General features: G+C 42.1%; 2 protein-coding genes and 1 long non-coding RNA gene across 4 annotated transcripts; 2 read left to right on the top strand and 1 right to left on the bottom strand.

Annotated features, from left to right (window-relative positions):
• Window positions 1-33988: 33988 nt before the first annotated feature.
• klf17 (Kruppel like factor 17) lies at window positions 33989-36555 on the top strand (the record flags this gene model as incomplete). The annotated part of the gene is made up of 3 exons (XM_030115087.1): window positions 33989-34153; window positions 34273-35395; window positions 35496-36555. Coding segments are annotated over 3 exons (1464 nt in total), but the record flags the coding sequence as incomplete, so codon positions are not given.
• A 17587-nt stretch (window positions 36556-54142) lies between these two features.
• Window positions 54143-118971, top strand: slc6a9 (solute carrier family 6 member 9). 2 transcript variants are annotated; one of them, XM_030114207.1, is made up of 14 exons: window positions 54143-54264; window positions 72185-72562; window positions 105706-105862; window positions 107528-107659; window positions 107787-108063; window positions 109038-109170; window positions 110597-110731; window positions 110852-110955; window positions 113456-113693; window positions 113912-114046; window positions 114130-114229; window positions 115469-115569; window positions 116285-116455; window positions 117815-118971. In XM_030114207.1, exons 2-14 carry the CDS (start codon window positions 72533-72535, stop codon window positions 118085-118087), a joined length of 1986 nt encoding a protein of 661 aa, XP_029970067.1. In that variant the 5' UTR covers window positions 54143-54264; window positions 72185-72532; the 3' UTR covers window positions 118088-118971. The 2 variants fall into 2 exon arrangements, with proteins under 2 accessions (XP_029970067.1, XP_029970066.1); XM_030114206.1 differs by lacking the exons at window positions 54143-54264; window positions 72185-72562 and adding an exon at window positions 87968-88313.
• LOC115404870 (uncharacterized) lies at window positions 111315-120322 on the bottom strand. Its single transcript, XR_003933382.1, has 3 exons — window positions 120155-120322; window positions 119013-119014; window positions 111315-111324 (listed from the first exon to the last, which is right to left on the bottom strand). It is a non-coding gene; the product is annotated as an uncharacterized LOC115404870 (long non-coding RNA).
• Between the last annotated feature and the right edge of the window lie 1574 nt (window positions 120323-121896).

Genomic DNA, 121896 nt, shown 5'->3' on the forward strand with positions numbered 1-121896 from the left:
GTGTGTGTGTTTGTGTGTGTGTGTGTGTGTGTGTGTGTGTGTGTGTGTGTGTGTGTGTGTGTGTGTGCCGAGGTTAACTCATCACGTCCTCTTCTCCTTATCAGTCAATTATGTTTATGGGTTTTCTGTATTGACATGATGCCTGTAAATAACCAGGAAGACACACAGACTCATATTCAGTCCAAAGCGGCACAACAGTCAAAGTAAACTTTATGAGGTTTATATGACGTTTCACAGGAGGTTTAAGGTTCATAAGTTGCAAACTCTCCAAGTTTTTTTTTTTTTTTTTTTGCTGGAGCTGTTGACGTCAAACTGAAAAACCAAAACCAAGAACCCCACGGAAGTACATTTGAGAGGACATGAATCACTGAGACGCTTGAAAGCTTTGACTAAATCAACACATGATTTTTTGAGATACATATCAAAGATCAAGGCAAACAAATGTTGGAGTTATCGTCGGTGTTTATGCTGTTTGAACTGGATGGCTGCGCGTTTCTTAAACATGCATGGATTGGCCATGGGTCTCAGTTGAGTTGAGAAGCCAAACAACAACTTAAAAAAAAAAAAAAAAAAAAAGTGGACGCCAAGAGAATGAGGTCAAATTCTGCGGGGGGGGGGGGGGGGGGGGGGGGGGTGTGTGCAACAACAGAACTCTAAATGTGATGCTTCCTCAGATTTGTGATAACACTGTGGTGCCACCGCTGCAATACCATCTAAATAGAAAATCTCCCTGGGCAAACGAGCGTCCCATCAGGGCCTTTGAAGTTCCTCTGCAGCAGGACCCGACGCTTCCTCTTTGCATTACGGAGCCTGCCTGCGGTTCAATCCTCTGGGGAGTTAAAAATACGTGCTGGGATTCATGTGTGTTTCAACAGGACAACACTGTGACGCCACACTGCTCCAAGTTGGGCATCTCTCACACACACACACACACACGCACACACACACACACACACACACACACACACACACACAAACACACACTTGAATTCCATACGCATACTGTCTTTGATGCTAATTTGCTCTTGTGTGTAATGTAGCTTGGCAATCGTTGAATATCTGATAAGAAAGCAAACCAAGCACCATGCTGATAGGATTTCATTTACATTCCTGTTAAATGAGTCTAATTGTGTTGGTCATCCGTTTTGATTGCTCGTGTATTTATAATCAAATGTGTTATTGCACACACAGTCCTGCGCCGATGCTTTATTTAGCTGATTACTGGGACGGATATTTAACTGTTTAACTTTTAGTTGGCTTGTCTTCCTTTATGTTGCACCCGCTGAGCCAGGGTGTAACAGTGTGTGTGTGTGTGTGTGTGTGTGTGTGTGTGTGTGTGTGTGTGTGTGTGTGTGTGCGTTCTCGTATTTCTATCCTTGTTGGGGCCAAATGTTCCCACAAGGATAGCAAAACGTGGAACGACGTGCCTTGTGGGGACCTTTTTCCGGTCCTAAGTAGGAGAAACAGTGTTTTCTTGACCATGTTGTTGTTACTGAAAAAAGTAAAAGTGCAAAAACATTTCTTTAGGGTTAGGCTTTGTTGTGGTGTGGGTTAGGGTTAGGGTAAGGGTCAGGGTTAGGGGCTAGACATGAATGGGAGTCAATGGAAGGTCCCCACAAGGATAGAAATACGAGACTGTGCGTATGTGTGTGTGTGTGCGCACACTTGTTTTTTTCTGTATTAAAATTTATATTTGATCAAAAGAAACTGATCATAAGTCTCATCGCTGTTTAAAAGTGTTCTCATGTATTCCACTGTAAAAGAGAATTTTGGAGAGGAAGAATTTGTCCATGCCTAAAGATGCTGCACCTGAGGATACTGACCAAAACACTCGTCAGTAGCCACAGGAAGAGAAGCAGTTTGGCTTTTGCCAGAGAAGTTTTAACAGATTTTTTTTCCCGGAACAATCCCCGGATGACGGGACTGTTTCCAGTCTCAGATCAATACACGCCTTTCAGCGAGTGTTTCCCTGCCACAGCGCACCTGCTTCAAATAAACCGGCTGTCATTTGTGTCTGCGCTCACACATCTGCTCTGTTTGCTGCTCGACAGTGAGGCAATATGGAGATCTGAACCGTCTCCCAAGTGGTCCAGCATACCGTAACGTGCAGATACTCTCACGTAATGCTGCGCCTGTGTGCCAGGACTCCGTGTCCTTTGTTTGCTTTGCGGTCCATATTATACAAGTGCACCGGTAAACACGATCAAGGAATCTGTAATTACTCCTGGCTGGTTGCCTGGATTCATATTCCTGTTTTGATTTTGATTTTTTTCTATCCCTCTCTTTCTGGCATTTGCTCTTAATTCAACACCTGTTTAATATTACTGTGTGCTAGAGTGTTGAATCATAACGGCGGAGGAGATGGGGGATAAACTGCCAAACCCTTTTATCACACACTGTTTGTGAAGTTAGCACTGCGAAGCCTCATGTAGCGCATGGAGGCTTTTATATTACTGATGCTTCATTGACTGCCAGAGTGGTTTCACCTCTTCGCTGCCGTTGCAAATGGAACCGAGCAACGTCTCCAAGCTGTGTTTCTGAATCCCGGCCGTTCAGTGGTCCGACCCCATGTGATCGGAAAATGTATCTTCCCCAACACTTGAGAAGTTTGATCCAACTTGTTTGAATTAGGTAGGTTGGTTTAAATCAATATCGATGGAATTCTCTTCTTCAGTTGTGGAAACTCAGGAGAAAATAGAGGCCAGTGTTGTAGGTCGAGTTGTTTGTTTAGCTGAGGTTCTCCAACCACAAACCACCCAGCTGCCCGGTTCCTTTCTGCAGTCCGTCTATCTGTCCGACGTTGCGTGGCCATTTCCTCAGCAGTGGGAAGTCAGGAAATCAAAGCGGCTCGGTTTCCGTCTTTGCGCTAATGGAGCTGCGGTCTCCAGAGGTGAAGCATTTCCTCCAGTCAGGGAAGCACACACAGACCCGGAGACTCACCACGCCACACTGGTTCCAACAGCGGATCCAGTCTCCTTCCCCCACTTTGACTTGTCTCCATCAGTTAGCTCCAATTATTAAGAGGAGCCAGTGGGGGCTACTTAGTGGTCTGGCCCTCTTCTGGTCTCATATAGTCCGCTTTATTACAATAACAAAAGAAAAAAATTACATTCTAGTTTAAGGATCTTTGTTGAATTTCTTGTTTCGTATGTAAAAAGAGAAAAGTGTAAATTTTAATTAAGAGCGACTATGTTTTGAGGCTGTGTATTGGAAGACCTTGGAGTGGGGTTCAGCGGCCACACAGAAAGTGGGGATTCCACCGGGTTTTCCCTCCAGATCCCACCTCCATGGTTGAGGTGACCTGTGGAGACAGAACTGTGTGGGAATATTTATGAGAGTCGGTAACAGAGCGTGCTGGAGTTTCGTGTAAGAAGCAGCGAGAGATTATATCTTCGGCTGGTCTGACTGGAGAACGACTGAGGTTTAGTATGAAAGAGAAAAGTCAACAACAGTGGTTCAGACAAAAGGAGATTCAAACCATCCAGTTGTATAACTTGTTTTGTTCTCTCCCAGGCATTGATACTTTCTTTGTACTCTAGTTTGTTTTAAGTGTGATGTTTGCAGGAAGAACAGTTGTCTGGGATCGTTTTCTCTCACTGCCATAGGATTCAGATACGGAAGAAGAAGAGCTCGGATCAAATGAGCTTTGCTTATTCTTAATCTTTTCCAGATTGATCATAAATATGCTTAACAATATTGTGATTCCTAACATTTTAAGATGTATATGTTTTAAATAAAAAGAATGACTGGTTCTATATGATGTCTGCATGTTCTCTCTATGTGTGTCTGAGTTTGCATTGTTAAGATAAAAAGCAGTTTTTGAACTACAAGGAGAAGTTAGGTTAATTTTCAACTCAAAACGTCAGGCGGACGCATAATCTGCAAGAGCGGAGGGAGTGTTTTCTTGCTTTTTTGCCACATTGAAGAAAGAAAGTTGTTTATTGCCAGAGCACATGTAATAATTTACAAGTAAACCCGACTGGCAGAGAACAGTCATAATTTAACCTGCACTTGTGCTAAAGAAGCACAAATGTGCCAGTTTAATTTTTTTTTTTTTTTTTTTTTGAAAATTGATAAGTTCATCCATGTGATTTAATGACTGTGATGAAAATAAATCAGAATTATTTCTGAATTTATGTGGTTTCAAACAACAACTTTCAGAAAGATGCTATTTGGTGAAAACAGGTGGGAAAACCTTTTGGTGGAATGTTGCTGCGATCATTACCAAGTGCTCAGTATTTTAAAATGAGGACAAGATTAACTTTCTTGCTTTTTATTTTTCATATTTTGCAAATGTAATGCATTAATTGTGGTCCATATGGAGAAATAAACTTCCATTAACTTTTTAACTCTTTTGAGCCTCTTTTCTTTTTTTTCTTCCATAGATGTTTTAGACCTCAGGCAGCAGATAAAAACTGACATCTCTCCAATCTAATTTACGTCCACACGTTGGCTGATTGCCAGTAACACATCCATCCTCTCTCCCTCTTTCCGGTTGTCATTTTTTCTCTGTTTATATTGGACGTTTTTCACCTGTGTGCCTGCAGTGACTGTAATCTGCCAGAGTACTCATGCGTGACTTTGTTGTGTTGTCAGAGCTTTTTAAGGTACTGCCAACAGAAGTTTTTTCTTTTTGATTGTGTTTTTTTTTTTTTTTGCATATTTTTCCTTTCAATCCCACTGAAATTGATCCATTCAGAGGAATTTATGTCTTTGTACAAAAACACGGTCTTTTCTTTCTGTCTTTAACCTAGCATTATGAAACGCTAAAAGCAACTAGACTACGGTATGTTTAACGTTATTTGTGTCTTATGAAACAGATTAGCACTTTATCTTCTGAATACCTGAGGGCTGTACAGTGGTAACGTGACTAAAGTAATGCCAACTCACCAGAGCTAATTATTAGTTATTGATGTCATTTGAGGACATGATCAAATGGTTCGGGTGAGCCGGGATCATGCGTGTTTTTTTTTTTTTTCTTTTTGTCTGTCATAGGTTTATGAATGTGCCAGCAGGAATGCCAGAGGAAGAAATTCTTTTGGCACAACAGGCCGGGGTGTTGGTTAGATCCAAGGCAGTTAGCCGAAACATGCACAGAGGTGCAGCACAGCGAGAACATGAGAAGCTCAATTTCTCCTGCAGAACTGCTGTTTTCCTGCTGAGATTCAATTTTGGAGTCGAAAATTCAGATTATGTTCATGGCTCCGCTGCGTACACAGCCATTTAAACAACTCCTGTTGTATTACAACTCTGCTGGTGTGAGAAGTCGGACTCAGGAGCAGGAATTTTAATTGACAGAGACCACTTTGACAAAAAGAGGTATTTAAATTGAAATGGCACAATAATTACAGCCTGGAAGGAAAAAGGTGATTAGTCACGTGGAGCCTGCTTCAAGGCTCTTATTTAATGTTTGCAGGGACGGTTTGGAGATCAAGACATGAAAGAACTTGAATAATTTGAATCAAACACAATGCTAAATAATTAATGAACCGGATAAAAACTCTTCCTGGCAGTGGAAAGTACAAACGGCATTACTTTAAAATGCTGACTCAGCAGTTATCGGCACAAAACTGAATCAAATAATAGTTTTTGTCTGTTTTTTTTTTTTTTCAGTGCAGATTTTTCAGAGTAAACAAGCAAGAAAAGCTTGAGACGAAAACTTCTGCATGTATAAAAGCGTTTCTTGCTAAATAAACATTAACCACACAGTTCACGTGGAGCTTCTACCTGTATCATGTGCGGCCGTATAATTATATGGGCGAATTCAGCAATGCAGCTCGACTCGACGAGCGAGTTGAATTCATCAGTCATCAGGTACTTTGTGGGAATAAATGTGAAACTGAATTTACAGGAAACCAAAACGTTTCCATCTGGCGCTCGTCGTTCGGGCTGAGCAGAAAGAGACAGATGTCAGGTGGTTTCGGTATGAGTTTTTATCCTAATCAGGGAACAATACCCTCAAGATTCTCCTGCTTTCACCTTCCTAATCTTTTTAAGTCTTTAGTTGTTGTTTTTTATTTTTGGTTTCCTTCTCTCTTAGCATGAGCATGAGAATCAAAGAACAATTTTGTTATATTTTTGCTACATTTAGAATTTTACAGTTAGTGGGCTGAATGTTTTTGTATAAATAGTAAAGACGGTCCAAGTCGGAGGCGGCGGTTTCATACTGGTTGTGGGTCTGGGTGGGTGAAGCAGGAATCGGCGAGGAATGAGGAACCTGTTTGGCACCGGCCTGATCTCTTAGGTTTAAATGTGGAAACTCTGAGAACCTAATGACCCTCAGCGAAGTCACCCATCAGTTTTTTGTGCAAATGTTTTCCGGCGTCTGCGAGCCACTCAGTTGAATGCCTTGTTATTTGTTCTTCACGGTCAAGCAGGGTGTTTCATTTAAAGTTATATTAGCTGGTAGCATTGTCCTGTACTGTAGTCATGTTGCTCTTATTGACAAACTAAGCTTTGGTTTCATGTAGACAAGAGGTTTCTCTGGAAGGTAAAGGCGTTGTGCCACAAGCTGTCAAAGAAAAGCACATTCCCCAACCAGTTATTTTTCTGAACTGATGTATGAATGAATCATGCATTTTCAGAGAACAACATGACTAATTTTGAGACAATGTGGTTGTGATTGTGCTGATGTGCAAACTGAAAAGAGGTGTAAAGCGGGATAAAGTGACCAAGTAGTTGCTGTACATCTGAATAATGGGCTTAGTTACTATGTGCTGTTGTCCAGCTATTGACCTTCTACCCATTCGATCAATCTCAAACTTCACATTAAAATGCTCTTATTATAATTAAACACAGGTTATCTTGCTGTGATGTTACAGAGCTCACAGGGTGCCACCATTAATATCTGACAGCTGTGGAAGTAATTTAAAGTGTGTGCTCTTTTGTGATGGTGTGTAATTTCTTGTTTGTATCATACTAGCAACTTCATTACCACCTCTACTTCGAGGTCCACTTCTGTATTAAATGTCTAAAAAAAGTCAACACAGATAGCTGATTCATTCAGGTTTCCTCATTGCACACACTTCCTGCTCTGTCCCGGCGTTGCCCCCGACTCGGCTCCAGCCGTGCGTCGGTGACAGTTCATCAGTGATTTTCATCGGGCTGCTGGCTCTAACTCAACATGACCTGCTGGACACCCGAACTCAGCTTTGTACTGTCACACTGTGGCCTTCGGGTGGATTAACATCCATCCACACCTACGCGCACGCATGTGCATGCTTAAACTTAGGTGCAGGGCCACAATCTGCACACAGAAATTTGCTCAAGCACACAAAACACACTCTTACACACACTGTTTTTGGGACTCACGCAGGAAAAATCAGCCACACTCACACACAATACGGTAAATATCTTCATTCAGCTCAAATGTAGGCACACATGGGTATAAAAACGTATATGCATGCGCATGCGCACGTGCACGTGCACACAAGCACATGCCTGCACATGTTCTTCACGTACACAGATAAGCTTAGTTAAGTACACAGAGGGAGGACCCTGCCCTCTCGTATTGACACTACTTACTGTACATTGTTTCTCTCTGGCTGTTACTTTAGCACTTCTTCAAACACCCTGATCCCCACATGAAAGGTGACTGCCAGCATTCTTCTGTTGATTCTGAGCTGTCGTTCGTGCTAATGACAAGTCGGCTCGCACATCCTGAATCGTAGCCTCGTTGTTTTCATTGGATGTGTAAAGAACCAAAGCCCTTTCTCGACCAATGAGGTGGGCGGAAGGACAAGTTTGGGCCTAGGCTGAACAGCTGTGACCCGCCGGGCCGCACAGGTCAGGGTTGAAGGAGTGTGTTTGTACCTGTGTGTGAAGCGCCTAATGGCATCGCCTGCTTTCGTTTTGTCAGTTGTTATGATTACCCTGGTAGTTCTGGAAATGAAAATAAACATTCTGAAATATCTGTTTATCTACTAACTAGTTAAAAGATCAGCACGTCTCCTCTGTTTATGCAACTATTTCTGTAGGCTGCTATTGGAGGGATAACACCTGCGATACACCGGTAAATGTAAAAAAAAAAAAAAAAAAAGCTAAATCAATTAGCCCTTGATTCATTAAGGTTAGAGAAATTTGAAAAACTCATAATTCTTATCATCTCATCTGATATTGTGACTTTTTTCTCACAATGTTTCTCTGAAATAACCAGGTCCTGACAGACACCCTGACTGTGCATGTGACTGTTTTTCCGCAGTGTGCGCTCCCCCTCCTGCGGTGTTATTTGCCGTTATCCCGGGACTCGGATGGTGTCTGATATCGGCTCCTGCGGTGCCCTCTTTAGACCCTCTTTAGTGCCTGGTGGGGCGGCCCAAAGGCTAGGGCAAGCCTGTGATTGTAGCCCCCCACGGTGCTGGGAATGAGGGGCCTGCCTCCCACCAATTACACCCGGCCCAGCCCCATGAAACGCAGGACTTTACGGCTCTTATCCAATATGAACCCCAGGCGATAGAGGACGGGGAGAATAGGGCAGCAGCAGGTAGTAATGGAGCTTAAATGGCAACAGGCATTCCTCAGTGTGAAGCTTCTCCGGCTGATGGAGACCAGGAGGTGACAGGTGAGGGATGGATCATGGAGCAGTGCCGACCCGGCGGTCACATACAGTTTTTTGTGTTCTAACATGTGCAAATGTGACTTCAAGCTTTTGTCATTATTTCTATTCCAGAGTGGTTTGATGAACCTGGAAAGTCAAGGCATGCACAGACATAGTGTCCATCAAACGGCACCTGCACTCCTTTCTCAGTTTTTTTTTTTTCTTTTTAATCCAAACAGAACATCTAATTATAAAGTGAGCCATGGGTTAATGATAAATTGAACTGACCCCAGGTGAGGGCTGGACAGGTAGTGTAGCCCCCTGCTGTGAATCCACTGGGCACTCCCAAGACCCCGGAGCTGCAGGACGTCACACGCTGTGAACGGAAAAATCAAAGCTAAACTAGGAGATCACAGTGGTTTCGTGTCATCTGAGGACATTTGATTTGGATTCACCTGGAAGAGGAAAGAAAATGTTTTGTTTTTTTTATTTTAAATATTGCTCGATACTTTATGTGAAAATCTCTATGTAATTTAATCAATAAATTATTCTTAAAAACTGGAATGACATTCCAGTTGAATTTCGTGCATGCATTTGTGTGAAAAAAAAAAAAAAAAAAAAAAAGTCTTTGGCGTTTAAACACTCTTAACTCCAATACTTGTGAATTACCTGAAGGAAACAGGAGAGGTGATGCACACAGCGGCCCCCTGCGGACCAGCAGGGGGTCCCTCCCCGTCCAGGGTGTGGGTTTAATTAAACAAGCATTGTTCACATTTTTCTAGATGTATTTACGAGGCAGCCACGTCCAGAACACCCAAAGGTAACTCGAGATGCATTCCTCCCATTAGTGAGGACTGTTATTTTATGGTAGGAGGAACCCCAGGAAAAGCCCCTGCTGGGACGCCCACCTGGAAACTCCATGAAGGCAACACATCACAGCGGACCAGCGTTTACTCGTTTCTTTCTGTTTTTTGTTTTGTTGGTTTCCGAAAGTGTGAATATTAGCATTATATTTTTCTCGAGTGCCACTCAAGTGCCCGTTTCTAATCCATCAGAAAGCAGACAATTGAAGGATTGACTCGGGATCCCAGAGGATTAGCAGAGCACCTGTGCAGTGTGTCAGTTTGACTCTGACTCATGGACACGGTCCACACCCAGAAAAAGAGAGAGAGAGACAGAGAGAGAGGTTCTAACTTGTGATTGAATGACAGAGCAGGTTTCCTTCTCACAGTTGCTCTAAATCTTAATAGTTCGGAAAAATTTGACCACCGAATAAAAAAAAAAAAAAAAAAAAAAAGACAACACAGTTAATGTGAGAAACGAAATCAAGAAGCCATCTTTAATCTGCTCAGAGGCTGAAAGAGGTCGACAATCCATCATAGATATGACCAAGAAGCAGAACTTTGCAGGTTTGTGGCCATCTTCACAAAGTAAAACTGAATGTTTCCCTTTCGCTGCAGAGTCACGGTTGTTTTTGGCCGCATAATATTATTGCTGTCGGACCTCTGGCATCTGAGCCACGGTTATAAAAGTGTTTCCTCTCCGATAGGAATTTAGCGGCACAATTAACAAAAACGCTGTGATGTTCTTATCAAACACACAAATTCTGCAGTGTGTGTGTGCGTGCATAACAGATTGCGGGCGTGCTGTGCACATTGGGTATTGGTACATTCTGAAGAGTCAATTTTTAGAGTACGTTCACAGTTAGGTGAGGGTTATACACAAAATGGCAAGGCAGGGCTGTGTGTGTATCTGTGTGTGTGTGATAGAAGATGTATTGTTATGGTGCGGCAGAAACACAAACAGTTGCTTTGCCACTCAAGGGAAACTGTTTATGAGGCCTTGGACTGATTGCACCAATAAACTAGAACGTACTACGACAACATCAGTTTGTTGGCGTGCGAGAGGATTTGTTCTCGGATGTGCAGACTAAACCTCGTGTGACGATGCATTAGGAGGCACGGAAACACTCATTACATGTGTCTCACATACAAACCATTACAAACGGTTACAAAACCATCCGCACAGTGGAAATCATTTATATTCTTTTACAGTTATTCTTCTTTTTTACAAGTGTTTCATTTCTATTTATAAACTATTATCAGGTCACCCTTTTGAACCGACGTCCAAAGAGAAATAACGAATTAGAATCCAGCTAAGTTGATTCTAAACTTTGTATGCGTGTTTAACCGGGTGGTGATTTTATGCTGACCTCTGAACCCTGCTGGAGCCTGGAGGCTTTTAATATTTATGTACGAGTATCATCAGTCGGAGCGCTGAGTTGACTCTGGTGTGTCCTCCTGATCAATTATAAACTCCAACTTCCTCTTTCCAGTAAAATGTTTCAGTGCGATAGAGTAGGAGCTCCTCATCGCACGACGATTTGAACGATCTCCATGGAAGAGAGTATGCTGCAGCACACACACACACACACACACACACAGACACAGACACAGACACACACACACACTAATGAATGTTCCTGTCAGTGCCATTATCATTTATATTACAAATTTATTTTATTATAACCTTTTTTACATTCATCACAATTAGTTTAAACTCTGCTACATAGATTTTAAAGGTAGTTCAAAGTTTGTGTTGAAAGGATTTTTTCATTTTCCTTCTTCTGCTTCGATATGGTCAGAAAGAAGTTACATCAGATTCACCAGTCATTTTATTCATGTGACAGAACACTGTAGCTTTTGTGGCAAATCGTACTAAACCGGTATTTAATGGTTCTAATGTTTCAGTGGAATCTTTCTGTCAGCATCAGCAGGACCTGAGAATGGAAACACTGACCTGGGAAGGGCAGAAGAACATATACAAGCACTTATTACCTGCTTGTTGTTGTTAAGGTTAGTTATAATTAGCAGTTAATTGCAGTTACAACCTCTGAAGATGAAAATGAGAATTTTAGCGGTGTCTTGTAGAAGTAATTACTGGTAAAGTGTTGGACTTCCTCTCAGATGTCAACGTGATTCTCCGTCTGAGACATCACCTGATCGACTCCTCCACTGACAGAGAGGCAGTGCTTTGGTGGAAGGTCGGGCGGGACCTTTCTGTGTGGAATTAGTTTGGGTTTCTCGGGGTTCTCCAGCCTGCTCCTGTAATCCAAAGACACGCTTGTTAGGTTAATTGGTGACTCTAAATTGCTTGCAGGTGTATTTGTGCATGTGGGGAGGTGATCGTGACAGAGATTCTAACTCCCGCAGCTAAAACTGAAGTTGATCATGAAGGGATGTTTGGTTAGAGATCAGCTCAAAATAACAAGTTTTTTTTTTTTTTTTTTGTAGACTTTTAGGTCATAATTCCACCAAATAATGCAATTATTTTCAGCATGTGTTTGTTGACCTCTAATACTGTGACTTACTCAAGCTAACTCCTAACTAATCCAATGCAACTTTGGATCACACAAATTATTTAGCATTCAGGCATAATGGTCGGTCTTCTTGTCCAATCCCTGCAGCTGACAATGCTAAATTAAAGTGATAATTTCGCATGATTGTCTTTGCTACTGCACAGAGGCATTGTGAGTACACTGGTACTTCAGTTGTGTAGAGATGCATTGAACAGTATCAGCTATAACACGAACGCAGCCTGTCCAGACTCCTATTTACCTCTTTTATCAATAGATTTAATGACTGTATAATTCCTTCTCATGGCACTATTCATCAGTATCATCATGTTCTTTGTGAGTATGTAGCTTCGCCATTGATCGCTAAGTGTTTCCATCCATCATTTTGTCGGCAGCAGAGTGAAGCACTTCAGTACAGAACGCTCAGGAAAATGACAGTCTCACATTTCAATGATGTTGTTTGGCTTGTTTTCATCCAGGCTGTAGCTGGACATAAAAATAATTAAAAAAAAAAAGTGAAGGAGGTTTTGTTTAGAAAATTGGCCTGTGAAGGACAAGAGGTCCAATTAGCCACAGAGCAGTCGTCTGACTCGCTGAACAAGACGTGAGAGAATCCGCATAATCATCCACAAAGGGATTTTCAATATACATACACAAATGTATATATATATATGTATATATATATATATATATATATATATATATATATATATATATATATATATATATAATAATAATGCATTGGTTTTATATAGCGCTTTTCAGGACACTCAAAGATGCTTTACATTGCATTATTCATTCACACCATACTGTGTGGTGGTAAGCTACTGCTGTAGCCACAGCTGCCCTGGGGCAGACTGACGGAAGCGAGGCTGCCAATCTGCGCCGTCGGCCCCTCCGACCACCACCAACCATTCACTCTCACAACTTTCATACTAGGCAAGGTGGGTGAAGTGTCTTGCCCAAGGACACAACGACAGTTTTACGCCTGCGGGAGCAGGGATCGAACCGCCAACCTTCCGGTTATAAGACGACCTGCTCTACCAACTGAGTTACTGTCGCCCCGACAGTATATATATATATATATATATATATATATATATATATATATATATATATATATATATATATATATATATATATATATACTGACATCCATGACAAACAGCCTTATGTACAGTTTTCTGGGGTTTTCATTTGTTATGAGCCTTAATCGATAGACTTAAAATAACAAACACCTCACCTCAAGTGGAATTAATCTACTGATGTATGAAGTTTTCCCATTTTACATACTGATCTAGGTGCTGTTGCTTTAACTGACATTTTTTTTTTTATATATGCAATCTTTTTTGCCAGCATCAATCTGAAGCATTTTCACAAAAGACAAGTTATCATTTCATTCCCAATTAAATGAATTTAGCTCGATGACTCTGTGAGATATGGGAGGTGGACAGATGAACTGACTTTATCTTTTTATATACTAACAGTATATCCCAGGAGCGTGCTGTAACGTATCAAACTTTTATTCTTTCTGACAAAATATCTAACTAAAAACTCCTTCTGAGACATCAATTTCATATTTCAGAGTTAAATCATTTCTTAAAGTGATTTACATTTAGATTTTTGTAAAATTTGACTTCAGAGTTTAAACGAAAGCAGTTTGTGCCTCATGTTTCCATTGTGTTTGTCCGCCGAGACCGTTTAAAGCCTGTCGCTTTTTGACTGGCGAGTCCAGCTCAGTTTCAAAGAATGCTGCTTTTTAATCATCCTGCTGAGTCATGCTTTGTAGTTTTCCCTCAGATGATGCCTCAGCCATGCAGAGCTTCACGGGAGAGAGCTTTAATTGAAGCTCGTTGGCTTATCACACATCCGGGACGACATTCAGAGGATTCCTGCTCGCCGTGACTCAGATGTCCTCTGCTTCGGTGTGTGTTTTTTGTGCGCTGTTCGGCTCCTGTCCACCAGGACCCGGCCTCATTTTAACAAGTGTAGAAGATGGACTGACAAACTGGTTCTGATTGTGCATAAGGATGGCAGTGCAACTCTATGTTCATGTTAACTCTAGAGGAGAAAATAAAGGGTGTGTTAACATGTGCACGCTCAGACCGACTTCCTGGGAAGTCACCAGATCACGTCAGAGTTTTTGGATTTCTCTGCTTCAGACTGTTTCGACATCTGAAGGCTTTTTTCTTTGATCTGGGGGATCGTCTCTGAGAATACGGCGTAACGGGGGTGATGACACCGACGGAAAGAGCAGCGCACCGAAGATGAGGGAGAAACAAAGGGAACTATAAAGAAAACGAAAACGAGAAGGAGTGGGGAGGGGGATTAAGGAAGTGAGGGGTGACTCTGCTGGCTTTGGTTACGTAGGTGGAGAATGCAAAGTGTCAAGAGAAGAGAGAATGGAGAGGTCACTTCATCCACCAAGGTGCATTTTACTGTCACAGGGTGACAAGTGAGAAGGCCTGGGAGTCACGACAGGGTGTAGCTCACATTAAAGATGACATGTCACCCAGAGGTTGCACGCCAAAGGAGAACAATGCGAGGTCAATGCCTTCGCTCAAAGAAATGCTTCCGCATAAATCGGAGTGAGGTTGGCGTTTACACTGAACTAGTCTGCGTTCAGTGAGAATACAAGGTGAAATTCAAATTCAGATCTCCTCGTCTGTGTGATAAAATGGCAGCAGAAGCAGACATGGTGCTGCATTTACACTCAGAGGTTTAATTTCCAGATTGTTTGAGCGCCTCCTTGTAAATTTCCCCTCTCTGTTCCAGTCAGGACGGGTCAAAGGTCAGACGGCCGCGCTCCCGCCTGCCTGTGACCCCCTGAAACCGGCTGCTCCAGCGAGACTTTTAAAAGAGCACCAGATGAAAGGAACACGCAACAGGTTGTAGATGACACCATGAACAGAGGAGAGGGGTGTTAAAAGACGTGTCGGTGGACTCGGTGCTTCCATCCTCGGGGCAAACAAGGTGTCAGGAGGTCAAAGATCATGGCCACCTGTCAGGCTCGGCTGAAACGCCCTCACCTGTGTTCAGACTCGGTAAACTTCTGATACTGTAAGGTTTTCTACTCACTTTCATACCCTCTGAAAGCTACTGCAGTCTTTCTCTTACATTGAGATTTTGTTTTGTTTTTTCCTATGTATCCTCTCAACATGTGTTTTTAATGTTTAGATGAAAAAATGAGTTTTTCAAGTGCTGTTTTTTTTTTTTTCCCGAAGAAGCACTGTTTTTATCCTCACATGTTAGACACAACTCTACCACTCAAATCTAATAAATACTGTTTTTGACATGTTTCTGGAGATTTGTGATGACATTTCTTAATTTATATGTAGTTACACACACTCCAGCGATCTTTACCTGCTTGCCAAATAACTGAGAGTAATTCATTCCTCGTGTGGTGAGGCCGATCATACCTCATGTCACGGATGAATTGAGTTGCTGAAACATATCCAGAACCCGTGAAGGAAGCGTTTTACAGGAAATAATTACGATTTAAAGATGCTTGAATATGTTGTGCTAACGGTACACTCATTCAGATGTCTAAACAATAACTGGCAGAAAGAGAAATAAACGAAATATTAATGTTGAGAGCGACTAATGGTGGCTTATCCAGGGTGTCATCTGTGTTTTCTCTGTCCGCTGATTGATTCCTAACTAGATGGACATGATGCATGGACAGGTCTCCTCTCTGTGTTTTAATCACAAGGTTTCTCTTTCTCATGCCGTTGTTTTGAAGGGGGTATCTAAGGTTTCCAGGTTGGATGAGCTCCCACAGGAAACCAGTTAGTCCCTTCAGTCTGATGAAGGCCCTCAGGTGTAAAACCACACTGAGATTTTTTTTTTTTTTTTTTCCCCCCACCTCACCTCTGGGAAGGAATAATGGAGTGGATATCACATAAACAGTATCGGATGCAAACTGTGTAATTTTGTATTGAACAGGTTTTCTCTCTTTGTGCGACCAACCTGTTTTCTATTTGTGGTATCAACCTGTTTCTATTCGCCTGCTGCTCCAGCGTATGAGGTACGACTCCAGTGTGACATTTCTGTCATCAGTATTTTAGCCAAATTTCACACAACAAAAGATATTGTAATAAAAAGAAAAAGAAAAAAAAGCAGCCTCCCCTTTTATTTAATTATACTCACATTTTAACTGAGGACTTTTAACTGAACTTTTACTTGTTGTGGTTTTTAATAGTGTTGTCGTTTTTAACTTATTTCCCTACCTTGATGGATTTGTAGACGTGTAGTTGTATACTGCAGGAAAAATTCCGCTTAAAGAAAGTAATTTTTTTCTGACGTAAGGACGAATGTCCCTCCAACGTCATTGTTAGAAAAATTCAGTCAATGTTAGAAAGAATGTGGTCGACGTGACCTCTGCCTGACAGGTCAACAAAATTAAAGCTGACAATGTAACAACCACACCAACATGCGAGCCTCACGGGCATTTAAGGGTTTGAAACTGCCCAGACTTACAGGTTAGCAGAGGGAGGATTTTACACACAGAGAAACAACCAAACTTTTACTGTTCTGATGTAACTTTGCTGCTTTATGAGTCATGACTGTGTGCGTGTGCGTGTGTGCGTGTGGCACCACATCGATGGTCACTGAGAGGCAAGAGTTCTTATCTCTGTTCTCTTATACTTTAGAAATGATGGAAGATGACAAGCTTCATTTTATTTCTGTCGTTTTTCCCTTAAGTAGAATTAACCAGTGAATCTGCTGAGCTGGGGAAGCAAAGCTACGACCAGAATGCTTCAGCGTGATACAGGAATGCCTAGCATGCCGTGATTACTCACTTCTAACTACGCAGCTCTCTCTTGGCTTTAAGGCTTTTCTGTGTGACGCACAGCTTGACCCAACCACAAGTTCAGTGCGTCTTGTTTATTGATTACGTCACATTTACTCAGTTATATTTATTTAAGGAACCTTTATGATGCTTTTCACTTTACATTATGAAAAAAGCTTCACAGCTTGACAGTGCTGCACAGTTTTGTAGCTTCATATAAAGGAATGTGTTAAAATGTCATCAAGAATGTATTTTAGGGGAAAAAAACAAGGAAAACATAATTTGCACATTCAATGGAATTATTCAACAATTACTTACTTGAGTAGTTTTTTGAAAGTACTTTTACTCAAGTAACTTTCTGGATGCCTTCTCTTGCTTATTAATTAACTAAGTAATGTAACAGTAAAGTAGCTTAGATGAGAATTTCAGTCCACTACTCTACACTCACCTTGCTCTCTGTTGTCTTTCCTGTTCCTCCAACAGACCGAATAAAACCTGATCTTTAGCTTTATTGAAGGTGGTAATGAGAGCAGGACCGCTCTCTTTTCCTGCACATTGTGACTCGGAGCTGGCTGACTTTATATATCAGGGGCTTCGTTTCAAGAATGAGTTGCCTCTTTTCGTCCAGGGTGGCCCTGAATGGCATCGACTGACTCCTGGAGAAAACTTTCAGCAGTGATGCTCTGTGCAGCTGCACGACTGCTCCAACTGGCTTTAATTCCATTGTTTTCCTTTGTTGCATAATTGGCTTAACTGTACCGCAAAGACGCAAGATATCACACCCAACCTGAAGGCCTCTCATCCATTCAGCAAAACTTTTTTTCTTTCTTTTCACGAACCATTCTGTATCTTTCACGTTGATCAGTGTTGGAACTGTAACATCCTCCTGAGGAAAGACCCTGACTCTTTGAATAACACTTAAATTTGACCTTTTACTCTTTTACCCCGTACAAAGGCTATTTAGTGTTCTGTCTATATATTGATCTTTGCTTGTCCTGACATTATAAAGTGACAAAATTAAAATAGCGTTGTCAGTGCTTTGAACAAGAACAACTCAAAGTATTTCAAGGAGTGTGCCACAAAGGGCGACCTCACTTTTCCCCCCACAATGATTCAACAAACCAAAGAGCTAAGACTGTTCTGTATGAAAGAGACCTCGATTTCAGTGATGAAGATGGTCAATTTTAAAACTACCATTCTGATGATTTTCCAAAACAGACGTCATAAAATGCGATACACTTTGTCACTTTTCCAGCAATATAGCTGGTGTTTTAAAAGCCAACTTTTTTTTTTTTTTTTGGAGGTTTTAATCTGTTATGCTTTATCCAAAGCAGTATGTTCCTTATAGTTCCCTATTTGATGCCTCTCCCAGCTGGAGATGTGCCAGTACACATCAACTGCAGTAATTATCCTTGAGCATCTCAGACAACCTAGTTTGAACTGCTCTGAACTAACCCTTCAGGAAGAAAACAAACAATTATTGCACATTTCGTTTCATCGAGGTCAAGAGAGGATATAAATAGGATGTAAATGGGACACTCTTTTCCTGGTGTCAAAACTTACTGCAATTTAAGGTTTTTAACATTTTTAACATCATCTTGGTTTTAGCTTCTGAATGTATTTATCTGAAATTGAATTGTAATATCTCAATGCTTGAGTCAGTTCTTCAGCAGTGTTATTGGCACATCGCCTCATTTCCTCCACAGCACCTGATCCGACCTTCTGGGGAACGTGCATGTAGACGCGCGTGCGCGTGTGTGTGTGTGTGTGTGTGTGTGTGTGTGTGTGTGAACTGTATGTTTACTCAGGAGTTGTGAACACTCATCTGCCGTGCTCCATCACTACTAATGGCGTAATTGACTGTTGGTTTTTCCTCTTCATGTGGTCGCAGTGAGCGATGCTATCAGCAAACCGCTGGCGCCATTTCTGAACCGAACCAACAGGAATAAGAAAAAAAAAAACAACTTCCAATCGACTCTCTGGCCAAATGTGTGGTCTCCTCGTGCCACAGAGCGCTCGCCGTGCTGGACTCTGGGACGGTGCCTGGTCCTGGATGTGACAGAGATACACAGCGCTGCTTTTATGTTCTGCGACATCAAAGAGCTCAAACCAAAACCAGCCGAGTCAGCCTCTTATCAGATCAGCTACACGCCAAAATGAACCACCCTGTGGGAAAACTTATTCAAACTAACTAATTGCTTTATTTAAAGTCTCTGTATCGATGAAGCGTCAGTTCCGCTGATCAAAATGCTGTTTGTCTCTTCTTTGTTGTTTTTTTTTCTTCCTCGTAGTAACATATAAAGCAAAAGAGCTGACTGACATTTGCTTGTTTGTTTCGCAGCAGGAGATAATTCAAAAATCTACTTCAGTAAAGCCTTTTTTCCTCCAAATGTCTATGATTATGAAAAAACAAGCTAGTGTTCAAATGTCCGTATTAAACAACAAAATCTGATTTGACTAACACAGTTCAAAGTATTTCCTTCATCAATAACTTGTTCAAAAATGTTTAAGGAAAATACTTGTGATGTTAATTCGTCTTTGTTATAATGCACTCAACGCCATCCTTTTCTGTGGGCATATTTCAAATTCTGGTGGTTGGATGTTTCCTCTCTCAGACCTGGCAACCCAAATATTTCTTGTGTGTCTTTCATATCATCTTAATGCCTCTCTTTTATACAGCGTACGAAAAACTGATGTTGAGCCTTATACCAATATTTCTTTCGATGTAGTTTGTAATTTTTAATTAGTTTGAGCACTAAAGGGTTGGGCTAGTATGTGTTGGTTAAAAAAGAAAAAACTGAATCCTGGATTCATGCCTACAGCGTAACTTTTTGTCGCACCACAAACTGAACAGCAGAGCAGAACACAAACTCTTTATGTTGAGCAAATGTGTCTTGAGAAGGTTAATTAAAGCTTTAATATCATGTAAGTCATGCTTTCCATTAGTTTTTTTAGTGATATCCAATAAACATAAACTTCACGCATTCATAAAATATCCTGATATGAATATGTTACGGCGTCTTGTAATGAATTTTTCATTTTGCTTGTTGTCTGATGTTCAATTTTCTAGCAGAGAGGTCAAACTTATTTTGGTTCAACCAACCAAATGGGTTTTTTTTCTTCAAAATAAAGGCTACAGAGTTGCAACGAAGTCCAAGGACATTGTGAAAATATTCATATTTGATGTATTAAAATAAATAACCTATCGTAAACTTTCTGAAAGTCCTGTTAAAATATGTCAGTTACATTTTTTTTTCTTTTTTCTTTTTTTGTTGTTTTTTTCAGACTTTCCCTTCAGGGTACATGTTTATCAAACCTTTATCTTCATGTTTTATACTAATGCTGTTTCGCTGTCCAGAAAGTTTCACTGCAGTGTCTTATTGGATTATTATGTAGTGCTGGCTCTGTGTTCCGTCTATTAGCACGTCTTCTTTGTAATTTCTTCCACCGTTTGCTTGACTTTGTCTTTTCTTTCAGCAGCGTCAGGGCCGATGAATTAGGCTTAGTTCCAGGCCGGCGTTAAAGCCGTGCTTTAAGAATGTTGTTACAGCACGTATGTGGTTGATTAAACATCAAGCAGAGTGATAAAGTCTGAACGCCTCTTTGCCAAAACCCACATTTACATCAAACTTTAAGGGGGCGTCTGAAGAGTGCAGAGAAGAATTGGTTCTGTCCCGGCTGTTTAATCTGAGTCATAGCTGTGCAGCTCCGCACACGAGCACGCACCACTGCAGTGTAATTACCAAGAGACATCCTGAAATGTTGTTTTTATTGTGGTGAGCAGCTGTGTAGCCAAAACAGTTAGACTTGTCAAAGCACATACTGCATTATATAATCCCTCCCAAGTTTCCATCATAGTGACAGGTACATTTAATAAAACATTGCAAGCATGCCATCCCTTCAGGCTTGTTCAAACAAACCACTTCAGATATCTGAGTTGTGTGGGAATCTCTGCTCTAAAGAGTCTTCTCTCCAGCATATTTTAAGGAGTTTTGTTGACTGGATTAATTTCATCAATAGCAATATCACTATTAACAATCAGGTTTTATAAAACCTTCAGTTAAAACCATCAATTGGGGAAAAATTCCTTCATATAATAATCTACAAAGTGAGTACTGATATAGTTTTAGCCCCACAAAGTGTTGATCTATTTACAAAGACACCAGAAATCTGCATGCTGGCAAGAAAAAAATTAACAATTTCAGACTTTTCCAGCAAAAAGTAATTATAAATAACACTAGAGACAACAAATGTCTTTTCCAGTTTGTTTACTTTTTTTTTAACATTTATAATAAAACTGATCCTAAAATTCAAAGAAAAGCAAAATCAATGGTTTTAATCTAAAAATTATTGGGCAAAAGGATAATGACAGGAAGTGTCAGTCGGTTCAGCGGTCAAAGGGATGAAAGAACACACCAGGAGGCTTCAAACTTTTGATAATAAAATAAGCAGAGGAGAGAAGTGAGGAAACTTGAGAGCACATTAACTCTAACAGCCAAAGTTCCAGTGATCTGGCGACTCCTCTGATTGTTGCCTCCGCTAATCAGCAGCCGACAGGACGGCGAGAATACGAGGCTAGGTGAGATAGCGCCTTCTCTCTAACGGAAATGCAGGAGGTCTCGGTCTGATAAGAGCTGTGAGGAACTGTCCAGCCTCCACAGGAGGCGATAACACAGCATCACGCAGCATCCCTGGAAAACATGACGGAGCATCGTGAGCTGAACAAGCAGAAATCTGTTCGCTGCGGCTGTTTTTCTTTTTTTTTAGATGAATTTACATGAAAAGACAAAATTTATTCTGCAGTCTAAAATACATGACTGCTATTCACTTAGTGTTAAAATATCATAGTTTTATCTGTTGCAATCTTTATGTTTTGCTCAATAAGCATTTTTAAGTAGCAATAGTTTTTGTTTTATTGTTTTTTTTTTTTGTTGGTGCCTTTGAGACTATAGCAAAAAAAAAAGACATGGTCTCTGCAAATCTCTGTGAGAGAAAACTGTGCATTATGCTGGGATCTGCATTAACAACTAACCAGAACGGCTGAAAAGTGACCAAAAAAACAGAAAGGGATGAAACTGGCTAATCCTGCATCATGCATCTTTCATGTAGGAGAATAATGCAGACAATGAGCATTAATGACAAAACCTCCACGAAGATGGTCAGGACATAAAAAACAAAACAAAAAGGAATTTCAAGAATGGAGGGATGGGTGTGACTTTTGAAGAGACGCTTCAATCATGGAGGTTTCTGCAGATCTGTGTAATACTTTGATAAGTGCTGCTATTGATCACTGTAATTAAAACTACTAATGTTTGTCAGTGTTAACTCGTGGTAAAGGTAGTGGGAGAGCTGCTGTCTCTCACACACCTGCACCACGGGGCTTTAGATTTAGCCTCAGCCGTCTGGCTCCACAGTGCCGAAGTTGGATTTGCAACCTGAAAATTAGCTTTTGCTTACCTTTCATAAAAATCTGTCTGCATGCTGGTGTTTTCTTTAGTTCATTAATCTTTATCCTTTTAAGCACGGGTGTTATGCCAGGTTCTGCATGACTGCTGGAGATGAGCTGGAGTACTTTCAGCTGAAAATGTCAGACTTTATGACTGATAAACACAAAGAGACTTCCAACTTCCAATATTATTTGCGTTTCCTTCCGATTTATTTTATTTTTTGTGACAATAAAAGTTGAACCTTCATTTGTTGCTGAAGTTGTTATGAAAAGATTGCATGGATTGAATGTTTTTTCATATTAAACATTCACGCATTTTCATTCCAATTCCTCTTTCCTAGTTTGGCATTTAAGGGTTAATGGCTTCATATCTGCTGATTAACAACAAATAGAAAAAAAAAATCCTGGATTCATGCCTCTCGTACAACTTTGAGTAAGAGCTGCAAACAGGAATTGTCACAAAAGATAATTTTATAAATTCAGAACCAAACAATATTTGCTGATTGTTTTACAGAGGTAGTTAATTTAACGCGTTCAGCAGTCCATGTCAGACGCTGTTAGCGTTTCTTGAGGCTTTCATGTGTGTTTCTTGGAGGACGGAGCAGGTATGTGATAGCGCTGCGCCGATTAGCTCTCAAAGCAAGTTTACCTTCAGCGCTCGTGTTGAAACAAAGGTTTTGAGGCAGGCTTGGTCAAACAAGCGTTATCTCAAGTGGACCCCATTAGCCCTCTAAATGTGACACGAGAGCGGGGCCGTGTAATTTAGAGAAGTCAGTGAGCACATATGATGTCAAATTGGGAACAAGAGGGGGAGAAAACTTGTCAGCCTGATTTGAAAAGCCAAAAGATGAATGTACGAGAGCTAAGCCCTGAGCAAAACACCCAGAGACCACCTTAGGGTTCTCAGAAACGTTTACACAGGCAGGGTGGTATTAGCCTGTCAGGGCCGTGCTGCATAGAAAATTACACCATTAACCACATGTAATGACAAATTAAGAGGAAAATGTGAATTTTTTCTGAGAAAAACAAACAGAGCGATGAATCAGCTCATATAGCCAAAGACGAGTCCACAGAGATAATCTTCTTTTCACAGAGCAGCGACGTCGCTTTGTCTTGATCGCTCCGTAGATAAAAGTCCTAATCGTCACTTTCCGTAAGCTCAATGAGTTTTGAGGTATGACGCTTTCCTCGCAAGGGATTATGCCTCGGCTGCACCCCAAAATTCAAAATCCCCAAATTTCAAAACGGATCCTATATTGATTCTGTGCTGGCCTTTTCTCTTCTCTGCTGATTGGGGACGAGGGCCAAGCCCTCCTACAGCCCTGAACAAGTATAAATATAAAGTACAAATATAGAACAAGGTGTGAGGATGGTGTTGGGGTTACCTAGCCTCGTAAACCAGACCCGCCCACTCCTCATTCACATTTGGATTTGGAGTTGGGCACAGTCTGGATAGGAGGACATAGAAACCTCTTACAGGGGGTGTCGGTTACTCCTTTGACCTCTTGCTCTTGCTTGCTTGTTGTAATGCTTGGTATTTTGGCTATAAATTTACATATTGCAGCTTTTAGACGATGGTTAAAGTTAAAGTCTGTAATCTCCGCCCGAGTGAAATCCCCTTCTATTGGCTCCTACCCAGACTGAGCCCAACTCCAAAATCTAAACAGGATGAAGAGTGGGCGGGGCTGGTTTACGAGGCAAGGTGTTACCACAGGCAACAGTGAACTGCAACCCACAAAGACAACAAGACAACAACAACAAAAACATACCAGCAGCGGAATGAGAGAATACTGGAAGGAAAGAGCAACACGTGCTCCAGTCACATGTCAACATTACTCTGTCAATACTATACTGCGATCACACCATGTGTTTATATGACTGTTTCAATCGATGGATAATTCTTGTGGTGAATATTCAGGCTGTTCTAGAGTCTTGATCCACAGACAGACACACAAAAACTTTTCCAAACGGCACGGAATTTAGGCGCCTTGAATTCTCCACCTCCTCTCAGGTTATGACTATTCTCCTGAATTTTAAAGAAATGTGATGTTACTTGGTAGTAGTTGGTTGAATATTTTGAATAAGATCACTGCTGAATGATATTTTACAAGGTCCTGTAATTTTAATCGCCCCTATGAACGGATTTTGAGCGTGTTCTAGAAATGCAACTGAATGAGCCACACTGCTCGTTTCTGTCATGTGAGCAGAGGAGTGACTGTGCATTGGTAACTCCCCTCACTTCAACACAATGTGTGAAGTACCAGGGAACAGTATAATGTACAGACTGCATTTCCATCACTTTGGTATTATGTGGCGTCTCAGAGGTATTTAGATACTAGTAACTGATGGTACAGTTTGCGTTTTATAGCTGATCTGCTGTTGGAGTCAACCTATTTTGGATTATTTTACGATTCTATTTATCTGCTGCTACTGATTTCAACGCACTGCATTGTCCCTCCCTCTTGGATTTTAATATGTTGTATGTTTTTGTATGTCATGCATGTGTGTGTGTGTTTTTTTTAATGTTTAACACGTCACTGCAAAACTAATTGCCCTTCAAGAACACAAATAACAACTCAACTCCACAGGATTAATTGTGTACACACAGTTCCAGTCCTGAGGAAGTAGGCTGCAGATGAATTTTTTGGGTTGCGTTTGGGCGTCCTTGCTGTCCAGGTGAGAGGGTTTCACATGGCTGTGCCTGAGGAACCCACCAGTCCAGTGTCTGCTTGACAGAAATATCGCTTTAAAGTTCACCATGAGGTCAATCAACACCTGAGTCTGTCCTGAAAAGAATGAAAACTGAATAGATTGGTTTGTCGTGTTTTTCGGGGGTGAAAAAGTAAAAACAGACAATAGAACTTGTTTTATTGTTACAGGTAGGTCCAGTAAAAAGTTATGTATGCATCCTGCACATACGCTTACATCCAATGTTCCTGACGAGTGTGTGCGTGCGTGTGTTATTGTGCGAGGTTGCGTGTGTGTTTCGCTGGCTGCCTTCTTGGGAGAAGCGAACACGGGCTCCCGCTCTCTTTGAAGGAGGCCCCGCGGCAGTTCGAGGCTTTAATCTCATAATGGCTTCAATAACAGCAGCCATATCTCTGTGACAGCTGTTTCAAAGGCCGGGCAGGTTTAATGTACTGTACACCACAATGTACCCCGACAGCATGACACACTCATGAGAGAATAGATTATGAAAACCTGACCTCAGCACCAAAAAAAAGAAAAAAAAAAGTAAAACTGAAAACCAGAGGCAATTGTGGGGAGATTGACAGAATGATGTGAAGTGCCAAAAAATGATGATCAGGAAGGCTCAGTGCAGCAGTTGGAGCTGGACGAACTTGATGTGAGACAGCTCGGGACAGATGAATGATGGGTACGTGTTGGACTGACTGAGATGTTTGGTTTGGGATTGGTTTGAATAAACAGATTAATAGGATTTAACTAAACTTACTAAACTATTTGGCGCAGTGCTTCTCAAAGAGCTGAGAGTGGCTCCAGCAACAGAAATCTATCAGTCACGAGGGATTGCTTCTCCTGCAGGTTTTTTTTTTTTTTTTTTTTTTTTTTTTGGTAAAATGGCGAACCCTATACTTGTTTGATCAAGAAATGAAAAATACCACAAATGTAACATCAAGTTGAAGTTTAAATGCAAAACCTGTCACTACAGTACAGGAAGAGTTCTGCTTTTTATTGCCGATCGATTCCAGCAGCCCTCGAATCATATTAAATAGTGTTCATCCATAACTTACTACTTGGTGTAGGTGAAAATATGCATCCTCACTTTTGTTTTGCAGCATTGTGGCTTTGTCAAAACATTAGATCCAGACTTGATAGCACATTGTAAAATTTAAAAATTTCAGTTACCGATCTGTTGCAATTATTTTAGCAATAACTGATATGTAACTGTTCATTATATTAATTTGTTCTCTTATGAAAGCTTTTATTGTGCAAACCGTTGAATGAACACTACGTTAAGAAGCACTGTTTGTCTCAGATCCTCAGGACACTAAGCTTAGATGTCCTGACATTAAAAAGAAACCGCTGTGAGCAGCAGGATACGTTTCCTTGCCTTTTGATTCACTGTTTCAATAAAATATTTTGTAATCATGCTTTCATGTGTTCCCTCAGTATTTGCCGCTGTGGATGTGGTCAGTTAATTGTAGAGTTGAAGTAACATGTTTTGCAACACGCCATAAATCTTTTGGGTTTTTTTTTCTAATGACAGCAGGGTTTCTTGGGTTTTTCCTGGCGATACTGTTTCAAAAACTGCCTCGAAGGCTGAAGCCAGGGAACAAAAAGCAGTTCAATCTACCAAGTATCATAATCCACTGACATGAAAGAGATAAGTGAGCAAAGCTATTTTTAGAGGGGTATACCGTCAACTGCTCGCCCCAGGAGGAGCAGTAGTAGTACACCCCTCTGTGTGAGTGTGAGCGTGTGTGTGTGTGTGTGTGTGTGTGTGTGTGTGTGTGTGTGTGTGTGTGTGTGTGTGTGTGTATAAAATAGCACCCAAAGAACTAATTTTACTTATATGTTCAGATCACCCTTGTCTCCAGGTTTGATTTTCAACAGGCCCACTTGAGGACGTTCCTTCAGCAAATTCACACACACAGATACTGGGATTTGAATGTTGTCGAATTCCCTCGTTGTGTTTTTATTGGACCAAACAATCGGGCGTGTGTGTTCTGATGAGACCCTGTGGATGCCAGCATAAGATCAAAATAGGTTTCGATGTAATAACACACAAACGAACAGAACGCCACGCAGAGCTACGTTTCATTGAGTTTGGGGGACTTGATGTTGGTTTACTCTAATTTTTCTGCAGATTTAAGGTCATCTCAACCCAGAAGGCCACGTCTCCCCATAATTTAAGTGCGTTTAAAGCTTCAGGTCCCCACAGTGCAAGTGAAACATGACAACACACGCACACGCCACCAGAGAAAGAATCTGCGCTCCCTGCCAGAAGTAGGTATGAAATCACATAACGTGATCTGAAGCCAGCTGACGCCTCCAGCAATACCAGCCGGTGTGCAGGGCTTTCTCGTAGGGGTGCCGGTCGCCGTGCCCAGACAGGTCCACACACCTGAAGGTACCGAAGAATGTCATTAAGCTCCAGGGATTTTATTGCCGCGGCCGATTTCCACGGCCATGTAAATCTTTTTTCCAGTCTCTAAAGTCTCAGTGGCTGAATGCTGGATCACAGACGGGCTCCCCGCCCCTCCTCCACGAGGCTCCCGACCTGGTCCCAGTCACTCATCCCGCTCGGCTCCCCTTTGTCTCTGCTGGGGGGGAGGGCTGAAGGGTGTAATTGGCCGAGCCCGTTCAGGTGAAAGCAGACCTCTTATCTGGGGACACAAAACCGTCTCTCTGTGTGTGTCTGCAGTGCCGCAAGGTCAAAAGGACACGCTGTGTTCGGACACACACACACACACTGACACACACACAGTCCCCTTCACTCATCCTACTGCCCATAACAATCAGTGCAGCTACCTGGGAAAGGTAATTATTTGCTCTCGTGTCTGTCTTCTGGCTTTCAGAGCACTCGGGTGCCTGGACTTAGAGAAAACAGTGAAACGGTGGAAAGTCGGTCCCCGTGCGCTCACCTCCACGGGCGTGTTTGCATCACGCCACCATGCTTTGAGCGCATGTATTGATGAGGAGACTGCATGCATTCACACCTGTCAGTCCATGCTGGAACACAACACGTCCTGCATTAGCCTATCAGGGGATTAGTGGAGTAGTTTCACCTGAGCTGCTCCAGAGGCAGAAACTTCATGTTATTTTAGCTTTATTTACAAAGTAATTTCACAACTTCTTTGAGCAAACCTGTGAAATATAGATATGGAAATCAAAGTAGCCATAATGATTTTTACAAAAAGTAGAATTGTAGCCCAGGGTCAGTCTTTCAGACACCTGCCATTGTTTTATTAGCTGACAAAATAGGACCGTTTAGAGTTTATTTTATCTGCGAAAACCTCTAAGCAAATGATGTGAAGAAACAATCCCATTGAAAACTTTAAAGTGACATTGCCTTCTCAAAAACTCTGCTTTGATACTCATTAAATGTTGAGAGAGCAGGTCAGGTGAGAATAGATATACAAATGATGCAGCAGGTCAGTTTTTTTTCTTCCATTCATAAATAAACTATAGCTCATCTTGAACGATAACGCACAGCCTGACTCCACACTGGCTCTCGTTATGGGACAAAGTTAAAGATACATGAGGGGATCTCTGCTTTGGCAGTCTCTTGTTGAAACTAAAAACAGCTAAATCAATTTAAAGGAAAAAGAAATTCACTTCCAAAGCAACCAACAGTTCAATTAACTTCCTGGCTCCTTATCAGTATAATGTTATACTGTTGTTATCAGAGACAGTACAGGTAAATCACCTGTATGGTGAAAACTACGTCAACAGACCCAGAGCTGATCTCAGACCTCAGATCTCCTTTCAGGTGGAAGACTGTCTTTCTCTTCTCGACCACATCTGTTCTTTTAGCATCACCTGTCTTTAGCTTGAAGCCTATCCCGCTTTAGTAACGCTTGACAGCTTTACAACGCCAAACGTGTGTTTTATATGACGCAACCCACAAGTGCGATGCCAATAAAGATTTACAGCACGGCGCTTCACGGCTGTACGGACCTCAGAAGGGTTTTGTGCGCACGATGTCTGAGTTCAACAAAAGCAACAACAGACAAAACATGATTAGTTTTTGATAATATTCACTCTTCTCAAGCCAGAGTTTTGGAATTTTGATTGTGAAGTACTTGAAGCTAAACATGAATTTCATCGATACTGAGCAGTTTGATCTTAGTCATGCCTGATAGAAGTATGTGCATTACACATCAATAAATTAAGAACATCAAAGGTCGTGCCAGGCATTCCTGCATTTCTGGAAAAGTTTCAGTTGAAATATCTTAAAACAGTAGGTAAAAAGTCACTGGGATTAATGTGCTAGACGCCATGACTACCTAATAATGGGGGGAAGACTTTCAACAAAGAAGAAAAAATGTCAATCCTGTGAATCTGGTGATTCATATAATTGAAGGAACACAAAAAGTTAACAGGTTTAATACCCTGTGGCTCATTAATGTCAATACAAGATGTTGAGATAATCCTCGTAAGGCCGGCTGAAGAGTTTGAGGATCATCAGTGTCTTTTTTTTCTCTCTCTACAACCCATCAGCAACTTACTGTGGTTTCTCCAAGCTAACAAAAGTTTGAAATGTTTTTTTTTTTTTTTTGCAATGCCTCTAGAGCAATCAGGATTTTATTTCCTCCAGTTTCAAGTCAGGCAAGCAGAGAGTTGCATCAAGCGAAACTTACAGGGGTCCTAAACGGACACAGCGCTCGGGGAGCAGATTTATGGTCTGCATGGGTGGCCCCGATGGGAGACAGACCCGTCGCCGTGCCACGAGACGTCGCGCCGACACTGAACACACAGCGATACAAACAATGCGTCTTGCTTTGGCCTCTCGCTCACCCACGCTCTGCACCCAGAGTCTTTAGCTTCTCCGTGGCCCGTGACTGAGGCAACGCCACGAGGTTTTCCGCAAAGCACCCCGTCTTTTGACATATTTGATTATTTTCTGTCTTGATTGCTCAATTTTCAACTTTGTTGAAGTAAAAACTGACTGAGTGAGTAATGATCTGTGCAACATGATGCTGAAATGGTTCATGGATTTTATTTTTGTGAAGGTGTTGTCTCACAACAACTTTGAGCTGCTCATAGGGTGTAATTTGACCCACGCGTGGAAATGAACACCAGTATCTGTTCAATAATAAGCAAAAAATGACAAGCGTCATATGTTTCCTTACATATCTTACTACAACTCCACAATAGGTGGGATTTTGCGCTTTTGTCATGAATCTGGCTAGTGTATCACCGCCGGACAGGAAGGCAACGCAGCTTAGCCACTGAAAGATGAGCTAAGTGGAGCAGCTAAAGTGGAAAAGAAGCTATCACTTGTTGCCCATGAGCACACGGATTGCGCCGATGCAGATCATATGAGCAGACATTATGCTCTGACGGCAATCCTATACCGTCCTCCTGTGTTGCACTCGATTTTTTTTTTTTCACATCGATTCTTTAGTGGTGCATCTATTGTCAGGGTTTTTCTCAACAAGATGCTATTTATAGTGTAAAACTGGACTGGAAATAGACCAGTCTAGTGAGTCAAATAATGTGTAAATGTTGACCTACAAATGTGTTTTCTTACCTTTCTGGTGCTTTTTTGGGTCAACAATTTAAGACATTTAGAATTCAGGAAAAACATGACTCTGGCTCGTTTTAGTAATGACAGATTAATGTGCATTCAATTGTTTTTGGAGCAATTGTAATTTCTTGGAGTATTTATAGTTCCATCTATTGTTCTTCTCGAGGTGCATCCATGCTGTTGAGCTCCTTGTCTGTTTAGATTTGCTGCTTTTATAAAGAATCTTAGAGTTTGTGGAGTTGTACTAGAAAAAAAAACCCAAAAAAACCTGTCATGTCCAAACATTTCTTCACTCGTCTCTTGTCCCTGATGGATTCAAATGCACAGCACTGGCAAACACACGGTCAAACATGCACACACAAGAGAAACCTCAACAGGTGGAACAGGTAAATAGCCCCCGAGGTCCTGAGTGAGACGCTGACGGGGAATGGGCAGACTCTCAATTGTTCCTACATGCGAACACTGAAACTGAGAAAGAAAGAGGAGAGACCGGTTTCTCGCATTTCAATAAAGTGGGTGAAACGAATTACATTGAATAATTCGATGGACAAACTGCCAGAAAAGTGCATCAAGTTTAGAGTTTTGTTCTTTTTTTTTTTTTACTTTAAAAATAAAGTGAAAAGTTTTTTGACCGTATGAACCTAAGAGACAGATTTTGGTTTATTTAGATGCTAAAACTTCTAAAGCTTGCATTGTGTTTTTCAGTCTGGTTAAATGCAACAAGTCTTCCTGTTTGAACCAACAGGCGTCAAACTCTGACCTCAGGAAGAGCAGAGTTAAAGATTAGAGGCCCCCCAGACGATCTTACTGCCGTTCCTCTTTCCCATGATTCTCAGACTTGGTTTCCATTTGTTCTGATTTCCTCTCCTCCCCGCCTCCGTTTGATATCTCTCTAGAAGGTAACTAGTCCGTCTCCGTTGTACTTTCTTTTTCCCTCTAATCACTTTGTTGCTTTTGCATGCCATGCACGGCAGCATATTTACCCAAGATAACAGCTGGGTTTCCCCTCACTTTGTGGGTGATGGAGGATAATTGGTGTGTGTGTGTGTGTGTGTGTGTGTGTGTGTGTGTGTGTGTGTGTGTGTGTGTGTTGAGAGAGAATAATTCTTCTTCTTTGCGCACAGCTACTATTCTTGATGTACAGTAGATTGAAAGTATTCATCTCAGTTATTAAATCACATATTGCAACTCGTTGTTTCTCAGTGCACTTTAAAAACAAATATTCTTTTAACTTCCTAAAATGTTTAATCAGTTAAACTGTTTATTGTTCTGTCACTTGGATATTCAGCTTCATTTAATCTGATTTTTAAATCTACCCATACCTTAAATCTACTGACTTCTTTTAGCTTTTCCACATCACTTTATCATCATTTTTTTGATTATTTACTCACATTAAAAGGGTGCTTTCGGTCTGTCACACCAGACTTTTCTAACCCTGCTACATCGCTGATATAAATGATTGGGTTGATATCAGGGTTGTGCTTTTTGCTGACAACACATCTGTCTGAATCAGGCGCGTGGGAGCGAGGAGCCGTCTCCAGCATGTTCTGCAGTGTGAACCCCTCTATTTGAAATATCAGTGAAGCTCTCTAGGTTTACGAGCATTTTCAAACAGTACAAACATCTGATGTGTAACCTCGTGTAAATTACCGTTCATGGAACGGAAGAAAGAAGAAAGTTCTGCGTGAGAGCAGCAGGCTGAAATATAAGGACAACAGAAATATCATGATGTTTCTCTAAAGACTGACCCACCTGAAGAAAACTAAGTTTTTAGACTGTCACTAAGTTAGATCCATAAATCAAACATGAAACGAGTCAACATTTTGCTGAATCCACACACTAACGTGCCTTAATTCCCTCCTGTCTGTCTGCTTGGCTGTAATCTTTGGTAATTGTGTTTGGGGAAACACTTGAGCTGGATTAGTTTCTCTCTTTTGGAAAACAGTCACCAAAAGAAACCTGAGCCCAGGATGAACCTTTATCAGTCTCTCTCTGTTGTTGTTGTTGGTTTTATCTGCATTTGAAAAGGCCTGCGATCGGACCAGAGAAATGAGTTTCCTCTACAGTGGAGTTTAAACATTAACTCAGTTACATTTTAGGACTATCATTCCAGGTTCTGTCACACATTAAAAAAAATGCGTCACTTAATGCAGTTTTTCTTGGTCTATTACTCTTTTGGAAGGACAGTGAGCGGTTTTACTGCTGAAGGTCAGGAGAAGCTCACCGTCTGCATCCTCATGAGCGTCTGAAGGTGACGGCTCAGTGAAAGTAGAGGAAGCAAATGTGAAGTTTTTCCTCAGGAAACCGAGTCCATTTCCACTTGGCCTGCAGACAGAACCGGAATCTGCTTTGCGTAAGCTCAGCGGGATAAAAATAACGGAGTATAAAAGCCGAGAGCAGCACTACACTGCCTTTCACAACACCTGCAGGAGCGGAGAGAGAAGCCAGGACAGAGAAATGCATTACATTTAATGGCTTTGTTACAGTTTAGGCATGTTTCTACTGTATTTAACCTGATTTTACATCCAGCAGGACAAATAATGGATACATTTGTGTTATGTAACAATAAACGACATTGAGGAGAGAAAGTCTGAGTTGGCATGCACAGGGAGAACATGCAAGCTCTCCAAATCCCAGACTCAGACTCAGGCATTTGTTGTGAGGAAGCACACGAACCACTACACCATATATTGTAATAGATTCAATATATTTTGTACCTAACGTTGTCTTTTTAATTGCACATTAAATGGAAATAAAGACCATATTTACAATGAACAACTACTATCTGTGTTGACTTCCACACAGCTGCGCAGAGCCACAGGCAGGTAACTGTGGACACGAGGCCATACAGCCTGACAGGGAACAGCTCATTAAGAAACGTGTAGTCCTTTGTTGACTGCCAGATCAACCGGTTTTCAGGTCGGCCCGGGGTATGAGCAGACGCTCCGTGTTTGCGTTGAGCACTCAGGGATCAGTTGGGGACAAATTAAAGATGCGTCCTGAGCTGAGTGTTTGCAGAGGCTTCTTGAAACTGGAGGGATTTTAACAAAGTTCGATTCACTTGAGTTTGAGGGCTCAGTTTGGCTTTGAAAGTTGTCTCTGCTTCAGAAAAGAAAAAAAAAAACAAGTGAAAATGTAATGCAGCCAAGCCAATCCAACATTTATTTGTTCCCCTGGACACCAGAGTTTACTTATTACCACCACGTTCCGTGTCGTCCGCTTTAATTGCCTCAGGGGAAACTGTGGCTTTTCCCATGGGATCCTAATGTGATGAATCGCTCAGCTGAAATCCGAGACGCACGGGATGAAAAAAAAAGCTGGAACAAAGGAGTCTGACTTTATAAAACAAAAACCAAACACGCGATGAACCATCAAACTGTTGCGTCTGTGTTTTGAAAACGTCTCAGCAGCCAAAGAAAATTGAAATCTTCATTTTTTTTTTCTGGAATGAGACTCCATTGAAGTTTAATGCACTAAACGATGTTCCATTCTGAATTTACCTGGTTTCCTGCAGTGCTTCAGATGGTGAGGGGTCTGTAGTGTGTGTGTGCGCCCCGGGGGGGGAGTGGAAGCCACGCCTCCAGCTATGCGTAAAGGCGCTATAAAGAACGTCAGCACTGTTGATACTCACATCCTGATCCTGAATCCTGGAAGACTCATCAGCTGCCACTGCATGGACACGCAGGACTTTTCCTTCAGTTTGGAGTTTTAAATTCTTGGCATTTGTCTCGCAGTCGGTCGGCATGGCTGTGGCTGAAGCGGTCATCTCTGTTCTAATGCCGTTTCCGAGCCTCAAACCGATGGAAAACGTGAGTAGATCGGGTTTCATGTTTAAATTCACTGAAGACTTATTATGGGTTTGTGTTTTTTCCACTATAAAAACGTTACACGTTTTATGACATATGCTTCTTGTTTGGTTTCATTACAGTTGTGCAAGACGGATCCGTGCGTAATGAGTAACGCAACAGGTGTCGCGGATGACCCGTTGACAGAAGTGGAGTTCAGCACCGTGCAGTCTCCTGCGTTGCCCTCAAAAGACGAGGACGAGCTGGGCAAATTCGTCGACCTCGAGTTCATTTTCTCGAACACTATTGGCGCCGATGTTGTCGGCAACGACGGCGGCAGTGGAGGCATTTCTCCCCCGCAGCAGTACGCGTACTCGCTGCCGGAGTCGCCGGAGAGCTGCAGCGGCGGCTCCGTGCCGGAGTGTGGCGATCATCCTCCATCACACCTGCCCGCGCAGAGCTACCAAGGCTCGCTCAGCTTCTCAAACTCGAGCCCGGTGAGCAGCCTCATGGCGGAGCTTCTCACTCCCGAGATGAGTTATCCTGGGGAGATTTCTGCGGAGTGTGTCGACAAGGCGAGCGACGGGCGGGAGTACACCGAACTGCGCTCTTCAAACTCGGTCACCATTCCACCGGCTCCCGCTCACCACCAAGTGGTCACGACTCCTCCCCCACCCGGATACAAAGTTAAAACTGAGACTGTGGGTCAGTCCTGCATGATGGCAGCTGGCGCCGGCAACTTCGTGCACCAAATGTACGACAAACCCCCGATGCGCTCGGGGCATCCTCCAGCTTTTGCGCACCATCACGGCGCAGTTACAGGTGCATTGCACGGCTTCGGTGCGCAGGCCTCACTTCACGGACGCACAGATTGCCATGTGGCACAAATGAACTCTGCCATGAGCTCCCACCATCTTACTAATCACCAGCAGCTCCAGAGCCAGTTTGTGAACGTGCCTTATCAGCAGCAGTACGCACAGCAGTGTGGACCTCAGTTCCAAGGACATTACAGCATGCTCAGAGTGCCATTCCAGGTCCACAAGCAGCATCACCCCGCGTCTGTGCAGGGGATGATGCTCACCCCTCCGTCCTCTCCATCCCTGATGGAATTTTACTCACAGGATGAGACGGGGAGCATCAAGCAGAAGAGAGGACGCAGGTCCTGGGCCAGGAAACGCGCTGCCACGCACAACTGTGAGTTCCCAGGCTGTGGGAAAACCTATACCAAGAGCTCTCATCTCAAAGCGCACATGAGGACTCACACAGGTCAGCACATTTCTGAGATGATCACATCTCATCTTATTTTCTTGTGATACATATCCCAAGCTCTTGATATTTACTGCTACTTGTGTTTCTCTCCTCCCAGGTGAAAAGCCCTACCACTGTAACTGGGAAGGATGCGGCTGGAAGTTTGCCAGGTCCGACGAGCTGACCCGGCACTTCAGGAAACACACTGGACACAGACCATTTCAGTGTCACCTCTGCGAGAGAGCGTTCTCTCGGTCAGATCACTTGGCTCTTCACATGAAGAGGCACATGTAGGCCAAACACCACCTGTTTCAGTTCTACCACGATGGAGCCAGCACCCAGGAAGAAAGACCAGCTGGCCTCTGTCTTAAACCACTAGTCTTCTATGTGTGTGTGAGTGTGTGTTGCCTTGATAGAATCTTGAGGGAAGCTGTATTGTATGTGTAATTTATGGCATTCGATGGCTGCAATAACACAAATGGATTTTACAGGGAAATAGTTTGAGGTTTGACACAACACAAGTTTAAGTGCCTCGAGATTTTTGCATCACTATTATTAGTTAAGTTATAGTAGTTTAGTATTCAAGACCTTCCCTTCACTGTCTTTTAAAGTAATTATCAGTGAGTGCCTTAACCAGACGTCTTATTTGCTCGCTGTGGGCAGGACCCAGATGTTTGTGTGTGTGTGTATATATATGTAAAGTATATTTTTTAAGTGTTTACATTTTATATATTTACTCAGATCAGCTCGGGGTGACACTATTTTAATCTTTTTTGTAAACTGTTATAAAATGAATGATTAACACACACACACACACACACACATATATATATATATATATATTCATGAAGCCACAGTGAAGACATTTGATGTGGTTTTGTCAATGTTTGCAGCTTCAACATATAGAGGTACTAAAGTTTGTTTTTAGGATCCCAAGCAAACAATGAAGCTTTGCTTGAATTCAACGATATTCACTGCTCACCATGTGTAAGGATTCAGACACAGATGTATATTTTGTTACGTGTGTTTTGTCTTTTCAAAGTGAAGAACCCCACTGCAACCTGAGGTTGAACTGCTGTACTTGAAACTGACTTGTAAAACGGATGTATAGTTCTCCCTAATAGCAATTGTTTTTAATTGCATTCAAGGGCTAACAAATAAAATGCTTTTTACATTGACTCCAGCTGTCATTGCACATTTTGATTTCTTCTATGAAACATTCGATACAAAGTCCACTACATGTCATGCTGATCTTTGTGTCAGCTCTCATATAATACAGTTAATTCAATAAATGAAAATAGAAAATCATGACCTGAAAATAACTGAACAAACCAGAAAGTCTCCATTAGTGTATATTTTAGTCCAACAAGGAAAACATGTCATTGGGAATAAAACCTTTCTAAGAATTATGAAGCCAGGATGATAACATACAACAACACACAAGAGCAAAACAGACAGTTACATACTGAAGGTAAAATAGAATAAGACAGAAGAATCAGAATCAGAATACTCTTTATTGTCATCGCAACAAGTTACCGAAGTTACAAGTTACAACGAAATTGCTTGGGCTTTAAAGACGCCCAGTCAGCCAATTACGGCGCTCCGTCCGCCAGACAATGCAGCAGCTGGTTTTATGTTTTTAATATTGTATTGGATTTCCCAAAAGTTCTAAGTCCTGTAAATTCACATTTTCCTGCAGATAATTCTAAGTAAGAGGTAGAACACTGAAAAGAATTTTCACCTCTTTCAATCCTGACTTTATGTGTCTGCATCTGTACAACATCTGGACAGTGCGCGTGACCAAGTTCCCTGCAGTCAAATCATGACATTTCATTTATTTACAATTGTTATTCATTTTTTTTCAATGTTAGTCCAAACTGAAGTCGCAGGATGGGCTTCCCATCAGAGCATATTGAAGATTACTTGATTTCTTGTGTAACACTGCCCCCTAGCATTGGTTCAAATTATGGCATGAAAGGTGATACCCTCTTATTCTCATGTACCACTTTGTTTTTTCTTTCTTTCTTCCTTCATTTATTTATTTATTCATTTCTTTATTGCGTGGCCATTATTCCTGCTCACCTCCCGGTCGCGCCATTCAAGGTTTGCTCCAATGACTCACCTGCCTCCACAACACCATGGCTGTATTTCTATGTCCAGTGTCATTATATTTAAAAGTGCGACATTGTACACTCAATTTTAAAATTTAAATAAATTGTGACTGTCTTCAGCTGCTTACTTGGCACAGTAGTTTGGAACCGTTTCACATCGAGCCCTTTTTCTGATGCAACCCTCGAGGAGACTGGAAGCCTGAAATTCCTCCACTCTAGAAAATAACAACAAACAATAAACTGCTGAAAGCAAAAAGAAAAGGAGGGGCAAAGGGAAGGAAAATCCCATCTCTGTCAAACTTGGGAAAAGGTACAGAAACACAGGAGAATAAAATACCCAAGCTGGATGGTTGTCATCTTGGATTTTAATACTATTTGTTTTAATTTTTAAGAATTGATTGTTCCAGCAAATTCAAAACATTAACATTAAAAACAAATTTAGAACAATATGAACTTGCAAATAAAGACTCCTGACTGACTGAAGGGAACACCGACTTAACCCAAAAACAAGAGAAAAAAAATAGGATTATAATACTGAGATTGTCAGAGAAGAAAAAAGTAAATGCATTTGTAAAATCAACAATATTAACATGATATCATGCAAATGTAGCGTGGCACAAGACGAAGTTGTACTCAACTACACATTTAATTTGAATTTCTTTTATTTTTGGTCTGTAAAGAGCAAAAATGTGTATTTTAAAGCGGACGTATTATGCTATTTTTCAGTCACGTCATATAGGTCACAGAAGCCCAAAAACATAGTATATAAGTTTGTTTGCCCCAAATTCATCTTATGTTCGGAGTTTGAGCGGTCTAAAAGGTGGCTCTGAGGAGCCCTCCTCCGAACAGCCTGATTTTCACAGCTTACTTTACGGGATGCACTTGAACGCATCTGGCCACTACCACTCTCTCCCACCTTGGGGGGGGCACAGTCAGAGGCACGTCCCCTCAACCGTTTCAGCTTAGGGAGGGAGGTGAGGGAGGTGACTGAATTTTTCACTTCTGGGGGATCACACAGAGGCTCTGGGAGGCATTATGGCTGTAAAGACACCTTCTTAAAGTGAATTTTGCATAATATGACTCCTTTAACATCACAGTTGATACGTTCACTAGATTCCGTGTGTGTTCCCGTTCTCGGAGTGTAACCACGAGAGACTATCCCTATCCCTGAACACAGTGTAGGGAACGCGGCCTCTACTGGTCAGAGTTAGACACAGCTTTATAAAACAACAGTAATGTAAAACAACCACTAATTGCTCTAAATGCCACACTCTCTCCCCCAATAACAAATGTCTCCAGACATTTCAGATACCTAAAACTGTACCTTTTTTACACATTGAATTTTCTCACTGAAAACATGGAATTACTTATTTTAAAGCAACACTAAGGAACTTTCAGTTTTCGTTGATTTTGGCGGCATCAGTGGACAAAAGCGGTAGTGTTTTGCCTGAAGGAATAATACAGTTCCCATGAGGACTAGCGTGTGTAAAATGCTGCTCCCGGTGGCATGCTGTCGGACTGAACTCGCCTTCATTTGTTTCCAGTGGCTATGTGAAGGACGGATAGCGACGAGGTAATGAATCTAATGGTGGATAAACAATGTTATATCATGATGTGATGCATGCCGTAAAGCAGTCCGCACATTTGGAGTTTTTCAGTGTGCAGGGTTCCTATCACCCTCCTCACAGTTGCTTAGTCCAAGTGAAAGCAATACTGACGCCCTCAGCCCGTGACAGAGGGGTCATCCAACTAGTTGTAAGTCGATGTATCGTCACAAAAGATATTAAAATGTTTTATTAAGGTTGAAAAGTTCCTTAGTGTCGGTTTAAATTAACACTTAACATTCAATTCAATTCGAGCCCATTTATCAAAGTATCTGGTTCATTTTGACCTTTACCACTAAACATCAGTCACTGTACTCTGGACCCCAATCAGATCAACTCTCCAGTGGAACAGACTCATATTGGCCTCAGTTCTTTTAGTCTGTTACCAGTCTCTTTATTTGTACCGTATGAGTTCAATTTGTTCGCCTGGAATTCTCTCTTCTTCTTCGCGGTTCATAAATTCGATCAAATTCAATGAAAAGCAAGCGAGGTGACCTTCCGTAGAGTAAGCAGTAGGGAGAGAATCCTGTGACCCTACTACGGGTGCAGTTGTACGCGTGCACCAGTTTTGTCAATGAGCTCTTCCAGTCAGCCTTCTGTTCATTTGTGAGAGTGCGGAGCATTGATAAGATCGTTCTATTGAACCGTTCACATTTCCTATTACCTTGGGGGTGGTAACATGTCGTGTGAGACCCCCGCACATCACAGCTCTTCTGTAGTTGGTCCATCAGTTGGTTGTCAAACTCTCTACCCATATCGTGGTGAATTCTCCCTGGAAAGCAGACTCGCAGTGCAAAGTCATTAAAGAGTTTGTCAACAACAGTTTTGGCAGACTTGTTTTTTGTGGCATAGGCTTGGGTGAAGCCAGTGAAATGATCAATCACAGTAAGAATGTACTCGAACCCCTGTTTGCAAGTCTCTAAGTCAATACATATGAGCTCACCCGGGCGTGTAGTGACAATGGTCGTCATAGGAGCTTTGGTTGCTTTGTGAGGTTGCTTTGCCTTGAGACACACTCTTGGGTGACAAAATGTTCAATGTCAGAATGTATATGGGCCCAATAGAATCGATCTTGGATCAGGTTCAAAGTTCTCTCAACCCCAAGATGTCCCATTTCTTTGTGAAGCTCGAGGAATACTGTTTGATGATATTCTTTTGGGAGGATAAGCTGTTGTTTATCTCCTGCCTTCCTGAAAAGGATCCCATCTTCAACAACATACAACTTTGCCCGATGTCCCATCAATACTCTGACATCTGCAGGTTCTGTTTTCAGAGCTCTCCTGGACGGGTGCTGATTGTCCGTCTTGAAACGCAGGACTCGGCCTATGATAGGATCTTTTTCTTGACTGTCCCGTATCTGTTCTGGTGTCAAAGACTTGGTTTGAGGGTGACACTCCTCTCTCAGCAGCTGTTTGGCAATCCTACGTTGCCCGTCATTTAGATGACTGAGGTCGACTGGAGGGTCCCTGACTTTTCTTACTCTTTCTCCCTGCTTCACGAGTAGTATTGTCAACTGCTGATGCTGAGGCGTCAGGTGGGTACACCTCCGCCTGCACTTCACTAACTTTTGGGGGGTTGTTTATGACCATCTTCCTCAGTTGTTGCTGTCTTTCCTGTTCTAAGTTTGCAGACTCACTGATCCGCTCAATTAATACCTCATCTGCGACAGCACGGTTACTGAGATATGGCTTGACTGCATCACTATAAAGACCTGTCTCTATGGAGCGGAGGAATTTTCTCTGAATTAGCTCTGGACTAAACTGCTCACCTTCTTCACCTGCGTCATCATCACAGTATTTTCTCATTAACTTCTCTTTCAGTTCTATTGCTCTGAATAAGAAATTCTGGGCTGACTCCTTTGGATCTTGTGTCATGTTCATCAGGCGATGCAGTAGGTTGGAGGAAGAATCCACTTTGTAGTGACCCCTGAGAATGGTCTGGAGGGTGTACAGTGTCAGGCAGCTGTCTCTTTATTTCCAACATCTCTCGCAGATGAAGACCTGGGCTCACAGCACGTGTGACTGCTTCAATGATCTCTTTTTCTCCATGTCCTTTCCGCTGAGCAGACTCAATCTGGTTCATGAGACTTGTGTAGGACAATTTATCCTTTTGACCAGCTTCTCCAATCTGGCCGATTATCCGGAACTCCCGCCTCAGTGTCACCTCAGGCAGTCTGGTTGGTGCTGCGATGGCCGTTCTTATGTCCTTTTCCTTTGTGATCTCGATTCTAGGCTCAGTACCTCCCCCTGCTGCTTGTGTCTTCTGCTTGATCTTGACCTCCAACGCCCCAATTTCTTCTTCCATCTGCTGCTGTAACTTCTGGTACTGCATTCTTTACTTCTCTAGCTCACTTGTCTCCTGAACTGCGATCTCAGCTTCTGTTTACCATTTTGTCGGTTACAGAGAGGCCAGGCAGGACAGTACATGTTGCAGATACTGCTGACATGACTCTTCGGACTCTTCACCCTCCTCAATTTCATCTAATGTCATTTCCACCAACCTGATTAAGGTGCGTCTTGTTTTGCTGGCAAACCCCTCCACAGGTGCGGTACACTTTAGATGCTCACAAAGGGAAATGAGCTCCTTCTCCTCCAGCGTCAATAGTATCCGGCTTATATCGTTCCTCCATGGTCCTCCTCTGCTCTGTCTGTCTCCACATCTACACGACTGGGCCGTGGGCTGAATCAACCATCCTCTGCTACCAAAAATATGTAACATGGCACAAGACAAAGTTGTACTCCACTACACATTTAATTTGAATTTCTTTTATTTTGGGTCTGTAAAGAGCAAAAATGTGCATTTTAACGTCACAGTTGATACATTCACTTAATTCCGTGTGTGTTCCCTTTCTCGGAGTGTCATCACGCGAGACTATCCCTATCCCTGAACACACCGTGTAGCGAACGCGCCCTCTGCTGGTCAGAGTTAGACATAACTTTATAAAACAACAGTAATGTAAAACAACCACTAATGGCTCTAAATGCCACGCTAAGAAAAAAAAGAGAGAAAAAGAGAAAAAAATGTAAATGCATTTGTAAAATCAACAATATTAACATGATATCATGCAAACATTGAACAAAGAAGGATTTGGGTTTAGGAGATTGGAGGAGATTGACCATAGTTTGCAGTAAAGTTCCTCACAAGCAAAACACTTTTCACATTTATAATGATTTACATTCATGTATGAGTTTAAAAGCAAAAACACTGGTGCAATACTGTGAGTAGAGTGAGGGGGAGGGGGCTGGCACTCTGTATTTGGAGTTTGATTCCTGAAATACTCAAATGATTTAATGACTCGGTTCTGTTGTCGTTTCTCATTCAGAAAACCAAACATGACCTCTGAATGAAGCTGTGATCTGCAACGGTTTCTAATTCCACATCCTCAACAACCTTGATCTGACTGGACTCTAAATACCAAAAAAAAAATATATATATATACATATATATATATATATATATATATATATATATATATATATATATATCCCACAGAGACACACTGAGGCGCCTACAGTACGACTGTGGTTTGTTCTGCTGGTTCCTGACATCGGCGTGAGGAGGGACGACGACTTCCTGCCATGTTTCCAGTCTGCGTCTGATGATTCTGTTCATCTGGTGCCTGGGAGCAAACCCCTTTCTGTTTGTATGGATGACCTGCAGGACATAAACAACACAATGTTTTTAGTTAATCGAATATGACAAAATGCTCAACAAATACAACAGTGATTTAATAGATGTTATTTTGTTTTTACCTTTGTGATTGCGGAGATGATTTTTCAAATGGCCCTTCTTTACATACACCCTTTTGCAGCCGGGGAATTTACAGTGGAAATATACAACATTTTTCTGCTCGTGTAAGGTTTTGTCCTCTACCTTCGGCATGTTTCCAGCACTAAACATGGGAAATGGTGAGTACTGGTTAGGTAGCCTCTGCTGCTGGAATGGTATATGCTGGTGGTACGGTGGAGGAGGCACCAAGTACTGGAGAAGATATGGCACGTTCATGTTCTGCTTCAGAAGAGAAACAAAAGGGGGAATAAAACAAAAAATATGTCAAGTTTTAATGTGAATAAGGAACCACATCATTACGATAATACTTACATAGCAGGAGAGAGCTGACTTCTTTTTCAGAAGCTCATACTCCAGGAGATAAAAATCCATCACCAAGTGTTGTGGAGATAAAGCTGCTTGGTGACTCGCTGTCACATCATTGGACAAAATGAACTCGATGTCCACGTATTTCTCCAGTTCATCCAAGAGGTTGCAGGATGAAGCAGGAGGTCGGACATCTTTGCTCGGCACAAGGTTCTCCATTTTCAAAATCTGTTCCCAGAGGGTGTGGAATAGGAGAAGTTATTCTCAATGTTAGTCAGCTATCACGAGAAAATCTTCAAAAAAGAGAGAGAAATGTTTACTGTGGAAACTCTTTAGACTAGGAGAGATCGTTGGAATCATTGTAGATGGATGACAGGGAGCACAGAGAACTCACTCAGGGCTTTGTGGACTGATGCTAATGAAAACACCTCCGGCTCAAAGTGGGAAGAACTGGCGGTGGATTTCAGCAGGTGCAGCAACGCCGTCCCGGAAACTCCTCAGGACTTATTATGATACTGTGGAGGCATCAGCCATCTTTCATGGAGTTTTCTTCTGAGGCAGCAGCACATCATCTGCTGACAGAAAGAGGCTTGTCAGGACCATAAGGAAGACCGGGTCTGTCCAGCTGTGAGAGACCAAAGGATGATGGACAACGACTCACAACCCATAAAAGACACAATAACAGGTCTGCAGAGCCCCTTCAGTGACAGGCAGTGTCACCCCTATAGGAGAGATACTTCAGGTCTGTCCTTCCTGCTGCTGTCACTGTGTAACTGCTCATCACATCCAATAAATACTCGATTCTCCTGCACAATGCTTGTGTGCAGCATCTGTGATCTCCCTACATGCAACTGAGCATTGTAATGCATAAAGTACTATTCATATGTGTTAAATTTGGTTATATTATTTCTCCCAGCAGGAGCATCTTCAGCAACACTCAACCACCAAAGTGCAGCAGAGTCTCAGGAGATGCTTCATGTAGCAAAAGGACTCCGGACCTCTTCTCTACAGTAACGTTTGTTGTGTTTCTCTAAGTTTCATTCTTTCCATGCTTATATTACTCACCGTTAAGCAGTGGTGGTCGAAGTACTCAATTTCATTACTTGAGTAAAAGTAGAGAAGTATTTGCTTTAGAAAATACTTAAGTACAAAAAGTAAAAGTAAATCGTTTAATACTGTGAATCATAATTCAGCCCTTTTGAAATTTATATATATATATATATATATATATATATATATATATATATATATATACATAATCACTGCTCTTGTTCAGTTCATGCAGACATAAACGAAGAAGGGAGAAAGATTAAGAACAGAAGAAATATAAACTGTAAACAAACTGTACGTATTTATAGTTTGTCATACTCCAGGAGATTTAAAAAAAACCCTAAGCCGATTTTTTCCATCTATTTTTTAAGTGTCAGTCATTCGATCATATTTGTGCTGACAGTCAAAGAAAGAAACAAAAGTCACTCTCACTATTTTGACCCAACAAATCTCAAATTAACTGTTTCACAAATTTCATTCATGTAGTGAACTGTTTCTAGAGGGAGACAACATCTATTCAGTGTTTTCATTGAAGATATACAGGAATAGTTTGTCCATTAACAAAGCCCACAGAGTTTCTCCCAAATCAGCCTATTTTGATTTGAAAGCTGCCTTGTTGCTCCCAACTGGAACAAGTCCCACCAAGCAAGCCCGTAACAAATCATACTGAAATCTGATTGATGAAAGTTAGAAAGAAGTTAAAGGAAAATAACCAACAACATGCACTTACAGTCTCCTGGGCTTACAGCTGGGGTCAGACTGCTGGATGTGGGCTGAGCTTTATACAATGGAAAGGTTTCAAGGTGTGGCTGCTGCTGGACCCCCACCTTCAAACTTCACCTCACAGCAAGAGACAAACAAAGACACAAACATTCAAGGCATGCTTTCCATGATAGATCTACTTTTTTATGAGCCTCACTTTAATATTGAATGTTTTTCTGCAGGATGTTTAGAATTGTATGGCTTGTGTTGAATTTCTTAGATTATCTGCAGCTTTATTTTACATTGTTAGATATGTAATCCCTTTTCCTGTTTCAATATGAAACATAAACATTTTAATTATATGTAAAATTCGTCACATGTGGTCGAATTAAGCGCTGGTGGAGAATTTTACATTCATTTTATTTGTGCATTATAATGGCTTGGTTTTAGAGTAGAGAGAAATTTGTTCTTGATGATGTAGGAGGTAGGAAAGTGAAAAACTGTATTTTGGGGGTAAAAAGCCTGGCCACTCACTAAAACCTGCTCAACTGGTTAAACCTACTGTATCAGGAATACTGGGACAGCCCGTCCATCCAACACTGTCAGGCATCCATGCTGCAATCTGAAAGGAAAATCCAGGCCTTACTGGTAAAGAGCGAGGAGCCACATATAAATTCTCTCATAATGTTTTTTTTTTTCCACAGCCTAAACAGACTTTATTATTACTAAACTTTTGGTTATGCTTCTACAAAATCTCTCTGAAACAGATTTGAGTACATGCACTCACAAACAACTCATAAATTGCAAGTTTATGATTTGCAAGAATATCTCAAAAAGTTCTATTATCACATTTAAGCTTCAGTCACATTGGTCTGTTTCTTTTTTCATGCTGAATTCGGACAAATGTTTTAGGTTTATAGAACATCATGAACTAACTCTCACTATTTCCATGACCTGAGTTTGTTAAATCTTTACATTCACTTCAGCTCAGATTACCTTTAAATGAAAGATTTAAGCTATTTTAAGTAATTTATTCTCTGAAATGAGAGAATATTATGTTCTCCTTGTTTTTCTGTACTTACTCTGCAGGCAAAGCTGTCAGCACTCCACGCTGATGTTGGGAGACTTCCATTCTCCTCTTGAAGAATCTCCTCAGGTTAATTAATGCAGAAATTCAGGTGGTAATTCAGGATCTACCAGTCTGTTGGGTGCTTCACTCCCAAGGAAAGCTGAATGGCGGCAGCTCAGTGTACTGATGATGTTGATCGAAATCTCAAGCTTAAAATCAAATGAGGTTATTGTTTGTTTAGGGACACTCATAAAAAAATGAACCTTTAAAAGATTTGAAAATAAATCAACAGCATGTTAAGTTTGTTGATTATGGAAATTGTATCATGATACCTCACTGCAGATGACCTGAGCTCCATATGTACTCTGTATTATATATACACTATATTAATAGGCTTTGATCAACAATGTTTAACTTCTGAAAAATACTTCCATACTGAAATGTTATGCTTAAAATTTTGTTGCAATTTAAAAGCCTCTTCAGAAGATATATATACAGTGTTTTGTGTCTCTGGGCTTTCTGCCATCAAATCTCTTTAAAAATAAGATACAGAAAAAATGCATTATTTTATCTTTTTTTTTCACTGTATTGCTTTTCTGGTTTTTCTGACATTAGCCAATTAAACACCTTTCATTGGATAAGAATGCTTTCTCCAATGTATATGGATTATTGGTTGCTGGCCCTTGTAGATTAAATTAGGATGCATTAAAACAAAGACAATTGAAAATGTGGAAAAAGGAAAGAAAACCTGTTCAAATGTAGAATTTTTGAGAACAAGTTACCACCCACTTATTGAAACACTATCCATCTGTCAAAACTTTATTTCATGCATCCATTCATTTTTTTCTCTCTCTCTCTCTCTGCTTGTGCTTGTGGAGCTCCACTGCTGAGGAGGAATAACCACCACCCAAAGAAATAAAGAAAGCTTCAGACTTTATCTGGACACCTTTTCTTTCCATTTTTTTTTTCTTCCTTGTAGTTGTGGAGACACCTTGCAAATGATGATTGGATCTGCTCCTAAACGGCTCCGCCCATTAATCAAGACGCAGGTGAATGAAATCCGGGACGCTGAGGCTGTTTGGACCAAGAAGAACTTTCACCATCCTCGAACCAAACGTTTTATTTAGTGTTGTGCGGATTGTTTGATCAGTAAGTGTAGCCTCAGCCCATGCACAGTTTGTCTTTTAGTATAGATAGGCCGGGGCCTGGAAGTAGCCTTTTTCTGTCAGACCACGTGGACACTGTCAGTGAAATACTCTTTAAATCATCTTAATTATCTCCTTTCCTGTGGCTCTTGTGTGGCCGCTGTTGCGTTCGGTAACCTGATGGCGCAAGGATACGGCACTCAACAGATGGCACCTATGCAGTTTGAGGCTTCATCCGGGCCTCAGACTGTCCCATATGGATACAGCAATCAAACAAAGGCTCCAGGTGAGGCGTACTGGGCGCAAGCCGCGCAGAATCCTGCTCCACAGCAAGACGCTGGCTTCCACTGGCCGCAGCAGCAATACGGCTACCCCGAGTATTACGCGCCGAACTACATGCACTACCCACAGCAGAGCTTTCCCGCGTTTCAAGAGCCGCCTGTCATGCCTGACATGTATCCAAACTTCCATCAGCAGTTTAATCCAGCTAATAAGCACCCGCCTTATCACGCGCCGTATCAGCCTCAGTTTGCGTACCCGGGGGCGCCGCACTTTCAAGGGCAGTACCCCATGTATCCCCAGCAGCACCATCCGATGTTTCCCCCCATGATGACGGACTCTCCCCAGTCGTCACCTTACTCGGTGGACTGGAACAGGATCCACGAGCCGGGAAGCAACCAGCGCGCTCAGGGACGCGTCTCCGGTGCGCCCAACTGCGACTTTCCTGGTTGCGGCAGAGTGTACACGACGATCGCGCTCCTTAAAGCGCACATGAAAACACACCTGGGTGAGAGCACTTTATTTTATAGTTGAGAATATGCTCCGGACTGCCTGTTTGTCTACACAGATTCTGTTTTTTCCTCCTCCTCAGATGAAGCCATGTACCACTGTAACTGGGGAGACTGTGAGCAGAAGTTCGTCACCTCAGATGAGCTCGCGCGCCACATCCATCAGCACTTTCCCTTCTCGGTGTCTCCACCTTGATGGCTTGGCAGCGACTCGCTGCCGGTGAAGATGCTCAAGTGAGCTTTGCTTCAGCTGTGGACACTGAGAAACCGCATCAGCCTTCACTGCCGGGACACTGCGTCTGCTGCCTCCATTTGGATGTTTTACCTGACACCACTTTCATGATTTTAGATATTTTATTGTTCAAAAGTTCACAGTGGGGATGTTCAGCCACACAATTTTCTTTTAGTAAGGTTTATTGTTGGTGAAAGACTGACATTTGCACTTCCTGAATGATGCACATTTTGTCACGTTGACTCATGTCACGTTTTTTTCCCCTCACTTTGCATGTTAGCTTTATAAGGTCAGCCTCTGTTTTCATTTTGTTTAGTCATCTAGAGGTTTGGTGGTTTAGTTTAATTTGTGTTTTATGCAGCAGGTACAATGTTATCCAATCATCTCATCACTTATTTAAAATAGGTATTTGAAAATGTGGGTTACCAATGAAGTGTTTCAGCTTTCTTTACATAAATTGACATTCCTGTGGTTGCACACCTGGACTTTAAGGAGACGTGTATTCTCAGATGCATCGTTTCCTCACAATGTCATTTGTTCTTTAGGGCTCAGAAATAAAACATGCTTTTACAACCACGAAAACTCGCAATGCATGTTTTCCTACTTTTATAACTGAAATGCTTTTGATTTTAGGAAGTTAGAAGAAACCAGAACCAACCAAACTGCACCGTGACTCCAGAGTAGGTGAAGTTGTGGTTTAATGTAAGGTTTTTCAACCTTGCATAAAAGTGCCATCATGGCCAGTCTTTTCTATGTTCTCCAACCAGGAAACTGTTTTTGTATTTACCAAGAAGAAGAAACAATTTAATACCCTGTAAAGATAATTGCCACAAAATCTGATATCTGGAATGTTCACCCAAAAATGTGAAGATGTAATTGTAGCTTTCACACAAAATGTCATTAAAAAAAATGACTATCACCGCTCATCCGGCCTGACTGAAGGAATCTCATTTAAAAGAGGAAGTTGTTTCTACACTGCATTTGTTCCTTATTTGATGTTTACACAAATGGAGAGCAGTTTCTTCCCCTTTTCACCTTGACTCTTTTACCAACACATAGTAAAGTTAGGCCATGAGTCAACAGACTGCAGCGCCCTCCAGTGGTTTAGGAGGACATTCCACAAGCAGCAGCACTGTTTCTGTAGGCGCTGGTCTGAATGCTTTTTTTTTTGGGGGGGGGGGGGGGGGGCGCGCGCGTCCTGGTCCTGATACAAAGCGTATAACAGCAGCCTGTAAGGAACCAAATCATGCTTCAACATTTCTGTATCTATCACAGTTTGGTTTTGTTCTTGAGGTGATATAAAATGAGCTCTGATAGTTGAAAACGACACGTGGGGACAGATAAAGTTCTGACTAAGCAGGAATACGAACCTGACGAATCTTACTCTTGGTATTAATAAAACCTTTATGGAAATATTTTTTAAACATATTTCTCTGTAGTTGCAACGTATTTCATGCAAAATACATTAATTCATCCAATTTCCTTTTTTTTTTTTTTGTTTCAGGCCAATTAGTTTACCACTCACGGATACATTTAATATTTAATAGGATATTTTGGATTTGAAACCTGAAACACAGCCACTCACTCATCTGTTGCTGGAGAATTTACTGTTTTTGGAGAAACGCCAAATGAAGTTTCAATCTGAATGTCGCTGAGCCTTCTGTTATCTACTCCGTACACAAATCTCCAGGCGAGGATTAGGCCTATCATTCAAGCATGGTTTAGCGGCATGTGCAGAATAATAACCAGGACATGTTCTATTTCAATACTTGCATTGTAGAGAAACTCAAAGTGGAAAGCCTAGACAGCATTTTTCTTTCTTTTTAAATGCCTGCATGTTTCATTGCAGATACAGAGGCTAGTGGTTGACAAAACCTCAGAATTTCCACTTGTGCTTCTGCAATTTTTGATCATACATAAATATTCATACACGGCTCCACATTTGTCTGCATTAAGAAGCTCTGACATTTTGTCAGCTTCACTCATGGGATCAATAAATAGATAAATTGTGGTATATTTAAAGTCAAGATTGAAGATTATGATGTCTCGTTAAAAGACATGGAGGAGAAAAAGAAATTTATTGCTAAAACCTTCAACAACTTTTTTTTTTTAATGTTGGAATTGAAAGTGTTCTTGTGCCATTATGCACCATGATTGGTTTACACAAGTGTGAGTGTGCATTTGTGTTGTCAAGGAGGCAGAAGTATGTGTGCCCCTGCAGCTTTGTTTACCTAAGCCAGTGGGAGTCTGGGCTTTGTCAATCATCAGTGGGTCAGAAGTCAAACTGCACATGCAAGCAAGAAATTCACTTCTTTATTTTCAGGAAGCTTTGACATATTGTGATACTTTTAGTAATTGCTGAATGCACAATGAAACATTGATTGGCTTTCACATTTGAATGGCTCCAACAAACAGATATTGACAAGGCTTTTAATTTCTTTCTTTCTTTCTTTCTTTCTTTTTTTTTTTTTTTTTTTACACATGCCACTCCCCAGACACTCAAATACTATTCCCCTGGGTCACCAGAGGGGCATGGGAAGACTCTAACGTCTACAGCAGATGTAATTTTCAACTTTTTTTTCAAACAAAAAAAGCCTATTGGAATATTTTACTTTTATCATAGATGTCAATCTTAGTTCTGGATATTCTTCACATTGTATTGTATATGTAAACCCGTGTCTGTAAATTTTAAAGCTAATCTAAAACCAAATTTTTTTTGAACAGCTCACCTTAATCTGTGTTTTTGCAGTTAGCTTAATTATTCTGGAATATTTCCTCTTATAAGTATTTCATATTCAGTATCCCGTCCTTGATGATAAACTTATGTAAAGTCTTTGGTGATTGACATCACGTCTCACGCTGCATGAAGTTTTTTATCTTATCTGTGAAAACTACCACCTGTTAAGCTTTCTGAATTTCACTTATGGAACAGCTTCTTCAGCTCATTTATACATCGACCATATTCTGAAAAGTGAATTGAAGGTCAAAGCCAGGTTAAGTGAGTCAACAAACGAAACAGAAGTGTCACCATCAGATCTTCCAAGGAAGTTGCGCAGAGGTGTGTTGAATGCTTCTCAAAACAGGAAGCCAGCATGATGCTGTGTGAACGACGCAGGAAGGCTTTGATGCTCAACGTACTGGTGGCTTCTGCTTAAAGGAAATACATGAAGCGCCATCATTATGGATGAAAAATAGTTTTATTTAGTGAAACTAACGATCACATATGAACAATTACAGCCGAAAACCAAACACAGGAGAGCAAAGATGACCATGCTGCGTGGGTTTTCAAACTTAGAGTTTCTGTAATAGGGAATCAGAAATGAGACATGATACATTATTTCTATGTTCATGTTCCACGTGCCAGAGTAGCCCATGACAATATTTTAGGAAGAAAATCTGGTTACTCTTGGTTTACCCAAGTTGTTGCTGATAATACTGGTGTCCTCCTTTTGTTGTCACTTGATCAAAATAAATTCATTTTTATTTTACTTGAAGGTGTATTTTCATGTTTGAGTTTCCTGCAACAGGACACACAGATTATTAATGTGGCTTCTACTCCATTAGAATGTTGACTGAAGAGAAAGGAAAACACATTCACCAGAGGCGGAGCGTGGGTCTCAGTACAGAGGGGGCGGAGCATTCTCGATGGGCCCTTACGATAGTAATTTTACCATTCAAGCAATCCCTCATCCTACCATCAAACAACACAATAATGCTCACTTTTATTGAACCAAGCAAACCTATATGCCCCATAAAGCAGAATAAAGTCACAAACCAGTTCACAAACTTGTTCTGAAGAACAAACACACATACGCACGCACACACACACAAATGCAGCCTGAGTGACAGCTGTCAATCCCAGAGCGTCCGCTGTCCATGGTGCTGAAAACAGATAAAAACTCACTGGCTAAATCTGTACCATCTTTGATACAGCTTAAATATAAAATGAACACAGCTGGTCTAAAATTACACAATCTATTCAGATAGATATAGACATAGCTATCTTTATATTTTGAAATTCACGTATTGTATATTAGAAAAAAAATAGACTCGGCGTTCTCTTATAGTTGAGAGCAACACAAGGCACATTCAAATAGGCAGGTGTTTAAGACCACGGCATTCTGATAAAGATAATATTTTTGAAGGTTTCACTGACTCACCAATGGCTCCGATGTTAGGTTTTGGGTAGTACTGCTAGCGGCTAGCATAGTGTTTAGCATACTGTTGAACTTCCCTCCAAAGAGTTCAGATCAAGTAAAAAAAAAAAAAAAAAAAAAAAAGTTCCGATCAAGTGCAAAAGAAAAAAACTCGTTCATGCCGCACAGCCAATCAGCGCTGGCTTACAGCTCTGATGCATTCATGAACAGTCGTAATGTAAGAATTGGCCAATTGGAGCAAACAATCATATGCGTATACCTTCTCGCACACACAGCACATTTTATTATAAGAATTCATTTACGAGTAAATGTGAACAAATCACATGAAACGGGGCCCTATGACCTTGTGAGCCCTGGGGCGACCGCCCCCTTGCCCCCACTCTGGCATTCACTTTTGTAAGGTTTCATATATACTGATGTTTGCACTTCCTTGGCCTAACACACATGAAACAATGTGTTTTTAATGTAATATTTGTGTTTCAGAAAGATCAGCTTTATTGTAGAAGGTATTAACTTTAGGTCTTGGGTTTCTGGAGAAATACACTATATACCCACTATATGTTTAAAAGCGTACTTTCAAATAATAAAATAAGTGCATTAAAACTCCTGTGGGCTGCATGACTTCACACAGCTGGCTGATTTGAGAAGGTTAAAGACACAATTATTCTATTTGATCTCCTTGCATATCTCACAGTCATACAGATGTGGAAAGCCTTATCCATCCAAAATATACTTCCAAATGACTTCTCTGAAAAAAAAAGGAAACCCACCCGAAAGAAATCAGCAATGCAAATTTGAGATATCTGCCCGCATGCTATGGGCTTGTCAAGCTTTCGAGGTCTGCTTATCACAAAAAACACTGACCACCACCCCAAGTGTGGAAACTCCTCAGCTCCCTCCTCTCACCCGCAGCCTCTGACCATCCCCGCCTGCATGCGCACCTCTCTGCTCCGCTCCCCAACAGCACCACCAGCAAGGTAAAGCCCGCATCTGCATGCCAAACAAAAACCTCCAGTGCCATCATCCATCCCTCCTCCACGTCTGTCATCATCCACACACTCAATTATATTTTTTGTTTCTTTTTGTTTTCTTGGACGCCCTGAAGCTTCCACTGATCAGCGGTGGTTTGCTGCACTACACAGCCGAGGCTACCACACCTGTCTGGATCATCGCGTTGACTCATTACCTCTCCATGTCGGAGTGTGTTTAGGACTAAATTCGCCTCGTAGTCAGTGGACACAGCACGGCATGCTGAGTCCGATCACATCTTGATCATGAAGTAACCCCGCAGACACGCACGGAAGAGCCGTGGTCGCGGGGATGAGCCGGGGGGGAGCGTTGCGGCACGCCGCCTTGATAACAAAAGAATATGAAACACAGGTAACCGTTCCCCCCGCCTTTTGTTTACGCGCAGCTTCACTGAGTGTGCACCGGTACCGGACCGGTGAAACACCCCGATCACAAGGCTGCAGCCTCATTAGCCCCCCTTGAATTCTTAATCCTGCGTCCATTGCGCTCAAGTTTCGCTCCGGATGGTTAAATGTTTGCACGTTTTTTTTTTGTTTTTTTTTTTATGCGGTAGGCACGTGCAACTGTTTGTGATGTGGTATTAAAGGTAAGAAAAAAAGACACATTCATGCAGCAGCAGCAGCCTCGCGCCAAGTGCCTGTGACAGGTTTAGCGCGCGCTCGCTCGCGCGCGTGTGTGCGCGCTGACTGAGAGCCCTCACATGTTGCTGCCCCCCCCCCCGCCTATTTAGAGAGCAGAAGGGAGGGCTCTAAGGAGGAGTTGCTGGCCTTGTGGCGACCGAAGGGGGGACGCAGGACTTGAGGTGATGCAACTTCTAATATTGGGAGAAAAAAAAAAGGGGGGGGAAAAAAAACACCTTGAAGTTTTAGGAGACCGCTGCCAGAAGACGCCGGCTCGCATCCACGGTAAGAAAACAGCTTCTGGGGAGATAAAAGAGGGACGCAGTGCCGTAATGTGCCCGTTGAAGTTTTCTGCGTTTGAGTCCATTAATAAGCGGGTGGTCGCCATAAACACGGGGCCGTAACGTGGTTAAATCCTCTTAAAGGAGCCGATTTGCGGGTCACGTTAGGTCTGCGTGAATGGCCGCGAGCCAGGAAGGAAGAGAAAGACGAGAGCCTGAGCACGTGTCGAGAAGAAGTGTCAGGTCTCCACGGAGAGTGATGGATGGATGGATGGATGGATGGATGGATGGATGGAGGGGTTCATAATGTGATGAAGAGCATGATTTAATGCGAGCGGGACAAACACGTGGCAGTGGGGGAGTCTTGGTGAAGGGTGCCCTCTGCTCCTGTCAGCCACTTCTCCAACACTTCCTGTTTTCAGAGGCGACCAGCTTCATTTATAACGCGGTGAACTTTAGTTCACAGAGCGAGTTGTTAAAAGGTATTCATGATGCAATAGCTGTGACAGCATATGGTTCTTTTCTCCTTTTGACTGATAAATTGATGCGCCAAGTCTGAAAACTATTTCCAAACATGACATAAACATAAATTAATTGGAAATGTATAGTCATGGAATTATCAGCTTTTTCTGCCTGTTACTTTTACTCCCATAACTTTAGGTTTCTACCTTAAAGCTTTAAAACAAGATAGATTCATTTATATAGCACCATTTGAATACAAAGTTAATTCAGTGCTTTACAGGGAAATACATTAAAAACATGAAGCGAGGTGTTAAATAGCATTTTGAAAAGTATATAATAAGTTTGTGATGAACCAGAATGTCCACATTACAAAAAACAAAGTGTTCAATTGTGTTCATAAAGTGATCAATAAAATCTCCTGATTCCACCGTGACTTTCTGAGTGCGGGGGACCCAGGTTCGAATCCCAGTGGTGGCAGGAGATCAGGTCCATTGTAAAGGTCATCAGGTCTGCAGAGGAAGCTATGGTCATGTTCTGTAAAGGGGACACCTTGCCTTTATGGAGCACTCTCTAAAATATGTATGAACCTTCACAATGATTATCATACAATTGACATATAGCGACATATAAGTGACTTAAATCACATATCTAATATTTTTCAAGATGCTCTAAATTGGTTATTCTTGTCATGAAGTACTGTTGTCCAACAACTGAAATATCACATATTGATGTACATTTTGGGTCACTTTTTCATCAAAGTCACATTTATCTGAGTGAATTGATTTTGAACACAGCCATTAGACGCGCCAGTTAGTTATATTCACTTCATGTAATCAAAGCCTTCGTGTCAGAACAGGGATAATTTCACTTGTTTTCCTGTAACTTTACCTCATTGTTTGCTGGACTGAATTGTAAAAGTAGGGTATGTCAACAGAAGCCGTACATGCATGAATGGAAGCAACGCCAGCTTATAACGCACGGACACACCACCCTCTTCCCACCATATATATCCTAACCCACAGACAGGAGGGCCTTTCTTTCATGCGCCCAGAAGTTTTCTGTTTGCTTTCCTGACTCTGTAGGCCTCACATTTCTGCCTGCAGTTTATAAAGAGGCCAGGAACTCCTTTACAGTTCGGTTTCACCTTTTAGTCTGTATTTGAAATGAGAGAGAATGAAACGTTAAAGGTTTTTCATGTTAATTTATTGTGAGAGGATAAAATGTTATTAGAATTCCATTAGTTTGTAATATTTTGTTAGAGTGCCTTTTGCAATTTGTGGAAAATCTGAAATACAGTATCTATATATATATTTTTTGTCCCTTGGTTGGTTCACCTGGAGGATGTAAGACCCGAAATACCTCCACAAAACAAGGTTGCGCATCAGGAGATGTTTCTGCAACAACCAACGATTTCATTGATAAAAAAAACAGGTTATTTGAAAAAGAGAGCACAAAGGAAGTGATGAGTGGTGGGAATGTCAAACACAGTGGAAGCAGTGAAGTCTCTTCCACCTCAGGGTGCTGCTGTTTCAGTGAAGTTAAAGCTTGAAACGATGACAGTTTGAGGAATAGAGTCGGATCATTTACGCTTTATGATTAAACTACATGCACAAAGAGGAAGTCACATGCTGTTTGCCATGTTTCACTTGTGGTTTGACAGCCTGGATCCGTTTAGCTTTGGTTCATTCTGAACAGACACCTGGATTAACTTAAATTCAATGTGACTTGGAGAAGAGGGAATCATTTTCCAGTTTGAAACTCGGGGCTCATCTGAAACTGACGGCTGACACAATATGCAGTTTAATCAAAGTTTTGTTCTTTGCAAAACTGGCGAATATTTGTTTGAACTAATACCTCTAAGCATACATTTCCTCATGGCGTGTATTTGACATTTTAGACTGTTGATTTTGTGGACCAGATGTGAATGGTTAATACCAGTAAATACAATAAATACTGTCAGACAAGACTTGATTGAGGATATTTGATCAATAACAGAGTGAATATTTGAGACTCTCCTCCCCTAGAAATGACCAGTGCTCATTAATTCTCTGCATTGAATGACTTCAGTTTGACTTTCAGAACAGAACAAAAAATCTTTGAAATAGTTTCTGAAACAGATCAGAAGCCACAATGTGAACCACAAAAACAAAACAAAAAACCAAAATCTGTGATGTAGTTTACACAATGCTTCTCTAGAGTCAAATATATTTTGTCTAAAAAGTTTCCACTCGGTTTATGGATGTGATCTGCAGTTTTGTTTCTACGTGCCTTCCCACGGCTTTCTCTGCACTGCCGTCGTTCCGCCGAGTCCTTAGCAACCACGATGCTGGTTGCTAAGGACTCTGACCTCCGACCCGGAAGGAAATTGATGCGTATCACGGACTGAGTTTTCTTTTCTTTTTTTTTTTGTTAGAATGGAGTTTTGCTCTTTAACTAATAATAATTGTCCACAAGTGATCTTTTGTGCATTAGATATCAACTTCATTTTTTTATTTTCCAAATAGTATTGATTATTTGTTTTTGATTCAAAAGTGTTTCATACTGCTGGAACAATTTTGTTCCTCTTCTGTTGTAAATCTATCAATAAATCAGTCAATCGGTCTGTCTTCATGTGTATGTGTACATATATATATATATATATATATATATATATATATATATATATATATATATATATATATCACAAAATTAAGATCATACCTTTTCAGGTGTTTTAATTGTATTTCTGGAGATTATGAAGTATTGATGTAGCAAAAACAGAAATACAGGATGATTCGTCGGTTATTTATAAAAATAAATAGATAAATAGAGCAACAGCCCTCACAGATGTGTGTGTTGTGTGTGTGTTGTGTGTGTGTTGTGTGTGTGTTGTGTGTGTGTTGTGTGTGTGTTGTGTGTGTTGTGTGTGTTTTGTGTGTGTGTGTGTGTGTGTGTGTGTGAGAGACCAAAAGGTCAATCAATCATCTGAGGCCTCGCTGAGACATGAAGCCTGCTGTGACCTCTGACTTCTGTTGTTCTTTTGCTCTCATTTGATCTCTACAGCGGGTACAGACCTGAAACTTGAACTGTGAGGCCTCTGGAAATTATCAAATCAGAACCTGGTGGAATTATCCCCTAAGCTCCTCCCAAACAGGAAGTAGCTTCAGGAAGGAGGTGGGGCTTCCAAATTCTGCGTATGAGTTTGAGGCAGAGGTGTGAACACATCCCATAAATCATCTTACTTGGAGCAAATTTAACCACATGATGGTGCTGAATTGATCGTCTTAACTGCACTTTACCTTCTCCTCAAGCATTTTTATTGCAGTAAAGGAAATCCTGTGTTTATTTGTTATTGTGACTTCTGATGAGGAATCACAGAAATCTGCTTCATCAGTGTCTTCTTTTTAAAACCTATCCATGCATTTAATTTATCTTATGTTGAGTCTGTGCTGTACTCAAGCTATTCAGTGCTGTACTCGTATAGTATTATAATATCTGGATATTTACATTTGCAGTTGTTATTTCCTCAGGTTTTGTTAAAAGAGGCAGACATATCATCAGTCCATAGTTTGAGGACATGCAGCTTTTCAAATGCAATTATTTGAAAAAAAGAAATGTTTCTTGGGGATTTGGAATCTCTGGTTAAAGGAGAGCAGAGGTCAGTCAACGTAAAGGCCATTAATTTTCTGAATGCTTTTCATGTTCCAAAACCCTCAATCTTCCCTGCCTGGTGTGAACTGCTCGTTGCTCCATACCGGGTTAAACTGGGATAATGTGAGCAATATGTTTGTGTGTCTCATGCCAGACTGAAATGCTGTTTTTGAGAAATTGATATTCATGTGCTTTTTTTTAATGATATAATGTCTGAAGGGAATAGATAAGGGTATATCTGGAGTGGACTGTCACTCTGCTGGGTGTGTTTTCTTGCTAAAATAATATGATGCTGACGTAGGTTGTGCTGCCATAGAGTATAGCATGTAAAGTCTGGAAATTGGATTCCCCCCCATCTCATAAGAGAGATGTAATAACTTAAGGTGTAGTCCGGCCTTTCTATCTGTCTAGATGAATATGGCAAATAGTTTGTTGATTTTCTAAAGAATGCTTTTGATAGTGGGAGATCAGTGATCTAACGCTTCAGAAACTTCTTCTGATGTGGAGTCGTACCGGTAATTGGATGGGAACAGGTCGTCCATTTTTGGGGTGATTTCAGAACGTAAGACATTGCAGTTCAGTTCAGGCTACATACAGTGAAACCACTGAGATGTCTGTGCATGACAGCTCAATAGCTTTAATGGCCCATTGCGATAATCACATACTTGAAGCGGATCATGGTTAATGGTGCTGCTGAATTCAGTTTGAAGGCCCGGTGTTTACAACTACTCCCAAGACATGAACATTGAGTTTTACTTGCAGCGTGTATAACCATCAATAGGGGGCAGCAGAGCACAGCCTCACTTTCTTGGTATTTGCTGTGAGGGATAGGCATCTCTGGCTCATTTCAGTCATGAAAGATCAGGTGTTTGTTGCAAGGTTTGAACAGAAGTATTACTTCCTCTGCTCAGGTCAGGGGATGCATCCTCTACTTGGAGATCAAACGAAACTCATTTGTGGGGAAAAATTGCCCAGACTGGCATCCCCGTCTCTGTCTTGATCCATTACCATGAAGTTAAAGTGCAGCTTTCACTGTGTTTCCATTAACTCTTCATACCTTGACTGCTTTACTTGGCCCATCAACCAGACACTAGTCTTTCTCTAACTCCTTGTCACAGTTCTGGCTGTTAAACGTTTCTGACTGAGAGCGTAAAGCCTGAATGCAATCTGATGAGACACTGCAGAGTGGAGTGAAATTCTCTTTGGTTTCACCACAGCAAAGAAAGCTTTTCACAGTGCATGTAATTATTTGACCCAGTGTTCGCATAAAAAGAAATTATTGCTTGGCGCAGCCTCAGAGAAAGCTAATTCCTGAATTACCCGCTGAAACAATGAGGTTGTAACAATTTGCTCTGATTCTCCTCTTCAGACTCGTCTCATTCCAACTGATCACATGTGCTTACAGGATTATGAAAGATTTTGGTTCTTCATCATTATTGAGGCTTGAGTGTTACTTCGTGAGCATGTTTTTTTTTTTTTTTTAACCACCAGGTAAACAATCAAGCTAACTAATCTCCATTGAAAGAATAAACATATTTTTCCCTTTATAACTCTTTGAAAGGGTATTTTTCTTCCATTGTTTTTTTTACTTGTATGACCTGAGGTGAAGCAGTTGTTCTGCATGAGATGAGTATTTATTGCATGCCTTTGTAAATGGATGTATTTATGATTTTTATGATTTCTGCTGTCGCTTGTTATTGTTGGTCTTGGGTGTTGTTTCTGGGCCAAGGTCTCTGTACCATTTGAAGATAAGAGAGGTCAACTTCTGCTCGGGTATATATGCACTTGTGTGTTTTGCCATAGAAGCAGTTATGTATTGATTTTGCTGTTGAAATTTTTTTTTTATTTTTGTTGCTCTACCTTTATGTGTAATTCCAGCTCATTTCATATTGACAGGGGGTTTGAAAAAGACCTATTATTTTCTATTATTTTTCAACCGGTGTATAAACCGCAGGGGAGAATGTGTTTCTATCATATACCACAGCACACACTGGCATTTGAATGCTAAAATAATCAAGATTTGTGGGCTTAATATTCAGATTCTATAGCTCATCACTCCCAATACGGTTACTTTATTGTGAGGATTTTTCATCTTAGCTACCCCCCCAAAAAAAAACATTTCTCTGTCTTTATTTACTGGATTGCTTCAAGTACTGTCACAATTCCTCAGTCGTGTTTAGTTGTAAGAAAGAAGCTGTCTATCATGACAAAACACAACTTGCGGCGTCCCAATCGTACCGCTGCATATTGACATAATAGATGGAGCTGCTTTGCAGCCCCGACAATGAGACGCATTGTAAACATGGCTCGCAATTATGGGGACTATTTTGTCTGGAAGCCCCTGTGTGTCGTACGGCATGTCAGTCCGGGAGCCAGCGCCAAAGCACAGACGTTCAGTGAAAATCAAGAACAGCTTATGCACGAGGCCACTGTTGCATCTGTCTGTTAAACAAAGGAAAGTAATTAATGAGTCCCTCTGGCATATCTGCACCTTAATTCAGCATTCGCTTGAAGCAAATTTACAGGAATAAAAAAAAAAAGCACCTGAACTGGCTCTGTTTTTTTACCAAATTGTGTGTCTTGTGACAGAGCAGAACAGGCCGCCTTGTCCCCAGAAAATGAGGCCCCAACAAAGAAATACACGTGGTGGTTAATGTATAACTACATGGGATTGTCCCTGAATCAGCCTGAAATCTCCATGATTATAAAACATTAATCAGTCAGGGATGTTACATATTTGTGAAAAATCAAGGTTGTGTTTCATGTTTTATGTTCTTATTTTTTTCTGTTAATATGACAACTGGAAGGAGCCCCTTATATAGTTACCCTGGAGCATGACTTTTGCCCTCAGTGTGTTATATGGCATGCCAGTCCTTTGTCACTTTTTGGACTTATTTACTCTTGAGTGAGTGGGAGAAACAACAAACGACAAACCAAAGCAAAGAGACTGTGTCTCTGTATTTTAAGTAGCTCTCTGTCCTGGACCAGGGTGTTCTCAGGAGAGGAGGGTCATCCTGATAATGATTTTCATTTTACATTCCTGATTTAGTATAGCAGAATATGAACGCTTGACAAAACAATTTGGTCAAATGTCTCAGAAAACTTTTACACTGTGAGAATGTATCATGTCACGATCAGGGAACCTGCACAGACTTTGATGTGGATCCTTTGACGTTGAGGCTGAGATGTTTAAGATGAGAGAAAAGCGGTGGACCAAACAGAATGAGGTGGTTCATCTGGACAGGGTCGAAAAACAACCAAAACCTTTTGCATGTTTTTATGGTCAAAATTATTTAATTCATTCATCCTTTCTTCAGTCTTTCTTCAGAATAAACTTGCAGAGTGATGTATCTGCAGGGAGCCATATTACAGTGTCCCAGGTGACCCAGTCTACATATGGAATGAAATCCATATCAAAATTCAAGAGCATTTAAAATATATTTGAGGGCAGTATTTATCGATTTCATTCTCGGATTTTGTGATGTTGTCTCTCAGAACTCTGCTCTCGCGCTCAAATTTGCTCTGCGCGTGCTCAAACTGTGTCCTCGCGCTCGGTTACGATGCTGCTCGCGCAGATTTCCTGCGCTCAAACTCAAACTCCTCCTCTTGCTCTCACGGAACTTGTGCTCACGGATCTCTGCTCTGCTCTCATATTTTTCGTGTATCAACACTGTCAACCAATAGAAAGCCGGCTCGCTTTGACCAATCAGATGATCCCTGTTTGTTTACGGGTGCGTTCGCTGTTTTCTGAGGAGCGTCGCATACGGGCGGACACTCTTTTCAACAGGTTTTATCCACTTTCTTCCTCCGGGGGTGTAATAAATGTGATTTCTTTTATTTTTTTTACCACTGTTGGAATAAAATATCATTCAATGTATACAACAGCGTCCAAGCTTCTCATTACAATGGCTATATTGTATAATAATAGCCACACCGAACACTGCTCTTTAAGGTGTGCTGGTGGAGAAAACAATGTCACCATCCTGAAGGGACGAGGTACCTTTTGTCAGTTTGATTTTCTGTCAAATTGACATAAAAATTGACATAATCAGATTCCAATAAACGGGCCATTTGCTCGCTTTTTCGTTTTTGGGCAAACCCCCCCCCCCCCCCCCCAAAAAAAAAAACAAAAAAAAAAAACATAAAAGAATTTTACTCGTTTTCCCGTCCTGACTGACAAAACGGATTTTCCCAATGTCGTATAGAATTAATTCTATACGTCATTGGATTTTCCACTCATTATTTCCTGTTTGACAGATGGGCGGGGCTTACGCTGCTCTGAAAGTAAAACTGTTCTTAACACAGCGGCAAATGTCTGACTGCTGCTCCAGCCTCCTGTCAGGACTGTAAATAACTCATAAAAGTTGTATTAGTGTTACACGAAGAAGCTCACTCTGTGCTTTGCTGCTCTTTGGTTCTAATTGTTAGACGCTAAACTGCATTTTTTCAACTCCCGACTAAATGAAATTAGTTTAAAAAAAATGACCAGCAGGGGTCGCCCTGTATTGTTCTCCTCATCACCGAATTTACTCTGTTGAAATAATCAACAGATTTGTTGATATGCTGAAAAATAAAAACATCTCATGCAGTTATTTCTAATTAATCCAGCCTCACTGGACTGTTGCCTCATCATCTGTGATCAGTGGAAAAACACAGCGGAGTTATCCAGATTGTTGTTATATTATTTTCATGTTTTTCCCTTGTATCATAAAACCAGGACACATGCAGGCAATACACATGTCAAACGGTACCTCTGACAGAGACGCATTATAATTTATTTCCCCATATGACATGAACACTGAAACTGGAGCCATTACAGTCAGAATGGTCTTATCATTGTTACAATGTGCAATGTGATTGGAGAGTTTCTCCTTTCCAGAGCAGACACAACAAATATAACAATATAACAAATATACAATATACATATCATAAAGAATACATTTTTTTTTTTTAATGTGGAAGAATTTTAAAGAACAATGTAAAAAGGTGGATTACACACTTTAGTGCGACTGTATTCCAGGGGTTGAGAGTGGATATGACTTCATGAACAGCAGCAGAGACGCATTTGAATTCTTTTTTGTGTTTGTTTTTTTGCCCAAAAACGAAAAAGTGAGAAAATGACCCGTTTATTGGAATCTGATTATGTCAATTTGACAGAAAATCAAACTGACAAAAGGTACCTTGTCCCTTCAGGGTGGTGACATTGTTTTCTCCACCAGCACACCTCAAAGAGCAGTGTTCGATGCGGCTATTATTATACAATATAGCCATTGTAATGAGAAGCTTAGACGCTGTTGTATGTATTGAATGATGTTTTATTCCAACAGTGGTAAAAAAAAATAAAATAAAATAAATCACAATTATTACACCCCCAGAGGAAGAAAGTGGATAAAACCTGTTGAAAAGAGTGTCCGCCCGTATGCGACGCTCCTCAGAAAACAGCGAACGCACCCGTAAACCAACAGGGATAATCTGATTGGTCAAAGTGAGCCGGCTTTGTATTGGTTGACAGCATTGATACACGAAAAATATGAGAGCAGAGCAGAGATCCGTGAGCACAAGTTCCATGAGAGCAAGAGGAGTTTGAGTTTGAGCGCAGGAAATCTGTGCGAGCAGCATCGTAACCGAGCGCGAGGACACAGTTTGAGCACGCGCAGAGCAAATTTGAGCGCAAAGCAGAGTTCTGAGAAACAATATCACAAAATCCAAGAATGAAATCGATAAATACTGCCCTCAAATATATATTAAATGCTCTTGAATTTTGATAGGGATTTCATTCCATATCTACACATACAGACACAACTTTGGAGTCACCTGTTGGTTTATTAATAATATCTGTAAATGTGAGAGTTGAAGACATGAAGGAAACAAATGCAGGCACAGGATGCTCTCCACAGAATTAATTTGAACCTTGATGGTGTCCGGCTGCAGCGCTGTTCATTACACCAAAGTATTTACAGTGCAGAAAAATCAAATAGCATGTCACAGTTAAGACAGTTGCACATTACTGGCTTTCCAGGGTAATGAAGTTTGTCTTTGGTTTCCTAAAGACGTGACTCAAAAAAGGTGTCTTGTGTGTCTACTGGAAAGTTCATTTTGTTCGAAAGATATCTGCAGTGTTAAAAGGCAACATTGGGTTTTATAATGGGTCTTCAAAGCATTTAAGGCCGTCTAGTTCTAGGCTTTCTATAAATTAATTTCAGAAGTGGAAGAAAAAGAAGAGCTGCAGAGCTCGTTATCACTGCTGCGTCCAATAAGTTACAAAACAGTTGCTGTTCAGCCCACTTCTTGTCATCCTCAGCTGTTTGCCGTGGGGTCAGGACAGGTACACGTGTCCCATCTGTGCTTTCTCTTTTTTCTAACGCAGCAAAAACCTTTGAATTTTCTAAAAGTACTCGAATCATCCTCCACCAAAACCCCTTCCCAAGCTGTTTCACCCTCTGAGCCCAATCTTTCAAACTTTTTATTTTGCGAGCAGTTCAGTTGTAAATAGGACTACAAATAAAGTTAAAATTATTTGAAGTTAGGTCAAATAATCAAGCAGTTTAACGTGAAATAATGATGGTCCAGTGTGTTCATTCCCAGGAATATTGGCTAGAGGCTGACTCTGATGTGGCTGCTTGCCGCCACTCCTCCTGGGATTGCCCAATGGGCTCCGTTCAACCCCTGCCTTGTGTACATTAACCCTCGTGTTGATGTTCATATTCTTGTTCTTCAGCCAGTGTTTATGAATCTGGCAGAGGCGCTGCATTTTAGGTTTGTAGTTCAGCAACACAGACAATTTCACACTCACGTACTCAACAGATGTTTGCTTCATCCCATTGACAAGCAATATGTCTAATTGCCATTTACCTTTGATCACATTTATGAATAAAAGTGCTACTCATTTGTTTTTTTTCATTATCTGTCAGCCAAGACAGCACATCAGCCCAACTGAACAAACTGCCTTTTCACACCAGCCTATTCCACACGTGAGGGGTGTTATATATGCACTTCTTGCGCTTGATTCCTGTATATTGCGTTTTTCTGTCAGTCTTGGGTCCACACACTCCGCAGCGCTTGCTTTTGTTGCTGTTGGCCACAGCCTAGAATAATGAATGCGGAATTTAGCAAACACCTTTCTCTCCCCCTCCTCCTCTTTAGCAGCTCCTGTCTTGATCTGGTTTGGTTTCAGTGGTTCCTCCATCAGGGTTCAAGCATACGAGGAGGCAGAATCACAGGCAGCTCCGATCTTTGTACCGTATTTTGCAGGTTTAGGTGCTACATACTGCCTCGAGGCGTAGCGGCCCCTCAGTGGCATCAGCTGCTCATCAACGGTGACATTTGTCCAGGGTTGGCAGCTGGGATTGTTCCCACAATACAGATGGTAAAATGTGTGAAAAAACAGGTGTCGGTGCTTGGAAGTATACAACAATCGGCCGAGAATGGAATTAAATTGTTACACTTGTGTGTGACCACGGATTTGAAAGTAAGTTTGACATGACGTATATATTATATTTACATTTTTTACTTGGTTTACCAAGAACGTCGGCTGCCTGCAGTGATATCCAGTCTTTTCATTGTGGTAAGATCAAGAGTTTTCGTTTTCTCGGTACCCAGCTGGTTAGCTTATTGTGTTATTGACACACTTGAATCCGGCTGCAAGTTTAGCATGATGCTATCACATCTTCACAACTTATCGCAAGATTACACCTCGTCTCCCCTTTGCCCGCATCCCCCGAGCAACATCTCTTTCCAGAATCAATCAGGTCGACTAAGTAAGACTAATAAGTAAGAAATTTGCTAGAAAAATAGTTAAAACTATTCCTATTTGTTGTTATTGAAGAAACACTCCCTTTCAACAATCTGTCTTCTCGATCAACAAGTTTTTTTCTTTCAGTGTTCCCCATTGCAACTTCAACTTCTAAACATTCAGCTGCCATTTGTAAACATTTGACCTTCACATAAAAATATCAGTAACTCTTTATGGGCACAGGACTGTTTTTAGGGAGTCGCTCCTGCAACACACTTGTGTTCTGCTCTGACAGGACCTGCATAGGAACCAGGTATTAGCTAGGGATGCAAATTATCGAGTAATTCATCAGTCGATAGTTGTTTCATCTTATCGATCGGTTATCGATTAATTGATAAGCGGCAATTTTTCTGCAAAGCTGAATTTCCCTGTAAATCAATCGAATTTCTACGAAAATGCTGTCTTTCTTATGAAAGATAAAATGCAAATCATATTCCTTAACAAAAGATTTATTCTTAACAGCAGGGAACGACACATTCACAAATGGAACAATGCAATAACAAGGTTCATTTAAGGCTAGTTGAAACATGAAAATAAATAAGTGCACTGTCTGTTAGAAGCAAAACAAATAGAACAAAAACGAAGCTGACTAACTTGAAAATAAATTAGTGCACGATCTCTTATACCCCCTTTCCCACTGGCCAAAAAACCCGTTTAAACCCGCTAAGTCATGGCAGTGGGGAAAAGGTTTGACCCGGGATTTCGACCCGGGTCGTTGACCCTGCAATCGACCCGGTAAATTCCCGGGTGAGTTTGTAGTGGCTTTTAGTAGGAGGGACACATCCGGGAACTTACATGATGACGTCGACGCAGCGCGGCTAAGTTAGCGCGCTAGTTGTTGTTTCTGGACACGGCGTGAGATTTCCTTCGTCAACATGACCCAGCAGTGGCAAGATAGCGAGACCAGAGAGCTTCCTCTGGTCCGTGGGGAAGAGGAGATTCGTCTACAGGTAACAGGGGCTGTGTTCCGCTGCATTGTTTACTTTCGTTTTGCTCCGTCACACTGATGATGTCATCAACGTGGGACACCATCAGTGCGGGAAAACGCAGCGATGCGGCTCGCCAGCAGGAGGTGAGACCCGGGTGTGCAGGCGGTGGGAAAGGTGTCTAAAAAGGCGATAGTTAGCGGGTCGCAGACACGGGTCGACCCGCTAGTTGCAGTGGGAAAGGGGTATTATTTAGTAGTATAATAAAATACATAAATTCTGAAAAGAAATTAAGTCACAATTGGACTATTAGCACCATTTATAATCCTACTTTACATTAAAACACAGGCTGCCTGTAAACAGCTAAAAACATCCTGGGAGTAACGGATGTGCCCATAAACAAAACTAAAACATCCATGCCATGGTGGTCCTCATTGCAAAATGTGAGACTTATCTATTTTTGTTTAAAAATATGAGCACTTTCTTACCTCTCTAAATCTCTGTCCCTCAGAGACATGTATTGGCAGCATGTCTGCAGTAACGGTAATGCCCTCTGCCTTCCTGGAGTCACTCGTCGTCCCAAAGCTGCGGTGACTGAAGGCTGAGAGCTCCTCGCTCCTCGCAGCACGGCTAAATGTCACGTATTGCGGTGATAATTTAGCGAAGTTGTGGAGGAGTTGTACTTCAAAATACTTCCACAGATTGTGCGTTTGACATCTTTGTCGTCATGAACCAACTTAAAGTGGTTCAGTACCGAACTCCGTCTGCGCCTTCATCCTGCCAGCTTACTGCGTCTTGTTGTTGTCAGGCGCCGGCTTCTTCTGTGTTCCCGCGTGTGTGTCAAGGACGTCTGGCGTCAAGCGCGCCCTCGTGCGGGCTTGCGGGGAATTACAGGTTCAATACGCAATTAATTGCAAGTAATTTATTTTAATCGAGTAATTTCTTACCAACAGTTAATCGATAATCGATTAATTGTTTGCATCCCTGGTATTAGCAGTTACACCTCACTGTCTCATGTGGTGCATCCACTAGATTGGAACGTGGAGTGGAAATCACAGCTTCATGGTTTAAACAGGGCGGGATCAAGCAATGCAGGTAATGATGCCATGCCATCCCATTACAAATTGAGTAGGACTGCACCCGTGTGGAAGTGGTGTTGCTCTGTAAGCCCCGAGAGCTGAAGTAGATCTGTCTTGACTGTGTGTTCTGCTTCACGGTTGCTCTGTGGAAAGTTTATGCTGCTTGTGATGTGCCGGAGAGTGTATGCCTCTGTGGATGCAGAAAAAAAATGATCCCCAAGACCTGGCCCCATTGTCAGTTATTTTCAGACTCTCTGGAATGCCATGTTGAGCAACGATGGATTTCAAGTGGACAGTGATGTCCGTTGATATACAGGGTGTAATCTGTGCAATCGCTACATACCTAGATGCATAGTTTGCATGCATAAGGTACTATTCAGGTAGGGCTTGTTTTCTAGTATGCCACATTCTGTCGGGGTAGTTTGAGTCCTGTAGGAAATCCTTCTCTTCCTGTGTTTCACTCTGCTGAACTGGAGCTCTTGACAGCATGTTAGACACCCACAGACTATTCCCTGGCACATGTTGGATGGAGTAGGAATACTGTATCCATTGTATGCAAAATCGCCATATGCGTGTCGGTAGGGCTTGTGATCCCAGGAGACTTAGCAGTGGCCTGTGGTCAGTTTCTAACAAACTGCTTGCTGACAGGAAAAGTTTGGAATCCCTCACAGACCCAGGTCAGTCCCAGCACTTCCTTCTTCACCTGTGCATGTCTCTGTTCCGTTGACGTGAGAGACCTTGATACATTAGTAGGCGGCTTTCATGCATCCTCCCACAGCTGGATGCATGACAACACTGCCAAGGCCATTGGCATGTACTGAAACGTCCACCTCCCTGTAAGTGACTGCTACCAGAGCTTCTTTAAGTGCATCTTCTTGGTCATGATGGACTCAACACTTCTTAGACAGAAGATCTTGCAGTGGTTTATCTCTCTCAGCCAGCTGTAGGATGAAGCTTCACATCTGGCTGACCATACCCAGTAGACTCCTCAGCTCATTCAGTCTTTGCACTTGCATCTTAATGCAGCACATTTTAGTATCAGGCTCATTTCCCATGCCCATGTGGAATGAGTTAAGGTCCTGCTTAAATGTTTGGACCTGGAGTTTTGTGTTTTTTCAATAGTAATTGTCACAGGAGTGTGGAACACCCACTACGACCAAAAGCCTGCAAAGCTGAGGACTGATGAAGACTAAGGATCTCTCAAAGATCCTAATTTTCAACAGAGATCCTTAATCTTTACTCATGACCCCTTGCATGTTTTAGTTCTGTCTTCATTTGTCTTTTGTCATTTGATGTTGATGTGATGCTTATCCCCTCCATTGTGTGTTTAATAATGATAATAATGGTTTTGAAATCTGCGGAGGTTTTACTATAAGACACTGCGTCTCTGCAGACCCCAAGCCCACAGGCGTCATATTCTTTTCTATAGTTTCTTTGGAAAGTTGGAAATACTGTATTCTTTGATATGGAAACACGGTGCGCACTGACGACGTTTACATATGCACGACGTATTTTCCTGCTATGCACGATCAGTCTCACTACAAAGCAGGTCAGATGCGTCCTATTCACACTTGTCTTTTGGGCTCACTACTTGTGACATGATCACCCGAGATGCAGGTTAATGCAAGCTGTGAACACCAGACACATGGTCACAATCTGAGAATATAACCGATTGTCCTAAATTAAATAAGAAGTATTTTGGTTGTGCAACCTTTCAAAAAAATGAAGTGGACATGCAAAACTTGTGACTTCTCATTTTCCAAACGGTTGGACCGAATGAAACATTTTGAATATTGAAAGGTTTTGATAGCCAGTTTTCTAATGTTTCAATTTCTGGCCTGCAGAACGAAGCCACTGTAAAACACGGTAAGAAAAGAGTCTACGATCACCCTCGAGATGCTTCTTATTAGGGCTGAACGATATATCGTTATCATATCGATATCGGAATATGAACATTCAGGACATTAGTTTCTCAAAATCAGCGATATCAAAATTTCCCCTGCTTGCCCTGCATGTAAGCTCGCCCATGCACAGGTAAGGCCAGCCAACCACAAACCTCGTTTACTGGTTGACAGCTGATGGCAGAGGGCGGCTGCAGAATCTGCACAAACGAGTTTGGTGGTAGTGGCAGTGAGTTCTCATAAATAAAACTGCATTTTTTTTTACATCCTTTTGTATAATGATGTTTTTATTTTTCTGAAAAACGCTTAACTTTCGCTGAATCCATTGTAATATATTGTATCGATATCGAGATATCTGGCATGGATATCGAGATATGAAATTTTGCCCATATCGTTCAGCCCTACTTCTTATAGATGATTCTGTACTTCCTTCACCACCAAATTCAAGAATAGACGCAGACCCCTCCACTGTAAATGAATTTTCATATCCCTGCTCACAAGATTATGCCAGCATATTTACTCACTGTTCCTTGGCCATTGTCGTTTCATTACAGACGTTTTCCCGTGACGTTGACGGATCTCACACAGAAAAAACTGTAAAACTTGCTGCTTTATAACTCTGATATGTAACTGTACCCATTTGACTGAACCAATTTTTTTGCAAAGGATTTTTTTTTTCATTGCCGGTTTTGCTCATGTTGGCAACTAGATTTGTTAGTCTGTATTTGTATACAACTTTTTTGTTTTTTTTCACTTCATAATTTGACTTATTTTAATACCATAATGAAAGCTGACATGAGCATTTTAGCCTGTGGGTAGTTTTTAGCTAAAAATACTTTTTATATATTACCTCTGATAATTACTAGTTAACCATTAAGTTGTTGTCCAAAATTTGTGCAGAACTCGCTGTAAAAGTTATTAAGAAAGTATCAGCTACATTGCAACTGATTTTATAAAGGTGTCACCTGGTAGGAGAGAGCCAAATCACCGATTTTTTTTTTTTTTTTTTTTTTTTTTTTTTCTTTTTGTGTGTGTGGATGTTCTTCTTTAGACATTACATTACGGAATTACTCACTTTTTTACTTTGTTTTTTGTTTCTCGTCATCGTTTCATCAGTGCGCTCTGTGCGCCGGATGCCCCGGGGCGTTTTCGAGTCCCTGCCGGCTGCCGTACATGTGACGGGAGAAGTGTGTGCCGTGCACGCGTTGTTTTTTTTTTTTATGTGTGTGCAACACTGAATGGAGGCTATATTTGGCAACATTTTCTCTCCTTTTAGCCAAAGTGCTTTCAGTGCACTGTTTAGAGTTTTTATTTATATTCACTGAAGGAGTCAAATAAAAGGAGGCATGCTGCAGACATTATGAATCTGACTCACGCAAATCTCCACAGGATGAACAGCTATTGGTAACTTTGATTTTGTTTGTGAAAAAGACAAAATATGCTCTCTTTTATGATTTTATGCTGCTTTTTTAATATATGTACTTAAAGCTTCTTAGATTGTTTTCAGACGAACATCAGTCAGTTTGTCTTTTTTCAAGACCCATTTCATGAAATGGTGAAAAAACAGTTGCAGATCTAATAACAGTCTCTTAATAACAATAGTATGGTGGATATATTGGTAACGTTTTTAAAGTCCAACTAGTTGAATTAAAAAAAATACTCTATCTAGTAATCTTTTTTGATGAGCATTTCAAAAGTCTTAACTCAGAAGTATTTTCAACCACTTTCTTCCAACTCCAGACAGAGTGTGCTTTTCCCAGTTTGGCTTTCCTACAGCGGTAGTCAATGGGCAGTCTAAACGTTTCCCTAACAGTTAATCTCTTTACACAAAAGGCCACTTTGTTATGGCAGCTGCTTTGCTACAAAATGCAAATCTCTTACTACATGTCTTCTCAATTCTGTCCCTGTGTCCATTCAGAGTATTTTTCTCAGAAGTCATATTTCCACACCTCGGTGTCGCCAACGCTCCCAGCGTGAATGATTCATGATGCTTGTTTTTATTTTTAACCTTGAAGCAGATCATGTACAACGAGCGCAGAACTGTTTTGAATGTGGCCAAGAGGACAAGTAACTAAAAAGTGTTGCTTTGCCTCCCCCTTTTCCTTCTCCACCCCTCCACCCCTCCACCCCCCAGCCCTCCTCTCTGCCTGTCACGTGTTCTTTTCACAGCATAGAAAAGTTTCTGGATTAGGGCAGAATTAACACAAAGCGGCGACGCCACTCCAGCTACACGCACAAACAACGCGGGAGAGGCGAGAGGGGGGACGGAGACGGAGAGAGCGGCGCGGCGGGGTGAAGACGCTCCAGCGGACCTCGGCCACCTCAGAAAACTTCAAACTCTGATAGCGAGAGGCAGACGAGTCCAGCCCAGAGTGACAGAGCGAGCGAGAGAGAGAGAGAGAGAGAGAGAGAGAGAGCTGCAGCAGAGGCAGACAGAAGGCAGCAGAGCGGCAGAGGATCTTTGCCGATAAGGTCCTGAAGGATGGAAGAGAAGCAGTTTGCTGGGATCCTGGTAAGTTCCCCTCTCGCTTAGTGAGCACATGCACACACTCTCACTCTTTTGAAAGCAGCGTTACACAAAGATGCAAACACATTTCAGCTGCGCTGCACCGCTGGGGATGCAGCTGCTGGACCACCAGTTGAGCCCCCTTTAAGAGCAGGTGGTTTGATGTCACTACACTCCCTGAGCTTTTAGTTTCTATTTTTTTTTTTTTTTTTTTTTTTTTTCCAAAAGAACAGGATTTTTATTTGCAATTTTTTTTTTTCTCATCTACACATGATTTTAAGATCTCAACTTGAGGTGGGGGAAAAATTGTCCCAGTTGTTTGCTTGTGAGTTTTGAGCGCAGGGCCGTAATTCCCTCCAAAAGCCGCCTTATCGTCATCGAGCAAACTTTATCCCCGAAGTCCACTAAGTCCCCAAAGTTTGCTCTCATTTTCTGTCATAGAAGTTCCTCTTTCATCACGTCGTGTTTTCTTTTCACCGAAAATCTGATTGTCCCAATTGCCGTGAACAATAAACATGTTTTCACTGTTTTTGAACTGCTGATAAGAGATGAGGCCAAGAGGTAAATCTGTCAGTCAGTGTCGGGCCTGCGCGGCTGGTAAAGCTTTAAATAGAGGTTTGGTGTCATTGGCAGTCAGGTCACTTCTCTCTCCATCTCTTTCTCTCTCCCTCTCTCTCCCCCTTCAGTCCAAGTTCTTCGGTCCACTTCCTTCAGTCCATCTTGAGACGCCGATAAACACAGACTCTGAGCCCTACCTCGCTTCTGACATTCTCGCTTGTTTGAAGCCTTGCTTTCCTCCCAGATTACATTTTTTTTCCCCTTTCAAGATGTATATCCAAGTTAAAATGCACACACACTGTCTGAACTTAAGAGGGGGGCGTTATCAGTCTCGCCCGCTCGCTCCTCTCACGCTCTCTCAAAATATTTGAAGGTGCTTCGAAGTTGGAGGCTTAATTTTTGTTCTCACAACTTTTTTTTTTTTTTTTGCAATAAGGTTTTATGCACAGTGACAGATTGCCAGTCATGGAGATAATCGGAAAAAAGAGAAAATGTTAGAGGTCATTAAAGATTATCACTCGTTGAAGATACAAATGTGAGTCTGCGCTTATAGATCTGCGAGGTCACCGTGAAGATACAGACTCTGTAGCTGCCACTCAGACCCTGCCAGGTGATTCCAGGGGAAAAGTAGAATAAACAGCTGCAGTACTGATACGTAATGTATTGGCCGTTACGTATCCGAGTCGATAACAGCTTATAGGCTAAGTTAAGGCATCCAGTAAAATATTTGAAAGTTACTATACACACTCTTTTTAGTTCTTTATTTAGAAAAAAAGTTTTTAATCAGTCATTAAAATAGATGTTTTTACCTAAAATACTCAAAATCTTCTTAAATATATTTATTTTTTGGGGTTTTCTATGAACGTAGCGATCCAGGCTTCATGTTGAGGGCAGACTGTACCGCTCTTGTAGTGACTGCGAGCTCGAGCGAAAGCACCCTCATTCACTGCCCGTCGCTCGCGATTGGTCGCTTCTCCGCTTGTCTCCAGCAGTTGTGGTCAGCGATGTCAGCTGCAGGGTTACCGACATAAACAACCAGAGTGAAAGGGAGTTAGTGTGTCGAAGTTGTTCACCCTATGCCAACTGTCACGTCAGCTGTTTTGTCATCGCACTCCTTTGTCTTCGCCCATCTTTTCACTTTCATAGCGGAGAATAAACACAGTTTATCCATCGTTACATTTTTTTCTGCTGTTTATCTCAGCGTGCCCCTAAGTTTTGCAAGTCCCTGCTCTTTTTTTTGCTGTCTGGTTACATTTATTTATACCAGCCCAGATGGTTGGTGGATGGACCCGTCATTGTAAATCTCGGGACACACAAGGCGCTTGCTTCCTGCTACCGCTTGGCTCTGCTGGTAGCCTTCTGCCGCGACTCTTTCTGTCCAAACTTAATTGCCCCGCTCGCTCACGGCGGTCAAAAGGAGCCCCATCTCCTCAATCTTCTCGCGTTGTCTTTGACTTCACTTCCACCGAGCGGATGAGCAGATGGCGCGCTGGCACAGGCTTTCGGTGGACGGATCGCTGTCTCTTTGATTTTTCTCCTTAGCTACGTCTTTTACACTCATAGTCTTTAAAATGTCTGCTCTTTATATGTACGTATAAAGATGTGAGAGGAGGAGGAGGAGAAAGAGGAGGAGTTGGACCGAGATTTTGCTCGATTGCCCGCTGAACGCCGTATTCATGCGTCTGACTGTGTAGACCACAGCTGCCCCTCCATCACCGGCGAAGCCAAATGGAGGAAGAGGTCACGAAGCACTGGCTCCTGATCAAAGTTGAACTTTGGCAAGCTGCTCACGGTTTGCTTGCGGCAACTGAGTTTTCTGGGGGTTTGTTAGCAATTCTAATCAAAGTTGAACTTTTTTGTCAGGAACAAAAAAGACAACCTGTTGAGGTCAGATACTCCAACGTATCTCCTGGGAACCATCAATATTTGACATTTACGATGCAGAAGTATGTTTTTTATATTCTATAAATTCAGAATCAGCCCATTTTGAATAATTCTGTTTCAGTTGAATTGTAAGAAATGTGTACAGTTATTCCTATCAGTTCTGTTACTTCATCATACTTTCTTCTATACCTGTAATTTACCAGGGCAAATACATCTAATACTAAATTGTATGCAATATTCAGACTTTTTTATGCATTTAAATGACATGGCATATGAAAGAAATAAATGACTCCCAGAAAAACCTACAATTATGCTTCCAAATGCAGAGAAGCGTGAGGAAATTAATGTAATTATGGTGTTGTGAGGAGTTCTAGTGATTTATATGAGCATGTATACTGTGAATACCTCCCAACTTTGGACAAAAGGATGTACTTTATGCTCCCAGTAATCACTAATATCTATCTGCCGATCACATGGTTGCAGTCGTTTAGGTCATCCATGAGATTCTCCTCATGCATGTTTTAATAGGATGTCCATCTACCATCTATCATGCACTACCTTTAGTTAGTTTAATCACATTAGACTGGGATCTACTTCATCTGTTACTCTGGGTAAAAGGTAGGATATTAGGATCTGCTCTGTGAAGTTCAAAGAAACGTTCACTTATTTGCACATTTGATCATTAGGTAATGCAACATCCTCTTCAGTTCCCTGCAACTTTCTTTCTAAATATAGTCAAAGAAATCTTGTGCTTTCCTATCTTTGTATGGGAAGTTGTAGAAACTGATACTGTATCAGTATCTGCTATTCCTACTTTGTAATAAAACATTCCAAAATTGATTTGCACAGTCTTTCAAAATGATTTTTATCAGTATTTGTTTATGTTACACTACCATCTGCATCTGCATATTTCAAGAGATCTTGAACATTAGCGTAAACATTGCCCCAAATATACTGTATAGAGTCAGGTTTTATTGAACAAACCGTGCAAGTGCAGGCTTGAGTTTTTTTATTCGAGGATAGTTTAAACACTCTTGTCTTTAGATTGCATGAGGAAGCTGCAAAACCCAAAAGAAACCCCCACAGGGAAAATCTGCAAACTCTGCTCAGAAATGTCTCAACCAGCAGGCTTCTCGTTCTCATTGATAAACTACTGAACTGCCTTTCATTTTGCTCTGAAAATGTCTCATTGACTCTCTGAATCACAAAGAAATGCAGAGCATTGACAAACTGCAACTAAAATGTGAGAGCATTTTACTTACAGAAATAGAGAAAATATAGTTTTTGATAATTATTCTGTGATGGGAGTCGACCAATTAACACGAGTTCAGGAATCAAGCAAGAAGAAAAGCCCCAAATCCAGACTTCAACTGGAGGCTTATTGATTTGAGGTACATGTATGAACCACTATACCGCCACAAGGCCCCTCTAAAGATTAAATCCTTAATTCCAAAAGTTTTGAGAGACTGAAACATAAAATTTTGGAATTTTTTCTTTTTCCTGTTTGAGAAAATCACAGTATTTTTGGATTGTTTTCACTTTTGACCGGCTGCATGGTGATTGCTAATCTTATGTTTTCGTGATTTGATTGAATAAGCTCTGACAGTTTGACACATCCTTCTGGCAAAATTAAAACATTGCTCCATAAAAATAGCATGAACAGTAGTACACAACTCAACTGTGTGTCTCTTATTCGAAAAGTACAAAAGGAAAATATTTGGTTCACTTCAGTAAACTCAGTAAATCACACTTTGACATAATAAATCCATCAAACCAGGAATGTCATTTTGTGAGTCTAATTATCTAACGCAGTTGTGTGTATGAGGATGCAAGACATCGGCGTGTTGCTCAGTGTGTTCGTGTTTTTGCGCGCGCGCCATTTCCCAGGGGGTTGTGCGGCTAATGTGTGCTGCAGGCTGTGAAGTGGAAACTAAACGGAAAGAAATAGTGAAACCTACAGCCTCAGCCTCCCTGAGGTCAGGACTCACACACACACACACACACACACACACACACACACACACACACACACACACACACACACACACACACACACACAAGCAATTAGGTCGCACATTAGATTGAGATCAAGACATATTGTACATATTTGCATATGCTAATGCAAACACACACACAGACATCCACACACACTCTTGCACCAAATCCATTCTGCTTCTGTTATCATTTGTAGCATCTTATATTGCCATTAAGGATCTAATTTTAATCTCACAAAGCCTGTATCAACACATTTTATCTCAAAGTTGGGAGCTTCCTTGCCCTGCTCATCAGTTTGTAGTGATGTTCTAAGTGTCGCATGCATATTTTTTTTCTTGTGCGTCTTGTCGCCATGTGCATCACATCATTTATGCACACTTACTACAGGTGGACCCCTCCCCTCCCCGCTCCTTCGTCCCTCCCTCTCTCTCTCTCTCTCTCTCTCTCTCTCTCTCTCCGTACTTACGTAAGAGGCACATTGAGCCGAGAGTCAGTCGGTCCAGTTAAAGGCGGTGCTCAGCAACCGTGCCGACCGCCTCTGGGACCAGCGGCCGACAAGCAGATGTGAACCAAATGAGAGAAAGATGCAGCTCTGAGGGCAGGTGTGGGGAGAGGGGGGGCTAAAGTCAGACATGATTTCTGTTTTTTGATTTCAATCCACCACCCCCAACTGACCAGCTGAATGAAAAGGGGAAAAGAAAAAGTGGGTACGGGGGCACGGCCATCGCCCAGCGTATGTTTAACTGCAGCTACTGTGGCGAACGTACAATTAAGAAACAAGGGCCTCAAATGCCAAACACGTCCACTGCTGGGCACTCTTGAAAAGGTAACCCACCACCAACCAACCTCCTGTGTATGTTCACACATGCACACGCGTGCACGCGCGCACGCGTGCACGCGTACGCCCCCCCAAAAAAAGAGTCCATTGTGTTTCAGACCTTTAGATTTCATTTGGAAAAACCACTCAGGCTGAAAATTTCGTTTTCTGATTTTCTTCCTCTCTCCTTTTTCTGGCTTAATGGGTCTCCCCCCCCCCAAACTCCACAAAAAAAGACAAGCGAGTCAGAAAGAGGGCACTTTACACTCTTCTCTGTCGTCCTCTGAAGTCAGTGGAATTATGGACAGGGCTCTGACATTGTGTCTACAACAGAGCTCCTAAATCTCCCCCACTTTCTTTTAGTATTATTATCATTTTCAACGGTTTCCAATTGAACTCTTTTCAAAGGCCTTTTCAGAACCATATTCAGGTAATTTGTTGCGCTTGAACCCAGCCTGCTCCTTGGCTACGTGTGTGTGTGTGTGTTGAATGGCAGCTATAGGCCTGGGACGAAGGGGGGTCCGCTGTTCTCAGGGCCGGGCAGCCCTCTCCTCGCTTAGTTACACACCTCCCCTTGTTATTTATCACTTTTCTTCTTCTGTCGGTTTCCTCCAGTACTTTAGCCTTTTTCAGGGACAGGATCTGTAACGTCTTTGGTTACAGCTGTCTGATGAAGTAACATTTTTGGCTCTCGGATTGTTGAGATTCTGGCCAAACGTGACAAATCCAGGTGCAGCTCTGCTGGGGAAGAAATGGAAAAAGTTCCCGGTGTGGTCACAGCTTGACTGTTGACCATCACTCGCAATGGGCCTGGTATACGTGATCATCAAAGCTACATTTTAGATAAGTTCTGATAGTGTTCAAACTAAACGGCGCCCAAGCTGGAGCAGTTTTACTGGACAAAAATAGAAACATGGTATCAGTTAAAAAAAAATAATAATAAAATGAAATCAGTGCAGATTTCTTTAAATTCAAATGAAGAAAAATCAGACTTTATAGGTTTGATATCATTTTATCCATATATTTTGTCCACATCCGTATTTAAAACAAACCAAAGCTTGTTTTATTATTATAAGAGTACTAAAATGACCAGTTTACTATCGAATAACTGCAAGAAAAGCTGAAGTTAGTAGACCTTCAGACATATATGCGTTGACCTATTAAATACAGTTGCAGTACCCGTGTGCGTTTCCTAAAAGTTCAGTTTTCTCTGTTCACATGGAGACAGGAAGCTGAGCCGTCGTACACAGACACCCAAAGTACAACAAATGCAGCCAAAGGGTTTTCACTTGAAGAGGCTGTCAGGTGAACTGGACCTGAAACTGACCAGCTGATCAGTGGATGCCCCTCCCTCTAACGCTGAAGCGGTAATATCATCGTGACGATGTTTCGATGAGGTGACTGAGCCGGGTCGGCGGTTCCGTCCAGCTTTCAATCAGAGTGATCAGCGGGTTGCCAGGTCAGTGTAAAAATGGCTCTAAAGGTCAGAGCAGGTCAACACTTCGACAAAAGTCTTGAAGGTTTCCACTGAGCTGTTTTGTTCACAGACAAACACGTTGGACACATATTTCTTTCCTTTTTGAAATGACGAATCACATTTCTCTTCTGTTCTCCATTTTCCGCCCTCCCTCTCCTGTCGCATTTGAAGCGGGACAGTGACTCCGGCCACGTGAGGCCAACTTCACTCACATGTTCCTCACTTTCATCCCCAGCAATGGTCCCATATGTTTGTCAAAATGTGTATGTTGTGTGCTTTTTCCGGCCCGATTCGTTCCCATGCCTTCTCTCCGATGAGCCCCGTTCTCCCCGGGGGTCCGAGCCGAAGCCTCACGCTATTTATACAGACCGAACAGCTGGGGCCCTCCCAGCCAAAGCAGTGAGGGATGGGGGGGGCGGGGATGATCACTGAAACTTCAGGTTAAACCAAGCGTTTCAAATGTCTCTATGCTCTCTCTCTCTATTAGTATCATATATATAAATTGCTGCTTCCGTCCTTTCCTTGTGTTGTGTGGAGAATCTGGCCACACCAGGTCGTGTACATTTCAGGTCAGCTGGCCAAACATCACTCTCATTTTAATTTTGTTGATTATCCCATTTGCCGTCTGTCCGTGGTTTCTTTTTATCACTCCGTTTAGCTTCTGTTTTTCCATTCCTCTGCAGCTGATGTTTTTTTCCCTTTCGTTCTTTTTTTACTTCCCCAAAACACACTTTCTTTCCCCGCTTCCAATTAAAGAGCGAGCTGTGTTGGGCTGGATAAAAGAGGTTGATTTTCCCTCCAACTGCGCTTCAACACACTTTGTCCTTTTGTTGCTCTGGACAAAGCTGAACTGCTGTTGCAAAACTGTTTTTTTTTTCCCTTGTATGCGTGTGTATTCCCTCCCTTTTCTTCTTCTCGGTGGCTCCTGTGGTGCTTGTCCTATTGTGAACTTCAGTCCTGTGAAGTTCTCTCTGCGCTGCTCTTCCCTTCACTTATTTCCTCCCATCTTCTCTCACGCCTGCTCTGCCCTCCGCTCGCTCAGCTTTTCCTCACATGAACTACTTGGGAGGGAAGAAAAAAAGTCCAGCTTATCGATGCTCCCTTCAGTTCAAGGCCTCTTTCACAGTCAGACGTCCCATCACAGGCATGCTGAGCTAACGAGAGGTGAAGACATATTAACCTAATTGCTGTAAGGGACAGATATATAGATCGCAGAGGATGTAATGAGCCCGGACATGACGGCCGGCTCCCCGTGAGATCAGCCGCCGACTATAAAAGCAGGTTGATCCATGGATATTCAAGGGCGAGACGTCGCGCTGTGAGGCATGCACCTTTTAATTTTTTTTATCCTTTTATCAAGACGTGTTTATTCACTTACACTGCGGATTTTAAGTGTTGAAAGATGATCCTCGTGAAATTCTTTGCCCCCTCTCCAATCAATATGAATCTCCAGGATGAAACCATTCACGCTTTTTTTTTTCCTTGCTCTCTCTTCATGGAGCCTTCCAGTTCTCATTTATCAGAGATGGTGCTGTAGAACAGTGAAACGAAATTCAGGCTGCTGCTACCGCGGTCGGGATGCAATAAGCTGTGACAGCAGAGGAGGGTAGATGTATTCCTCGCATCCTTTATTTCTGTTTTTGGGAAATGTTTTATTTTATTTGATGTTTTTACATGTTTATTTTCATGATACTAAACAAATGTAATAAAACAAGCAGCTGGAATTCCAGCATGTAGCATAGAAATCCTTAACATGTGACTGAATAGGTGCAATGTGTAAATTTAGAGTTGCTGTCCTGTGATCGACTGGTGAACCGTCCCATCACCTGCAATCACTGAGGGTTGGCCCGAGTGCCCTGTGGCCTTGAACCGGATAAACTGCATCAGCTCCTATTACTCGGATAGATGAAATGTTGCTATCATTGCATGACAGTTTGCAGCGCCACTTTACTTCGATTATAAAATACATCTGTTTGCATTTTCCCTGAATCGTAGTCGTCTGAACATTTTGATCTGCCCTGCAGTTAGAAAATAATTTAGCAGGAGAGTGGAGTTTGTACACCAGAGGGGGAATATCACCGGCAACCACCACAACAAACCGCACCCTGGTGTCTCATCAGTGTTTAGGGATGTAGGTTGTAATTCTAGTGCCTAAAGCATCTGAAATGTTTATCTGCACAAATCCGGCGGCTTGATTTTCAAGTCATAAAGTTACTTGACTTTCTCTGGAAATGATAATTTGATAAATATAACCACGGATTCCTGATTCCAAGGTTGCCATGGAGGCATAAAACATGAATGATGGGTTTATCACACAATGACTTCACTAATCTTTTTATAAGTTGTCAGATGTTGTGCCAATTTATGCATCATAATCACATTATGCATTATAATGTCTGTTATATCGGCTCACAGTGCGTTACACAATAGTAACTGATAGGAGTTGTTACTGTTGTTTTTTCCAGTCCATTTTGTTGTTGTGTGTCCCTGAGAGCCTAAACAGCCCACACCTTGAAAACCACTGCCTGAGGTAAACTCAAAACAGATACAGCGCATACAGCGAGACCCACAGCCATCGCATGGATGACTCAGTGTTTTCAACACATTAATGCAGATTTCGCTTATATTTGCACGAGTTCTGAAATTGTTTCAGAGCTTTTCTCAAGCGCACCTTCTCATATTTCATCCCTCTGACTCGTTCCGATGCCGTCTTGCTTTAATCGGGCTGCGCACCCGGTTTACACTTCTGTCTCTCTGCATCCTCAAAGTCAAATTGATTTGAACTGTACAGATAACAGGAGGATGCTGACGGCGTGCGTTGCAGTTCAGCACAGCGGCGAGGATCATTTACAGGACTCATTGCGTCAGTGTTTAGGTCAGCTTTGGCGCCGCTGTCGGCCCAACCTTTGGCCACCGGCTGTGATGTTTTAGGGTGAGATGTGTTTACTTGACCTCGGCTTTACTGTTTGCTCTTTTCTTGTATATGTCGCCAGTGGTTGGAAATGTATGTATGTGTGTGTGTGTGTGTGTACGTATGTATTCACTTCAAAGCGCTCCATAAGTTGCACAAGATACATGTTTGTTTAACTGTTATGTAGTTTGGACTGGCTTGGAGGTTTTTCGTAAAAAGCCAATATTTGCTTGCTTGATGCCGTTGTTTCGGTTTGTTGTGTAGAAGTCCTTAAATTCACAGGATTAAACCGCAGTTGGAAGATGAATCCAAGTAGTTGAAAATAATTCCTTCTTCTTTCGGTTTGTCTGGACGGACGGGGAACGAGAACATTTAGACTGACGGACGGACTGACAGCCACAGGCGTCATGTTCAGACGGCGAGGAGCTTGTTTTAACACCGACTCGCGTCATTAAAACAGCATTGTTTGCAGTTACACCCTTTTGTAACTTTTCACTGAATATTAATTGTGTTTTTTTGGCCTTTAGGATCACAAAGCTCTCTCAGCCCCTGAAAGACATTTATCTGGCATAATTATGCAGTGATATTTGAATGTATTTGTCAGTGCAGATAAGAGCGCTTTGAAAAAGGAGAGGAAAACATCAGGGTGTGGATGAAATGGATTGAATTCAAAAATGAGAAAAGATTATTTTCCTCTTCACTTCTAGTATCATGTTTGAGTGATGCAGTTTTCTGTTGTTGTTGTTTTTCCAACCTTAATGTTGTCTTTTTTCCGCCAACCGTCAGATTTATTGTGTCAAAATCACACTTTGTTCTTAATTTTCAGAAAGACGCAAATGCTCATTTCACCTTTAAAGGCTCAAAACAGTTTCACGCTTGATCTGACCTGCAGATCCTGAAGTCTTTAAATGTTTTCATCGACAACTTACTTACTGAAGCTCCTGATGCAGCATCTGCAAGTTCTTGGGCTAACATACGATTTATATTCCTTTATTTAATTTTATGACGTGTTTATTTAACGGTTGCGTCTCTCTTCTTAGGAAGAGTTTCCACTCTGTTTAGCTACAAAAATACAGCTCACAGTAATAAAGCACATTTTTCCAAAAGCCACATTGGTCAATTTTACTATGCAGTACAATGCAGCAGTTTTACAGGCAAAATAAGACTTTTTTTGTTCACCAGCAGATATGTCAAAATAAAGAAAAAAGCTTTAAAAAAAGGAGTAACAATCACCCTGTTTTCCAAGATTTGACCAGTGCATCAGTGTGAGTGTAAGCAGTGGGTGAGCAGCAGCATTTGATGCCATCCTGCTGCAGCCTCCGATATGAGGATGAGCAACACTGTTTACCTTGTACCAACGTCCTGGGGACAGCTGTGAACAGCTGTTAGCTCGCCATGCACATAGAATCAGAACCGTTGGAAGCAAATGCACCAACCAGTTAACGCTTAAATAACCTTTTGAGCATTTTGTTGAGCTGAAATGAAAAATGAGTTGATTTCGGTCAGTTTTTTTTTTTAATACTGTAACAAACCTGGTTGCGCTCAGCTTTCTCTCCCCTATAAATAAATACATCAATCATCTCAAGACTACTCACTCAAGAAAGTGAGTGGTGGTAGTAATTTCCAGGCTGAAACTGAAATCCATATTGTACCTCCCTATTTGCTTTGTGTTTAGATACCTTTTTTGGAAGTTAGAAGTGTTCACTCTCTCTGATAAACTAAACTAAATTGGTTAAGAAGTGAAAAGGAACTCAAACAACACAGCTCCCTGATGATAAAACATCTAACATCTGACAAAACCTCCGGTCTCTCTGCATAAATGAAAATCCAACCTGTCCTCAGATTACACCTTAAAATTAGACCCACAAGTATATTTTAATACCTACTTGATTTTAAAGTGTGGGTGATTTGGCTTTCAGGAAAAAGTGAGACCCAGGCTGCACTAATCTTCAAATTACTGTGTATTTGTTACAGTCCTCGGTGAGAGTATTGGTTTGTCTGAAGTGGAGCTTAAAATGAAAGTGAGGAAGAGAATGAGAGAAACACCTCCTTGGTATTCTATTTTTCTGTTTCCTTCTCTGCGTTAAGAGTCAGTTTGTGTTGCATGTTCAGTTGCGGGTTTCAGTATCAGCGTCTGTGTGTGGCCTTTGGGTTACCTGTAATAGATGTTGGCATGTGTTGGGACGTGCACGGAAAAGCCTCGAGGAAAAAAAAAAAGACAATCCTTTCTGACCTTATCAGCGTTACTATTCTCTGCCCTCCTTGATGTGCGTCTCGCTGCTCTTGTTCATCAACGTTTCCTGTTAAAGCGAGGACACCAAAGGCATCAACTACATTTTGAGCGGATTAATCTCACATTGTCTCATATGATGACTTCTTATTTCAATACACATGTAGCTCTCCTGGCCGAAACTTGGATTCTGAATATGTTTATTAATCTGCTCTTTCCTTGTAATGACTTGTATTGTTTCACGTATTTGATTATTTGGTGAAATCCTCCTTTCTTCTTTGCTATCCTCGCCATCCAGGTTGTTTGATTGAAAGACATTTTGATATAAATTCAACAACTTGCTGTTATAATCAGCATATGTGCTTTTCTGATTGGGGTTAAATAACCAAGCATAATAGGGCAATTAGTAACTGAAAGAACCCCCACTTCCTCTCTGCAAATGACCCGCTGCAGCCACAACAAGCAATTATTTTAGGATCCTTTGTTTCTGCTAAATTCATACTGAGTTTTTATGATTGAATCAAAGCCGAGTGCCTGCATGATTAAAGTGTATTTAAGTGCACGAGCGTATGTGTGGGTGGGTGCACTTGTTAAGGATTTCTTTAGGTTTGACCCAATCTGAGGCCAACAGACCCTCCTGAGGCGATGCTCATAGAAAGTGGCAGGATCCCTGTGGAGGAACTAATGATCTACCAGAGTTTGTCAAATACACACATACACAAGCACACACACACACACACAGACACACACACACGCACTCAGAGCATTGTCGTACTGAATCGTAGCACTAGAATAACCCCTTTAAGATACGAGCACTTGTTTCTGCAGCCTTACGCTGCATAACTGTTTACGCTCAGAAGCTTTGAGAGTAACTGTGCCGCAGAAATGCCACAAACACGCACGAGCCTATATACTCCCAGCAGTGTCCCTCAAAGCAGCGTATACTGTATGCGCTCGTGGCTCAGACTCAGAGCACCGGCTCAACACCATTCCAGCTACAGCAGCACAACAAGCCTGTTCTGAAAAACAGGCGTCTTACAAAAGAGCAGCAAGGCTTTTTACAAGTAAATTCTCTCAACTCACACTGTGTCCTACGTGTTGTATTAAGCCAGATTTATACTTGTGCGTCACAGTGCGGGGCAGTCACGCTGTAGGTGCCTCAGATGTACAAGTAGATTTATAGTTCAGGCTTCTTTTTTTTTTGTGTGTGAGATTTTACCCAGTGGAAGAACCACCCCAGCAGTGGAGGAATGGGTGGTAAACTGTCAGGCTGTATTGTCTTTTAATTATATACCCCACAGCTTGCCATGTGGTGATAACTACTGCAAAGGAAGCCACAGCCACAGCAATAATTACCAGCAGAGGAATCATTTCGGCACCTTTCTCTTGCTTTTTTTATTTTTTATTTTTTTGGAGAATGATGGAGCGATTGTACTGAGCAGGTTTGCTGGACTGCAGGTGTCGATTTCACTCTCATCATTGTCACGGTCGTACCAGGGAAAAATACAAGCGACCACAGCCGAGCAGTTTCGGCTCTGATGAAGTTAAAGTATATCTTGAAAGCTGCTTCACTCCTTTTGATGAGGCTCATTTGTTTGGATCTTGTCATCAGGACTTCATTCATCACAGTGATGAAGAAACAAGTACTGCTGAAAGACGGGGAGAACAAATCAAACATTGCAGCATAAGTAGTTTATTTAATTGAATCAGATACTTGTGAGAGTTCTACATGAGTAGTTTTTTTGTTCAAGTTGTCTGCCCACCTGCAGTGGGTGTTTGACGAGCACCAATCTCCCACCCACCTCTCCGTCTCGCCGGCGCCGAGTGGGTCCTTGGAGACAGGTGGACCGACCTCCTCCTTTGTTTCTCATCAGCCGAACCTGCCGGCTCGTCCGTTTCTCCCCTCACTCAAAAGATGTAGAAGTGCAGGTGCTGAATCAACAAACTGTTATTTATTCGTCAAAATGCGAGTATGAATTGTTTGGCTCAAGTCACTGAAGTTTGCTAATTAAAAAAAAAAAAAACAAGGTAAAATTTAGTAAATAATTTATCTTATGACAGATTTATACTTGTAAAACTGTTCTTTAGAAAGGGATGTTTATAAAAACATCATCACTAACATTGTGAAACAAGTGGCGCTGCAAACAGGAAAAGCAAAATGGCGCTCTCCCCTCTCCAACAGTAATGTGCCTGTTCTAAAACATGTCAACATGCACATGTATTTGTCAGGAGCTCTTGTTGTCTTTGGCCTCAGTTCTTCCTCTCAGCACACTGAATAGGGCGGGCATATGCTAATGATTCTTTTATCGCGTCCGCTGTGAGATGCTAACGCTCTCAATTGACAGACAAATGAATGACATCCTGTCTGCGCTGCTTGTCTCGTGCGGAACATAACTGGAGGTCCTCCACTCATGCGGCAGCGGCCATTGTCCCCGGCTATCAAACACCCATTAGGCCGGGTGCCAGTTAACTGTCAACTTTTGACATTACTCACACCACAACCAGTCAGAGGAGTGATGTTGAGTGACTCGTTGAAAGACACGCTCTCATACCGCTGCGTGAATGATGTTTTTGTTGATCTTCCCGATCACGCCCCTTATTGAGAGCGCTTTTTTTTTTTTTTTTACCTTTTTTTTTTCTCTCTCTGAGAGTCTCTGCTATTTTTTTTGTTGTGTGTTTGCCATTAGCCATATGGTGGCAAACAGGCTCGACAATGTGCGCATCAACAACAGAGGGAAGTGCTTAAATCTGAAAGGGTGTAACGTCTGTGAACATGTCGTGGAAGGGAGGCGGCAGAAGAGGGCTTTGGCCCGTCGCTGTGACATGGCAGAGGGTGGAGGGCATTGGCAATGTCAGGATGTAGAGACGGACGAGGATTTGGAGGAGTCAAGTACTCCTGAAAGGGAAGTTGTTGGTGGTCTGCAGTGTTGCAGCAGCTGCCCCTGAAAACAAACGGAAGAAATAAGAGAGAGAGAGAGAGAGAAAGGGGGGAGTAGGGGGCAGCGGAGTCCGGTGGAAGCCGTGCGGGCTCCTCGCTTGTGGGCTCCTCACTTTTTTCTCTCTTTTTCTATTTTTTTTTTTTTTTTTTTTTTGGTCTCCTTGCTTTAATCTGTTGGGAGAAACAGCGAGGGAGAGAGAGCGCTTTGGCCGAAGCCCACGGGTCCTCCAGACCTCCCCCACTTTACTCCAGCCAGCTAAACTAGAAGTTCAGCGCCCCCCTGTTCCCTCCGCCGCCGCCACCGCCATGGGTCCTCCTCTCTCCCGCTTACTTGCTCTGTATTCAGCCAAGGTGCTGGAGTGACAACGAGCCATTCATTGTGGAGGTAGAGGAAAAAGACTGTGGATCTCTCCTGTGTCTTTTTTTTTTTTTTTTTTTTTTCGGGGAGGTGGTGGGAGTTGAGGAGAAAGGGAAAGGAGGGAGGGAGCATATTCCTGAAATGGTGAAATACGACCGAAAAGGGGCACAGAAAGAGAAAGTATAAGAGTGAGAGAGAAGAAAGAGAGGGAGGGGTGAGTAAAAAGTAGGAGCGCAAAAAAGGAGGGAGGGACGGATGGAGGGGAGGCAGAGCTGGAATCACAGAAAGAAGGGAGGGGGGAGAGAGAGAGAGAGAGACAGGAGAGAGTGGGCTACCATGCCGAATGAGCAAGAGAGGCGGAGAGGAAGCAGAGCTCCATCAGATGAAATGAGGTGAAAGTAATTCAGGCATTAATCAAGCCAGGGCAAAAGGGAGGGTATACTGTGTTTTCTCCCCCCTCTTTCGCTGCGGAACTGAAAGGCAAGGTGTGAATGAAGGAGTCTACAGTGGCCAGCAGAGAAGCACCACTGGGTCACAGCATCAAATCATGTCCGAGTCGAACACCATTGCTGCTTCCACTGCAGACCAGGTCAGTTCAAGCTGTCATATTGTTTTTTTTTTTTTTTTCCTTTTTTTTTTTTTGTGTGTGTGTCTGTTTTGATTGGCGACGGAAGTGAGCGTGCTGATGTTTCTCCTGTGTTCGGTGCACCTTACATCACCTCTCACTGAAGGAGAGAAGACTTTGGGAGGAGGACGACTTTGGAAAAGAAAAGCTGTGCAGAATCCCAAGTTCCGCTCTGATGTATATCATCTTTAGATTCTATTTCGGAAGTAGTTAGAGGGAGTTTCTAAGAGCAACTGAGTGAGTGTGGGTTTTCTTGGACTATCAAAGCAACGATTGTTTTGCCCGGAGCTGCCTGGACAACGGTACAGGGTACTGAAAGAATTGAATTCATCAAGACGAGCTATTGTCTACGCCGCCTTATTTTTCGGTGATCATTCAGGGGGTCTGTGACGACTCAATACCCCCCGCACCACGTGAGGAGGGGGACGCAGCTCTTTAAAAACCTGACCACGTGTGGCGGCCCTGAAAAGTTTTATAAGTAATTGCAGTGGGAAGTCCGGGCAGCGCTGTGAGAGATGGGGTTGGTAAGGAAGTGGGCTGGTCCACCGTGGTGTGTGAAAGAGAGTGACAGAGTAGAAAGGCAGAAGTGTCCAGAAAAGGCTGATATTTATGCCCCCCCCCCTCCTCCCGCTCCCTCCACAAGCCAGTTTAATTGCACACTTTGGCAGATACATCCTTTGCTCCGCTTTCTTTTATTAACTGTCGACTGACTTTGAGGCACTTTGAAACAATTAAATCCTCTGATCTGCTTAAGATTAGATATACAGTTATTTCCATTACAGCAGGTGAAGACAAAAAAGGGGTGTGTGTGTGTGTGTGTGTGTGTGTGTGTGTGTGTGTGTGTGTGCGTGTGTGCGTGTGTGCGTGTGTGCGTGTGTGCGTGTGTGCGTGTGTGTGCATCCGACCTTGCTGCCGGCTTATGTTGTTAGCCAACTCCTTGTCTCCTGTTTCCGATTGCCACTGTCAAGGCTGAGTCAGCTTGCTATAGCTCTGCAGGCACAGACACACACACGCGCGCGCGCACACACACGCACCTGCAAGCGCATTGAAAATGTTCAGTCTTTTCGGTGCGCTCACACAACAAACAGAGGACATAACGGATGTTCAAAAGTGCTCTCACACACAATTCAGGAACGGAGGGCTGTCGTGGGTGGAAGGTTGAAGATATTTCGAGCTCCACTGTTTTGGGTGCGCGCACGCGTTAGTGTGTGTGCGCGTGTGTGCGCGTGTGTGGACGATAAACAATTCAATGAAGCAGCGTTAAAAACTGACAATAGCAAACATGTTAATGCACCAGATTGTGGGTAATTTAGATTTGTTAACATCTGCACACCATGTTTCCTTCAGAGCTTTGACTGACAGAACCTCCTTTACTCTTCAGGGCGAGCGTATTCATCAATATGCTCGTCTTGTTTTCTACTTTGATACGTTGAGCGTTTGCACCCGATCACAATAGTCAGGATTTATCTGTATTATCTACATTATCTGACTCGACAGATCGGCTGTTCCCCGTAACTCTTCTTATTATTCGTGTAGTTTGTTTTTGTATTTTCTTCATACTGAATATCATCTTTTTTGTCTTTGAAAGCTTACAACCTTCTGCATTTTTCATCCCACACAGACTGGTTTCACCTTAAATGACTCCTTCATTCACCTCAGGCGACTCAGAAGTTTTGTCAAGCCTGCTTTCAGAAGAACTTTGGGGTTTACACATTCTTCAGTTTTGCTGTGTTGTATTTTTTTTTTTTAAACTTGAGGTTTTCCGTACATTTTCATGAAAGTAAATCCCAATTCAACCGTCTCACTAAAGGTATGTGGCAGGTCAAGCTTTTTTACTTTTTGAAACAGCCTTTGTATTAATGATTTGCATTTAACTGAACATCCAAAGAGCTAAATATGATCTTGTCGTACATTAGTCTCTGAATGTGTGCATTAATTGATAACATGTGATGGGCACTGATCTGCACAGAATGTACCCCACATTTCAGCCGCTGTGTGCCCGGACAGGCTCCAGCTTTTGCAACCTTTATTTGATTCAACCAGGCACAAAAGAAGGATGGATTTAATGGGTGGATCAGCATAAATACAAGTTCCAGCTTTGTCATTTCTCTAAATCGCCAGAAACTGCCATTTCTGGTTTGTGCTTTTAGTTCAAAGCCATTAACTGTTAAAAATATTTAGCATAAATAAAGGAATTAGTTCTTTTCTGCCATAGATAATTGTAGCGCCTCCCTCACAGCTTGAGGTGGTGTTATTGGTATGTAGGTACCTCAGTTGGGCTGACAGGGGGCCGCTTTCTAACTGGAACACTAATCGCTTTGACAAATCAGCGGCATGAGTCTGTCTTTGATTCGGTTGGGTATTCTGGCTCTATAAATCTCAGAGGTTCTTGAAAGCCAGGCTACTAGAAAGGATAAATCATGTTGTTTTTTTCAACATATTGTCTTTAGTTGTTGCTGGACTGAGCTCCGATTGTGAAAATTTGTGGGAGGAAAGTCGATACTTAAAATTCCCATGCAGTTTCATTGCTTGATTTTTTTTTATTTATTAATTTTTTTAGAGCATCTCTGGAGCTGTTGTGCACATCATTAGAGGGTTTGGGAGAAACCTCCGTGGGTCAGCACTGTCTGAGCTGATTTCTGTGGGTTGACTCAAGTGCACTCTGGACTGATCAGGTTGATGGCATGCGTGCACCTTCACTCCCACGCCGACGTGCCGAAATAAGTAGGAGCAGATGAGCGTCTCTGTGAGAATGGCCTTAAAGCGAACACCTTCCCTTGACAGTTTGACAGCATTCTGGACTGCCTTAGAATAAATGAAATAATAAAGTAGAAAATAGCTTGCTGGAAAATTAATGCATCCAATACAGGAAGAAAAAAAAACCTCGAGATATTTTCTGTATCATAAATCAGTAAAAGGAGGAAATACAAGTTATAAAAGACTCTGAAATGGATAAAGCTTAATCCTATGGACAGATAAAAGGAAGCAGACAACTTATAATTAGAAGAATTATTAGTACAGAATCATATTTTTCCAAAATAATGCTAATATTATTAATGTTTCATGTACTGTTTGGTTTTATTCAGTTTCGTCCCATCATTTCATCATGTTATCATCGTCGTCATTTCTCGTAATAGTTTTAAACACTTCTGCGAAACCGTCTCGTATCCCGTCTCAGAATCACTTTAGCCTCCTTGTTACCTTCCCCTGTTAGTTCTCGGCTCACATCTCGCTTCACAGCGGCAGACAGACCTCACCATGTTGGGACAATAGTCTGGGACCATGCATGATTTCAGGCCATGCTTGACTAATAATTGCAGTAATAAGGAGCTCAGATGGATGTGGTAATTGCAAAGTGAGCGCCGGTGATTGGCTTTGACGTCCATTTACTGAAAAAAAAAAAAGATCAAATCGGATACCGTTTCCAGAAAACAACTCCGATCGCACTCTCACTGCCTTGACTTTGCTGTTTTAACATCATTCTATATGCCGGTATGCTATTATTCACTGACTGACTTTGACAAGTTGTGCTTAAATCACTTGCCCATTTGCATGTAATTGCCACTTGTTGTGAAGATTGCAGTATTAGGCTTTAAACCTCTGATCACCACTGGTCTGAAGTAGTCATAATTCAAAGCACACCAACAGCTTCAACAACTGACCCAAATTATTGCTTTGTATATAAGCAGATTTTCTGGTTCATAGGGTGCCTTGCCAAGAAGCTAATGAGGCCTGTTGTGTCTAAAAGTACAAATTCCTCCTCTATAACGGCAGCCATCCAGAGGACTGCTGCACTCCAACACCTACCTCATTTCTTTATGTGTGTTTGGGAGCGTATGCAGACACATTTAGCTCGTCTGCCCTGCAGGCAGTCACGGTCTCACTGCCAGGTTAGCGCAACAATGTTCTGGATCCCCCAATTTTTTAAACATCATGACCAAAGCGTGGTGTGTGTGTGTGTGTGTTTGTGTTTTTTTTTTTTTTTTTAAGGAATGATTTAACGGACGCATTACCAGGACTGTTTTGCAAATGTGATGAAAATTAAAACATTACAGGATGTCAAATACAATGCAACGGTAGCTGCTAACACACACACACACACACACAAAACTCTGCCCATCTGGGGGCAGGTGTTGCAGTTTATGGAGCGGAAGTGCAAAGTAGCCATGTTTACTCACTGCACCATGGCTTAGCAAGCAGGGGAACAGACACACATAGAAAATAGAAAAGAGAGGCAGAAGTAGAGTGTGTGTGTGTGTGTGTGTGTGTGTGTGTGTGTGTGTTTTGTATCTCTTGCCCATCTCCCTGTGGTGGCTCAAACCTTCAGCCCCACTCTGCCTTCACTAAGTTCGGCTCGCGGGCTCACAGCTGCTTTGCAGAAGCTCACATTCAAACTGCTAAACACACAGCAAACTGATGATCCGCGCATGGTTGGGTGGCTGAATTGAAGAAATAATGATGGATGCTCGAGGAGTGGGGAGCTGAATATCTACCTGACAAGCTGAAAGCCCTCCTGAGAGGAGAGTTGAAAAGCCAATGGGAGGGATGGCGACTAGGAGGACATTTATCACGTGCAAAACACATTTTTCCTTTAAACTCAGTTATTTTTCTTCTTATTTATTTTCCCTTGGAAAAGGTCGTAGTTTCTGGCTTTTTGTTTTTCTCAAGGTAGCAAGGCATGTTGTAATTGTACGATCTTTGAGTGGCCTTCTGACATGCTTCTTGAAACATGCTCCTCTAGAAAACTAAACACTAGGGAAATGATTTAGCTCACTCTAATATTCCAGAAAATCCATCCATAACATTAAAATCAACAGTTTACATGACTCACTTTTAGTTTGATACTGTAATTCTGTATATATCTAAAGTAATGTAACATAATTGTTGAGTATTAGAAAGAGAATTCAACCAAACAATGAAAATGGGAAACTGTATGACTTTGGATCCCAACAGGGAAGGGGCCAGACTTTTAGCATTTTCTTCATCTCTACATCTGACCATCTTCTGAAATATTCCTGTCATCCTTCTTCTTCTTCTTCTTCTTGCTCCATGATGATCTGCGGCACAATAATGAACATTTTGTGAAGAAGAAACCACAGGCTGTCTAATATTTGAACCCTCTGACTATTTATTTACCAGCAGTTACAGCTTATTTTCAACTGTTTCTTGGAGGCTGTTGCTGTTCAGGTTAAAAATTCCACATCGATTGAACTCACTGAACTTCTATGATTCATATTAGTAGGATCTACTTTGCTTAATCTATATATAAAGGTTAGTGAGTAAAATGCATATATGGGGAGGTCACTCAGTGGTTAGCAGCTCTGCTAGAGTTACCCTCCCCAGGCGACAACGTCCTGTTGAGGAATGTTTGGGTCATGGCAAGGGTGAATGGCCCAAGGCCTATAATGGTAGAGGGCAACAATGTCCAACCTCTGATCTTTGGTCGTTTGGATTGTGACAGTCAAGCGTAGGGTAATATTGCAACTTGAGCACTGATGACTACAGAAGAAAAACCTTCATAGGTGTGAATCTGGGATGGATACATAGTGTTGAGGCAGACTCTTGAGTAGCAGACTGTGAAACAATGTTATGGCCACTTCACATTCAGAGATGTGAAACTGTAGTAGAAATGGTCGGGTAAGCCATTGTCAGGCCACTTGTCCTGATGAAATCTCAGTTATTTCCCAAATTCACTGCCTGTTTAATTGCATTTAAGAAGTCATTTATGTGTGGCGATCGCTGAGATCTGCGCAGGGCCTTCTGTCTAAATTACTATTTGTTGTCTTTTATTTTGCATATTTTCTCTGCTCCTCAGTATTTGCATGAGTGCAGACTGCATCACATGTCCAGTTCACTACATATCCGTCTCGGTCCTGAAGCCACATTGATTATTAGTCTCACCCATAATGATCAGATGCTGGTTATCATACCCACATTGTGACCAGTATACTACAATAAATGATCCTGAATCACAACACCAGTGAGTTTATTTTATGATGAACATTTTATAAATGCAGTTTAACTGCAGAAGCCGATTACTAGTCAGTATTTCAACTTGTGGTGTGAGGAAAGAACAGTTCTGATCGCACGTGTCACTGTAATGAGCCATTTCCAGGATCCAGGTACTGCTTAAACTGCGTCAGGAATTACTTTCCTCCCTAGTACTCACAATGTAACAGATCCATCACGTGTGGTTTTGCTGCTGTGATGACTCCGTGGCTGCATTTTTTTCTGTCAAACCAAAATCCAACAAAAAGCAATTCCTCCGTTTCACTTTAGTTGTATTTTTAACGAACACCTGCATCCGAGAACTCGTGTTTGGAAATATCATCGGCAGGTTTCCCAAAAATAGTAGAAATGCTTATATCTACCTTGATTCTAAAACCGGCTAATGATGAGTCCCTGCATATAAATGAGGGTATATTTCAAACCTTAACTATTGTTCTCGTGCACCTTGCCCAGTTGTTAAAACTGTTGATGCTTTTTGTTGGTAATCATTTATATCAGTTTTTCTGAGGGCCGTCACATTAAAACTGGGAAGACTGTGGAGGGTTGGGCTGTAATTTTCAGTCAGTTCTGCTCATTGTACATATATGTATAATTAACAACAGTATATGATGTGCAGTTTTGTACTTTTTCTGCTCAGGGAAGTGCTTGTGTGTGGGTTTTGATAGATATTGTGTTCTAATTGTAATCTGCAGTCATGAACTATCTGCATTGATAGTCGATGTCTGTGGTTGTGTTGATGCTCTGACTATAAAGGAAAATGGTTGCTTATGTTGCATATTAAATGTATATTATCATGAATATCACTATCAGGGACATCCAGAGGGCCGCAAAAAGCCCGATATTTATATTGAGCAGAATCCTTAAAACACAAACATGCAAAAAGTACAAAAAAAAAAAAAATCCTGACCATTTTTGTTTTCTGTGTCATCTCTGAGATATTAGCATTGTCAAGGTATAAAACACATTTCGATATTGACAAGAGTAGAAAGATAACATGCAAGAAACAATTTATGTGTATTTAAAGTTTGACGTGCTCTTTGATGCGAATCGCTGAGGCTGGATGATTTGAAATCGCTGCTCCCACAACCCACTTCATTCGTCAGTTAAACAAGTGTGCAGCCCAGACCTGCACGCATCACATTTACATGGCACTGCAAGTTCCCAAAAGGAGGGGAAGTTTAAGCAAAACTCCGAAACGGGGTGAGGAGAAAAAGCTGATGAGGCTTATTCATCAGCTTTGTCATGGATTTGTAGGAAGCAAAAAAAAAGAAAAAGAAACCAGGCGAGAAAAGAGCTGATGATGAGGCTGGTTGAGGCAGCATGCTTACCGTGTTAGCTAGGAAGGCACGGGGGTGGCCGGGGGGGGCTGATAATGCTTGTTGAGGCTGCATGCGAGTGCGTGTGCGTGCCTGTACGTGTGCGTGCGTGTTCCCACTCTTGTCGAGGCAGCACACTTCGCACAATGAGGATTGAGGGCGACTCCGCGGAGATGATGCCTGTTCATGCTGCCTCAAGTGTCTGAAAGGGGCTGAAACAATGGATGGAGAAAGGGCGGACCGGAATTAAAGCCGATGATGAAGTTGGATGTACAGTGTGTTTGTGTGTGAAGAAGAGGAAGTCAAGGAGACGTCATGAAGATGAAAAGACTTTATGTGCAGTTCAATACATCCAGGCTCATACAGACGTGATTAATTATTGCGCTGTGACTCAAATGAAGCCACTGTTGTGAGTTTATGTGTTGTTTTGTCTTTAAATCCTCACTTCTGCGTCTAAAAAAAAAAAGACAGAAATACAGCAACAGGCTTGTATCTCAAAAAGAAACTAGGATTTGTAGCATTATCTTTGATAAATTGCAAAAACAACAAATTCTCAATGGAGCTGTCAAAGCAAAATATTCTGTTTGCGAAAAACGCATTTTTAACACCAACAATTATAACACAGCAACTGACAAATCAGTGCAGAAAAATGAAACTAAATAACACGGTGACTGTTCCACAGCTGTTGTCGAAATACTGCAGCTTGAATCTAGTATTCACACACCATTTGCTCACACCACTGGCATTACTGGATTCCATGTCTGTGCTCTTGCATAAGGATATGTACGGTTGTGTGTGTGTGTGTGTGTGTGTGTGTGTGTGTGTGTGTGTGTGTGTGTGTGTGTGGTGGGAGGGGGTGTGAGGGGGGTAAGAGGGATGCAGGTGAACAGCTTGCGAGGGCCAACAGATCCGCGGGCCAGTCTCGCGCATCACTTGACAGCCATACCCAATGAAGGCCCACGCACAAATGAACTTGTTAAGCAAATGAGTGAACAAGCGAGTGAGGGTGGAGGGGCGGGGGGGCGGAGGGGTGGAGGGGTTTGCACATGGCTGCAGCAGCTCCTGCTCAACCTGCCTGCCTGTCTGCACACATCAGGCATCAGCGCGCCTCGTCCCTCTGTCTCCAACTCTTCCTCGTACTCCCTTTCTGTCAGTCCCACTCATGAGGCTCTTAGTGTCCACCTACATTCCAGTCTGCTTCTTCCCATCTCTTGTGTTCGCTCTGGCTCACGTGAAGCCATTGTCTTCTCGGAGAAGGAGCCTATTTCTGACGTGGATTGGAAGATTATCTTCACAATACTTTGACAGCACTGCATTTGCCAGCAATGGACAATAAAATCAGCCGTCACAACAGATGGGACCCATGTATGGAATTGAAATGACCAAAAATAAAGTAGCCTCATGATATATACATGTCGCAGAAAATCCAGTGAAGATTATAGTGTTTGAGTAGCTGTTTTCTTTTTTTTTAATTTCCTCCCTGAAATAAAGATCACAGATAAATGAAGTTTCATTCAAATACATGCACACCCGAGCAGTTGGCCAGTGCGGGGAAGTTTAATATTGGATATAATTCACACCCTTTAACCTCTACAAGGCCATGACCTTCCCACCCCGACCCCTCACCTTACTTTCCTACAGAGATGTCCCTCACCCCGCCTCTCGTCAGGGAAGGCATTTGAGAACTGCAGCTTGGTGCTATAAGTATCACAGAGATTGAGACGTTGCTCACTCGACAGGCTATTGGGACTATTTGAGGGGCGAATGCTGCTTTTTCATCAGGTTCTGCACAATGCAAAACCATCTGAAGGTAAGCAGCTCTTCAGCACTTTGAAACGTCGATTTTAAAGCTTCATGACTGAAGTTCAAATGAACGAACCCAGACTTTAAAATGAGGTAGCAATGTGAGTGCATCATGTGATAAAAAGCAGATTTCTTTAGTATTACATTAAATGGAAATGACCAAAAGTTTCCTTTCAGTTTAATACATCTCACCTTGATGAGTTACACTTTGCTGTTAATGTTAAAACATTCTTATTACAAGTGGGCATTCTGCTTGTCTGTTCCTTGAATGTTTCTCTCAAGTAACAATTGTTTGAAATGTCATAGGATTTGTGTGTATCTATATTTTGTCACTTTTCTCTGCTGTGTTATTAGTAACGAGACACTCATGAATTATTTTAAGCTGTTCAATTAAAATGATTAAAGCTTAATCTCTATTATAAATACAGACCTCTTTAGGTCGTGCCATTTGCTCTTCTTACTCCTGTTGGTTTTGCAGATTTTTTTTTCTTTTCTGTACTGTTGCTTGCAGCTTGATGATGAAAGGCTAAAATGCCATTGGTTATGTTAAAGTTAGTTCCAAATGCCTTTCTCAGACAAGAAAACAAAAGCAAAAATATAGCCACCTTAGCTGCTGTTGTGTGAGGGCTTGTATTTGACAAGTGTATATTGTATTTTTTTATTACCCTGCAATTACCCATCAAGTCTGCGATTGCTGAGCTTAGTCCTTACACCCCGAATGTTTTGGGTACATTTCCTTAATTCGACTTTTTCCTTTGGATTTTTGAAAAGTAAATGCAGTGACATAGAAATATGATGTATTTGTCCTACAAAGTGAATTTTAAGGTACATTAACTACATATTATAAAATAATGAACTGTTTAATGGAATTAGAATATTTTGTAAGGTTTTGATTTGCAGTGATCAAACATAGTTTAGTGTAGATGTACTGAAGGAGGTTACCAACTTTGGATCAATGTGCATCCACCAAAAATATTTCTGACACTATTTTCCGAAGCAGCCTTCCCGTCTCGACGCAGCGCTCTTCAAATGTACTCAGCCAGAGTTGAGTTTCAGAACTCTACGATGTTTTCAAGTGTCAAGTGTACACTGGACATGCCAGACTTTGTTGAGCTGTCAGTGCATCGAGTGAAGTAACCTGTTGGTGACCCCGAGCTTCTGGGCGGCCATCTATTCCTCCCTTCATCTGACAGCGCTCAACTTCCTCTCATCCTCCTCCTCCTCCTCCTCCTCCTCCTCCTCCTCCTCCTCTCTCCTCCTCTTGACACCCCATCCATTGGTCTCAATTAATCAGCCGTGGAGGGGAATTTATTCAGTCCCTGCCCAATGGCATCCTTTTGGTATGTGGCCCCTGTGGTAGCAGGTTGAGAAGCCACGGTCTCCACTGTCTTTAGGCCTATTACTCTCACCTCACAGCTCACTCATAAAGAGGGCTTTGAACGGCCTGTTTTTTGGGGGGATCCGGTGGGCTTTTTTGTCCCATAATAGCTGAGCGGTTTCAGTCACTGCAGACAGACATGTTTACCAAACTCTGCATAGGTGGAGCGAGGGAGATTACGTGTGCCACTTTGAATAACTGCGGGTCTGATCACTGGTCGCAGAGCGAAGGTGAATGACAACATGTTTTTCCTGTATCAGTGGGAAGATCGCACTGAGTGTGCAGTATCCAGGTGGAGGAATAAAGAAATACGATGTGTACACTTCAGATTAGGCTGTTATAGAGTATGTATGATTAGTATTCATAATAAAGTGAAAAGATATTGGAATAAAAACATTGCACACTTTTGAAACATGTCACCAGATTTTCCTTCTGAATGACACGCTGACTTGTTTGAAGCGCTTTTTTTTTTTCCACCTGCTGTTTGATTTCAGGAGACCGGAGTGACATTTTCTGATGTAAAAATCGGCGCACACACACATCAGACCACGTCATCCTCGTTCCACCTTCATTAGACGTTCATAAGCCCTAAAATGTTGCAGGCAGTGGAAACAAACTTGATTTATTAGGTCTCTCCTGTAAATTGAACACACACTAAAGGCTGCTGCTGATTTACTGAACACCACCCCCTCCATCACCCAGCCAATTGTTCCTTCCTACAGATTAACCCATGTCTACCAGATACAGGCCTCGGTTTTGGGAAAGAGTTCAGAAAAGCCGAGACACTTCACACCACTTAGACCTTTCTCCTCTGTTATGTTTTGATATGAGCCTAATCTGCCAACCTGCCTGATCCCAGTACTTCCCTTTTCTGCTTCGTACACCAAGATTTATCCAACTTTTGAACCAGCTGTAAGATAACTGCCGTGAGAAACCTCAGCTCCATCTGTGTTTCAACACCAGATGCATGTTCTTGTTGTGGGGGTGCTACTAGACTACAGTTCAAGCTACCAGACTGCAGTTCAGATAAAGCAAACAACAGGAGTAGATCCATAATAGGAAGGATTTCTTGAAATCTCTAATAGGACGGATGAAAACAGCATTTCACTGCACGTCACCAACAAAGCTACATGTAATAAAATCACCAGACGTTGTATTTAATGACTGAGGTCACCCAGATGTTAGCAGGGCTTTTTGTTGATAATTGCCTCATTAAAAAGTCTAATGATGAGACGGAGGATGGGTCATTGTTGCAGCTGTGTACAATGTACAGATGTGAATTTTCTGTCGGTCTTGACCAGCGTAACACAAGTGTGTGTCTTTGTAAGATTTTGAAAGACAATGGAAAGGAGCTTGAGGTTAAACAACGGAGTGTTTGTCGCAGAGCAGTGCTGAGAAAGTGTCCCGAGTTCAGATGAGAGGCTCTACAGGGCACAGCTGCACAATCATGGAGAGTAAAACAGCTAGATTCTCAAAGAGCCACACAGAAGACAATGCAGGACGAAAACAAACGGGACGTTTGAATTGAAGTGCTATTTCTTTTGCAAGTGAACTGGTTTAGTGGATTTTTTTTTTTTTTTTTTTTTCTCCATTTCATTCCTGTGTCGACTGCTTCGCGGTTTGGTTCATGCTGCTGCAGATATGTGTGCAAGTGAAGAAAGACAGGTTAGCCCAAAAGACTGAGGAAACCTTATAGCTAATTTTAAAGATACAGATCTCAAAGAGTGTTCTTTGAATTGTCATATCATGTTGAAAATATATTTAACAGGATCCAAATATTTAGAATAGAATAATATAAATCAATCTATGTCAGGGTCCTCAGTAATCAGTTTTTGATAGACTGAATCTGTCTTTGTGTCCTGTTTTCAGTTCTGCTAAGACATTTTAAGTGGTAAACATCAAATGCAAAAAAAAATATTGTCCTTCTCCCTTTTAATCTTCCCCAATCTCATAAAACTAGAGGGTGTAAATACACAAAGTTACATGAAGGGTTTTCACAATTTTTTTTATTCAAACGCGCATTTACAGAGAACTCTGAGACGAGCACAGAGAGGAAGAGAGCGGCTCCGTCAGTGAAATGCCATCACTCTGCGGGAGGTGTCCCCAAATAAAATCCATCAGGCAGGAAATGACATGCACAGTAAGCAGTTGCACGATATTAACACATTTCTAAGGGAGATTATCAAGCCTTAGCAGAGTTCAGTGCTTGACTGACTGCTTTCTTGTCATATTTGTAGGAGGGTTTGTGGTTAAGGAAGCGCATGAGGGAGATGGAAATGCTATATATACTCGATAGTATTGTTTTTAAAAGACAGGTAAAGTAACTTGGAGATGTGTGTGTGCTGCTCTGCACCGACAGAAGCCTTGTTGTTCTTGCCACAGTCCAGTGGACAGGATCTCTTACAGACGCAGCCGCCGCTGTCAGGAGACGTTGCTTTGAAAGGTCCGTTCTGCTGTCAGTCAGATCGGCCCACTGTGTCTGTGAATGCACGTGTAAAGTTATGTTTGTCCTTTAGCGTGCGCCCTGACAGAGCAGGGAGGGTGAGTGACAGCAGCGTCTCCATGAGACACAAGAGGGAGGAAGTCTAAAACTAATGACCTCTAAAATCATAAAGTTGTGACGTTGATCCTGATGCATGCGAGCAGAGCTTCAAGTGTTGACAGTATTTTGCTCTTCATGCGTGACGATCATGAGCTGAAATTGGTGAAACACAAAGAAATGTTTTGTGGCTGATGTCGGTGAGAAAGGGATCTTCAACATCACTTTCTCTCACTCCTCGATCCTCGCTCTCAAACACGACGCGTTCATTCCCTTCGCATTACACCTGCAGGCCTTTGTAGAGCGACGCGTTCTGGGGTGAATCTCGCTGATCCCTCCTCATGTCAGCCTGCACAGCACAGATCAGTGGTTCCCTCTGCTTCCGCATTTCTTCAGCGCCGAGCTGGCAGTTATTTTAGGATCAGCCTTGCGGTAGGAAGAGTCGCAGACTTGTAATTTGTCAACCGCTGTTTGACAGACTCACACCTGAGAGATTATAATTACCAGGGAGCTAATTACTGACCCACATTGTTACAGGAGCGATTGATTTGTTTGTGCAGAACGCGCCTTGGCAGCAGGCTCTGAATCTGATGACACACTGCTTAATCAGGGAGAAATCAGGGACGGGGGGAATCTCACATTTGACTTCAGTATCATGATCTCATTAGACTGGGGTTAAGCTGTCATGTTCTGTTTGAAGAGCTGGTGCTTGTGATTTCTCAGCAACCAGTACAAATGTCACATAAAACAACTTTTTAAGGCATGTACACTGGCTGTTAAAGCTCCAATGGACATTTCTTTCCTCTTCATTATTCCAGTATTTGTGGCATTTATACTTTTATTTCTATCACTTACTGTATTTCTTTAAAATGGAAAAATCAGAATGACAAATACGAGAGCAGTGTGTGTAGTGCCGGTTCCATATGTGCCGTTTCCACTTTATGATGATTCAGCCGTGTTAATTTTATCACGATTTGATGGCGTTACGAGTCACAGCAAAGTCACTGCTGTCACTGGAAAGAGACCTTGGAAAGAGTTGAAAAAGTTGAAAACCAAACAGCAGAGGCAGGGGTGGGGTGGAGCAGCAGGCAGGCGGACATGTGTGGTCTTATATAAAGCCCAGATGGTCCCAGAGAAGCACGTGATGGAGAGATGGAGGGATGGAGGGATGTGGAGAGAGGAGTTCAGTCTGTCTGACTGACTGACCAGGGGGTCCCGGGAGCCAACACCACAGGCTACAACACCTGGGTGGAGAGAGAGAGAGCCAGACACCGGGGTCAGTGAAGGGAGAAGAGGATGTCATGAAAAACATACAGTTCAGCTTCAGCCCGGAGGGTTCAGCCGATGCGCCGCGTTTATAAGGCTGATACAGCTCTGGTTTTAGGGCTCAGCCTGCGGTCAGCTATTACTCTGTGTTCATCTTCAATAGGAACAAGATTAATCCTCTGAGTGTCTGATCTGAGTGGTGACCTTTTTTTATGAAGAACTCTGAGCATAGCAGGTGTTTTCTATAAACCTGGTTTTCCACGTTTCTTTAGTGTACCTCAAGGTAGATGGCAGAAGACAGATATAAGCTCAGCAAAGCTTCTCTTTTTACCGTCGCACTGCATTGCTCTTCCATCAGGGTTGATGTTTCTGGAGAAACAGCTGTTGAAATTTAAATTTTACACTACATGTCTTAGATGAGGCCTTTGGAAAAGCCAAGTCATGTTAAAAAAAAAAAAAAAAAAAAAAAGCGTCGATCAATCCGGCTTCTCTATAAAGCTGAATCCAGACTAGCAGATATTTAGCTTGTGGTAAGTTCCTTCACCAGGTAATGAAGTCAACATTTCACCGTGCTCTGTTTACACCTCATGGTAGTGACAGCTGTCACCTCTTCCAACAGCCCAAAACATAATAATGACCATAACATAATAACTTACCAATAGTTCAATAAGATAGTTGAACCTTTATCTTGCTAATCGTCTATTTTTTTTTTCTTTTTTTAATGGTCGAAAATGATTGTGTGGCTGCCCGTACTTACTGAGTATTCATTGCATTACTGGGTGCGTCAAACTCAGTTTATTGTTTCTGTGAATTGATGCGACGTATTGATGCAGAGCAGCGCCGATCCTCATGTCCAAACATGACAAATTGGTAAAGTTTCAAAGTCCTTTAAGATAAACTTGGCCTTTGTTGATGAGCTAACTCTTATTTTTTCACCTCTTTTCATGCAAACTTGCAATGAATGACAAAGAAAAATGAAACTCGTGCCATGAATTTGTAGCAAACTGAACAGGAATTCATAGGAGTTCATCAGTTTTCAGTGAAATATCCTGAAGCTATTATAAATTAATCAGAATAGAAAATGAATGTAATGCATTTTAAAGTTTTGTACAGTTCAGCCCAAACAAACTGTTTCATCGTCAGTTCTACTTTGAGACATTGTTTTGTAAAAATGCTTCATAATAATGTGCATTTTTATGGTTTATATTATGAACCATGCTAAATAATGATGTGCCCTGTGTGTGTGTGTGTGTGTGTGTGTGTGTGTGTGTCTTCTGAACGTCCACACCTGGTTGCTGATAGGAGAGTCAGACATACAAAATGTGCAGCTGCGGCACGACGAGAACACACACAGCTGCACACCGTCTCCGACGCCTCTCCTCTTTCCAAAGTCAACTCCAGGCGGAGAAATGTGCGACCCAAAGCGATGTGGGGCTCACCGCCGGGGGCTTCTGCTGCGACTGCGGCTTCCCACCGAGCGTCTCCTCGCCCGTAAAGCTTGTTTTTGCCGATCTTCCGGTCCGTCCCACCTGCGGCTCTCAGCCCGGCACAAAGAGAGGTCAGGGATGTTGGAGAAATGCTCTCTGTTTTGCCCTCGTAACATGAACGCACAGCCAGACTCAAAGACAAACTACAGGGCTTTGGGGAAAATATGGCAGCTGTTTGTTTTCTGTAGTTGTTGCTGTTTTGCTGTCTGATTTTTTTTCCTTTTTTGCTGATGAACAAGATGTCTCACACAGTCCCGCAAGCGGTGCATCCATCAGGGAGAGGTGGTGTTTATGTGTGTGTGTGTCTGTGCGTGTGTGTGTGGGGGGGGGGGGGGGAGATGCTCTCCCAGAGACTTGGTGTCCTGCAGCACTTTGACAAAATTTGAGTAAAATATACCAAACTGAAGAATGGAAAAGAAAACTTTATAATAGGCCAGTGAGCTGTAAATGTTTCACTTTAGTTACTCAACAATTAAAAAAATGCTGCTCCATCTTTTCTGTGAAGTTAGCCGCAGACAGAAAGCAATTTGAGAAATCTAGATTTTTTTTTTTTTTTTTACATAAAAAAATTGTTTGCAGCTTTGTTAAAAAAAGACCAGTGTTCACATTATTTCACATGATTTTTATTGTGTGTGTGAGTGGAGAAACATCTGCTATGCACAGATAACATGACAGCGTGGATGAATGAATGGAGTTTTTAATATGGATAAATGTGCACGTGAAAGTGCACGGGCTGTGTGGGCTCACAGCACATCACAATTACTGACAGAGTGTGTGTACATTTATTTATTTAAGATTGGAAGCAGATGATTGAATCCAAATAAAGCTGTTTTGACATCATCTTCATTTACAGTTTAAAATTCACATTTTCTTTTAATATCTGGCATTCTCTCAAAATCACTTTAAAGCTTCTTCAAAAGCAGATTCTCTGTGATTCACAGAAGCAAAGCATTATTTTATTTTTATCTTCTCAAAGCTCAAATCTTTTGTTTTCCCAGCTGAGATCTGTATTTTCTCTTTTAGCTTTCATCGTCACGCCTCGTTTCCAGCAGTCACATTTCAGCCAAAGTGGGCAAACATTCTGAATCAGTGAAGTTCGTTTTTTTTTTTTTTTTTTTTTTTTCTTTGTAACGGTGAAAGTCTGTTCGCGTGTGCCCACAAACACACAGACAGACACAGCTGAGGTTAGAGAGGAGGTCAGGGGAGAGCGACCATCTGATGCCAGCAGATGGAGTGATGCAGGGAGGGATGAGAGCAGAGGAGACGCAGGAAATCAGGACGACAAGACCAAATGTTTATCGGCTGTTCTTAAGGCGCTGATTTCACTTTACATCCTGTCTGCTCCAGCGCGTCCACCTTATGCCCAAGTCTGACTGAAAGAAACAGAGAAAATAGTTAACAGTTGTAAGTATGAGGAAAACACGTGAACGTAGGGTATCAGCGAGCGATTTGGCTTGCTGGACCTCGTAAAGTTGTTGGAGCTGCTGCTCTATCGGAGAAACACACTCGCTTTCCAGTCTTCTGATGTCACTTCTGTGTTTTTCGTTCTTTATTTTAGAACGGAGCAGTTCCTGGAGAGCCAGTGAAGAAGGATGAAAACTCCCGAAGAGGGAACTGGGGCAACCAGATCGAGTTTGTCCTCACCAGCGTGGGCTACGCTGTGGGCCTCGGCAACGTCTGGAGGTTTCCTTACCTCTGCTACAGAAATGGAGGAGGTACGGATCACACCCCTTTATCACGACTTCTTATGTACTGAGCTAAACCTTAAAATAAAGTACTACTTGGATATTTGAGTCTTAGATGGAAAAGTTGAATTGAAATTAATAAGGGACTAAACCGACATGAAAGATTTGAGAGGAATAGTTTTTTTTTTGACCAGTAATATTACATTTCTCAGCAATGCAGTGGAAGTCTTTTCGTTAAAGTACCTTACAGTGTAAGGAGTTAATTCAGCAATTCTGATGTAAAATGCCGTGGAAGAGCCTAAAAGCCTAATTTTATTGGATTCATACTGAAATGTTTTGATGTTACAGTGTGAAACATAAAAGCACCAAATGAGGACAGTTCAACATAAAGTATACTGTATTTAATGATGTCTGTAGACGCAGAAGGCCGACACACTCACACACAGCCAGAGGTCAAGTGAAACTACATTATCCGTAGTTACACAGACCATGAATAATCTGGTAATCTCGAACTTCAAGTATTTGTCTGAGCGTGTTTTCAGCCTAACATCACCGTGAGAGCTTTAATGTCTCCAGAGAAATGGAGCTGTCAGTGTTCAGCCGGTCGTTTCAGTTTCACTGAAAAACAAAAGGAAACGCGAGTTTGATTGGTCTTGCTGATAAGTCTGTCGTCTCCACTGTCAGGCTTCAAGGTTGTTGGATATACGATCACGTGCTCGCGCCTCAGACAGCCCCTCGGACAGAGTGCAAAGCATCATGGGACTGATTGAGACGTTATTCTTGGTGCATGTAAACCTGAGTTACTCATCTGCTTAAAACACTAACTGGCTCCCAGATCAGCTCAATTGATGACAATAAAATCTGTTTAAATCCCGTCGACCGGTCGTGACGGACACTTTGTACTTTCGTATGTCTCTTATGAAAGGGACGCCTGTTAGCTTCAGCTCCGCTCGCTCACTGTTTCTGATCATCTCGTTCCACTACGTGTCTCATGTGAACTCTGCTAATATTTAGATTGCAGTGTGTGTGGAAGGCCTGTATTTCCATTCAAGGGCAGGCTGTATGTAGGTCATACATTAGCTAATGCCCAGCTCCAGATAAGCGAGCTGAGCTTTACCGGCGCCGATAAGATTTTGGTGTCGAACAGTATCAGCTGGTTACGCCGGCCTCGTTCGCATACTGATAAAAAAAGACGGTATAGCACAAATACTGTTTACACACACACACACACACACACGCCAGTGACATAGGCGTTCCCTATAGATGAATGCCTGCTTTTCACTATTATGCAACATTTAAACTCATGCTCAGATAACTGAGTAATCTGGTATTATTATACTAATTCTGTCACATATAACAGTCGTATTCATGTTAGCTGTTTATGCACTCTTTTTAGTTCAACTTATGTTTGTTTTTATGGGATGGGTTTTCCACACCTCTAGTTTTGTATGAAACTTATTAACGAACACATGGGAAATATTTTTTTGATTGGTTTCTCTATAAAGCTCAAGTTTATTTCGTGACAGTGATAATTGACTGTGCTTGTGAGGCTGAAATATCCGGTTTAACTGTATTTACGACCTGTTTCTCTGATCATATGCCAATATTCTTTTATATTATTTCATTGTCAGTCTATGTGAGCTCGACGTCGGTGTTGAATGTGGTGAATTCCTTGTTATTTTTTTCCACCTCCAGGCGCCTTCATGCTACCGTACTTCATCATGCTGGTGTTCTGCGGCATCCCGCTCTTCTTCCTCGAGCTTTCCTTCGGACAGTTCGCCAGTCTGGGGTGTCTGGGAGTCTGGAAGATCAGCCCCATGTTCAAAGGTGTGTGTTTTTACATTGTTCCATTTCATCAAAAGGGAGTTTTCAGTCAAGGTAATGAGATGCACATTTTTAAACAATATGTAACTTTGTTTTTCCCCCCTTTCATCCCACTCTCTCATTTAACCAGGTGTCGGCTACGGCATGATGGTGGTGTCCACCTACATTGGAATCTATTACAACGTGGTCATCTGCATCGCTTTCTACTACTTTTTCATGTCCATGACAAACCTGCTGCCGTGGACGTACTGCAACAACCCCTGGAACACGCCCGACTGCAGCGGGGTGGTGGGCACCGGCTCCCAGCTCAACGGCAGCCTGACCAACGCCACCTCCACCCTGGTCGCGGGGGTGTCCGAGGTGGTCAACCGCTCCAAGAGGACCAGCCCCAGTGAGGAGTACTGGAAGTAAGAGTCGGAGACGCCATACAATACGACACTGGTCGTCATCTAGGCAGAGATGACGTCTCGCTGTGAGCCAGCAGGAAGATCACTCTTGACTTAAACTCTTTCTGTCCACATGCATATTGATTATGCAAGACTCTATGCCTTACCAACTTATACAATCAACCTCATTAGACCCCCCCCCCCCCCCCCCCCCACTTGACAAACAGGTCCAAAATTGACATGTACCTGCAAGATAAGCTTGCTTAGAACATGCCTGGTGTTTGCAGAAAACATTCTGTTTGCCATGGCAGTGTCGCAGCTTCTGAGCAGCGTCATCAGACGTGACAAGTCACATTTCCTGTGTCTGTTCAGAGCATAGCAGCAAGATTATAAACAAACATATGCAAAAGTAAGAAGGAACATGAGCACAGAAGAACAATCGATTGACGGTGAAAACATCAGATAATAATTAGGCTCCTACAAAAAGGCAAGAAAGTTCCTGAGAAAATTCCTGATTGCTGAAGTGAAGTGTGGAGAGTGGAGAGCGATTATCAATCATCCCCTCATTTGCGGAGATGTATTTCAGTGGCAGGAGAGAAAATCCGTAGGCTGTAATGAATACATGACGATGCGTGAATAATCATCATCAGTGTTCCTTTGCAGAGGGCTTAAATGCCGTTATTTAAATAATTGTTCAAGGATATTTAAAAGACACGTTTTTAGTAGGTCTTCATTAAATTGTTAGCTGGTACATTTTGGAATTTTATCACTTCCTCATAGTTTCATAGTTGCTGCTAGTTTTGAAGTGTTTACACTCAAGATGTCCTTCATGAAGTATCTTTTCTATAGTTTTAAAGTGCATAACTACTTGAATGATGTTGTTTTGTTTTTTTTTTGTTTTTGTTTTTTTAACATTTCTTAGAAAACAAAAGAAACTTGAACCAAAACCGTATACACAAACTATCTGAGCATCTCTGCCTCTCTGTCTCTCTTAGACATTATGTGTTGAACATCTCCGATGATATTGGAAACTTCGGGGAGGTTCGTCTGCCCATCCTGGGCTGCCTGGCTATATCCTGGTTTGTCGTCTTCCTCTGTCTTATCAGGGGTGTTAAATCATCCGGAAAGGTCAGCCTCACACAAATCATACACACACACACACACACACACACACACACACACACACACACACACACACACACAAAACCACAGGCTTGATTATGGCGTCATTTTAGTGCCAAAATTCCGCGCGCAAAAAAATCAGAATCGCGCACAGTTAACCCACTCTCTGTGCGCTCGCGATGCCTCTCCGCGCGCGCGTGGACACTTTCTGCGCGCGCGCGGTGACTTTCTACGTGCGCAACATCACTTTCTGTGCGCGCGCGATCTCTTTCTGCGCGCGCGGTGACATGTCTGAGCTGTCTGCTCGCGCGGTGGTGTTGAGTTTTGGCACTCAGGGGGCGGGCTTTGAGTTGACGCCACTCAACCCCCCTCTCCTTTGTGATTGGTTGCTCTAAACGTCTACTGACTTCCGGTCAGAGCCAATCAGAGGTTAAGTAGGGCGGGTAGTCATCGTTTGGCGGCAGAATTGGAAAATTGAGGAGTAAAATTCACATAACATAACCTCCATACAGTGATTTGATTACTGTGGAGGAGACCTGGCTGTTTCCTGGGAGGAGAAATAATGAATAAAAACGTTTTCATGGAGCCATCAAGGCTATCTGTCTCAAATGTATATGTAAATTATATTTGATTTATATCTGTTAGTGTATATCTGTTATTCATCTAATTATAAATCTGTCTTAGATTTTTTTTAATTACATTTAATTTGTATCTGCTAGTGTATATCTGTTATTTATTTAAGTATATCTGTCTTAGATTTATATGTAAATTATCTAATTCATATCTGTTAGTTTATATTTGTTATTTGATTATATCTGTCTTAAAATAATATGTAAACTCTAATTATGTTATTTAGTTTATATCTGTTATTCAATTATACCTATCCTACATTTATAGTTAATTTTTTCTCCTTTTTTTCTGTCTTTTTCCCTCTCTCTCAGATTTCATTTGATTTTATGCCAGGATCAGTGAAGTACTTTTGCTTTTTTTTTTCCTTTGTTTTGAGCAGGTGATATGTTGATAAGTTTCATAAGTCACAAAAGTAATAGACCCATTTGAAGTCAGTAGACGTTTAGAGGAACCAATCACAAAGGAGAGGGGGGTTGAGTGGCGTCAACTCAAAGCCCGCCCACCGAGTGCCAAAACTCAACACCACCGCGCGAGCAGACAGCTCAGACATGTCACCGCGCGCGCAGAAAGAGATCGCGCGCGCACAGAAAGTGATGTCGCGCACGTAGAAAGTGACCGCGCGCGCGGAGAGGCACCGCGAGCGCACAGAGAGTGGGTTAACTGTGCGCGATTATGATTTTTTTGCGCGCGGAATTTTGGCACTAAAATGACGCCATACTTGATCACATTCAAAAACCAGTTTAATATCGGTCAGTGCCGTGTATCTTCTGCATGGGTTGTTTACCTCTCTGTTTGTGTCCAGGTGGTGTATTTCACAGCCACCTTCCCCTACGTGGTTCTGACCATCCTGTTCATCCGTGGAATCACCCTGGATGGGGCCATTAACGGCATCAAGTACTACTTGACTCCGCAGTGGCAGAAAGTCCTCGATGCAAAGGTAATGTAATCATATTAGCAGGTATATGAAGATATGAAGAGGAAATAGATGTTTCTGTGTTGTCGTGTCTCTTTTCCATTTCTGGTACTATTTTAAGTGGATGTGGGTTTGTTTGTGTAGGTTTGGGGAGATGCAGCCTCACAGATCTTCTACTCCCTGGGCTGTGCCTGGGGTGGTCTCATTACCATGGCTTCCTATAATAAGTTTCACAACAACTGTTTCAGGTTGGTACTCCAGAATAGACTCGATTAAAAAAAAAAACCAAAAACATTTACATCATTATTTCACAGTGAAGACATGAAGTGAGAATACTGCCTTTTTGTCTAAATGTACATTCTCTACTAGCAAAAGATCACTAATATATACATGTGTATAAATATGTGATCACTTGGGAAGAGAAAAAACATCCAGGGAAAAGACGTTAAAGTAATTGTCGTTGAATTTCTATGATGTACTCCTGACCGCCTTGAGTGAAAAGAATCCTGCCTGCATGACCAAATCACTCTGAGACAAAGACACGGAAGGATCGTACTTTAACACCTCCCAAGTCGGAGGAGTCGGAGCAGACGCTGGGCAGTTTGGAGGAAAACAACCTTGGAAGACAATGCAGTCATTATTGAGATCCACAACTCTGCAGAAACTTCCCAGGCCTCAATCTCAATGTATCATGGAGCTAACTGTTAGTACAATAGGGACATTTGACTGATTTAACTGTTACCAGAAAGAACACGAAAACGCTATATTTCATTTTACCATAACAGTCGTGAATAGCAAGGTTTGTGTCTTCGCAAATTGAGATAAGGTTGGGAATCGCACGATCAGCATCGAAACTGGAAATGAGTGAAGGACCGGCTGTTTTTGCTAATGTGGGACTAATGAAATAGTCTGGAGGATGAACGTCATCTGGCAGCATCTTAGATGTGACCATGAAGGAGATTTCTGTGCGTCAGTCATATAGAACAGGAGACAAACAGTGGACCGAGAAAAGGAGGGTGAAGAGCCAGAGAAGGACAAGATGAAGAAAAGGAGGCACTGGAAGTATTCTCACTGGGAGAAATGTAGACTGAATGCTAACCATTGAAGACACTGATCAATAAAGACGAGGCTGGAGATTACAGAGGAAGGTTACTCATAGAAATGTATAACGGTTTGCTGAAAAGAATTAGACAACTTGTTGATTGAGAATGATTGAGTGTGAAGAGGAGCAGAGTAATGCAGTCAGGAGCCGACCTGAAGGCTGCAGGTCTGAAGAGGAGAGGGTGAGATACCGCCGAACAGGAGGCGGGACAGAGATAATGTTTTTTCAGGGTTTGTGTGAAGAGGCTGGTCGCTCTGTGCTCGAACACCGACGGAGCGGACAAGGAGATGAGGAGGAGGTTAAGATGGAGGAAAGGGCACCGGGGAGGCGATAAGGAGACGAAAAGATGTCATTTATTCCCCTGTGCTCGTCCACAAATGCTGACTGAGCGCAGGAGTCGGGACTGCTCCTGCGGGCAAGTCGAAGGGCTGGAGATATAATTTTGTCTCCATGCCAGGAGCGAGACGTTGCGCTATCTGTGCACACAGCTGCACCGCCTAATCAGCTGGTGCTCTGCAGCTCCGTCCCAGCGGAGACGCTTTCTGCTCTCCTGTAACTCCACCAATTGGTGCACACGCAGAAGTGCAGGAGCGTAGGGCAGAGCGAGCGCCTCGTGGGGCGAGAGGCCGACTTGCATCAAAGTCATCAAAAGTGTCAACAGTGTTACCCTGAACAGGAAACGGAGCCCTGTGTAAACCTGCCTGCACTGAAAGCCCAGGTCAGAAACGGGAAGTATGTTTCAGTCATTCCTGAGTGTCTGCAGCTGAAACCAGCCTGCTGTCAGAATGAGGCCAACGCCTGTCACAGGCAGAAGAAGGAACCAAAATCAAAAAGAAGTACAGTATGAAGACACATTTTAACGCTGTCTGAGTGAAAATAACCTTTTCCCCTGATGCCCTGCTGTGAATAATAAGGAAAAAAGGAAAGACTAAACTAAATAGATTCAGGTTTGTAATTTCTGAAATGTTTTTGTTTAAACCGTGCTGTGTATTTGGTAATCACAAAACATGGCTGTGCTTTTATGTTTTTATGAAAATGGAAAAGCATTTTGTTCCATTTTCTTTGGCCTTGAGACAAATATTCTTGCAGTACTTTGAAAGTATGATGCCTAACATTTATTTTGATTGATTTACAAGCTGCTGTTTGATGTTAACCACAACAAATTATCCTGCTATATCTCCAACTGGTGCTGATCTGAACTTCATTTGACTCATTGATAGCCCATCAATAGGACAGATGCAATCAATGACTTTCATATCTGTAGTTTTTTTAGTCACCAGCAGGTTCAGCATTGATTATTTTATTGGTAGTATATTGTCCGGAGAACAGGTTTCATTGAGGTGTGAGGATTGAGGCAGTTCAGTGGCGCGTCCACAACTATTTGTTGTGTTTACTTGAATGCATTTCCTCTTAACCACTCGTTGAGCACTCATGTTCTCGTGCAATTAAAGATTAACCAGTTATGTTAGTGTTGCTGTTATTTAATTTTTGACCTATTTTTCCATCTGCAATATTCTAGAAAATGTTAAAAATATTATTCACGTCATTCCCTCACCACCGTACACATTAATGTTAATTGCAACGTTGTGTTGCAGTATGGTTTGCATCTTCGGAGTGTTCATCGTCGATCTCTTTTCTGCACACAGAGACAGCATCATCATCAGTATAACCAACTGTGCGACCAGCGTTTATGCCGGCTTCGTCATCTTCTCCATTCTGGGCTTCATGGCACATCACCTGAACGTCCCCGTGTCAGAGGTGGCCGACCACGGCCCGGGACTGGCGTTCGTGGCCTACCCCGAAGCGCTCACACTGCTCCCCATCTCGCCGCTGTGGTCGCTGCTTTTCTTCTTCATGCTCATCCTGCTCGGACTGGGGACTCAGGTAACAGCACTACAGCACTCGTGAATGGATATACATAGCAGACTGGTTTCATTATGGAACATTAACAACATTTAAAACCGTTTTATGGATGACCATGTGTTTCAAAAGGTTACATTACTTCTAGGAAGCGGTTTTGAAAATCTTGAACATGTTTTACTGTCAGAAAAAGTTATTAATCACATACTGTTTAAAATATTTCCCGCTCCTGGTTCCTGCAGTTCTGCCTGCTGGAGACTCTGGTGACGGCCATCGTGGACGAGATCGGCACCGACTGGATCATCAGGAACAAAACCGTGGTCACGCTGTCAGTGGCCATAGTCGGTTTCCTGCTGGGGGTGCCACTGACTACGCAGGTAAGGACTCATTCTGTGGTTTGGCTGGAACCTGTGAGGGAGAACGAGGGATTGACTTGTACCCTTTTTTTTTCGGTGTGCAGGCAGGAATCTATTGGCTGTTACTGATGGACAACTACGCGGCTAGTTTCTCTCTGGTCATCATCTCCTGCATCATGTGCATCTGCATCATGTATATTTACGGTAAAAAAAAACAAAACAAAAAGGAAACACTCCGAATATGTCCTACTGTTGATAAATCAAGCTGATATTTCGGATTTAATTATGGGTTTTCTGGTGACTTTGGAATTTTTCTCATCTCTGAAAACAATTCAGTGACTCTGCAAAGACATAGTGTCGTTCAAAAGACTTTTCCATTCGCAAAATATCACCAGTGAATGTCAGTCTATCGAAGAGATGTAGGAACAACAGTAAAAGCAAAAGACAGGAAAGTAGACGATGAAAGAAACGTTGTCATTCAAGGGTAAGTTAAGTTTTCTGCACCTCGTCAGCACTTAAATTCAGGAATTATTCCAGAGCTATTGTCCACACTGAAGTGACAGAAAGACACTTCTGCTGCACAAGAAGCAGGTTCTCCTCTCTGGAGAACAGGCTCCATCAATACAAAGAAAGTGGCAAATTAAAGTGGTGATGGGGATCTTTCCCTGACACTTTGTGACACTGCTGGAAACCTGACACAGCGCAGCTCCGCACAACGCTTCAATGAAGCTGGCTCCGTTTCATTGAAAGCAGAATCAGGCAGACCGAAAGAGACTGCACCATCAGAAGATCAATACGTCAAGCTTTGTTCACCCAGAGATGGAAAATCGACTTTACTGATACTGAATTTACAAAATAAAGACTCCAGTCCGTTAAGGTGTCGTAACAAAACAGGGCTGTTTGTTAATAAGAGCGTCTCTGAGCCAACTGGTGGGTTATAATATATACAAGCTCATTACTGTGGACAATGGAAAAAGGCCAAGATATGTATTTGTGGCCGTGTCAAAAGAGAGAAAAAAAGTTATTTTATTCAACTTGCAAGGGGCTGGAGCCAATCTCAGCTGACCTTGGGTGAAAGACATTGTACACTGTGAACTGGCTGCAAGTCCATCTCGGTGTCACAATGAGATACAAAGCACACACACACCAGGACCTGGAGTCTGAACTGTAAAGCCGGCGCTCTCACTGAAAAGGCTGCCGCGACACACCGGTGTGCCGTGGGAAATTGTCCAGTTTTACTTTATTGATCTGAAAGAATTATATTTGAAATCATTTGACTTTCTACCTAATTAGACTCACCGAATGCATATTTTTGGACTGTGAGGAGAATCTGCAGAACCCAGAGAAAATGTATGCATGGACAGCGAGAACATGCAAACTCTGCCGAGCCTGGACTCCATACTGTGTACTGTATATGACTCTACCATTTGGTTCCCTTTGCAGGTCACACGAACTACTTCAAAGATGTGGAGATGATGTTGGGCTTCCCTCCTCCTCTCTTCTTCAAAGTGTGCTGGAGATTCATTTCTCCCGTCATTATCTCAGTAAGCAAACTCATCATTTCTCGAGAAAGCGAGAATTTGATCACTGTTTTAAGTTGCTTTTCCTTTTGAATCCCAGTTGTAGATTTCTTTGTTGCCAGACTGACATTGTCTCAGCGTCCTGGAGGACTCGCAGGTTCTCCTGCTGTGTCCTGCTGACACACTGTTAGAAACCCGACCTACATTTCATCTGCCAGCAACACTGATCCGTTCGGCGACTGTTGGCTTTGTTTTCTGGCATAAACCTCTAAAATTGACTGGGACATGGACACATGCCGCTGCTATCAATAACATTTCAAAGGCAGAAGTAGCATTAGTCCGCTAAGCCGCTGGGCCGACCAAGAAATGTACTGTTGTGGATTACTGGTCCGATTTCTGGCACTCTTGTTCACTGTCATTTCACTACACAGAATAATGCCGACTCTCCGGGGCCTCTGCCGCCTCTGTGACTTAGCTCTCTGCTGTGGAGCACATTGAGGATTTAGGATCCTAATTATCAGCAACTTTTGGATAAAATTAGTCTGAAGTGTGGTTTTCAGCAGGGTTTCCACCTGTGCTCGTCTCTGTTACTCCTCTTTCTCCCATTACTAGAATGGATAAAATATATTGCTGGATGCAGTTTAGCAAGTCTTATTGGCAGATAAAATTGAATATAAGTTTCAGTGTATAATCATAAATTCCATTGCACTGAGCGTTTTGCGTTGTGTTCCCTCTGTAGTTCATCCTGATCTTCACGGTGATCCAGTATAAGCCCATCACCTACAACGACTACATCTACCCCGGCTGGTCCTTAGCTATTGGCTTTTCCATGGCGCTGTCCTCAGTGATCTGCATACCCATCTACGCCCTCTACAAGATCTCAAGGTCCCCTGGAGCCACCTTCAGAGAGGTACGCAGCCCCGTAAAGCTCCATAGAATCTGACTAGACTTCTTTAAGGTCTCCCAAGTACGGCTGGCAGAAACAGAGTTTTTTTATAACTGCAAAGCGCAATACAGTCAACAAGAAAGGCCTCCCGGGAACCTTTAGACATATTAAAACAAGGTCAGTGTGTTAAAAAGTTGAGCTGCACTGAAGTTTGAAGCACTTAATGCCTCCTGAAGTATATCTGCTGAAGGCGGTAAAATCATTCAGGGCATTTCTGTTCAGTTCAGTTCATTTCAAAAGACTTTATTTGACCCTGGGGGGCAACTCGAAAGCACACAGTGCAAAAAACGCAAACCACAGACAGACAAACAACATAGCAAAATGAAATAAAGACGTTATTGTAAAATTATAGAATAAATAGTAGAACCCAAAAGGACAAATTGATTTATGCAAGCAGAAAAACGGTGAAATTCAGCTGAAAGATAAAGTTGAGGAACATTTATAGGTGCATGTATACGCACACACACACACACACACACACACACACACACACACACACACACACACACACACACACACACACATCTCAGTGCATACATATCAAACATATTTTACAGGTGCAATTACACATGGAAAAATGGAAGGGGAGCATACGGATTGTTGTAAGCACAAACAAATCTCACCGCACTGTAGAAAAATAATAAAATACTTTTGTACAAAGCATTGAAATAGCAGCATGCATGCTCAAATAAAAACACACGGAAAACTTTCCTCACACACACTTTTGCTTCTGCAGTTGCCCGTATGCTCTGTTCAGCCACATCAGAATTCAAATATTCCTGCATTTATCCAGAACGCCGACATCCGAAGGTCCAGTGAAAAGAAAGGTCTCACAGAGAAGGAGCGAAGCTTTTAGATATTCTCTTCAAGTTTTCCACAAATCGGTTGTCAATTTAAAACGAGGAGTGTTTTCTAGAAATCCTTTTCTCTTTTCTTGAATTGATAACTCGATGCAACGTGGTCTGTGTGACTTACAAATACACCAAAAACACAACTACATACAGTAACTAAACCCTGATATTACTGTAAAGATTGAACTCAAATACTCTTTATGATATAACGAAAATCAGAAAATCAAAGCAGCACACACTATTGTTGATGAACTGCCAGCTATTAAAGTATGAAGTAGGAAAAAGTAACTGTATACTTTCAGTCAGCAGAAGAGGATCTCACAGACCACAGACGAAAAATAAGTGTAAAAGCTTGAAAGATCCGATCCAGCTGATAATGAGTGATTCACTCATTAATTCAGAACATTCAAATCCCTTATGCTGTAGTTTCTGCCTCTTTTTTAACCCGTGTTCTCCTGGCTCCCCGTTGCAGCGGTTGAAGTACGCCTGCCGGTCACATCCCAAGTGGGGCCCCGCCCTGCAGGAGCACCGGACAGGCCGCTACGCCCCCATGGCCTCCGAGGACACGGTGGAGGCCCGGCCCCTGAAGGAGAGGGAGGAGCTGAAGGAGGAGCAGAAAGAGAAGGAGGAGGAGAAGGAGAAGGAGAGGGAGAAGGAGAAGGAGAGGAAGGATGAGATCAGCCTCACCATCCAGGGAAGCAATGGCTCCACTAACACACACAACAACCCCAACCCCAGCGCATAGACGGCGCCGCACTCTGCCAGCGCGACCGGGCCTCGCGCCCCACTGTCTCCTCCTTTCTTCCTCCCTTCTCCTCCCGTCTCCCTTCACCCTCACACCCCCCCCCTCCCCTTTCCCGCAGCCCTCTGTGGGGGAGATCCCATTCACTGGAGACCTTTACATATTGTAAGGGCTTATTATATCTATCCTAACCTCTTCGATCTATCGTGTGTGTTGTCTCCAGATAAATGAGGAAAAGAAAAAAAACTAAAGGAGGAAAAAAAAAAAAAATTGGATCATCTCCAGAAAGATTTGTGTGTATGTGTGCGTGCGTATGCGTGTGTGTGTGCGTGCGTGCATGTGTGTGTAGATGGGTTGTTAATTTGTTCCACATAATTTAATAAAGCAGTTTGTTTTTCCTTTCATTTTTTTTTTTTTTTTTTTTTTTTTGTAAAACTTGTAAATGTCATCTTCATACCTTCATATGCAGTTAGAGGTGCGGTAGATTGTGGAGCTGCATGTTTGTTTGGTGCATGCAGCAGCATAGACACACACACTGTTCTCCTTTATTCTGTTGGCCGGTTCTGTTTGGGGGATCGGTGGCTGTGCGGCGGCGGCGGCGATTTGACAGCTGGAGACTTGTCGTGGTGCTGAAACGCGCTGTAGAGGAGGAGGAGGAGGATGAACTGTGCCTGTCCTGGCCGTTTAGAGCTGGAGAATGCTGGAGGTTGGAAATGGGCTGTACTCTTTAGCCGGAGGGAGAGGCGGATAAACACACGCTCACACTTGTACACTCTGTATATTTTACAGCACACAGTGACCTCAACCATAATGATCTCAGCTTAAGAGTTAGCCTGTTGTTTTTTATGCTGCTGCTTCTTTAAAAAAAAACACAAAATAAGAAAACCGCTCTACGGAGCGGAGATATTTAACAAACACCCGAGATGACGACTGACACTTAGGGCTGATTTCCTGAGGAGATTTCCTCCGTTTTTCAGTAACTTATGTTCCACTAAAGCTGCTTCAACTTTTAGAACTTAGCAGAGGTACGTCAGTGAACTGTACTGCGACTCTCTGCCTTTGCATTCACACAGACGCACACACACACACACACACAAACCAAGCGTTTTTTTTTTTTTGTTTTGTTTTGTTTTGTTTTGACAGAAGAGGTCCCAGTGCCCATTACTCAGGGTCCAAGTGAAGGTGAACTTTGCGGTTCCTCGCCTGTGGAAACCTTATTGCAAACGAGTTGGCCTGTCGAAATCTTAGGGGCTGAAAACCACGCAGCTGTCACTGCTGTTGGAAAAATGCGCACTATTTCACACAAAGCAGGTGGATGCAACTCCATGATTAGAAGTGCCATCTCTTCTTAAGTCTTCCAGGCATTCGTTTTTTGAGTGAAAATGCATATCTGGATGTGATTGTCTGTGAAGGAGAACCTGGGCTTGAAAAGGATTTCAAGTGTGTTGTGGTCGGTGTCTCCCGTGGGTCGTAGCAATCTGCCCCTTTCAGGCATGTTACCAAAAACATTACCTAAGTTACCTGAGTCCTGCACATGTTTTTGGTAACATATGTATCTCAGAGACTGGTGAGCCGTCAGTCTTTTACAGTCAGTTAAACCTTTAATGTATTGGAGGAGTTTTACAGCTCTGAGCCTAGCTATGCTGGAACTGATGATGAGTCGGAGAGCAAAGAGAAGCTGCTAGTTGTCACAGGAAAACAGAATAAAACTCTTTCATGATTTATGTAGTTTTATATGTAGCATCATAGTATTCTCTCTGTAGAACTCTCCTTTTTACCTCTCATTATTGTAAAGTAACTTAGTAAATAATAATAAAGACAGCCTAAGTTTATTTTGTACAAAAAAATTAAAAAAAAATAAACTACAGAATCAATATTAACCATGTTTACTATTCCTGATCTGTGACTTGATTTGTTGTTGTTTTGTTGGAGGACATGACACAATGGAGGAGGGGTCTGTTTAGCATGCGGCGCTGGGTTTCCCTGGAGCGTCGGGCTGGAAGGAGTCCAGCAGGACGTCGCAGCAGTGTGGCTGCAGAGGTTTATGGTGGCGAAAACAGGAAAACGCACGGAAGGATCTTTCACGGCTGTGCGGAGAAATCGGTCTTTTGTTCAGCCATCCTCAGATTTTATTGGGACGCTTTTAGATTCACAGGCGGAAGGGATTTCGGACGGGGTTGCATCAGCTCTGGCTCGGCTGTGTTTGCGTTGGGGTTTTTTTTTTTTTTTGGAGGGGGGGGGGGGGGGGTGGCTGACATTTTGAGCTGTCATATCCTCAGTTTAGATATTGAGAGGGATGAGGTGCCAGCGTGAACACAGAACACACAACCCGGTGTGTTTTATACGACATACAGCAGGATTACTGTTACAGCAGCACATCATCAGCAGAGTAAAACTCACCCGCGTCACGCTCCCTTTGAATGGGTGAACAATCCAGCGCTTGGTGAATTCTTCTTCATAATAGAAGGAGATCGAAGGTTAAGCATACTCTTCCTTTTTTTTTTTTTTTTTTTTTTTTTTTTTTTTTGTGGCTGAGAGAAAGATGTGTACGTTGATAATACTGCACTTGCAAGGAATCTGGACAAACAAAAGCAAGGCTCTGCAAAATATTTGATTTGGGAAAATAAATGGATTAGAATGAAGTATTGTAACATACTGAACTGGCAGTACTATTTATATGTTGTGCACAATTGAATGCCTATTCAACTTGATTTGTGAATTTTGGCTGAAAGATACACATTTTTGCCCTTTCCAGTTGTTACATCAGGCAAAACTGGAGCATCATACATTAGACTGCTACTATTGTAGTATTCGTCTCTCTAAAACCTGTAAGCACATTCCTCCCAGAGGGTGCACTTCTCTTTAAGCACTTAATATATGTCCATGTGCAGAAGCACAGCATCGCATTTAACTCTTTCACCACTATTCCAAACAGGCATGTCTTCTGCAGAGGATAGTGTTTTTCTTTTTTTTTCTTTTAACGTGACAGTGCAGTTGCACCCATGTTCCACAAGATGGAGCAATGCTGACACTCAGGGTGGGAAAAGGCACAACAGAAGAAAATATATGAAGCCCAATAAGCACAAAGCTTTACTGGCAAATATGACAGAAAGCAGCTGTTGTTCACTACAGGAGACGAAATACAGTGAATCATAATAAGCACAGTGAACTTTGGGAATCAAGCACACGTTTTTACCCAGGTCTTTAACAGCAGGCATCAGAGAAGCGCTTCAGCTGTTCCCACAGATGGAGAAGTGAAGTGTCAGCTGCAGTTGGTGATTAGCAATCTGTTTTGACCTTTCAGTTTTGCTTTCGTTTTTATTTTTGTCTTTTTTTTTTTCTCTCTCATGAAATTTCTTAAAGACAGGTGCTCTGTAAAGCAAAAACATTATCCTTTCACCAACTGTGTTGCTTCAGTAGGAACTCCACTTTTTCAAAACACGCCGAAAGAGCCGAGCGCCTCATTGCTCCTGTTTGGACGGCTCCGAGCCGGGACCGGTTGGCGAAGGCCCGTCTCGTGTGTCCATGATGTAGGAAGTGAAGCTTGCGTCCATGCCTCCGTGCGATCTCTTTATATATCCCAACCCTCGCCGTCTTTTCCTCCTACTGTACAGTAATGTAAAAAAAATATATATAATCAGACTGTGTGTGTGAGTGAGTGTGTGCGTGCGTGTGTGCGTGTGTGTGTGTGTGTTTCTCTTTGCTTTTACTTTTGGGGGCGGGTCAGTGTGTCTTTGCGGGTCTTGGGTGGGGTGGGGGGAGGTCTTGATTGTTTTTGATTTGTCCTTTCTCTCGTAGGGTAATGTAGATCA

The sequence above is a fragment of the Salarias fasciatus genome, chromosome 18, assembly GCF_902148845.1.
Source record: "Salarias fasciatus chromosome 18, fSalaFa1.1, whole genome shotgun sequence".
NCBI lineage: Eukaryota > Metazoa > Chordata > Actinopteri > Blenniiformes > Blenniidae > Salarias > Salarias fasciatus.

Excerpts from the sequence above, each read along its gene's own strand:
- slc6a9 (XM_030114206.1), top strand. The coding sequence starts at position 88,272 with ATGTCCGAGTCGAACACCATTGCTGCTTCCACTGCAGACCAG. Across the intron at positions 110,956-113,455 it reads TTTCACAACAACTGTTTCAG|AGACAGCATCATCATCAGTA; the intron begins GTTGGTACTCCA and ends TTCTGCACACAG. Across the intron at positions 116,456-117,814 it reads CTGGAGCCACCTTCAGAGAG|CGGTTGAAGTACGCCTGCCG; the intron begins GTACGCAGCCCC and ends TCCCCGTTGCAG.